General features: G+C 44.5%; 1 protein-coding gene across 1 annotated transcript; it reads right to left on the bottom strand.

The window, feature by feature from the left end:
• Positions 1-103,606: 103,606 nt before the first annotated feature.
• Positions 103,607-139,984, bottom strand: Gpam (glycerol-3-phosphate acyltransferase, mitochondrial). Its single transcript, XM_059256442.1, has 22 exons — positions 139,860-139,984; positions 134,820-134,913; positions 133,803-133,933; positions 131,807-131,929; positions 129,768-129,841; positions 126,614-126,727; positions 124,204-124,350; positions 123,554-123,650; positions 122,817-122,953; positions 116,980-117,079; positions 116,464-116,676; positions 114,645-114,758; positions 114,433-114,518; positions 113,393-113,508; positions 111,488-111,558; positions 110,557-110,821; positions 110,066-110,208; positions 107,301-107,378; positions 106,545-106,685; positions 105,596-105,785; positions 104,666-104,724; positions 103,607-104,022 (listed from the first exon to the last, which is right to left on the bottom strand). Exons 3-22 carry the CDS (start codon positions 133,902-133,904, stop codon positions 103,906-103,908), a joined length of 2,487 nt encoding a protein of 828 aa, XP_059112425.1. The 5' UTR covers positions 133,905-133,933; positions 134,820-134,913; positions 139,860-139,984; the 3' UTR covers positions 103,607-103,905.
• Positions 139,985-144,179: the final 4,195 nt, after the last annotated feature.

Below are 144,179 nucleotides of genomic sequence, written 5' to 3'. Positions count from 1 at the left end.
ATCTGGGGTCAGAGACAGAACAGCCACTAGATACAAAGGCTAGAAAATGGTGGCACTCACACCTTAAATCCTAGAATTCCAGAGGTAGAAATCCCTCTGGATCTCTGTGAGTTCAAGGCCACATTGAAAACAGCCAGGCATGGTGACACATGCCTTTAATCCCAAGAAGTGAACCTTTAATCCCAGGGAGTGATGGCAAAAACAGAAAGATATATAAGGCGTGAAGACTGAAAACTAGAAGCATTTGGCTGGTTAAGCTTTCAGGCTTCTAGCAGCACAGTTCAGCTGAGAGCCATTCAGATATGAGGATACAGAGGCTTCCAGTCTGAGGAAACAAGATCAGCTGAGAAGTTGGCCAGGTGAGATTAGCTGTGGCTTGTTCTGTCTCTCTGATCTTCCAGTGTTCACCCCAATAACTGGCCTCAGGTTTGATTTTATTAATAAGAACTTTTAAGATTCCTGCTACATCAACCCTTTACTCTGAGGTAGGATCTGTCTTTGAAGTTGAGGTGTGTTTCTTGTATTCAGAAAAATGGATCCTGTTTTTGTATCCATTCTGTTAGCCTGTGTCTTTTTATAGGCAAATTGAGTCCATTGATATTAAGGGATATTAATGACCATTGTTTGTTAATTCCTGTTATTTTTTGGTGGTAGTGTGTGTGTGTGTGTGTGTGTGTGTGTGTGTGTGTGTGTTTCCCTTCTTTTGGGATTTGTTGATGTGAGGTTATCTGTTGCCTATGATTTAGTGGTTGCAGCTAGTTTCCTTGGGTTGGAGTTTTCCTTCTAGTACTTTCTGTAGGGATGGATTTGTGGATATGTAATGTTTAAATCTGGTTTTGTCATGAAATATATTGTTTTCTCCATCTACAGTGATTGAAAGCTTTGCTGGATATAGTAGTCTGGGCTGGTATCCATGGTTTCTTAGAATCTGCAGAACATCTGTCCAGGACCTCCTGGCTTTCAGAGTTTCCATTGAGAAGTCAGGTGAAATTCTGATAGGTCTGCCTTTATATGTTACTTGACCTTTTTCCTTTGCTGTTCTTAATATTCTTTCTTTACTCTGTATGTTTAGTGTTTTGACTATTATGTGATGAGAGGACTTTTTTGTGGTTCAGTCTATTTGGTATTCTGTATGCTTCTTGTATCTTCATAGGCATGTCTTTCTCTAGGTTGGGAAAGTTTTCTTCTATAATTTTGTTGAATATGTTTTTTGTGCCTTTGAGCTGGAATTCTCCTTCTTCTATCACTATTATTCTTAGGTTTGGTCTTTTTTATGGTGTCCCAGATTTCCTGGATGTTTTGTGTTAAAAATCTGTTGGATTTATAATTTTCTTTGACCAATGAATCTATTTCCTCTATCATATCCACGCCTGAGATTCTCTCTTCCATTTCTTGTATTCTGTTGGTTATGCTTGCCTCTGTAGTTCCTGTTTGTTTACTCTGATTTTCCTTTTCCTGAATTCCCTCAGTTTGTTGTAGGCGGGACAAGGAGGAGAATAAAGCTGGGAAGTGAAAGGCTGAGTCAGAGAGACACTGCCAGCCGCCAAGATGACAAACAGCATGTGAAGATGCCGGTAAGCCACGAGCCATGTGGCAAGGTATAGATTTATGGAAATGGATTAATTTAAGCTGTAAGAACAGTTAGCAAGAAGCCTGCCACGGCCATACAGTTTGTAACCAATATAAGTCTCTGTGTTTACTTGGTTGGGTCTGAGCGGCTGTGGGACTGGCAGGTGAGAGAGATTTGTCCTAACTGTGGGCCAGGCAGGAAAACTCTAGCAACAGTTTGTGTTTTCTTTATTGCTTCTATTTAAATTTTCAGGTCTTGAACTGCTTCCTTCACCTGTTTGATTGTTCTTTCTTGGGTTTCTTGACTTTCTTTAAGAGATTTCTTGATTTCCTCCAGTTTTTCGTTTTGTTTTTTCCTCTATTTCTTTAAGCAAATTTTTTATTTCCTCTTTTAGGTACTCCATCATCCTCATAAAGTTGTTTTTACGATCATTTTCTTCTGGATCATCTGCTTTGGGATGTTCAGGTTTTGCTGTTGTAGGATCACTAGGCTCTGGTGGTGCCGTGTTGCTCTTTATGTTGTTTAATGTGTTCTTACACTGCCGTCTACCATGTCTTCCTTTAATTCAAACAGGTGGGGCTCCAGGTCTCTCTTCTTCCAATTGGTCCAGGTGGGGCCTCTGGCTCCCGTGGTTGTTCTTCTTCCCAGTTGGTCTGTTCTCAATCAGTGCAGGGTGGGCTTATGGCTCCAGTGGTCACTGGTGCCACAGGGGATGATTGCTTAGGTGAGTGGGGTGGGGGAAGAATCTGCTGCCCTATCTTTGGAGATGTACTGGCTGCAGGGGAGGGGCACAGAATGCCCCTGGGGCCTAGGGACTAGTGACCTGGTCTGTCCAATCTGGATATGGGGCCTTTCCTGTTCCCAGTCAGTACAGGAGTGGGCGTGTGGCTCAAGTGTTCGCTGGTGCCACAGGGGATGGTTGGCTTGGTGAGGGGGCAGGGGCCTTTATCAATCTTGATGGTGTCCATAGCTTTTCCTCTGTGGAAACAAAAGCAAAACCTCTTCCCCAATGTAACACATTCTGCCTAGTTTCCATTCTGAGGTCAACACATCTTTAAAGTGTACAGGCTGATTTAATTCAGCAGGGTTTTTTTTCTACTATCCAATGTCTCTCCACAGTTGTTGTTCCTTTCTCATTAGCATTTATAAAGTTTAGAGTTAATAAAACATTGTGTAACCTATCTCTGAGAATCTTTATTACCCCTTTCTGTTTATTAAGCATATCTTTTAAAGTGTGATTAGATCTTTTTATAACTGCTTGTCCTGTACAATTGTGTGATATACCTATAATATGCTTTATGCTGTAATATGCAAACAACTGTTTCATTTTACTAGAGAAATATGCTGGAACATTGTCAGTCTTAATTTGTACAGGTGTCCCCATGGTGGCCATAACTTCTAATAAATGTGTAATTACAGAATCAGTGTTTTTACAACTTAAAGCAATTGTCAATTAAAATCCTGAATATGTATCTATGGTATGGTGCACATACTTTAATTTTCCAAATTCTGCAAAATGAAACACATCAATTTGTCAAATTTCATTTCTTTGAGTACCCTTTGGGTTACTTCCTACAGGTAATGGAGTTTGGTCATACAAAGAACAAGTAGAACATTTTCTTATAATTTCCTTGTCTTGTTGCCAAGTGGTAGAAAAATCTTTCTTCAAACCTTTGTTATTAGTTCTTTTTATAAACTGAAGTTTCTTGCTTTTGAGATATTTGTTGCTAATCTCTCCCAAGAGATTACTGCAATCTCTTTGCCAATGTTCATTTTCTGCCCATAATGAGGCAACTTCAGCATTACTAAAAGATACCACATTTTCTCTTGGGTCTATTCCTATTAATTGATGAAGTCTCAATTTTCTTTTCAGAATCAATTCAGAAACATTCTCTACATAGGTCTTTAATTTTTTAATTTAATTCTGTTTGTGTGGAAAAAATCCATGCTAAGATATTATCTTCTCTCTGTATAAGAATTCCTGAGGGGGAATTCATGGAAGATAGTAAGACCAGGATATAATCAAGCTCTTGATCCAAGCAATCCACATGTGCATCCTCTAATTTCTCTTCTACCAAAGCCAATTTTCTCTCAGCCTCAGCTGATATTTTTCTTAGACTATTAAAGTCCTTATCACCTTGTAAGGTTTGAAATAAATTACTTAGTTCTTTAGTAGTTAATCCTATTGTGGGTCATAACCAGTTAATATCTCCCAGTAACTTTTGAAAATCATTAAGAGCGGAAACTGGAGAGATGGCTCAGCAGTTAAGAGTACTGGCTGCTCTTCAAGAATACCCAGGTCCAATTCCCAGCACCCACATGGCAGCTCACAACTGTCTGTGAGTCCAGTTCCAGAGGATGAGACACCCTCACACAGACATACATGAAGACAAAACATCAATGCACATGAAATAAAAATAAATAAATTATTTTTAAAAAGAAAGAAAATCATTAAGAGTTTGTAATTGACCTCTCCTGTTTTGTACTTTCTGTGGTTGAATTTTTGTAAACCTATCATTATATCACAGGTAATTACTAGAATCTCCTCTTTGTATTTTTTCAGGAGTAATTTATAATCCCCAACAAGGCAAATTTTTCTTTACTTCTTCAAACACTTTTTTCTAAGGTATCTGCATCTGATCAGCTACTAAGATATCACCCACACCATGGTAAATTACAGATTGAGGAAACTGTTTATGAATTATTCCCAATGGCTATTGTACAAAATATTAACACAGGTAGGGCTGTTTAACATTCCTTGTGGAATAACTTTCCATTGATATTTTTGACAGGTTGAAAATTATTATAATTAGGCACCATGAAGGCAAATTTTTCACTATCCTCTTCTTGTAAAGGTATAGTAAAAAAGCAGTCTTTTAAATCAATCACTATAATAGACCCTCTTTTAGTTAATAAAGAAGGCAAGGGAATTCTAGATTATAAAGTGCCCATTGACTGAATCACCTTATTTATGTCTCTTAAATCTGTTAACATTCTCCATTTTCCAGATTTCTTTTTAATGACAAATACAGAAGAATTCCAAGGACTGGTTGATTCTTCAATATGTTGAGCATCTAGCTTCTGATTTTGGTCAGCTAGTAGCTAGCTCTGCCCTCTAATTCAAGATAAACTTCATTGGCACAGCAGAGCGGCAGTGCGAACAATTCTCCCTCAACTCTTTTCCATTTCTTCTCCTTTCTAAGTGTGCCTCTCTTAACTCTTTCCCCAACATTTCCTTACTCCTCTAAAGCTTTCCCTCCCTCCATGTGGCTACTTGTGCACCATGTATCCACCTTCCATGTGAGCTTCAATGGCTTTTTCCTTCTCTTCTTCATCCTCCTCCTCCAGAAAGCTGCCGAGATTCACAGCTCACCTGCCCTGGAGTTCTCTTTCAAATTCTAATAAAACTTATGCTTCCATTTAAGTCCATTCATAAATTCTCTGATTAATGAGACTAAGAACCCCAAAATGGGGACCCTAATTTCCAATGTTAGAAGAAGGGGAACTTTTAAAGTGCATAATATATGTATGTATGTGTGTGTGCATATATATTTGTACTTTTTATTTTTAAATCTATCTTATTAACTAATAATGACAATAGTACATTCATAAATGATTATGTGATGTTTTGAAACATCTATAAAGTACTGATTGCCTGACTCTATTAGTTTCTTTTCTTTTGCTGTGATAAAGTATCATGAGCAAGGCAACTTAAAAAAGAAGGTGTTTAAGCCCGGAGTAGTGGCGCACGCCTTTAATCCAGCGCTCAGGAGGCAGAGACAGGCAGATTTGCAACACAAATGTTAAATCAGATTTATAATTAAAAAAAAAAACTGGAGCCAGATATTGGGGTAAAGGCTGAAAGATCAGAGAGACAAAAGAACAAGTGACTGGCACGTATCACCTCACCAACTCCATGAATCCTCTGACTGAATGTCTTTGAGTCCTCAGCCCAAAGCTCTCCAGCCAAAAAGGCTCCAGTTCCTGTCTCCTCACACCTCATATACTTTTCTCCACCCAGCCATCACTTCCTGGGATTAAAGCCATGTGTGCTTCCCAGTACTGGGATTAAAGGTGTGTCACCACTGCCTGGCCGTTTTCTCTCCTAGACTGAGTCAATCTCACGTAGTCGAGGGTGGTTTTGAACTCACAGAGATCCAGACAGATCTCTGCCTTCTGAGTGCTAGGATTAAAGATGTGTGCCACCACTATCTGGCCTCTATGTTTAATCTAGTGGCTTGTTTCATTCTCTGATCTTCAGGCAAATTTTATTAGGGTATACAATATATCACCACACAGATCTCTCCGTTTGAAGCCAGCCTGATCTACTGAGACAGTTCCAGGATAGCCAGGGCTACACAAAGAAACTATATCTCAAAAAAAAAAAAAAATACACACGTGTGTGTGTGTGTGTGTGTGTGTGTGTGTGTGTGTGTATTTAATTGGGCTTATGGTTTCAAAGAGGTAGAGTCCATGACAAGGGAGCAAAAGCATGGTGGCAGGAACAGCTGAGAACTCACATCTTGGTCTGTAAGTAGGAGGAAGAAAGAGAAGTACACTAAGAAAGGTAGGAGTCTTTTCAAATCTCAAACCCTGCTCCAAGTGACATACCTCCTCCAACAAGACCACACCTCCTAACCCTTCCCAAACAGTTCCACCAACTGGAGATGAAGTATCCAAGTGGCTGAGAATTAGCAGGGGATGCATCTCATCCAAACCACCACACTCACTGTTGACATATTTGAACTTTGTTCTCTCAATTATTTTTGAAATATACAGTATTAGTGACTATTGTTGCTCTGCTAATAAAATCATACTAAGTGCCCATCATTGTATAAGCAGGTAAAGAAAATGTGCTATGCATACATACATAATTAAATAACATTCAGATTTTCAAAAAAATCAAAAGTAGGCTGGGGAGATGGCTGAATGGGTAAGAGCACTTGTGCAAGCATGATGACCCGATTTCAGATCCTCAGCACCTAGTGAAAAACTGTGTACCTATAAGTCCAGCACTGGGGTAGGGCAGAGGCAGGAGGATTGCTGGGCTTTTTTGGCTGCCAGCCTAGCCCAAAAGTGATAAGTTTCAGGTCCAGTGGGAGACCTTGTCTCAGAGGAATAAGGCAGATAATGAAGAGGATCCAGATGTGTTCTTCTGCCTCCCCCGCCCTGCACCCCACATACAACTATATCACTAGGGTATTGTCTCTGCTCTCCCAACCCCCCCCCCCACAATTCTATCAACCACTAGGGACACCATGGATGCATCTAGGCAATGTAAGTGAAATCAGCATTTGAAATTTAGAATCTCTCAGGATGCTGCCCTCTGTGAATGCTGCAGTAAATAAATATACAGGGGAATCCTATACCTGGCACTATGATTTTTATTTCATAATCCATGGCTTCTGGAAGCAGCATTGTCTATCCACACTCATATCTCCTAACTCTTTTTTAAATTATATTTTTAGTTAGCTTTACAGGACAGTAGGACCATGTAGTTTTTCACATATCTTCCTTCATTAAACCTCCCCATCCCCTTCTCTTGCCTCCCACATCCCCCCTTCCATCCCCACCTAAACCATTATTCCCCCTTTCTGCATTCCCACTAGAAAGTCTGATGCCCCAGCATCCAGGGGCTTTTGTACTATCAAACATTTGGAGGTGGGACTGATAGTGGGTGGTAGGGGTAAAAATGAAGGACCTTGTTTCCTCTCTACCTGTTGATTCCTGATAGGCTAGAAGCCGGAGGGTTCTCTGCACTCTCTAAAAGACAACATCTCCCATCAGATTAGCATATCTGGGAGGCATAAGTGACTCACTCTTTCTTGTCCTAGTCCTAGACACAAGCTTCCTTCACCAGAGTTCTTAGTTATTCCTTTGTGTTGTATGGGGAGTCCTGCCTTGCCCTCAGCACTGAGGACAGGCTGCCCTGGCCTGTGGACTGGCCAGTGGATTACCTGGTTCTCACACTCTGCCTTTTTGTATAAATTCACCCTTATTAGTAAGTAGGAGGATATTCTAGCTCATCATTGCTCCCTTTTTTTCCATTTTCAACTGTTCATAACTTGGGCAGGAAGACCAGAGACTCAAGTGGGTGGCTCACATTTCATGGGATGTTATCTTATTATTTCTTAGAATTTACTTCCTAAGGAGGCAAAACTGCTAAAGATTTCAGTGTCTACCCAAGCAGTGTTTCTCTAAGGCAGATTATCTGTCTCCAAATCACAAGAAAATTGGCATGAGAGAATGAAGCAGTTAAACTACAGCTTTTAGACCTAACAGTATATTTTTTATTGCCATCACAGAAAAAGAAAGGAAAGAGAGGTGGGATCCTAGAATCTGCATCTCAGGTAAGCCTCCAGGATTGATTTTAAGGCAAATTCCCAAAAGCACTCATTACCACTAATCCTAAGAAAACCCTAAGTAACATATTATAGTGACCAAAGCCTCTCCACTGACTAAAGGAAGACTGAAGACTATGACTTGGTGCTGAGGACTGAGTTCACATCCCAGAGCCCTCGTGAAGGCAGATAGGATTGCATACGCAATCTACATATGATACAATGTACTTCTACAATGGTATGGAAGCAGAGACAAGCGATTCACAGAGGTTCCAAGCTCAGTAAGCCCAGTACAATGGTGAACTCAAGACCTTGTCTAAAGCAGGTGGAAGGTGAGCATCAGCACCCAAGGTTGTCTTCCAACCCCTACATCAGCACCATAGCACCAAAGTACCTGTGTTCACCCACATGAATGTATACAAACAGAGAGAGAGAGAGAGAGGGGGAGGGGGAGGGAGGGAGGGAGGGAGGGAGGGAGAGAGAGAGAGAGAGAGGGAGAGAGAGAGGGGGGAGGGAGGGAGGGAGGGAGGGAGGGAGGGAGAGAGAGAGAGAGAGAGAGAGAGAGAGAGAGAGAGAGAGAGAGAGAGAAAAGAAAGCAAACTTGAAATGTCAAGAACTTGCACATGCTGGCTAGAAATATTCATGAGTCTATTAAAGAAATAGATAAATAGCTTTCTGCCTCTATTAGTGATGGTACTTCAAAGCTGAGAGGCATCAAAGAAGAGGGATAAATAGGATAAATGAAAGCTGTGGCCTCAATTATTTATTAGTATGGTAGAAAAATGAAATTTGGGGGACATACAGCCTTCAATGTATTCTAAATAAACTGTTCTTGCCTGGCTAGATTAATTAGTACATTTAAAAGGATGGGTGTTAATTAGTTGCCTTTACATTGCTCTACCTGCCCACATATGAGTGAGGAATTATCTACTTCTTGTTAATTGGCTATTAACAGTGGGATGCAATTGCCTCAGAAATGAGTCCCTTGAAAGTGCTTATGTCTAATGTTGGGAAATGTATTTGTATACATGTTTGCATATGAGCCAAGAAATACTACTCCATACTTCCTAAACCAGGCATAAGCCACCTTCACTGCCCCAGACATTTCCCTAGGTACCAAAACATGCAGCACTGGGCAAATTTGTGTGTTTAACCACATTTGGTTCATTTATTATTGAGTTTCATTTTTTATATTCATATTAGAAGATTAACTTTCATCAAGGTCAAAAGGATTCACATGTGCTAATCTTTACATGCATTGTGATGCTGTTTTACATCCCTTAACACCTTGGTAACATCTATCAGTGTGGCCCAATCCCAGAAGCTCCTCTGCTATCATTCCCTGCTGCATACCCAACCTCCAAGAGCTGCCACTGTTTTGTCATTTTGACAGTTTTGTCTCATCTTAAACTTTACAAAGTATCATATAATACACGTCCTTGTGTGTCAGGCTTCCTTCCATAACGTAAGATCTACCAGATGGCGACTGGTCTTTGAACAAAAGCAAGGTTCATAGCCAGAGCAAAAGCAACTGGGTGCTGTGATGAGACACAGAGGAAAAAAATGCAGATGTTGCCAAAGACGGCACTAGATGTGTCCTTACAGTGAAAAGTGGATGAGCTGTGCTGGCTTTCAATGCTGGCAAAAACACACATCGTCCCCAACTCCTCTCCTCTGTGGCATACCTAAAGCATTCCAGACAGTCAGTCTTTCCCAAGAGAAAGCCACCACAGGGTCCTCAAATCTAGGCATATGTCAGGATTCACTGAGGATGCTTGAAAATTCCAGCTGGAGGGCTGAGCCCCAAGAATTTCTGACTCAGTGGGTTGGGTGAGTAGAAAGTTTGCATATGAATCAGGTCACAAGTTTATCCTGCTAGTTTGGGGGAGTTTGAGAGTAACTACTATATAGTCAGCAGTTGTTTGACTTAGGAAGACCAGCAAGGGCAAGGTAGAAAACACCCTGTGCTGTAATGATAGTTGGAGTGCAATGGTACGAACAGCCTAAATTCAAATCCTCTTGCTGCCATTTGCACTCCAGATGACTCTAGATTAATGACTTCCCTTGAGTTTCAGGTCCCCCTTCAGGAAGTATGTGGTAAGAATGTTCACCTAACAGAGGTGCTAGATGAAGAGAATGTGCCAAGCTTCTAGGATGAGCTTTGCTCTGGATAAGTGAGTTGCATAAATTGATGGGCAAATTGAAAGTATGTGTTATGTATAAGCATGTGTTACAGTTTAGTGACCAAGCACCTTGGGCAATTTCACCTGTTTTTGATGTCCTGACTTCTCAACACTGATGATACTTTTTCCTAAGCCATGAAAATAGTTTCAGTGGAGCTACTCTATAATGAGGCAACAATATCCATACTAGACACCACAGGCTAGCAAATAAAAAGCCCAATGCCAGGATGGGTTATCACTTTTGAAGTTATCAGCTAGTGAGGTCCCATAGACCCTCCCACAAACATTACAGGTTATCACATACTCTTGGTTACCCTCCAGAAATCAACAGTAAGACTCTACTGCTAAAGAGAGCACATGTTGACTCATATGGAGAAATCAAGCTAAGATTCATCTGCAAGCTTCATCCCTCCTGGTTAACTCTCGTAGTACTAGAAGGTGCTAGGCATGCTACCAAGAGAAAAGCAACCATCAGTCTCATCAAGCTGCAGACCCTGCAAGGCACAATAATTAAAGGATTGGCAAGACATGCCCAGTGATACAATGGTGGCATGTATATCCTGAGACTAACCAACCACTTTCTGATTTGACTTCATTCTTGATTTCTTCTTCAGCCCACTCATCATTCAGTAATGGGTTGTTTAATTTCCATAAGTTTAGGTGTTTCCTAGAGATTTATTTGCTACCCATTTTAAGTTTAAATGCATTATGGCCAGATAAGATACACAGAGTTATTTCAATCTTTTTTAATTTTTAAAGATTTTTTTTGTGTGTTCCAGAATGTGGTCTTTTTTAGAGGAGCTTCTGTGTGCTGATGAGAAGAATGTACATTCTTTGGTGTTTGTGTGGAATATTCTGTAGATATATGTTATGCCCACTTGACATATGATTGCTATTAATTCTGATGGTTCTTTATTTTTTACCAGATGAGCTGTCATTTGGAGAAAGTGGGGTACTGAAATCAGCTACCATTAATGGTTGATGTTAACCTGTGTTTTTAAATCCAGTAGTATACTGTTTGTGAAATTGAAATTAAGTGTACCAGAGATTGACTTGTATATGGTTAGGATGGTATTGTCTTATGTTTAACTTTGCCTTGATTAGAATGAAGTGTCTCTAGCTCTTCCAAATAGTTTTAGTTTGAAGTCTATTTCATCAGATATTTGAATTGCAATGCCTGCTTGCTTCCTCATCCCATTTGATTGGAGTACTTTTGTCCATCATTTTACTCTAAGGTGGTACCTATCTCAAAAACTAAACTGTGTCGCTTTTAAAACTATCTTGTAGACAACAGATAGGTAGACTTTGTTCTTGATACAGTCAGTCAGCATGTGTTTGTTTAGTGGAGAATTAAGGCCATTAATATTTAAAGTTATTGTTGAAATGTGTGTGCTAATTGTGTCATTGTGTTGTTGGTTTTGGTGCTGTTCTTTGTATAATTATGGCTTTGCATTTATCCCCACAGTCTCTCTGTATGCTCAATCCCCTCTTCAGCCCAAAATACTGTTTCCTGTATTCTCCTTAGGTTTTGTTTGTTGGATATGAATTTTGTGGCCATTTATATGGTAGAAAGTTTTTCTCCTTCAACTCTGGTGGACTGTTTTTCTGGTATATTATTCTAGGTTGGCTGTTGTGGTCTTTTAGGATTTGGAATGTATTGTTTTGGGGTCCTCTAGCTTTTGAAGTTTTTGTTAAGAAACCAGGTGTTAGCATTATTCGTAATAGCCAGAACCTGGAAACAACCTAGATGCCCCTCAACTGAAAGAATGGATAAAGAAAATGTGGCACATATACACAATGGAGTACTACTCAGCAGAGAAAGACAATGATATCATGAAATTTGCAAGCAAATGGATGGACTAGAAGATATTATCTTGAGTGAGGTAACCCAGACTCAGAAGGACAAACATAGTATATACTCACTCATAAGTGGATACTAGATGTGAGGGAAGGGATGGCCAGACTGCAACCCACAACTCCAGAGAAGATAGCTAACAGGGAGGGACACATGGATGACCCTGTGAAGAAGAGGTGGATGGGATCTGCATGGGCACACTGGGTGGGGAGGGGGTGGCAGAGGGCAAGGAATAGGGGATGAGAGCATGGGGAAATAGGTTAGATGACCTGGAGCAGGGACAGAGTGGGAGGGCAGGGAGGAGGATGCCATAATAGATGAGGACATCATGGGAATGGGAGGAGGCAGGGTTCTGGGGAGGCTCTCAGGAATCCACTGGGATGACCCCACCTTGATCTACTGGCAGTGGTCCAGAGGGTGCCTGGACTGGTCTACTCTGGTCTAACAAATAACCTAGCTGTCATCATAGAGCCTTTGTCCAGTGACTTATGCAGGCAGATGCAGAGATCTACGGCCAGGCACCAGGCTGAGCTCTGGGAATCCAATTGATGAGAAAGAGGAGAGATTCTGCAGGTGGAGGATGTCAAGATCATGATGGGAGGATGTGCAGAGATGACTGGCCACACTAGTGGAAGCCCATGAACTGTGGACTGGTGGCTGTGGAGCCCCCATGGGACTGAACTGGGCCCTCTGGATACGGAAGACGGTTATTCAGCTCAAACTGTTTGGGGGGTACCCAGGCAGGGGGATCGAGATCTGTCCCTGGTCTATGGGCAGGCTTCTGGGAATCCAGTGCCTGCAGTGTGATGCCTCGCATAGCCTTTGTACAGTGGGAAGGAACTTAAACCTGCGTGGGCTCAGTGTGCTGGGGTCTGCTGACTCCCCATGGGAGACCTCGATTTGGGGATGTGGGGATGTGGGGTGGCTCGGGAAAGAGGGCTGGGGGGTGGGGGAGGGAGGAGGAGGGATCTGTGGATGGTATGTGGAGTGAGTAAAGAATTTCTTAATAAAGAAAAAATAGGAAAAAAAGAAACCAGCTGTTATTGTGATGGGTTTTCCCTTATATGTGACGTATTTTTTCTCTTACAGGTTTTAATATACTTTCTTAGTTCTATATAATTAGTGTTTTAACTATGATATTCCCTGAGGATTTTCTTCTCTGATCTTGTCTATTTGGTGCTCTGTGTGCTTCTTCTATCTGTATGGATGTGTCTTTCCTTAGTTTGGGGAAGTTTTCTTCTATGATCCTGTAGAAGATCTGGTCTAGGCCATTGACTTGAGATTCTTCTCCCTCATCTATGCCTATAACTATAAGTTTTGCTTTTTATATTCATTTTATTTTCCCTTGTATCCTATATTTTCTGTATGTTCCTTTCTGTGCTTTTAAATTTTTTTCATATTCCTTGCTTTATTTATTCTAGATCCTCTGCATTATCTTCAAGTCCTGATGGTCCATCTTTGGCTTGATTCATCTATTTGTAAGACTTTCCTTGAGTATTTCGTTGTGAAAAGAGGATAAGGAGAAAGTGGAGGACTGGCTTTCTTCACTTCCCTCCCCAAAGGTAGCATAACAACATCCTCACTCAACTCTGTTGACCTATGTATCTTGATCTGTTTTGTGCTGCTATTAACAGAATGCCAGTTGGATAGTTTATAGTGAACAAAAACTTATTGGATTATGGTTCTGGAGTCTGGGAATTGCCAGGTCAAGGTGTTATCATCTTTTAGTGATCAGCATATGGTAGGAGGCAGAACAGCAAAGAGGCAAAGCAAGACCTGATCTCATCCTTTTATAAAGGTACTAATCCCTCATGACCCTGCTCAAGAGTCCCCTTCTAACATCATCACAACAAACAAATTTCAACATTAATTTTAGAAAAGACAAGCATTCAAACGACAGCACTAGCACAGACCAATAAAAAGTTCTGTACATTTCATAAATGGAGTCAATATGGCAGAATACAAGGCACACAGAAGTCAGACAGACCTGGATTTGAGTCCCTTCCTGAGCACTTACTGACCTGGTGATATAAGCCAGCTGCATGGGACATGCTGTACAAGAAGGGAAATTTTCAGAGAAAATCCTAAGTGCATCATACTTCGTTGGCCATGTATAGTTTGAGGCTGCAATTACTCAACACTACTATGTAGTGTGAAAGCAAGCAGGCAGTGTTTTAAAACATAAACTTGACTGTGTTCCAATAAAACTTTATTTAAAAAACAAAGTTACAAACAGATTGGTCTAATGGCTACAATTTATCTGTCCCAATTCATGACCTAGGCATAATGACATCAACAGTTTCAAATCTCTATTTTCATGTAGTAAAGCACCTCTTAACTAAATGGATTAAAATGTTTCACAGTTGAAAGGTTAGGCAAGGTTCAGCTGGGTGTTTCTGCTTTGATTGGCCTGAGCTGATGTCACTCACATGGCTTGATTCATCCATCCAGCAACTAGATTGGGATGCTGCTGGGGATGTCTTTCTGTGTGCCATGAGTATATGTTGTTACCATTGGTTAATAAATAAGCTGCTTTGGCCTATGGCAAGGCAGCTTAGAGGCAAGTGTGGGAAATCCAAGGAAAGAGATAGGAAAGAAAAAGGTGGAGTCTGGATGAGAGACACCAGCCTGCCACCCAAGGAGCAACATGCCAGCAGACCAGTAAGCCATGGAACACATGACAAAACATAGATTAATAGAAATGGGTTAATTTAAGATATAAGAACTAGCAAGCAAGAGGCCTACCATAGTCCATACAGTTTGTAAATAATATTAAGCCTCTGAGTGATTATTTTATAAACAGCTGTGGGACCACAAGCCTGGGCAGGACTGGAGAAACATTCCAGCTACAGGATGGAAATCTGAGAATGCTTCTTTCCCAGTACAGAATTCACCCACATACTTAACCCATCTGCCAATCTGTCTCCATCTCTCTTCCCTTCTCTCCTCTATTCTTCTCCCTACCTTCTCCTTTTTCCCTACTCCCTGTTGGCACCTCCTCCTCCCATACCACATACCTACAGTCTTTACATGGTAGCTAGACTCCTCGGAGAGTATTTGGAAGCTTCCAGCCTTCTTAAAGGATGTGTCTAGCGATGCTGTGGTATTGGTATTATACTCTCTACTGTTACTGGTCAAAGTAACTTGACCACAAGGCCATTGTAGGTCTAAGGGAGTAGCAAGAAAGCCTTGGGTAGGAAGAAGCAGTGTGCATGTTAAAAGAGGAGGAATTGCTAGCAGCTATCCTTTAATGAGCATCCCATGCAACCCAGAAACACTAGCACTGGATTTCCAGTAGCCCCTGGGCTCCCAAGTCACCCTTCCCCTTGCCTACATAACCACAGCAACCTCCAGATTCCTGTCTCCCTGCTAATACTTCGTTCCCTTGAGCTACTATTCCCACTGTGTCTCTATGACTCTGTGAAGCAGCAAGCCAGGTGATGTCACACCATTACTTGAGTCCCTCTAGTACTACACCCTGTGATTCTGAAGGTAAATAACCAACAAGCTGGCCCCACTGTTTGTCTTTCCCCTGAACAACTCCACAGCTTTGTTTCATTTGCTCTTCCCACTCTGGGTGCCTTGATCTCTCTCTGGCATTCCTTGAAAAGGACACATGTACTCCAGCCTCTGTGCTCATGCTTCCCATCTGAAAGGGCACATTTTCTCAAACCCTTCTGTGACTGAATCCCCGAATCCTCTCAGGTGTCTGCTTACATGTGACTTCATCAGAGAGGCTTTCTCATAAAATGGCACATGCCATCAATACCCAGCCATTTTCTCATCTTTCTGTAGCCACTGCTTAGTCTACTGTCTACATCGTGATTTATTTGTTAATTATCTCTCCTATCTGTACATATACCTTAGGTGGGCAGGGATTCTGTAGTCCTCAGCACTTTGTGGTACAATTTGAGCTCAAGGAGGCTAGAAAGGAAGGCTAGGAGAGGAGGAGATGGAAGGAGGACCAACTTGGAGTGTTCTGCCACTGCCTGGGGTTGTACATCAATCCACTTAATGTGTTTCTGGAGACCTGACTACAGAAATACAGCAATTTTCATGATTCTTTTACAGCTCTATCCTTACTATATTTCAAATTCTATTTCACTTAGATCCCAGACCTGCTTATGAGAACCAAATGTATTTTTTAGAGTTGCTCTGCCAGTTTCACAAATGCAATATCTCAAAGACTACTTCTGGCCACTTCTGGCCTGGTTCCCCTCTCCTGGGATTAGTTACGGTCAGGATGAAAGCAAGCTCCCAATGAGCCTTCTCAAGGGCACTTTAATTGAGCTGCTCATGTGCAGAATTTTTTTCAGCCTTGAAACAAAATGCTCAAGGGAAGTCATGTTAGATGAGCCGAAATAAGATCTAGGGCTTTGTTATTTGTCTGCAGCAGACACACTGTTGACAATCAGGCAGTGGAGAAATGAAGATTTGAACAAAGTAGGTAGGGAGTGCCTTCTGGCTCCAGAGTTCACAAAGTCTATAGGGGGGGAAGTCCTGCCCATGCTCCATTTTCTTACATGCAGAAGGCAGATCATAATGACCTCTTCCATACGACTATTTGAGGAATAATGTGAAGAATGTGAAATGTTTAACACAACATCTGTCCATTTTAAGTATCTAATTAGTGTAAGTTCTTGGCACTGTGGCAGGGATGGGGGCATCTGCAACCCTGGGGTAGAGCTTGTTTCCAAATGGTGGATGAGTGGGATGGCAGAAAAAGAGAGAGCTACTGCAGACATCATAGACTGGGGACTATGGGACTCGAAAATGAATCCCTGTGCAGAGAACCAGCTCCTCGGTCAGCACAGCACTGAGGTGCTGCCACAAGTGGATGACACAGTACATGGGCTATCTAAGATTTCAGGGGCAGCCTCTTGGCAGGAGATACAACAGAAGCCCCAGGAATCTGAGAACTTCCAAGGACCATACTGCATTTGCCCTTCTCAGAAAATATTACCAGCCCAGCCCTTTGAAGAAATGACAAACTCATCAGACAAAATTTAATTCAGAAAAGTATGGTCCTCCATCCCACAAGCGGGCCAAGTTTGACCTTCAAAAGGAGCCTAGTATCTTGGTTAATCAAAATGTTAGGTCAATGACTGGTTCAAAGAAGCTGGCGGGAGATGAGAGGCAAGGAACACTTCTCTACCTCGAGCACAAAGCAAGCCCTTTATATTTCAAAACAGCATTCTCTAAGCCCAGCATAGAGGACTCACAACCACACACAGGCTCCTTCCTCTTTCCAGGCATTCTGAGTCCCCCAAAGTGCTGGTACTGCAAAAATACAGAAAGGAAAGTTCCATTTTCTTTGAATCCAATTGTGAAGTGGAGCTGTAGTCATACTCTCTCTTGTCTTTCAAGTCACTGAATCACTTTAATGGTGAGCTCAGACACCCCAAGGCACACAGGAAATGCGTAAATATTGTCAGCAGTTTAAATTGCTATTTTCCCCCTGCAGCAATGTATGTGTGTAATGGAAGCAAGAGTATAGCAAAGTATCCAAACCTAGAGTCAAAAATACTCTTTACTCTCCAGCACCACACTCAGGAACGAGCCTTAGACTGCATGGCTGCAACCTTCTATGACAAGTCTGATTTAGATGCTATGCTTTCTCAATGAGGATTCTATTAAATTCTAAATATAATATGTTGTGCTTTTCACATGAACAAAAACAAATTTTTGGTAAAGATTGGATGACTAAATATTTTGGTTGCCATATTTAATCTGAAGTCAATTATCTTCAAGGTCCTGTTCTCTTGCGATTTTTCAAACTTATCAGAGTGTCACCTGTCACTGCCACCTTTCTACCACCCATTCCCAAACCCCTACAGTGGACTCATGTCTGATGCAAGCATTGGAACCCAACATCAGAAGTCAAGACAGAACACAAGTAGCTCCAAAATTAGCCTTGCACTTCTACCCTGAGATAGAGAGATTGCTTTCTCCATGGGAGGCATAAAGATGACCAGCAGCCACAGACTCCATGTGCCCTCATCCATGCAGTCCAGGCAGAGGAGACTGCTCATCCACTTTTCCTCCAATCATTGTCTGTCTCTTTCTTTTGAAGCATGTATTAGTCAGGGTTCCACCGCACTCCATGGTTCAAACAGAACTGCTATGTGGTATACCCATGGACTCTCTGAGGCCGTCCTCTTTGGTGCTGAGCTAGAAGCCCCAGGGAAGGCAGCAGGTAAGAGAAGGTGGAGGAAATCAAGGATAGCCTGGAGCCCACAGCAGGAGCATGGAGATGGACTAGGACATCTGTCATTCTTAGTGCTTCTCACCTTGGCAGTGGGAGTGTCCTGTGGAAATCAGAGCCCTTTGTTACTGAGCTAAACACACACCAAGGCTCAGACTTAGCAGGAGTCAGGATACTGAAGGCAGCTATGGGGACCTGCTCTAGACCAGTGTGGTGATCCAGCAGATTAGCAGGAGCCACAAAATGGCTGCTGCTTCCCACTCACCCTACTAGTCTCCCTGGAGTCTCTCTCTTAAGACCAGCACTCACTAAGAGGAAACAACACATCTAACAAAAGGGAGAGTCTAAGAAATGCAGCCTACCCAACTCCCCACAGTGACATTTTACAAAGCTGTCACAGTGGGTGATGGCTGAATGTGGCAAAGTAAATGCAATTAACACCTTTTTCCTGGTTTCCAGAGACTTGTACCAAAAGGTTTTCTGAACCCTTCCATACTGCCGTTCCACAGGCTTCAAATTCACAGCACTTCTTACTGCTCATCAGCTTCCCTTCTAACCTGTCCTGCTCCACCATCCACTTCTGGTTAATAAAATCGTCTAAGCCCAGTACCTGGACCCATCTCCTCTCTGATCTTTTCCTTATCTGCTCTGAACGAAGTCCAGGCAAACCCAAAATCCAAAGTTGTAAATATTTTATATATCCTAAATCATCACCATCTTCCTTTCTTTCCCTCCTCTCACCCCCTACACATACACAGCAAGAGAGAGAGAGACAGACAGACAAACAGACAGACAGACATAGAGAGAGACAGAGAGAAACAGAGAATCACCTCCCGACTGATGTTGCTGCCTCCAGCCTCATCATTTCTGTACTGAGCATCCCTTACTCAAATAGCTTTGTCCTAGAAGGCTGCAGGGCCCTGGGCCTCCTTCGTGAGTTCTTGCACAGATGCTCACTCTCACGCTGAGTGGCACACTGTACTCAATCACCACTACCTTTTCTAAAGCAGAAAACCAATGCATTCCCCCATGTCCTACACTCATTAGGATTGATCTCTCGATCTCTCTCTCTCCTCTCTCTCTCTCTCTCTCTCTCTCTCTCTCTCTCTCTCTCTCTCTCTCTCTCTCTCTCTCTCTCTCTCCCCCTTCCCTTCCTGGGAAAATGTACCAAACTCAAGGAGGAGGATGTGAAAAAAATCTCTGAAGGGATTATTTTCAAAAGCTGGAGAAGCAGGAGGAAAAGTCCACGAACAGCCCCCACCACCACTTCTGAGCCTGAGAACCACAGAGGGATCCAGAGGCAGATGCTCCCTGGGGGATGCATGGCCCAGACCCAGCAGTCCATGCCTGTTTGAAGGCCACTGGGCTATTAGAGGTGTATCACCCTGACCAAGAGCACCACTCAGTCATGTGCTCAGCAGACTTGGCCTCCAGAATAAAGGCAGGAAGTGGAGGCAAAGGAAGCCCAGGGCACTTCCCTGTCTGCTTCTCCAGCTCATGGTGGTCTTTGGTCCCTAAATTCTGAATTAATGCACTAAGAGCCAGCCCCCAACTTGGTGTCATTCAGTGGGCTTGTCTGGTGAGTCAGGACTAGAAAGGGTCTCCCAGACCTCTCCTTCCCAGTGATTCTTAAGATGGTTGCCCATAATCTACCTCTGCCTCATCCTGCCTGTGCAGACTTGGGACAGCCTGCCTTCCTGCGTGTTTTATCATCTCTAAAGCCAACGCAGCGGGGGTGGGCATCTATGGTTCACTCCAGTTTAACATCCTCAGGCTCACTGAGGGGGAAATAGAACCTTCTCTACCTTCAGGCATGAGGCTCTACTCCTCTTGTGACCACAGCTACTTATCGGTTTGTCAGGAAGCTCTCAAATAAAAGAAGAATTAAATGCTCCCTTTATCGAGTACTTCTAGTACCTCAGGAACAGAGACCCACATCCTTGCCTTTAGGACCCCATTTGATGTGTAAAATATATATACTTTTAAAGTACTTGGTAATTTTTTTTTTCTATTTTGTATTGGGGGAGGTCACATATATACGCACATCAGTATTTGTGCGCATGTGTGTGCACATGTGTGCATGTGTGAGTGTGCCAGGGGTCAACAGTGGGAGCTCATTCTTCAAGCACTTCTCCTTTTCTATCTTATGCTGAGACAGGGTTTCTCACTGAACCTGAAGCTACAGATCACCAATTAGGCTAGGCTGCTGCCAGTAAGCCCCAGGTGCCCTATCTACCCCTTCTAGATCTGAGGTCACAGACACATGCCACTGCATTTGGCTTTTATGTGGGTGCTAAGGTTCTCATGCACTTTACCAAAAACCTACTTTCCAGGCCCCACATTTTCTTTTTACATGTGTGAAATCCCTCAGCTTGTCATAGCTAACACTCCAGTAGCACTTTCTATGTGGCAGGTGGGTACTCACCTGAGTATTTGCACATAGTATCTCAATAATGTCCACAGAGGCCCACTGAGAAGGGCATCTCCCAAAACACACCAGGTTAGAAAATTTGACAACCAACAATGATTGACAGCTGCCCTACTCTGGCTTACCTTCCTCTCCTGTCTTGTATTTTGGGTGTGTTTGTTTGTTCATTCATTTTTAGGCTGGCTATTCCTGGAAAAGAAAGGTAGAGAATGGAGTTATGGCTCTGAATCCTTGCAACCCACTGTTCATCCCACTGCCACTAACACAGCCTCTGCTTCTCCCACTGCCTCTAACACAGCCACTGCTTCCCCACTGCCTCTGCTTCTCCCACTGCCTCTAACACAGCCACTGCTTCCCCACTGCCTCTGCTTCTCCCACTGCCTCTAACACAGCCACTGCTCCCCCACTGCCTCTAACACTGCCACTAACACAGCCTCTGCTTCTCCCACTGCCTCTAACACAGCCACTGCTCCCCCACTGCCTCTGCTTCTCCAACTGCCTCTAACAGAGCCACTGCTCCCCCACTGCCTCTAACACTGCCACTAACACAGCCTCTGCTTCTCCCACTGCCACTAACAGAGCCACTGCTCCCCCACTGCCTCTAACACTGCCACTAACACAGCCTCTGCTTCTCCCACTGCCTCTAACACAGCCACTGCTCCCCCACTGCCACTAACACAGCCTCTGCTTCTCCCACTGCCTCTGCTTCTCCAACTGCCTCTAACAGAGCCACTGCTCCCCCACTGCCTCTAACACTGCCTCTAACACAGCCACTGCTCCCCCACTGCCACTAACACTGCCTCTGCTTCTCCCACTGCCTCTAACACAGCCACTGCTCCCCTGTGCTGTGGGATGTCTTTCTGTATGCTGTGAATATGTGTGCTCTGATTGGTTGATAAATAAAGCTGTTTGGCCAATGGTGAGGTAGAATAAGGTTAGATGGTACATTCCAACTGGAGAGAGAGAAAGAGGAAAAGAGAGGCAGAGGAGATGCTTTGAGCTGCCACTAGGAAAAGCAAGATGTGAAAGTACCAGTAAGCCACAAAGCCACGTGGCTTACAGATAAATAGAAATGGATTAAGTTATAAGAGCTAGCTAGAAAGAAGCTTGAGCCATAGGGCATCCAATTTGTAAATAATATAAGCCTCTGTGTGTGTTCACTTGGGACTAAGCAGCTTCGGGACACAAGTGGGGGAGATTTTTCCTGACCTCAGGCTGGGCGGGACACAAGAAAACTTCTGACTGCATTTGGTGCCCCACATTGGGTGTCAGATAATGAGGCTATTCCACTGAGTTTATCTGATAATCAAAGGGATTTATTTTAGGTTAACTTACAACGAGCAAAAGAGAGTTATTCGCAGGGTCCAGGAGAGGTGAGGCATGGTCCAATGCGATTCTCTGAAGAACTCTGACTTGGTCCGCAGTACTAGTGTCCAGCATCCAAGACCACAAGGTAGCCAAGAGAGTCAGCATGTATGCATTCAAGGTCTTAAGGGGTCCCCCCTTGGCCATGCCCCGGGGCACAGGTCCCTAGCAGTTACCTGCTGCCTGCTAGAGGTGGTGCTTCAGGAGTAAAGTGCAGACAACTACCCTTACACCCCTGTGTCTGTCTCTAACAGCCTCTTTGAAGAGATATCACTCTGCCACATCTTAATTCTGTGTAATTTCAGAGCACCTTCCTCAGGGCCCACATGCCCCCAGACACATAACACAGCCACAAAGGTTGAGGTCAGGGTTCGGGTGATTACTGATAGCCAGTCAGACCTTGTGAACCACAGTAGAGAAAACATGCAGCTCACTGCTGAGATCAGATGCAGAGAGAGACAAAAGCAGGAAAACTGCCAGTTTAGTGTTTTACAGGATTCCTGAGTGTGCCAATGAGTGGGTCTCTGCATCGATATCTGTTTCTTGTGCCTTTCCTTGGGCTCTTTTCCTTCTATTTGTTTGTTTTGTCCTATTCCAATGTGTTAGTTTTTGTTTTATCTTATTTTATTATTATGCCTTAGGAACCTATTTGTTTTCTAATGAGACAATAATGGGATGGATCCAGGAGGGAGGGAAAGTGAGAGGGAGGGGAAACCACAGTAATCAGGATATATTATATGAGGGGGAAAATCTATTTTCAACAAATAAAACATCTCTCTCTCTCTCTCTCTCTCACACACACACACACACAGAGAGAGAGAGAGAGAGAGAGAGAGAGAGAGAGAGAGAGAGAGAGAGACCTAGAGAGAGAGACCTAGGACAAGTCACTTGAAGAGCAGACATTTAAGCAGAGACCTAAACACTGACAATACCAAGAAAGCTCAGGCAGAAAGAACAGTCCATGCAAAGGGCCTGGGGTAGAAGACACTTGTGTGCCACTGCTCTGCCACCAGGTTAAAGGCAGGAAGAGTGGAATTTAGTAAGGAAGCAGAGACAAGCAACCACACTGGGCTGGAGCACTACGTCTGAAGACAAAACCTCAGGCTGAAGAGGCATCAACACCCCCAAACACTGCAACTTGAAGCAGCTGGTTTGGCAAAAATGAGACATCCATATGTTAATAAAAAGACTAACTTTTACTCACTTCCCAGACAATGGTTCTCTCCACACTTTCTCTGCAAGTTTATGAAATATTTCATCCATTTCCTGTTTTGATCTTTTTTATTTCCTCTATTCTACCTTCCAAACCTTCTACAGAAAGAAACATACACTCGGCGCTTTTCTTAGAATGAATAAATCTTCCCATCTTTATGACTCATGCTTCTCACTGTTATGAGTGTTTCTTAAGAGCCTCATTATTTGAAAGCAGGGTTCAGAGAATTCTAGAACCTGGTCTGCTGTCACATGTAGCCTTCTAGCAATTCCAAGTAGAGTCAAGTATGCAAGCACATGTGTTCTTACAAATCCGTTAGTGTGGCAGTCATGTTCATTCCAGACAGAAAACAGGAGAATTCATGAAGGGCAACTTCTTCCAAACTCCCCTCCAAACAGTCCACTGGGCCAATTCTTACATGGTGCATGTTTGTTTGCAAGCCTGTCTCACTCCAGCTCGAGTTTTATTAGCAGAGCTCTTTCTAGGATTCATCTTTGTATTCCTAGGTCCTAGCAAAGTTCTTGGCACCTAGAATGTTGCTCAACAAATAAATGTCCAAAAGATGGATGAATGGATGGATGATGAGTGGGTAGGTGAATGGATAGGTGGATATATGGATGGATGGAGGTGGATGGATGGATGGATGGATGGATGGATGGATGAATGAATGGGTGGATGGATGGATGAATGAATGGGTGGATGGATGGATGAGTGGGTGGATGAGTGGATGGATGGATGGATGGATGGATGGATGGATGGATGGATGGTCAGGTAAGTAAACGAATGCATGTCAGCTCTTCATCTAACTCTAGTAAGACAAGTCTTTCATTGCAACTGTATGAATATGTCACTGACCAGCTAGCTAGGGATTTTCTCCTTCGATAGAACCTGTAAGGAGGCAGGGAGGAGCTCTCCAGTCACTGGTCTCTATCAGCTCTAATTCTCCTCAGTGTTTGGCAGCAACAAGCATGGTTGACAGGCAGAGGCAGAAGCAAGTGGCTCCCCTCAGAGTTATACTCTTCAAATTGACCTTGGCATAGGGATTCTCGCCCCTCAAGTTTACAGCTCTTTTATGGGACAGTTGAAATTCCTCAGCCCTTGGCAGAAGCCAGTGGTATAGCCCTCAGCCTGGAGTCTGAAACCCTTGATGCTGACTCTGATTCTCTGTGTCTCTGTCTCTCTCTGTGTGTGTCTCTGTCTCTCTCTGTGTGTGTCTCTGTCTCTCTCTCTGTGTCTCTGTCTCTCCCTGTCTCTGTCTCTCTGTGTGTCTGTTGCTCTCTCTGTGTCACTGTCTATGTGTCTCTCTCTCTGTGTAACTCTCTGTGTACAACTCTCTGCCTCTGTCTCTCTGTCCCTCTCTCTCTGTCCTTCTCTGTTCTCTCTCTCTCTCTCTCTCTCTCTCTCTCTCTCTCTCTCTCTCTCTCTCTCTCTCTCTCTCTCCTGCCCTCCTTCCTGTTCTGACCATTCTTGAACAGGCTGGCATCTTCTTCATCTGCCCAGTAGCCAACTGTATTACCTAGTCCCCGCCCACAACTCAGCCACAACTTAGAGCACCCAGATTGATTGCTTCCTGTATTACCCTCCTACAGGACTGCTTAGGCTCACAGTATTCTCTGAGATGGCTGTAGCTTCATTGTCATACCACTGCCACCAGACCCTTGTTTCTTAGCACCATTCATACCAGTCCATCTAGGCCACTATGGAAAGTGGTCTCCCCCTAGCCAAAGTGGAAAGGTTGGAGAGTCTGGTACAATCTGTGTTAAAGATCCCTAGCTGGGTTGTACCTTTAGCATCTATGGCCATCAGCTGAAATCTTTGCCCTCAAGACATTTCAAGTTCACAGCAGTAAGGGCAACTATGGAGAATCCAATGACTGCTAATTAGGGAGTCAAATTCTCCAATCCCCAAAATCTTTGTAAAGAAACAGGGAAATGAACATCAGAAATGCTTACAAATATACATTTGAAGAACTTATCATAAACACTAACAGTCATTTTAACAGATTTTAACAGTACTTTAATGATGTTTAACACCAGCCCAGTGTCCCAGAAAAACATGGGACCCATTGTCTGCCTCTAACAAATTCTGGTATCCAGCAGACACTACAGTGCCCATCCCCTGTCTCCCAGACTTAGAGAGCTTTGTTTTTCTTCCTAAATCATATTTTCTTGTGTATCTTCATTTTTCATCACGATTGTCAATTTTTGTTTGGCAGGGTACTCATCATGCTGATGGATTACATCATCAGCTACCCACACAGCACAGTTTTAGAGAAGGCACAAAGCTGGACTGATTCTAAAACAACCCCCTTCCCACTCTAAGCCCACCCAGGTACAAACTACCTATGTAACCATCCTGTGACTGAGACCATCAGATTTTCTACCTCAAGTGTCCTGGGGGCGGGGAACTATTGTAATATGTGGGTGCTTAAAGCCACAGGTCCACTTTTGTGAAAGACTCTGTCCTGATCCACATAGTAAAATGGGGCGATTTGGTTTGTAGATCCTTGGGAAGCAGAGAACGACTGTGAATAATGTCCCTGGTGAGCCTTGTATGTGGCACAACAGTTACAAAGACAGGGACCCTGTCTTGGAGGTGACCTTGGCTCAGAGCTCTTGGGTTCCTCATGGTGACTTTCCAGACAGCTCTCACTGTCTTTGACTTCTATGGCAGAGGCAGTTGTGTGTGTCCTTGTTGTTCACTGCTCATCACACAGACCTGGAATAATCTCAGCTAAACTGATTTAAAGACATCAGAGTCTGTTGTTCCTTTTGCCTTCAGTAACTGACAATGTTTCTATTCTGTGCACTGTCAACAAAAGCTTCTGGCTTTATGTCCCCAAGGTGAGACAAATCTCAACAAAATAATAGTCAAGGTCCATTTGAGCTCATTAGAAGTGAAAAGTCTTCCTGCCCCCCCCCCACACACACACACTTTATCACTTCTCCACACTTCCCTTTTATTTTCCATGTTCACTCATCATTTTCTATTTGCTTCCCAGGGTTCTTTTATTTGATTCCAGGGTTTGAAGTCTCATCTACCTGATGCACACAGTCCCCTTGCCTTTCAGTGGGACAGTCAATCACACCACAGTCTCTTCATCGGGGCATGCCAAGCTACTCAGAATGCTATATGGCATTTCCTACATCAGAGAAAACATCTCAATTGGAAGCAAATGCTATGCCCCAGAAAGCTGCCTTCCGCTCTACAACTCCTGTGCCCAACTCAAGGCCTTCTGCTTTCAAGTGTGGCCTGATATGACCAAAGTTCCTTCATTTCATGGATTGTATGTCCTCCATATGCATGCTCTCCATGCTAAGCGGAGCCCCTCCCACCACAGATGGGCATGGTATATATAAAGATATAAAAGAAACATACCCTGGACTTTAAAGTGAATTCACACACTTAAATCTTCTAAATGCTCAATTAGGTAAGCATCATTACCATTTCACAGATAAGGAAACTAAGACCTCACGTCCTCTGTCCCCAAAGTCTTATGGGTAGCTGGTGGTGGGACCATGTGTGGAACTCAGGCATCAGCTCTGTTGCACTCTACTCCCAGACTTTTTGGAGACTGCGGCTATCTCCTGTTGTTGTAACGCTATCTATTTAGTAGCAGATAATACAGTAAGGAAGTAGGAAGTCAGGTCCCTTCTGACAGGCAATACGCCCATTAGGAAAACACCAAATTTGCAGAATCCAGTTATCCATTAAGTACCTATAGGTGTTGTCCCAGGCACTGGATATACATCAGAGAGAGATAAATCCCTTTCCTGAATGGATCCTTCATTCTAAAAAGCAAGCAAGGAATCCATCTCCAGTGTTGATAAACCTATTAAGGAGAGGGTTCATTAATGCTGTGCCTCAACATTATACTGGTAAGAGAACTGTGTACTTAATAGTACCAGTGTATATATAATAACCCTCTTACCCTAGTAGGTGGCTCATGTTGCTCTCCTCATTTAGCAATAAGGAAATGGAAGTATTGAGAGCTAAGCAACTTGCCTTGAATAGCACAGGTCTAAGGAGCAAGGATGGGTTTCTATCCAGTGTTGTCTGCAGAGACTGGAGGTTGACAGAAAGCACCATGCACAGTCTGGTATCAGCTTGTCATCACTACCAATCATCACTGCGACAACCCTTATCATTTGAATGTCAGAGACACTTTGCATTATGCTGTATATGGAAAGCCATAATCATGGGTAAAGCTGTACTATACCCAGCATTGTATCGGGCTTTGAACTTAATAAACATCAGGTGCCATGTCAACAGCTCTCTTTTGAAATCAGTTGAGCAGTCCAACTATTGTCTGTGAAGTAAACAAGCATTTCCCCAATTTGAAATACATAAGGACTAACATTTGGGGAGTAGAAACAGCCAATTCCCTTCTATCCTGTCATCTTGAATGCACATACACACACACACACACAGAGAGAGAGAGAGAGAGAGAGAGAGAGAGAGAGAGAGAGAGAGAGAGAGAGAGAGAGAGAGAGAGATTTCTCTTCCTCTTCTCTGGGCCTCCTTTGTGGCAGGCATGACCTGGAGAGTAAATTTTGGATGATGAAGTAACTAACAACGTGACCCCCACCTATGAAGTTAGAGGGGAGCTGCCCTTCTCCTCTTCCTCCACTGAGGACTGAAATGCAGAACTGATCTGATCAGACCAAAATGTTAGCATCGATCACGCACATGGAGTAAGGGCTGGCAGAAGACCAAGAAGGAGGAAGTCTACCCATAAATGTTGTCAAGCTGCCCTACATGCCAGCCCAGGACCAAGCATCACGACCTTATTTTATCACTCTACCAGAGGCTGAAATACCAACATAGCACCTCATGTCTCTAATCATGCTCATGAAGTCAAGCCTGCTGGAGGACCAAACGGAAAGCCTGACTGCCAATGCTGTTAAGCCCTCAAATACATTGTTCCTGGACTCCATTAACTTACTTGAGAGAAAATGAAAACAGCTACCTTAACTTAGGTCATTGCATTTGGAAAGCTTGCCCCAGTGGACTTTTGTGTATTTCCAAAACTGTCCAAGGCCATGCAATTGTAAACAGTAGAATTGGAATTCATAATCAAGTCATCCTGTATTCACCTTGACACTAAACCCTTTCTGTTTTACAGCAACGGTACTATATTACATTCACTGCAACAGCAAGGTCAGAGTCAGAGTTGCATCTGACTCATGTCTTACGAGCAAATGGGTTCACAATGCCCTGACTTCCATTCTTTGCTCTGTGTCCCTTTCCTTCAACCCTGCCTGCCTCACCCCTACTTACACCATCATGCTGTACTAGAGAAGGAGAATAGCTAAGCAAAGTTGTTCCCAGCTAAAGCCAGCAGCACCTGAGAGAGGATACACACCTCCAGGGAGCTTGGTCTAAAACTCTGCCACAACAAAACCTTTCTAAAAGAACCAGTAATGTCTCAGACTTTGATTGAGAGCTTTCAGTGAATAGGTCAGCTCTGAGCTTGAGTTTGAGAAGTCCCTCTCTGTAACACACCAGCAACAAAAAAAATACTAATAACGGGATATATATGGCCACCATAAACATGACGCAAATGCTGAAAATGGAAAGACAGCTAAGACTGACATAATGTGGCGAATGTGAGTGATAAATACCTGTGACATTATATGAGCAAAGGGACACCATCGCAATAGCATGGAGAACCCAATAGAACTAGGCCCGGGGAGAGGGCCCATTGGTAAAGTGCCAGGCTTGCAAGCACAGGGACCCAAGTTCATATCTCCAGAATCACACAGCAGCTGGGCACTGTAACCCCAGTGCTGGGGATGGGGGAAAGGCAGGGGAGACAAGTGGATCCCCTGAGGCCCATTGGCCAGCCAGTCTCACCAAATTGATGAGTTCAGTGATAAAGCCTGTCTCAGAAAGCAAGGTAAAGAGTGACTGAGGAAGACACATCAACCTCTGGCCTCTATACATATATGCATATATGTGCAATCACACTCAAACATATACATATACCATACACATAGATATAGACATAAAATTACCTAAACTCATGTAGATGGTGATGCTTTCACTTTAGCTAAACATTGTCCAACATATTAAATACAAATGAAGGCTACAAACTAAAAGAAATGAAGAACCTTTACACATTTACTTCCACATGGACATGTGATGGGGTCTGATAGCTGTCAGTGAGCTATTAAAATGTTTATACAAAGTTTTAAGTGTGTATTTATTTCAGTAACTTTGTAATGAAAATAATTCAGCATTAGCAGACATCAAGTTTGGATAAGCCATGCAATGGCACCTGCGAACAATCACCTACAAAGATGTAAGCTCATTCTCAACATTGCATAGGTTTGTCTGAATCAGACATCCCACCATTAGCCTCGGAACACTGATACTTCCCCTCCAAGACTCCAGGCAGATATACACCTGCCTCCCTGTGCAGATGTCCCACCGTTAGCCTTGGAACACCAATACTTCCCCTCCAAGACACCAAACAAATACACACCCGCCTCCCTGTGCAGTGGAGGCACTCAAGTCCCTGCATCTGACTCCCTTTCCAGAGTTTCTCATATCTCAGTAATTGCTCATGAGAAGCAGCATCTTGTTAGGGCCTCCCTTGTTCAAAATGAAATTGTTTCCTCTGGTAATTAACGTGTGGGACATAAAGGAAATTAGCTGGTGATTCCAAAGCCTTAATTTGCCACATTACATCAATCATCCTCCTAGAACATGAGCTTGTGCCTTTAGCCTGGGATTCAGTTTGGCTGGTCCTTGGTTACTAAACTTGAATGGATTAGAACAATTGAACACGGTTCTGCAAAGCCCACAGACCTGTAGTAACCAAATCTGAGCCACAGAAGGCCTTTTTTAAGTTGGTTGGTTGGATTTTTTTTTCATTTTGTTTTGTTTTTTTTTGTTTGTTTGTTTGTTTGTTGCCTGATAAAAATAGGAAATGGCAAGATGAAATGCATAGTTCCCTCTCCTGTGTACATAGAAGAAAATCCTTTCAACTTCGCCTACTTAACACTAGATTTTCCTCATCTCAGAAACCCCACACCACTTCCTCTTCCCTCCCCCGCTTTCTACATGAGCTTTCCCTCTCCTGTGATGGGAGCTTCCCCCAGGCTGGTATCAGAATTTCCTCTCCTGTGATGGGGGCTTCCCCCAGGCTGGTATCAGAATTCCCACTCCTATGATGGGAGCTTCCCAAGCTGGTATCAGAATTCCCACTCCTGTGATGGGAGCTTCCCCCAAGCTGGTATCAGAATTCCCACTCCTGTGATGGGAGCTTCCCCCAGGCTGGTATCAGCTTTCCTTCTCCTGTGATGGGAGCTTCCCAAGCTGGTATCAGAATTCCCGCTCCTATGATGGGAGCTTCCCCCAAGCTGGTATCAGAATTCCCACTCCTGTGATGGGAGCTTCCCCAGTATTGCCTGTAGAAGTTACTCTTGTTCTCTTATTTTTATTTCTGTTTCTGTGATAAAATATCCCAACCAATAGCAACAGTCGGGGGAAAGGGTTTGTTTGGCTTACAGTTCCAGGCTGTAGTGCATAAATGCAGGAAAGTCACAAGAGTTCAAGGCAGCTGGTCCCATCCCATCCATAGTCACAGCAAAGAGAAATGAATGGACTCATGGGGCCTGCTTATCACTGCTTAGCTCAACCAGCTGTCTTCATTCTTACAGAGTTCAGGGTTCCATGCCTAGGGAGTAGTGCCCCCACAATTAGCTGTTTCTTCCCGTGTCAATCTATAATCAAGACCATCCCACAGACTTGCTCACAGGCCAACCTGATCTCGATATTCTGCAATTGAGGCTCTCTTCTCAGATGATTCTAGACTGTGGTAAGTTAACATTTAAAACTGACTATCACACCAGTGAGCCACCACAACCTTGCTATCTTCTTCTGGTGCCAAGTCCCCTCTAATGCTGCCCATCAAGTCCCCCAGACTCCACACGGTTCACTTCGCCATCTACCAGGCTTATATCTTTATTCACCAACAAAAAGTGCATCTCAAGAAGTCGGGGGGATGGCTCTCCACTGTGTACCATTGTGACAGATAGTTATCAGCTGTTGAATGAGTTAGTTTGATCCTCTTCCATCTTAGACCCAGCTGCTAAAAGTAGCACCTCATGGCACAACCTGTCACTATCTCCTTGCCTGTCCATGTGGGGCCAAAGAAAGCAGCATTGTTCCAGCCCAGCCATTGAGCTTTGCATGAAGGTCACTTTAAAAGGCACCGAGTCATTAGTGATGTGATTCACCTGTAGTATACACTAGATATTTCTGTGGGCTACATCAGAACTCTGCCCGCCCTGTGTGGTATTCATTTTATGGAGAACTACATTACCAAAAGTGTTTGTTTCCTAGAGTGTCACAACACAGTTCCACAGATGGAAAGCTTTGAAAAACAAAAATGTTTTCTATTGTCATTATGGTGGCCAAAACTCTGAAACTGAGGTGACAACATGGCCACTGTGCTTCCTGTAAAGACTCTAGGGGATAATCCTTCCTTGCTTCTTCTCGCTTCTGGTGACTTCCGGAATTCCTTGGCTTATGACAGCACAATGACAGTCTGTCTTTGTCCCAGGGTCACCTTCCTTTGTCACTGTATCTACAATTTTTGTGAAAATAACAGTCACTGAATCAGGGGCCCACTCTAGTCCACAGTGACTTAGCATGTCCTTAGCATGTCCACAAAGTAGCATCACACACAAAGGTACCAGCATTTAGGACTTGAACATATTTTGGGATATGAGGAAGATATGACTAAACTCACTACAAGACATTATTGTCCAAATCCTAGTTAACTGCCTTACACATAAAATTGGCTGTGAGGCAGTCTGGGAACCTAAATACTGTACATAACACTGAAACTTAAACTAAATTTCATCATCAAGGTATGATTAATGACCTCACTTTCAAAATGTAATATGTCAAATAACTAGGGATACATTAAATACTGTTCAACAAGGCATCATCTAATAGTAAAATATTGGAGAAAACCAAGTATTGGTAATATAGGGTTGGTTATGCTATAATGATATAATAATATACTAGATAACCAATAAAATTATGTAGTAAAATGTATTTGACATGAAAATATGTTCATGTTACATTGTTATTAAAACATGTACATGTACATGACTATACACTTTAAATATACATATATGTGTAAATATACATCTCTACATATGTCTAAATATATGCATGTCTTTACTATATATTCAATAATGACCAATTTGAAAGCAGACTTTAAAATATTTTCTACATTTCTTTGTTATAAACTAAATACTTAAGACACTTATGACTTTCGCTAGCCAGAGTAGAGCACTGTTCATGCTATATCATGGACTGCCAGAGCAGAGAACTGTAGCATGGATTTGCACAGAAAAAGAGGAAAAGACTTGGAAAATGTGTACTAAACTAGAAAAATAATTTATCCACTGGTATAGGAAACCATAGAAACAGCCATGAAGTCACTCCAAAGAGTCAGCAGTAGTCAAGGATCTGGTATGGGGGGACATTATTGAAATAAAAGCATGATAGTTTTAAAAAAGCAAAATGTTGATATGGAAATAAATGTAGGCTCATAATAAAATAGAAGCCTTTCCTTTGGGAATAATTTTATTCATTAAGAATAAAAAGTTGAAAAAAAGTCACATACTTATGTCTCCACGAGTAGAGTTCCCTGGCCAGGACTCACGTGAGCATTATACTTGCTCTTCCCCATCTTCAGGCAGGGTTTCTAGTACCCATGGCTCTCCAGACCTTGGGAATCTAGGGAGGCTGATATGGCCCCAGAAGCTTGCTTACCCCCATAGGGCACCAGCCTGAGCCATAGAATCCATCAGCCTGGAGCAGGAACTCCCATACACTGGATCAGCACCTGTGTTTGGGCTAGAACACCCTGTGAAGGAAAGACATTCTGTTGAGTGTGTATTGGGTGTCCTATTACTTTCTCATTTAATCCTCTCATCTGCTAGATGTGACCTCATCCCATGGATCATATGGGGAAATTGAAGCTTATTAAGGAAAGCAAGATACACATAGTCAACCAGGGACAAGATTCATACCCAGGCACCTCTGACTGCAGAACTGGGCTTCTTGGCTATATACAATGGAGAGAGGGCAAGGGGGGTACCCTATTCTGTCCTCCTGCACACTTCCCTGTAACGTGACTCGCTAAATGGTCTTATTAATATAAAAAAAACCCTGAAGCCAGATATTGGGGTGAAAGCTGAAAGATCAGAGAAACAGAACAAGCCAAGCACTGACTTACCTCTACAAAATCCTCAGCCTCAAGAGAGTGAGTTTCTCTTTCCTCACTCCTTACATACCTTTCTCTGCCCAGACATCACTTCCTGGGATTAAAGGCATGTGTGCTTCTCAGTACTGGGATTAAAGGTGTGTACTGCCACTGTCTGGCTCTGTTTCCAGTGTGGCCTTGAACTCACAGAGATCCAGATGGATCTCTGCCTCCCAGGTGATAGGATTAAGGGTGTGTGCCACCACTGTCTGGCCTCTATGTCTAATCTAGTGGCTGGCTCTGTCCTTTGATCCTCAGATAAGTTTATTATTTATCCTCAGATAAACTTATTAGATAAGTTTATGTAGTATATCACCACACTTCCCTCTCAGCTTCTCTGCATATTCCAAGAAGCAGCTGCCTTTCCTTTCTTCCTAATGTGTTCTGTTCTACTTTGCTTTCCTGTAAAAACCAGGACCAAGGGCAACTTTGGGAGGAAAGAGTTTATTTCATCTTATACTTCTAAGTAACTCCATTACTGAGGAAAGGCAGGGCAGGAACTCAAGCAAGAGCAGAAGCTAAAACCAAGGAGGAAAGCTGCCCACTAGCTCTCAGCTAGCATTTTTAGTGCTGGCACATTTGCTAGGGATGACACTGCCCACAGTGGGCTGGGCCCTCCTACATCAATTAATCAAGACAATAGCTCACAGACATGGCCACAGGCCAGCCTGATCAAGGCAATTTTTCAATTGTGGCTCTCTCTTCTCAGGTGACTCAAGATTGTGTCAAGTTGGTAACTAAAAACTAACCATAATGTGTTCTTTCAGGGAAATGTGGTTTTTAGCAAAGCCTTTCTGTGCAGTGAGGCAGCTTTGAACCCTTGGGCTTGATGATTTTCAATTAATGTTTCCTCTTTAAGACAGGACAACAGTAAAAGTTACTCATCTCTAAGACACGAGCTTAAAACCCTAGTAACACAGAGCAGGTAATTACAACTGGGAGATTTCTACACAAAAATGACAAATTAGCTTGCCTTTCAATTTTCAAATCCCTTTCTATTTCCATTTATTATTTTTTCTTTGCCTTCTCCCATCTCCAGAGCTGGCCTCCCACCCATTTAATTGCTTTTATAAGTCATTTTTTTAATCTGCCCTGGAACTGTCCACTGAAGACAGCAACCAATAATTGCACTCTCTAGTCATATGAGATTTGCTGTTTAAAATAAGCCTCTGGTCAGACAGGATGCTCAGAATATTATAACTAATCTACAGCCAATGGAATGGCTAGGATGGCAGTGCTCTCATTTCTAAATGCTCTTTCATTAATAGGATCCCCCTTTCCAGGTTGAACAAATAAAATTCTAAATCATACTGAGGAGAGAGCAGCTCTGGGAACACCTAGTCTGCAGGGAGGGACCCTCTCAGGCTGCCCTGGGATGCTGGCTATGGCACTTTTACTTCTCAGTGTGTTCCAGAAGGAATGGGTTTACAGTGAGAGAAACCCAGAGGCTGTTTCTTTTCCTTCACAGGAAAACAAAGCCAACAACTTTTTTTCTAACTTGATGCATTGTGGGAATAACAGAAAAATCAATAACAAGCCTGAGAAACTGTTCTTGTTTAAACAGAAAGCAAGATTTTTGCTCTAACCTTCTTAAATATTTTTTCCAGCCAAAAGTAAAAGAAAACCATACTGCAAAGAGAGGCAGGAAAAAGAGAAATGGCCAGAAAGCAATCTATATTTGAAGGTAGAGAAAGTGGATGCAAGGCCAGGGAATATGTCCACACTGATACTATCTCCATCCCCCTCCCCAGAAAATCACCCATGCCTCTCTTACATTCCCTTCCTGGTCCACCACTGCATTGCTGGACAGGTTTACCTCTCTGCATTTGCCGGAGTCAGGTGGCAGCCACCTCATACTGGCTCATACTGTTTTGGGGGGGTTATTTTTTTTTAATTATGGGAACTAGTAGACATCACATCATATCAGTAGCTTAATATCAACCACAGTAGGAATTCTTACACCTTAGAAACTAGAAACCGCACCGAGAATCCTACCCCTTCCCGGGGAAGGAGAAGCTGCTGTTGAACTGGGCACCATCACTTCTCTCTCGGACTTCGTGGAGTTTCTCTTTGATCTCTGATGAAAAGCATTGACACAGGACATCCACAGTGAAAGAGAAAGAGCAGACATCACCTTGCAGAGCCTTCTGCTCACTGAGCTATGGGCTACATAAACTACAGAGCACTGTCTAGGGCTCTCTAGGGAGGGTTGTCAAGATAAACCCACCCCTCCTGGTGCCTCATGGCTTCACTTTCAGAGCCCTTGTGCTCCTCTGCTCAGACCTAAAACCCAAAACATTGAGTCCTAGTAGAGGTGGCCTGCTCTAAGACCCACAGACATCACCCTCACCCTTGAAACAATTTCTCCCAGGCCTCATACCCCAGAGGCACATTTCTCTGCTGAGTTCTGTTGTCTTGTACGACCCTTTCACAGAACTTGATGTCATACCATCCAGCCTCAGTCCCAACACTACATTACAGTAGGGCATCCATACCCAAAGGAGCCACAGGGCACACACCTTCCTTTTCGCCACCTACTACCCAGTGCCTAGCATTGTACAGTGTATACAGAAAGTGCACAATAAATCCCAAATGAACTCAAAAAGCCAATTTCAGCTCATCTTTTCACTGATCAGAGACTCATGGCTAAGATAGATAATTTAAGAAATTCATGACATCAAGAAACTTGAATTTGGGGCTAGAGAGACGGCTCCACAGTTAAGAGCACTGCCTGCTCTTACAGACCTACGTGATAGTTCCCAACCATCTGTGACTCCAGTTTCAGGGAATCTGATGAACTCTTCTGCCCACTGTGGACACCAGGCATGCATGTGGAACACATGTATATATGCAAACAAACACTTATACATGTGAAATAAAATAAATAAATCCTAAGAAAGTGAAATAAACTTGGATTCTAGGCCAGTCTTGGAAATCAATTTGCCGTCCAAGCCTTGGGTTTCCATCTCTTCATCAAGAAAATAGCAACTGAGTTCTTGCATTCTATCAGATTTACCCCTTAAGAGCAGACCTTGACCAACTGTTTAACCTTTGAGTATCCCCATCTTTAAAGAATGCTAACATACTGGGGGGGGGGGGGGATGTCAAAATACATGAGCAGGCTCCAGCACAGAATGAATGCTCCATTAAGGACATGTCACTTCCCTTATCTTTTCCAGCTGGATAGTCCTGAGTCCTGTAGAGACAAGAGCAGGCAGGTGCTGGGTTCCAGATGTCTCCTCAGAGGGGGGCTTAGGGCGGGCTGCCATGGAAAACACTGTTATTGCTCCACCTCAGGTAAAAGCACACCTAAAGAAATATAAGGACCTTTCTCTAAACTTAAAGAGAAATAAACTTAAGAGTCAAACTGGATTCCCACCTGACAGCTTGAATCAGTGAGGATGCCTTCAGCCACAGTAGGGGAAAGCCCAAATGACTGAGGCACAGCAAGGACAGGTGCTTAGGATGGGTCAATACAGAGCTGACTCACTTTGAGGACAGTGCCACGAAGACCTAATTTCCTCTTGGTGCTGATTTCCCTGTATCCATCCGTCCACACATCCTATATAGATGCTGTCACATCAGTGTAAGGAAAAGTGCCAATCACTTCCATCTGCATCTCTAGTAAGGAGCAAAGAAACTTCCCCAACAATCTCCTAATAAAATTTCCCTTGTGTCACACTGGCCAAGGAAGGCTTCCCACACTAAAACCAGTACTGATGAGAGAATGGGACCATTCCAGGACCAGACCACTTAGGAAGACAACCAGAGCTCTGCCAACATGGAACAAGAAAGGGGTGGGTCTTAGGTACGCTTTGACACTTTATCTTACTAAACTTGGTCTCCTTGTGTTGTTAACAGAGTCCAGTGTGTTTTTAATGAGAATCTACTGAAAAGTTTATCTTTTGCTATTAGTCACACCAAGGGTAGACGACATATACAGCAAATGAAAGGAGCGAGAGATATTTTATACACAGGTGGCCCTCCCTCTCAATATGACATCCACACACCACTGCCCCCTGTCTGCCCACAGCTGCAGCAAAAAAAGGGTCTAATCATGAGATCAGCTGACCTGATAGTCTTGTTACTAACAATAGCAGAGCTGAAGGTAGCCCCTTCAACAATTGTTGAGCACCTACTATGTGCTGAGTTATGTGCTGAAACAGTTTGCAAACCTGAGTCTCACAGTTAACACTACAAGACAGGTTATCACGCTTTTTCTCTTTTTTTGTACGTATATTATCTGTGCACATGTTTGCGTGTGTATAAACGTAGTACACGTATGGATATTAGAGGACAACCTTGGCTGTCAGGCTCTTGCCTTCAACCTTATTTGAGACAGGATTTCTTTAACGTTTGCCTGTGTGGTGCCTGCACCAGGTTAGCTGGCCCGTAAGACAGGTTTCCACACCCACTTTAAGGATGAAGAAACCAGACCACGCAGCAGCCGGAGTGGGCTGCTGGTGATGGCAGAAATTAATCTTAACTCAGTTTTGATTGGCTGTCAACATCATTGTGTTAGTTAGTGTTCTATCACTGTGAAGAGACACCATGACTGTCTTAGTTAGGGTTTCTATTGCTGATATATAACACCAGGACCAAAAAGCAAGTTGGGGAGGAAAGGGTTTGTTTGGCTCACACTTCAGCATTGCTGTTCATCACTGAAGGAAGTCAGGACAGGAATTCAAACAGGATAGGATCCAAGAGGCAGGAGCTGATGCAGAGGTCATGGAAGGGAACTGCTTACTGGCTTGTTCAGCCTGCTTTCTTATAGAGCCCAGGATCACCAACTAGGGATGGCACCACCCACCATGGGCTGGGCCCTCCCCCATTGATCACTAATTAAGAAAATGCCTTACAGCTGGATCTCATCAATGAATTCCCTCATCTGAGGCTTCTTCCTCATTGATCACTCTAGCTTGTGTCAAGTTGACACAGAAAGCCAGCAACTACAATGACCAAGGCAATTTTTTTTTGAGACAAAGTTTCTCTGTGTAGCTTTGGAGCCTTTCCAAGAACAGCTCACTCTGTAGACTGGGCTGGCCTTGAACTCACAGACATCTGCCTGCCTCTGCCTCTGCCTCCTGAGTGCTGGGATTAAAGGTGTACTCCACCACTGCCTGCCAACCAAGGCAATTTTCATAAAAAGAAAGCACTTAATTGGGGCTGGCTTACAATTTCAGAGGCTTCGTGCATTATCATAATGTCGAGTGTGGGGGCATGCAGGCAGACATGGTGCTGGAGAGTAGCTGAGAGTTCTACATCCTGATCCAAAGGCAGCAGGGAAAGAGACTGGCACAGGCTTTTAAAACCTCATAGCCCACCGACCTTGACACTCTTCCTCCAACAAGGCCACACCTCCTAATCCTTCTAATCCTTTCAAAGAGTCCCACTCTCTGGTGACTAAGCATTCAAATACAGAGACTATGAAGGCCATTCTTATTCAAACCACCACATTTATAATCTTTCCACTCTACCCAGACCTTATGACTGAGGAACTGGAGACGATGGAGAGTTTTCCACAGATGGCACAGTGTAAAAGGGCAGGTGTTTGGCCCTAGTCATGTTCAGAATCCCACTGTCAGCCAAGCTACTTTCTTAGTAAGGAACAGAGTTTTAGGAGCCTCATCTTGCTTCAGCCTGTCTCTCCTGTTGCTATTGAGAGTTTTCGTTTATCCTCACCATTTCTAACATATTCTTCTGTCTTGCTAATGATAGGAAACTCACTGCTGTGTAGTTCCATAAAACATTATCTCATTATCTCCTCTTGTCTCTCACTGTAAAGTGCTTTGTAGCACAGAAAGTGGGGTATGGAAAAAAATTAATTTCATTAAATTAATCGAGAGTGTCAGGACTGCTCAGTTATGACTCGGATGCATTTGTAGGAGGGCCTGTCTGTGCATCAAAGTTTGTCCTTTATTTTGCCATTTTTCCTCCCACATGTACCCACCAGCTTCCCTAGCAAGGAAGAAATAACTCTAAATAGCAAGCTCTTCAGAAATATTGTTGCCACCAGCAACCTGGAAAATCCCAAATCAGAACATGACTTTATATGGCCAATGAACAGACTTCAGAGACACTCTATCTGTCTCTACCATCATCCTGCGATGTATAAAAATGCCAATGCTGAACACATCATGCTGTGAGTCAAACAGCCCTTATGAGATGGACGGTTCTCTCCTAGACTTTCAATTTACCCAATAAATGTTTCTAGTTTTGGTAACACAGATCCTTTCCTGCTTTGCTTACAAAACCCGTTCCTGCCTCAAGGTCTTTCTCAAATGCCACAGTTTACAAATCTTCTCATTGGGTCTAGCTAAGAGAGTTCTATGCCTGGGTTCATGTATGCATTGCTTACTAGTGTTCCCTGAGTAATGGAAGATGCATGGCTCTAACGTGGACACTGGAAATTCCATGAACAGAAAAGCAGTGGGGGCTGAGAGACAGCTCAGTTGGTCCTCGATTCACAAGCATGAGGACCTAAGTTTGAGTCCCAACTCCTGTTTTTAAAGCCGAGTGTGCCAGCCTTGCCTGTGACTCCAGCGCTGGAGAGGTGGTGACATAAGCAGCCCTGCGACTTGCTTGGCTGCCAGTCTGGGTTCAATTACAGGCACTGACTCAAAAAATAAGGTGGAGAGTGATAGAGGAAGACACCCAACATTGGCCTCTGAGCTCTACACATACGTGCTAATACATGTGCATACACATACACATAAACACGCATGCAAAGGAAAGAAAATAATATAAAGGCAGTGGTTCCTCTCCCCAGGAGCATGTCTGCCTCTACCACACAGATTACCACGCAAGGAATGGCCCCTCAGAAGAATTAGGATCTTTCCTGAGGAGAAAGGTGCTTCTTCAGCTTCTGTGAATGAAAACAATATTCTTGTCTTAAGCTTTGCCAGCATACCCTGAGACTGTCCCAGTAAGCTGCACTCTATTGTGGAATTTCCCTCAGAAGATCCACTCCCACCCCACCTCCATCTCCCTCCCACCTCCATCTCCCACTAATTCATTGGCATACTTCTCAGTCTCAGTTTTCCTGGATCCTTCAGCTCTCTGGTTTGGCTTCATATCTCAACTCCAAATCTAATCACATATCCACCCCTTGCTGCCTCTGCACCAGACATCTGTCTGGACGGTGTGTCTTCAACATCTGGTTCTCACAAGAACTTATAAAGGTGGGGACATTCCTTCAGTTTTACAAAGGAAAAAACTGAGACCCATAAAACTAGGAGACTTCTCCTTATGAGAGCTCATGAATATGTGCCAGAAACCGAATTCAAACACATGTCCATGTGGCTGGCATTCTATTATTCTACATAACCTGAACCTCTGTCTACCTCACTGAACACAAAGTAAGAAAAGTCAGCTCCATCACAACCTTCTCACAAGTATATCATAAGTATCAAACAAGATATTTACACATAAGAGATACAGATACCTCACTTGCCTTCTGAATTCTAATTGGTAAAGGCAAATACCTAATTTTCATAGATAAGCATGGTTAACCATCACTGAAGAACTAGAGTCCTTTGGTAAAGTGGAACTATAGAACTTTTCTCAGGTCCAAGGCCTTTTAAGGTAAACTATTCTTTTTGAGACAGAGTCTCATATAGCCCAGAGTAGAACTGAATTACGTAAGTGGCCTAGGATGAGTTTGAACTCTTGATCCTCTGGCCTCCACTTCCTAAGTTAGGATTATAGACACATAGCACCACACCTGTTTTTATACAGTGCCAGAGATGGAACCCAGCATTTTATGCATGCTGGTCCAGCCCTCTACTGAGTCACAGTCTCAATTCTCAAATGCAAATATCTCACTAGCATACTCCTCAAATCTATATCAGGGCAAGCTCTGCAAATATACATCGATGTGAAAACCCTCTCAATCTGCCTTCACATCTAGTGCTATCTAGTAGAATAAGAACACAGGAGACCTAGGAATGGGCCCCGGCAGGACTAGGCATGGTGCAGGATAAATCAAACTCTCTATCACTGAGCAAACAGTCACCTTTTCTTCGGGAAGGTAAGCAGGGAGAGAAGAAAATGTCCCTTCTAGAATTTTCCTGTCATTTGTAGTGATACAGAAATCCTCCACAGTAGAATCAATTAGGAGGAAGCATCGTATTCCTCTACTATGTATAATAGAGAGGGGGTCCTTACTAGGTAGCCCTGGCTATCCTGGAACTCACACTATAGACCAGGTTGGTAGCCTGAAACTCACAGAGACCCACCTGCTTCTGCCTCCCTAGTGTTTCGATTAAAGGCATGCACTAACACACCCAGGTCCCCCACACTCTCTTATAATAAAGGTAGATAGCACTGCACTAACACACCCGGGTCCCCCACACTCTCTTATAACAAAGGTAGATAGCACTGCACTAACACACCCGGATCCCCCACACTCTCTTATAACAAAGGTAGATAGCACTGCACTAACACACCTGTTCCTTTTCCCATTTTCCCTTTTTCATTATTGTTCCTAAGACACTCTATACTTTCACATTACAGTATTAAGACCGTTATTTATATACGATTCTATCAGACTATTTCACTGAAAGAAATCATTGTTGATGTATCCTTAAACATTCATATCTAAAGCCATGTCAATCATGTGGTAGAATTATTTGCTCAGTCAATGAATACATGGATGCTATGAATGTCTAAACGTTGGGACTCCACAGAATCTGGTCTCCCAGGGAGCATGTCCATGTTTAAGTATCATTTTGCATTTTTCTCACTTGTCTACCCATCTTCGAACAGGTTGAACCAGATCCGAAGTTATTTCTCTCAATTACTTTGCACTTCCCTATTGATGCAATGGGTTCATAGTTTATGAAATTCATCTCATAAATCTGCAGGCCATTTCATTGTGCTCTTACTCAAAAGATGGAAGGAACTGAAAACAACATACAGTATTTAAAAAGAAAAGATCTACTAAGAGTAAGTACAAAAATTGGGCAAAATCACCATAAATTTTTATCTTTCTTATCCTCCCTTTGGACATGCTCGTCGGTCTACTTCAGCGTCAGAGATGGGAAAGGGAAACTACTTTTCAAGAGTATTTCACAGTTCACTCAACAGCAACCCAATAACCAGCCTCCCTCCCAGATTAGCTCAGAGCATGCATACAGAGGCAGAGGCAGGACAGTACCATGCTTCATTCAGCCTCAGTAGTTGTCAGCAAGCCTAACAGACTTCACAGGGATCCTTTAAACTCACTTGACACTGATGTACTTTAAATATGCATCAACTTTGGGGATGAAACCATTAGGAAAAAAAAGTAAGATAGAGCCAAAGGTCAAGGCTGAAGTGAATCAGTAATGGCATAGGTCCTCTGAAGACGTCTCTTCCCTCCAGATGCCCTCTCTGCCTCAAATCTCCACTGAGCAATTTGGCAGCTAATAAGGAACCAAGAGCATCTATGTTCCTCTGTTCACAGGCACAGAGTTGGAACTCGAGATAATGCTATGTCCATCACCCCCCAGTGGGCAATCCCCACTAACACCAGTGAAGTCAAGGGCATGCTCTACCTAAGGCAGGCCAGAATCAGTGTGCAGCTGGGGTTTCCTGACGATCACCCTCAGAGGAAATGAAGCAGGGTACAAAGAACAAAATTAAAACTGGAATCTTTTAAGCTTTCTTATTTGACTTCCCAGGAGGGTTGCATGAAAAATGAAATATCATAAGGACAGAAAGAAAGCTAGGGAAATTTTCAGCTCTCATCTTAAAGGAAATAACATAGTTATTTGTTCTGGTGCCAGATATGAGTGACCACGACCTGAGGAAACAGATTCAGGGTGCCTCAAATGCCATGTTCCACTGTAAAGTAGTTACAGAGTAAAGGAAGTCATAAGTCAAGGAATTTACCAAATGCATGGGTGGGAACCACAGCGAGGCAGGTTTCTAGCAAAGTGGGGAAATGTGTTACAGGTCATCAGATGTGATCTTAGCTTCCAGGTTGATGGAGGCTAGTGATTTATCAAGGACACATTTTCATTGTTGTGATAGTCACTGGATGTTAGGTCAGACATTGAACTCAGCAATGAAGATGTTCCAAGCGACTAAAATTAACCCAGGATAATTTGCCTCTGACCTAGAACATTTGAATTCTCCACAATCACACATTTCAATCCTTCAGCCTTGTAGAACCTTTAACACAGGTGTAGCCAGAAGTTCTTCTGTGTCACGCCCAGCCCGCAGCAGCTTATAAAATGATCACACAGAGGCTTAATATTAATTACAAACTATTTAGTCTATGGCTCAGGCTTCTTGCTAGCTAGCTCTTTCATCTTAAATTAACCTATTTCCATTAATGATGTTTTGCCACACAGTCATGGTGTTATCTGTCTGCTGGCATCTTGTTCCTTGGGCAGCTGGATGGCATCTGTCCTGGCTCTGCCCTTCATCTCCCTGTATTTCCCCTCAGATTTCCCACCTGGCTCTTATCCTGCCTTACCATAGGCCAAACCAGCTTTATTTGTTAACCAATGGGAGCAATATATATTCACAGCATACAGAAAGGCCATCTCACAGCACACAGATGTGGCTCTTTCCCACTCCCTGCAACTACAATTCACACCAGTATGTAATTTTTTGAAAGTACAAGAAAGGCACCCAGGCAGGGGGATCAGGATCTGTCCCTGGTCTATGGGCAGGCTTCTGGAATCCAGTGCCTGTGGTGTGACACCTTGCACATCCTTGGTGCAGTGGGAAGGGGCTTGGACCTGCCTAGGCTCAGTGTGCTGGGCTCTGCTGATTCCCCATAGGAGACCTCGATTTGGGGGATGTGGGGTTGCGGGGTGGCTTGGGAAAGAGGGCTGGGAGGTGGGAGGAGGGAGGAGGGGGGTCTGTGGATAGCATGTGGAGTGAGTAGAAAATTTCTTAATAAAGAAAAATGGAAAAAATAAAAAGAAAGCTATCCAACTAAGACAATGATGTCAGGATGTTTAGGAAGCACCAGTCTGTGAATTGCCAGTTGAAAGACTGAGTAATATTTTTAAAGTCTTTTCTAAATGAGCAAGGAGAAAAATGCTACAGTGTAATCTTCTGTCCATCGGGAGATTGCCTTGTCCAGCTGTCAAACTTCCCTAGACAATCAGACAGCAGCATATAGAGGAGAGGTCCATGTTGCTGACAGGGTTAGTGGTCTCAACAACAACAAGTCACTTGGTTCCTGCAATAAAAAAAAAAAAAATACTGAAGCTAGAATCTTGATCTACTTTTTTTCAATTTTTAAATTTAATTATATTTGTACTTTTTAAACTTTTGAGATGTTGAACATTTAATAATATATATATACATTATATATGCAGATTTTTAATCAGCTTTGCCGTTATCATTTAAACTCGGTGACTGATTGAAATATCAAATCTCTGTCAACTTCTAACCTCTCTATACATTTTGATTTGAGAAATCCAGTCTTGTCTTCCCTCTAGATTGTGAAGACCCAGCCTGTGGGTTGTCAAATAAATTTGAGGTAGAGAAAAGCCTATCTATCTGCATCTTAGCCCCAGAATTTACTGCTATCAATCCAGGGGTCAAATTTGAAACATGTCTGATAGAACAATTCAATGTGTTGAATTTAATGCCCATGTTTGCAAAAAATATTAGTGCAGCATATTATTAGAGGGAAATCACCATTTATCTAAATGAGGATCTTCATTAAGTAATGAGAAGTCATCATCAAGAACTTTATGAAACCAACACATTAGGTCACCATCCCAAGACTGTGCTATAGGTTGACCACCAAACTCACGAAAGAGTTTAACTCCCAATATTATATGTTAATGACAATAAGAGAACCCTCATGACGAGAGTCAGATGGAAGATCGAGCAGACAGACATAGGAGTCCCTTGCCATGGGAAGTTCTTCCAAAACTCAGGTCTTTGTCAACAAGAAGTCATCTCCAGATTAGGCCCCTCAGCTTGGGACTTAAATAAACATTTTTTTTTTTTTGTAAAGTTTCCTGCTACCAGTATTTCATTGTAGTAATAAAGACAGCAAGTTTGCAAGGGCCAGAAGCCTCCAGTTTGGGAAGTGCTCAAAGGAGGAACAACATCTTTTCAACTTTCAAAAGTGTGTTGGGAAAGTAATATTTCCAGAATATGACTCCTCCCTACAAGAGCCTGGACTAGCTGCTCCTGAGGTCAAACAGCCGCCCTTCTGTCAGGAGTCACATGACCTTGCTCTACACCTTGCTACGTGTATTCACAGGAGTTGGAACAAGTTTCCAGTGCGCCTGTGCTTTTGTTGTGTATTCCTGCATTAGGGGTGTGTTCCACTGGCCAATGCCCCATCTGGTCCTTTCATGTCTTTCCCACAATCCAGGCTCCTGCAATCATCCACTTCCTTTCTCTTCCCTCCTCTGCATGCTCACACTGATTCTTGCTTCTTGCTTTCATGGCTGCCCTTGCCTTGAGCCCTTTCTCTCTAACTATGGAATCCCTATCAACGCATCCAGACCCAGAGGAAGCACTACTTGGCTCCATTGTTAACCCCTATTATCCCACTTTCCTCCTGTTAATTTTTCTTCTCTGATCTCTCAGAGCACAAGTTAGTGGTTCATGATTTGGCTCTTGATGTTTTATCTAATTTATCTAATTGTTTTGATGTACATGCTCTGGTTTCAAGTGACTTGCAAAGTCTTCAAGGACAAGGTCAGACAGTCTGCATCTGTGCTAGGTCCCAGGGAGAGAGGTGCACAGTCTGCATTTTAGGCTGCTCAAATATTTTCTCTACCTGAGGCCACCCTAGGGAATCAAATCAACAAATACTTGGTGCATGCACACCTGCTGGCTTCAAGGCATGCTTCCCTGGCCATTTCAGCTTCCTTGTTTACATGAGAGCCTCACAGGTGAAAATCTAAATGAGCCAGACATTAGGAGGACTTGGCTGATACTAACGCTCATGAATATTTAGCAGGGGTTGCTCATTAGCTGGTGGAGCAAGGTCTCCCTTGCAGTCACTGAGCTATAATGACTGCTGGCATTTAATTGTGCTCATCCAATAGTAACTAAGCCGTGGGGGAAGGAGGTGAGCTGAGACATGCAATATAGTGTGGCATTATGGTTTAAATCAAAGCTGCACACAGCTCTTATATCCTTCCAAAGTAATTTGGGGGTAGGAGAGGGTAGCAAAGGAGAAACTTGCAGGTATCAAACTAATCCTCCACCACTCATTCAGGCAGCTCATCTTCCATGACAGCTTTTATGTCAGGCTGATCTCAAGAAAAAAAAAAATGTTACTAAAAATATTTAAAAAAAAAAAAAAGCAAGCCACTGTAGACAGAAGACTGCTTGGAATCAGAAGGCAAGGTATTTTGCAGGCTCAGCCTAGTATTACCTAGTATTACTAGATACATGGAGATCTCTGTGCAGCTCAGGTTTCCCCATGTCAGCAGAAAGAATGACTGATATTGTAGCCATCCTGGAGGAATGAAGATCTAAAGGCCCCACCCCCTGGCCTGCTTCAGCTATCACACTATTGAAACACTGGACCCAAGAAGTTGGAATTTCCGTAGGAATTTCACAGTGGGAAAAGAAAAAGGCTGAAGCCTGGGCCCAGCCTGAGGAGCAACTGATCTCCCAGAAAGACCACACTTGGTGCTGACACCTTATCAGACCACCCTTCCGGAGAGACTGGGGCAGAGACAATGATGAGTCAATGATGGGTGGGGCTACACCTTGATGTAGGGTGGCTTAGTTACCATACCCATTGCCTCTGTTTAAACAATCTAATGTCAGGTGTCCCACAGGCTGTCATAGGACCTCACGACTCCTCTTCCCAATGCGGCCTCATTGGACAAATCCTCTTTTCTACTCTCCACTGCTGTCCCTCTAATTGGTCGACATCCACCTGCATGTTAGGGCTGCCAGAGTTCAGGCTCTAACAACTCCAGTAACTCACCAGACACACAGAGTTACAGCGACATGTACAGAGTAGGCACCTAATCTATGCTACCCTGGAGGAGACATCCTCATCTTTTCTAAGAGGCACAATAACTCTAACACTTGACTCCTAGGGACCTAGGAACCTCCATGCATCTAGCTCACCATGATCAGACCCCAAACACAACACAAGACATCCTGCCACCTCCTCCTCCTCTGCCTCCCCTCCCTCATGAAATCATATCCTGTCTGAGTCAGGGCTTGATCCCGGCATCCAGTAATACCTATGCATTGAGCATCCTGAAAATGCCTCACTGCATAAATGACTACATAATTCAATTCAGAAGACTCCCTTGTTGAGCACTGGGGACATAAAAAAGTACAAATTAGGATTCTTTGACATTAAAGGACTCTTCTAGTCCCAGAAATGACATAGATGAATGGCATCTCACCCAGAGGAATAATATTCAATTTCTAACAAACAAACAGAAGCCTGCTGGCCTGATCTCTTCACAAATTTGAAAGAAAGGTATGTTTGGAACAGTCCACATTAAAACACGGTTTTATATGAGATTGACTCTGAATCTCACAGCAAAAACTGAGATGCAATAAAAGACCTGACCATCAAGAAATAGAAGCCAGAGATGTTAAATTGCCCTGGGTGAGACCACACCAAAAAATTGCATTTTAATTTGGAAGAAATTTACAGTTTACAGGTGGTGATTTACAAGTGCGCTGTTTCTCACCAGAGCGATGCTGTGTGTTAATCATGCTGAATTCTATCAGCATTGGTTATTTAATGGTGGTTAATGGTTCTCAAGAAAAGCCAGCAGTCTGAGTCACTTGTTAGGATTCTCAGTCACGGCAGTGTTTGCCAGTCCTTATCCCTAACAATGACAACATCCTTCCTGACCGGTGCTGTGCCTACTGTGCAAATGAGTTTAATCAGCAGCCAAGAATTAAGTGCTCAAAATGACAACTTGGGAAGTATCCCAAGGAGGAACTAAGCCCCACACTCTGTGACTCTGAAGCCTATGGTCTTAGCTCCTGGGAGAAGAAGGAACTGAAATGTGAGACATCACAGCTTTTCTCCCAGACAAGCCCAAAACACAAAAATCTCACCATGGGGTCCAGAGTTGGAGGCCAAATTGTCCAGACCAGGGATTGTGGGGGCTCACAGAATCTCCCTAGTAAGGCCTTACTCAAGGTCAGAAAGTCTGAGCTTGCTTTGCCCAGCAGACCTGCATAACAGGATGATTTGGCCAAAGGCATGGATACTAGATGTTTTAAAGGGTCTATACTTGTTGGTGCTCTATACCTCGACCTTGAAAGGGGGAGGTCTTTTGCCCCTCCCCTTGCTGATGTATAAAATGCCCATCATGATTAAACTCAGGGCGACTGAGTATTGACCCAGTGCCCTCCCTAAGCTATCCTGTCTCTCTGTCTTTCTCTTCATCTAGGCCTATATTTCTATCTAATACTTCTCCATTCCTCACTCCTCCCCTCAAGGACCCTTTGACAGGTCAGGGCTGGTCTCCGACAAGGGATGGACAGCTTTGACTTTGTGAGAGATGGACAACACACAAAGCACCTCTCTTGAGGAAGCCATGGATGTGTGGGATGAGCCCAAGGCATTTTCTGTGCTCAATAAGAAACAAACCTCTGCCAAGGGCGAAGCATCTCTGTCGCACTCACCCGGCCCCAATCTGCCCCACTTGCTGCCGCCCGCCTCCCTCACCTTTTCCGTCCTCTTCCCAGAGAGAGCCTCTGTTCCAAACTGAGAGTTAATCATTCTCTTGCTTTTCTCTTTAAATGCCACTGCTTAGATTTGCCAAGAAATTTCCACCTAGATTAACCTGATTGAAATCATCACAATGTTTATACAGAATGAACAGGGTCCAGAAGGGAAAGCCACAATCACCACAGCTAAAATATATAAGCCACCAGCTGCATGAAGAAAGATGGAGCCAGTGATAGGGTGATGCCTCCGCTCAAGCTCTTCTAGCAAGTTCCTTCTGATCTTTTACTGACTCCTGTTTTTCTCCTTCTATGGAAAATCAGAGAGAAAACACCTATGTCCCAGGGTGGTTTGTTTACATTCAATATCTAAAAGATATTTCCATGTTTACATATTCATAATTCTTTCCCTAACAAACCAGAAAAATCTCCACAAGTTAGAATTATCCCTGTCTCCATGTCTTGCAGACAAAACAGAATCCCAAAGTACATTCCTGTCTTCTCCTCCATCCCCCCCTCCTTTCTTTTCTCATGATGGCCACAATTCCAGACTTCTGTGCCCAAGAAGTCTTGACCCCATGACTCTGACCTGTTCTCAGTGATGTTTTATTTATTAATGTCTGTGGTTGGCTCTCTTGGAAAGCTTAGTCAAGAACCTCGATTTTGTTTTCATTGTAGGGATTCTAGTCCAACAGCCCCTTTCCTTGTGCTGAGTGACTGATACACCCTCTCTTGTCCCCAAGCAGTTTATGGCAAGTCACCTAGAATTTCAACTAACACAAAAACATGGCACCCACTTCTTCCCCTTTTCCTCTCCTGCAGTCTCCAGTTCTCCTCTCAGAGCTGCATGGCTTTAACTCATAAAATTTCATTATATCCTTCTACACCTCTTTTGACATCCCATAATTTCTCATGGCCATCTGAGTCTGTGGCTCAGCTTCCAAATTCAGATAAAAACAAACATGTTCCCTGATAAATCACAAGTTATGCAAGCAATAAATCAAAGGACAATTGCTCTGTGGGAAAATTTTGTGCTGATTCCCTTTAAATAATTGACCAGCAACCAGGAGATTCATCAACACAGTAGTTGACTCCAGACTGAGTCAGCCTTTCCTGCAGGCATATGTACACACTGGTACATGTTAAAGTCTTGGTAATGTTTTCATTTTTCATCCACGGTAGTCATGAACATGATAATAGATAACCCATAGCTTACAACACACACACTCACAGTGTTAAGCCCATACAGCATTTGATCCTCACACCTTATTAACACTATTTCACAGATAGTGAGTTTGAGATTAGAGATGGTAAGTGGCCTGAATGTAATCATGGAACTGTTCAGAGTCCACCTAATGTGATTGTTTGATACATTAATTTTCCTTATTCTATGATAAACTCAATGAGATGCTCAATAAATATCTGCCAAGTTGATTAAATCAAGAAATATTTCGAGGCTCAATGTGGGGATATTTTGTTGTACTCTAATAAAATTTGCCTGAAGATCAGAGGACAGAGCCAGTCACAGAGTTAAACATAGAGGCCAGGCAGTGGTGGCACACACCTTTAATCCTAGCACTCAGGAGGCAGAGATCCATCTGGATCTCTGTGAGTCCAAGGCCACCCTGGACTACTTGAGATTGATCCAGTCTAGGAAAGAAACAGAGTCAGGCAGTGGTGGCACACACCTTTAACCCCAGTATTTGGGAAGCACACACACCATTAATTCCAGGACTAGGAAGATTGAGAAATGGCTGGGTGGAGAAAGGCATATAAAGTATGAGGAGACAGGAGCTAGAGAGCCTTTTGGCTAAGGACACAGAGGCATTCAGTCGGAGGATTCGTGGAGACAGAATCAGCTGAGGAGTTGGCAAGGTGAAAGTAGCTGTGGCTTGTTCCTCTCTCTCTCTCTTTCAGCATTTATCCCGACATCTAGCTCCAGGTTTTTATTATAAGACCATTTAGGATTCATGCAACAGCTAGTGTAGTGTGTGCGTTGAACTGGCATGAGGTCTTGAGTTCAATTCCCAGAATCAAAAAAATAATAATTAAAAAATAAATATTCGGGAAAGCTTCAGAGACTTCAGAACAATACAAGCTCTTGCCAGGCCCCTTGGTTGCAGATGTGCTGCCTGCACTGGGTCTGCACCAGACTGGGTCTGCACCAGACTGGGTCTGCACCAGACTGGGTCTGCACTGGGTCTGCACCAGACTGGGCCTGCACCAGACTGGGACTGTCATCAGTCCATTAAGACCAAGGAGAGGCTCATGGGCCCTCCTTCCCAGCTGAACTGCTGCTACTGATGGATCCTGGGAGAAGTGTGGGCATCGTCCTCAGTTGTGTGCCTACTTGAGAGCCCACTTGGTGCCAATGGATAGTTCCAAAGCCAGGCTGACAGAGAAAGCCCTGGTTAAACTCAGTGGGTCTCAAAAGAAAACAACAAGGCAAGAGTGTAGGAAAGGGAATAAAAGGATGATGGATGAGAGTAACCAGAATATACCATATCCACGTATGAAACTGTCAAAGAACAAATGTAATTAATAAAAAAATAATAAGTGATTGAATTAAAATTTCTTGAATAAAATTTAGGAAAAAGGAGACTTAAAATAAATAGATGCAGATTTTTATTGGTAGTAATGCTGGCAAAAGTAGCAGTGGGAATCTGGAGACAGGATTCATGGAGGTAAAATGCAAATTCAACAAAACATCTCAGGAACATAGGAGGTAAGCTGGCTGAGGGACAAGCATGAGCTCTTCCTCCAAATATACACATGACTCAAACTGACCTTCGTTCTCCCTCTGCCTCCTTCCTCCATAATGAAGGGATAAGAGTGAGGAGGTCCCATCAAATGTGGTAGAGCAGGCACTTACTGTGCTGTCTGAAAAGAAGGGAAAACTAAACCCTCTCTACAATTTCCCTAAGTGGATTTAAAAGAGCGTTTTAAAATCTAACAAGATGAGCAAGCCAACGATAACAAGATTTAAAAACCAAAAGAAAGAAATTGTGTTACATCTGAGGATAGAGATTTAACACAACAAAAAGAAAACAAAGAGTTCAGCTGGAAGTTGAAGAGACTCCCAAATAAAAGCATGGGACAGGATAAGTGGAAGGTCTCGGGGGTAACTAGACCTAGGAATCCACACCACACCCCAGAACATGCTGGTAAGAAAGATCTTCTATTCTCATCCAATGGGACTGGAACTCAGGGTGACTGAGAATGCCATATAGAACACAGGAGGCTGTGAGGCTATCTAGGTGGGAAAATATTGAGAGCCTTGGCCCTCCCCACCCCAACCTCTTCCCACCTTTCCAAGTTCCCTCCCTCAGGGATTCCTAAACTTCCTTAGTCAGGTTTACATCATCCAGGTGGAAAATGAGCACGTTTTCTCTGGGGAAAATCGAAAGTCTAAGAAAAGTGACCTGGTATTGAAAAAGCTGTAAATTCTCTGAGGTAGGAGCCTCCCAGCTGCCTCAAGGAGGGATGTCTACACTGCCAGGCTCCTCAGCAACTTTTTCACCCATCAATTAAAGAAAACCAGCGGACATCTGAGGAGCCTTCAGCCCTTGAGAAAAGTGTCTAATGTGGAAGACAGAATTAAAGGTAATAAAGAGGGAAAAGTAACGTGGGGGAAAAATACTGTGTAGGGAGCAGAGAAAAACATCTAATGGATGCTATAAAATATATCTTCAGAATGGTGACACCAGAACATTGCGTTATTTTTTAAAAGAACACATAAATATGATAAAAATATTAAGAATTTGGACATTATAGCAGAAATGAAAAATGCAACGAAGGGTAGAAAAACCAAGTTAAGGGAGTTTCCTAAACGTAAGTCTTTAAAGTGGTTAAGGGGGTGGGTGTAAGAGAAAAAAACTAGAAAACCAGCACATGGGACAAGACAAATGAACTAATGAGACCCTCAGGGGCCAATGAAAAGAAGAACCTCGGGAGAAAGTTACCAGAACATGATTTAACTTAAGGAGGATATCCCAGAAAACTTGTGTTACAAATTTGAAAGACTGACTAAGCATAGTCCAGAGAAAGATGAGAATTCACAGATAGCCATGGCCATAAGACAGCTTTAAAGTCCCGAGGAAAGTGCCAGGGCTGTGACTCAGTGGTAGAGTACTTGCTGGCATGTGCAAAGCCCTGGGCTCCATCCGTAGCACCCAAGGAAAAGTCCTTTACCAGGCAAATTCTCACACTAGTCTGGCCATTGATGGAGTGTAAAGGGTCAAACAACAAGAATAATACAGCTAAGCCCTTCGAAGGTACCTTTGCCAGGCAGTGTTTCTCAGAAATCTACACCAGAACAATCTGCACCCAAACCCCGAAATAACAAGTGGGAAGCTATGGGAACCTGTAAAAGGAATCTAATCCAGGCCATAGCAAAAGGGAATGTACTAAAATGGTAGAGAGAGCAGCACATATATATGCACATGCTGCGGATACTAATTGTATAAATGTTTAGTCAAATATATATCTGGTAGACTGAATGAGAATGGCCTCCACAGACTCACATATTTGAATGACTTGTCTCCAGTTGGTGAACTATTTAGGAGATTAGGAGGTGTGGTCTTGTCGGAGGAGGTGTGTCACTGGGGGTGGGTGGGGTTTGTGGTTTCAAAAGCCCTGTGCCTCCCCTGCCTGCAGATCAGGATGTAAAGCTCCCAGCTGTTGGTACAGTGCCATGCCTATCTGCTTCCTGCCATAATGGTCGTGGTCTCTACTACCCTCTAGAACTGTGAGCATCAAGTTAAATGCTAAAGTTGCCTTGGCCAAGGTGTCCCTGCACAGCAACAGACCAGTAACTAAGACAGTATGTATATATTACATGGTTACCTTAGCATAAGCACTAGGTGTTAAGTTTCTAAAACAACTACTAAAAGATGAGCTGAGGGGAAATGGTACAGAGAGATTTCAATCATCGTTATAGGAAATCAATAGTTCATCTAACGCTGAAAAGGAGAAAGATACATTTGCAGAGAATTCAGAGATAAGCAAGGAAGTCCAGGTGAAGCTGGTAAAGAACTAAAGATACTAATTACTTTTGAGAATGAGTGTCGGAAGCAGAGTGAAGGGTGACAAGGGACTGCTCCTTTTTGTTATAAATATTATATAGAAGATTAAATTAGCTGATCGGCAGTTCCCCAGGTTTTTAATTGGATTTTCAAAACGTCTATTTTGATAAATGAGTTCAATTTGAATTCTAAAAAACTTCCATGAATCACTCTTGCTATAATCTAAGGGAAGAAACTTCTCTTTCCTGCTTGACATGAGTGCCAGGGTCACATGTCCTACACACTGTTAGAAGCTAGCCCGGTTCCTGCACAGCCATGCACACATTCAGAATTCCTCTATGAATAGAAGTTTGGAGTAGGTTTGCACCGTGTGTAAAGCAAGCTGTCTAGGCAGGTGGAAGAAGCATTAATGATGAACTGGGAGTAATTAAGAACTGAAGCATTTGTTTTAAGAGAAGAAATCAGTGGCTGGAGAGGTGGCTCGGTGATTAAGAACACATACTGCCCTTGCAAAGGCCCTGAGTTTGGTTCCAAGCACCCATCTCAGATGGCTCACAAAAGCCTGTAACTCCAGCTTGAAAGGGCTCAATGCCCTCTTCTGGCCTCTAAGTGCACCACCTGTATACACTTCACACAGACATGTACACATATACATAATTAAAAATAATAAAAATACACATTTTTAAAAAGAAGACATGTGATAGTTTCTTTGCCTCTCATCCAGTCCTCCATGTCAGACAGACTTCGTGACAGCAAGTCTAATGGCTAGATGTTGCTAGGAAGCAGTTGCAGGAGCCAAACAGGTCATGTCCTGCTAATCTCATTTCAAATGGGAATTTCTCTGTGGTGTACTGTTCAAAGACGGAAACAGAAACTGTCCTTTCTTGATGCTCTCAGACTCATTTTCCAAACAAATTGGGCCACAGATATGTTAATTAGTCCAAGTTTCCCCATAATACATACATAGAGAGAAGAATCCATTTTAAAGAAGAAATAGAGGTACCCACCTTCCCATGGCCTAAGCTCCACACCCCAAGCTCTCTTCCTCTCCCATCCCAGGTCTTGGACCTCCATGGGAAGCCATTCATCTCGCAGCCTGTCTCTCAGGTGGTCCTGCTACACTGACCAATAAAGGGAGGCCCAGAGTAAGAAGTAAAAATCGGATTCCCCACTCCCTTGAAAACCGTCTCCACCAGGGAGCAGGTTGCTTGACATAGATGCAGACTGGCTTTGCAGGGAACATGGGGAATGCGTGTGTGTTTTCTCGTGGTTCACAGCTTATGAAGATGCTGTGGGATGTCTTTTTGTATGCTGTGAATATGTGTTGCTCCCATTGGCTAGTAAATAAAGTTTTTTTTTGGCCTATGGCAAGGCAGCTTAGAGGCAGGCAGGAAATCCATGCAGAGAGACAGGAAGAAGGCAGAGAGAGACACAGCCGTCACCAAAGGAACAACATGCCAGCAAACTGGCAAGCCACAGAACGCGTGCCAAAACACAGACTAATAGAAATGGGTTAATTCATGATATAAGAGCTAGCTAGCAAGAAGCCTGCCATAGGCCATGCAATTGGTAATTAATATTAAGCCTCTGAATGATTATTTTATAAGTGGCTGAGGAACTGCGAAGCCGGGTGGTACCGGAGAAACCTTCCGACTACATGAAGATGTGCACAAAGCTGTACCTTGTCCATGGTCCCCTTTGTAGTGAGGAGATGTACTCCGGCACTAATCTCAAAGTATGGGGAAAACAGCAGTGTGGACTGATCTGGAGAGGGAGCTCCAGCATAGTATGGAGTTCCTCCATGCAGCAGAGTAGTGGAGGCCACTGTCTGTCTCAGCCCATTGCAAGACCCCAAACCAAGAGGTGCTACATCATGGCCTTTTAGGAAAACCCAGCTTCTGGTTTCAGGCAATCTCAATGCCTGATTTTAAGGTAGACATAATTACTGCTAGCACAATCCCAGTTTAAATGTAAGAAAAAACACTTAGGAAGGACAGAAAGACAAGGACCAAGGGGACACAGGAAAGAAAAGCAGCCTCTGGTCCCAGAGTTTGATTCAAGCCTCTCACCAGTTGAAAGCAATAATTGCAGCAGCACACCCCACAGTACTGCTCTGAAGACACCAACCTAGAAATAATATTCCTTTCATGTGGCATATTTTATATTAAGGTCACAGTGAACCAGGATTAAGGCATGGGTAGGGCTTTATTCTTTTTCCCAGACATTGTCTGAGAGTCTCAAACAAGACTGTTCACTTTGTTTACAGAGAAGATAATGTATCTTTCTGCATCCCAGGGATCTTATCAACTGTCAACCTACCATAGACACCTCTAGAATCACTTGATCTCATCCAGATTCCTCAGGCACTTCCTCAAGTTAAAGATGGTAACTTCCATCCCTACCAAAATCCTCTATATGATGAGCGTGGAAAACTATGAACTGTGACTCACCCTTAGGCTTTATCCACTCTTGAGTATGTCTTCCTTTCTGTGACTCTTCTTTGATAAGTTGCTCACAACCATGCTCACACCCATGCTCACACCCAAAGTATGTCTTACTATCTCCTGGATGCCTCCCTTTCTCTTAATCTTGAGCTCAAGTCTAGATTAATAAATCTTTGTTAAACCACACCTCTGCTTCATATACTAATCCTAAATTTCTTTTCTGCAATAAGGCCATGAATCCAGGTTTCGCTTGAGTCGAGGTCCTGAAAGAGCAAGTAATTCCTCAAACCACTGCAGGTGACAGTGGGAAGTTGTGCCTCCTGCCTCTGTTCTCCAAAATGCTAACAACTCATGCAGACATCCTACACATTGTCCCTGTTTTCTAGTGACTTTGATGTAACCATCAGAGTGCCAAGGATTGTGACACAAACCACCCCTCATCCTTCTCCACACCACCATATGGTGGCTGCCTTACCCATAGATAGACTTTGTGTCCTCAGAATACATTCCATTAGTCTGCACAGGCTAATTAAGTGACTCAATTTCAACCCTTTGTACTTTCCAGGGTTCGATGGACTTCAAAAGTGTTATTGACCTGTGCTAAATGAAGCAAAATATTCACATTCTTAAAGAATTCACTCCAACCATACAAGACTTCAAAAAAGACTCCAGCAGAAGAGCCAGTGTGGGGACTAGAGTGCTTTGATAGGGATTATGTCAGGGACATCGGTGGACACTACCCACCACGTGCCCCTGACTTGGTAGGTATGTTGTACTAGACACAGTACATGGAAGCACTCCCTGTGCTGGGAAAGGAAACAATCCTATAACCCAGAAGGAAATACTAGGGAGACTCTCAGAACACTGCAGAGCTCACAGAGAGAGAAAAAGAAAGCAGTTAGTCCTGACCAGGTGGATTTGTGACAGACATTGTCCTTCATATGAGCTCAGCTAACAGTGCAGCTTCCAAAGATGAGAAAAGTGGAATGCACCAGGCAAGGAAGTGCTGGGAGTAAAAGCCGGCACCCCTGAGGGAAGCGGGGGCTCTCTGCAATGGGTGGCTCGGGCATGTGCAGATCACAGAGGCAAAGCCTGATCCTGGCTTTTGTGAGCCAGGCCTTCCTGGGCTTCAGTTGTCCGTTGGGGTAAATGCACTAGGTGAAAAGGGCTACAGCAGCTGATGTTTTGTAGTTAGTGCCTGAGTCCAAGTGAGAGATTCTTCAGTGCTAGCATAAATTCCGGGAGACTCCGAGGTTGATGGAGAGCCTCTGCGCTGGCAGCTTGGGTGAGGGTGACAGAAGAGCTGAAATGTACCAATTAAGTCAGTAAAACAGAGGCACAGAAAAATACGTGAGTCCAGACTCCAGGATGTGACGCAAGGAAAGCAAACTCCACCTGCCCAGGTGAAGGAGATGGAAGGAACCTGTTTTCTGTGCTCTGTCTGGAATGTAGACAGCGCCAAGTGCAACCTTTAACCTTCCCATTTTACAGGTGTAGAAACTGAACTCGTGGAACCTGCCAAGGACAGAGCAGGCCGAGGGCTCTGTGCTCTAGATCTCCTGCTCAGTCTCATAGGATCATGTACCCCTTCAGGTGGGTACCACTCCATTGGCCTGCCGGATTTCGCTGGTCTTCCTCCTATTTATCACAGAAGTGATGGGCTTTATTCTCCAACTCCTTTGTAGCTCTCCATCTCTTCCACTGTATAAGGAATCATCACTGAGCTATTCAGAACTGGGTCCCTAGCACTGAAGGTGAATCAGCCACAGGGCAGACTCAGGATCAGTAAATGCTGGCTAAAAGAACAGGTAAGCAACGGGTGGGTGGTGGATGGGTGGATGGATGTAATAAATCTTTGTGTTGCCAGTCAGCTCCCAAATAATGACGCTGAGACTTCTTATTAATTACGAAAGCTTGGCAGACACCTTAGGCTAGTTCTAACTAGTTCTTATAACTTAAATTAACCCATTTCTATTAATCTATGTGCTGCCACATGGCTCATGATTGCTACCTCCCCTCCTGTGTGTCTTGCTTGTTCTCCATCTCCTGGCATCCTGCTCAAGACTCCTTCTGTCTTCTGCCCAGAGCTCTCTGTCCCCAGAAGTCCCACCTAATCTCTTTTTGCCTGGCTAATGGCCATTCAGCTCTTTATTAAACACAAGATTAGACACATAGTGGGTAAACTTTCCCATGATGGAATTCTGTCCCAGAATTTTGGAATGACCCTTTTGGTGGTGGCCATTTAAGAGGTCACATCTTCACTGACATTTCATCCAGAAATATTATTCCTATTCCTCCCCAAGGGGGCAAATCTCACCTGGCTCTAGCCTGACCCACTCAGATGTACAGAACAACATGAGCCAACATGGTGACAGCCACACAGTGTCAACATCCCATTCTATATCAGCTGGCACATCCGTGAGAGCTGGAAGGACAAATTTCAGCCATCCCAACACAGCAGGCACATAATACTTCGCCGCATACCTGGGGTGATGTTAATTTATTCAGCGCCAATAAATAGAGTTCATGTAGGAAAATGATTGTAGCCATCTTCCTATGCCAGCTAACATAAGCAATGAAGAACCACTGCTCAATCCACTGTTCCACCGTGAACTTGGTTGTAGACTATCAAGGGAAATACACTACTAGCTGATCTTCGAGTTTGGCCAGGTACAGGGGAAGGAAAGACCTGCACTGCCCCCTCCCCCCACCTCAACAGAGAGAGATTCCAAGCCTAAGAGCTTAGAGAACCATCTCTAACTAGGAGCCAGTTACCTATACATAGCCACAGGCCCTACCCAGCCCCTTTGAGTCAGACACTCTAGGGGGTGGACCCCTCCATCTTTTTTTTAACAAGCCTTCCATGGCTTTTTAACACCTTTAATTAAGGTAGCAGTACTGGGAAGTGTTAAAATAGTTCAGGTGTTCACGCCCCACTCCTGGAATTCTGATTGGATCAAGCCAGGTGTGGTGGCACGTGCTTATAATCTTAGCATTTGAGAGGCAAATGCAGGAGGATTGCAACAGGTTCAAAGCTACCCTGGCCTACATAGTAAGACTGCCTCAAAAAAAAAGCACCCAAGCAGGAGTGGGAGGGCAGAGGACCTCCCAGTAAAGGTAAGGTGTTGAGGAATATTATTCCAACTAGGCAAAGATGTGTTACATTTGTTTATACTGCAGAGTATTAGAATATTAGAATATTAGTTTAACTGTGGAATGATGTGTTAATTTGTTTATGCTGCATCTGTTTAACTATGTAAAGATGTGTTGTGTCTGTTTCACCTTGCCTGCTTAAGGCACCTGATTGGTCTAATAAAGAGCTGAATGGCCAATAGTGAGGCAGGAGAGGGATAGGCGGGGCTTCCAGACAGAGAGAATAAATAGGAGAAATCTAGGCTCAAGAAGAAAAGGAAGAGAGAGAAGAAGAAACAAGAGAAAAGAAGAGAGGAGAGAACAAGGGAGATGCTCAGGGCCAGAAGCCAGGTGGCCACCAGCCAGCAGACATGAGGAGCAGTGAAAGAAAGATATACAAAAAGGTAGATAGAGAGGAAAAGGTTAATTTAAGTTAAAATAGCTAGCTAGAAACAAGCGTATGCTGGACTGAGCATTTATAACTAATAAAAAGTCTCCATGTCATGATTTGAGAGCTGGTTGGTGACCCAAAAGAAAAAGCCTGGTACATTTTGGAACACTAGAGAGTCAGGAGGAGAGCCTGCAATCAGATGAATGCCGATCTCGGCCCCGATCAGAGAAGCCTCCCTTTGCAACAGATGAGAGTTAATGCAAAGGCTCACAGCTAGTTATGTACTAAGAGTAAGTGTACTAAGAGTAGGTGATTGTTGAGTGCTCAGCCCTAAATGGGACCTCTACATTATACATTCTAATGCTCAGGGAACATCACTGAAGAGTGGGGGCAGAAAAAATGTAGGGCTACAGAATAAGAAGAGCACTGTGAATGCTATCATCCAGACATGACATGGTTGTTGGACCCATGAACTCAGAGGATCAGTGGTTACCTGCATAAGACCCACATGAGATGGGGCCCACCACCATGTCCCCATGAGTAGAGGCAGAGCTTTTGAGGCCCCACTCTCCCTGAGGAGCCATTAATGGTTGCTAGAAGAGAGAGTCATGATCTTCAGTGCTGTAGTCACTGGTAAATTTCCCATACTCCAGATTAAAAAAAAAAACCCATACCCATGCTTATGCAAACACCTTAGTTTAATGCATGAGGCACAAAAAGAAATTAAGTCAGGAAGGGTAGCTTGTTGGGAGGAAGGGGTTTAGTGGGAGGGACGTGGAAGTCTTCCTGACGAATGGTTCAGCAACCTGGTCTGGAGCTTTCCCCATCTTTCCCTGGGAGATGAAGAGGCAATGGCATCACTTCATTTTGTATAAGTGAGAGTGTGATTTCCATTTCATCCCTTAATAAGTAAGTTTTCTTCCCAGAAATTCTTGGATTTCTCACATTATCTGGTACCCAACATGGGGCATTGATCCACATAGACCTGAGAAAGCTTAAAAAAGATTCTGATTGCACAGAAACAGAGCCACACTGGACCTCCTAGTCTCACAGTCTTATGCCAGCAGCAGCACAGAGATGTGTCTCCCAACAGTGGCCTTCAAGATGGAGCTGGCCACCAGTTGCCATGAGCTGAGCAGTGTGACAGTCTCCTGCAGTCTCTCCCTCAGGCCGAGGTATAAAGAGGCTTCTCCCAACCAGTGCCTGCAGGCTTGGGAGCACAGCCGTGGGCTTAAAAACACAGGCATGCTACTTAATACTGCTTCCCAGCATTGAGGGAGTAAGTGTGACTTGTTGGCACCAGTACCATGGTAGAAGGCAGAGCAGAGTGGAGACACTGATTTGGTCCTAGCTATGCTGCAGTTTAAAGCAATGGTCAGAAAATGCTTACAGATACACAATAAAACAGATTCAGATGGGGGAGAACCAATAAACAGGTTATAGTATGTTTAAAAATATACCTAGGCTTGAGAGAGAAGAGCAAAAGGGTAGAGAAAGTCCTTAAAAAAGAAATAGAGTGTAGTATGTGTAGCTAGAGTTTTCCTGCCTTGCCCACAGTCAAGACAAATCGTTGTCACCCACCAGTCCCACAGCCGCTCAGACCCAACCAAGTAAACACAGAGACTTATATTGCTTACAAACTGTATGGCCATGGCAGGCTTCTTGCTAACTGTTCTTATAGCTTAAATTAACCCATTTCCATAAATCTATACCTTGCCACGTGACTCATGGCTTACGGGCATCTTCACATGCTGCTTGTCCTGGCGGCAGCTGGCAGTGACTCCCTCACTCAGCTTCCTGTTCTCTCAATTCTCCTCTCTGTTAGTCCCGCCTACACTTCCTGCCTGGCCACTGGCCAATCAGTGTTTTATTTATTGACCAATCAGAGCATTTGACATGCAGATCATCCCACAGCAAGTATGAATCTTAGAGTCGAATCAGAGAAGCAGAACAAGCCACAGCTACCTCACCTTGCCAATTCCTCAGCTGATCCTGTTTCCTCAGACTGGAAGCCTCTGAGTACCCATTTAGAATGAATCTCAGCTGAACTGTGCTGCTCAAAGCCTAAAAGCTTAACCAGCCAAAAGCTTCTAGTTTCTGGTCTTCATGCCTTATATATCTTTCTGCTTTCTGCCATCACTCCCTGGGATTAAAGGCTCATTTCTTGGGATTAAAGGCATGTGTCACCATGCCTGACTATTTCCAGTGTGGCCTTGAACTCACAGAGATCCAGATGGATTTCTGCCTCTGGAATGCAAGGATTAAAGGCATGTGCTACCACTGCCTATCCTCTATGTTTAATATTGTGGCTGTTCCATTCTCTGACCCCAGATAAGTTTATTAGCATGCACAATGTTTTGGGGAACACAATATCACAATAGAGTAATAAAAAAAAGCCATGTAAAGACAGAAAATACACAGAATGTCTGGATACTGTATATCATTGTGTTGTCTTTGGGATTTTTTTTTTAATTGCAGAGAAACATTTGATTTTATGGGTGGCTAAGTTAAACTAACATATATATCTTAAAGGTATCTTGACTTCAAAATTTGGGTCTAAGAATATGTTGCTTTGGAAAAAAAGGTTCTGTTTTGTTTCCACAGAAGGTGAGAAGCTGAGGATTCCTTCCAGGTTAATATGGTTTCATCAAGGAAGACCCCTGAGAGGTCTCCAATGCATCTATTACCCAGATGATCCAACATCCAGAACAGCCTCAAGGCAACTGGCTGAGAGGATGCAACCTCACAGACTACTACAGCCATATATTTAATCACAATCCTGAAATTTCTCAGGATCCCCATAAGATTGCCAGTGTCCCCACTCAGCAAGAAGTAGTATGGAAAGCTACACTCAAATTCCCAAAATATTATTTATGAATGTTTGTTTTTATATAAAGGGGGTTGATGATAAATGCAATCTGTTTCTAAAGAAAAAAAGGAGATAATGATACAGAAATGATAAAAAAAAGGTAGATTATTGAATCTACCTTAATCCAAAAACAACTGTTAATCTTACATATTTTACATCAGTATGGATTTTAGTTTATTGATACAAATTTAAAGTTAATTTTGTTATATTATATGTATATTTCTGCTCTTGTTTGGGGTATTATGTTTATATAGCTCATTTGAAATTGCAATGTATAATTAAGAAATACAGATTAATAGCCATCTATAATAATCAAACTTATATTAATTAAGTTTTCTAGATATACAAAGATATATTTCATATAGATAAGCAATCTTCAAACACTTCAAAGACCTACAGAATTTGGCATTTAAACTGTTTTAAGAACTTAGACTTTTCTGGACAATGAGACACATCTGCTCCTGGCAGCACCGATTACTTCAAAGAGGATGATGGGCATCGAAGAAACTCATTATGGAGTTTGCTTACAATATAGAAAAGGTTAGCCATTTGGGAAGGAAACTGCTTTTGCCTAGACTGTTTCATAAACTGGACATGCAGGACTCATAGGAAGGTGATCACTAGACTTTGCCAAAACAAGGTGAGATGGTTCTTCAGGTTCCTGCTTCACAGAAGAAACTGCCAGATATTCTGTAGGGCACAGAGAAAAGTGACTGATGAACTTTGTCAATAGGCAGAACAGTCCTTCAAATTTCCCACTTCACTGAAAAATCTCCCAGATACTCTAGGCCTGTAGGCTGAAGATAGATGCCCCAACATTACAAAGGAACTTTGAGTGACTGTCCAGGTAGCCAGATGCCTCTGTCATTTCCAGAATTATGGAAATTGCTTGCAATGCACTTCCTGTTTACTCAGATAATAGTGTATCCTTCTGGGGTCTTTGATGGAGTTGAAGACTAGATAGTTATAATTATAGTTTTCCTTAGTTATGACAAAAGGTAAATTAGATATGAAACTTTAGACTCACAAAAATAGGATAGATGTTAGAGTATTTTCTTTAATTTTGCCAAATACAAATAGACTAGATATTGTAACTATAATTCTTGCTTGATAACTGTTTTGTTATGTGTAATTTTACTATGTTAAAGTTAAAACCTTCCTTTTTGATTAGACAGAAAATGGGAAGTGCTGTGGGATGGTCTATATGTATGCTATAAATATGTGTTGCTCTCATTGGTTAATAAAGAAGCTGCTCTGGCCTATGGCATGACAAGTTATAGCCAGACAGGAAATCCAAGCAGAGAGACAGGAAAAAGAAGGGTGGAGTCAGGGAGATGCCATCCAGCCGCCCAAGGAACAAGATGCCAGCAGACTAGTAATGCCACAGCCATGTGGCAAAATATAGATTAATAGAAGTGGGTTAATTTAAGATGTCAGAGCTACCTAGAAATAAGCCTGAGCTGTAAGATGAATCTTAAAGGGTCTTATTAATAAAAACAAACCCATAGCCAGGTTTTGGGGTGAATGCTGGAAGATCAGAGAGACAGAACAGGCCACAGCTAACCTCACCTTGCCAACTTCTCAGCCGATCCTGTTTCCTCAAACTGAAAGCCTCTGAGTCCTCATCTGGAATGAATCTCAGCTGAACTGCTGCTAAAAGCCTAAAAGCTTAACCAGGTTCTAGTTCCTGGTCCTCATGCCTTATATACCTTTGTGCTTCCTGCCATCATTTCCTGGAATTAAAGATGTGTGTCACCATGCCTGGCTGTTTCCAGTGTGGCTTTGAACTCACAGAGATCCAGATGAATCTTTGCCTTCAGAATGCTAGGATTAAAGGTGTGTGTGCCACCATTTTCTGGCCTCTATATCTAGTAGCTCTTCTGTTCTCTGACCCCATATAAGTTTATTAGAGTGCACAATATATTGGGGAACACAATATCACCATACTGAGCCGTAGACCAAATAGTTTATAATTAATATTAAGCCTCCGAGAGGGGGCAGACCAGGTGAGACAGAGAAACTTCTGTCTACAGGGAACAATAGAGGATAAGCACAAGGCTGGGTTTACTGTCTGCCTGCCTGCCTTGCTTCCCAGCAAACAAGCAACTCTGCTCTTGATCTGCATGTTCAGCCCCTGAACAGACAGGTCAGCTTGCCACAGCCACCATCTCATTTTCAAAGGCTCCAAAATGTCAAGCTTCTTGTTATTCACATTATTTTTGTGTTAGTTACGGCTGTTGGTATCATCATCAAATCAAATCAGAAGATTTTACGGGCTTGCTGTGAAAATCTCTCTGGACATTTGCCGCTCTAGCTGAGGAGCTTCTCAGGCAGTCACATCTGCTATCTGGAAGAAATGCAGGAACTAAATGAAAAGAGGGAGAGCCAGCAGAATCCAGGGGTCTGGCGTGTGAACCTTGGTTCAGTCCACCCGCCCACGTGTCCCTGATCTTCATGGATGTCCACTCAACACCAGCAGTTTGGTTCTGCCCAGGTTATCAGTCAGAGCCAGGTGGTATGTCTTCTGTGTCCTTGCGATGATTTGCTTCTTAACCACTATGTCTTGTTAATATTTCTAGTGACAATGTACTTTTCAGAGTCCCATTTATAGGCAATAACCTTTTTTGTGTTGTTTGATTGAGAAAATCTACAAAGGGATATTCTGAGTTTATTTCATTTAGAAATTAACATGCATGACACATGTCAAGTGCATTTGAATATGCCTACCTATGTCGGAAGCAATTTTTTACTCAGCCTAGGTGCAGTACTTGGCAGAAAGGTAAATTGTCACTTTACAACTCAAAGGGACCCACTACATATATTACCAGCCCAGGTTCTAGAGCTGCCTCTCCATGACCAGGAATCCTGTGGTGTTTACAAAAGGTACCTTAGTTTCTGTCCACATTGTCCTGAACCACTCCCTCCGTGTGTGTGTGTGTGTGTGTGTGTGTGTGTGTGTGTGTGTGTGTGTGTATACACATTTGGAGGCCAGAAGTCAACCTCTAGTATCAACTTAATTTTTGAGACAGGTTCTCTCGTTGACTCTTTAGCTCACTGACTTGTCAAGCTTGGGTAGCCAGTGAGTGCCAGGGATCCTCTTGACTCAGCTTCCCCAGAACTGGGGTTACAGGCACATGCCACTGCAGCAGGTATTTCAGGTGGGTTCTTGGGTCAAACTCAGATCCTCATGCTCAAATGGTAGGCACTTTGCCAACTGAACCATCTCCCTGGCTCAGGACCCTTCAACATTTAAACAAAAAAACTTGCCCTATGTTTCCTTTCAGAACAAAATTACATGTATAGAATTATTTTTCCTTTGAAACAAAGTATGTTTGTCAGGCAGTGGTGGCACACACCTTTAACCCCAGCACTTGGGAGACAGAGACAGGCAGATCTCTGTGAGTTTGAGGCCAGCTAGGTCTACAAAGCAAATTCCAGGACAGCCAAGGCCACACAGAGAAACCATGTATTGAAAAACCACAAAAAGTGTGTTCAATATATGTGCCCTAAAATGTTGGTATGCATAAAGAAAAAAAGCAAATAAAACTAAAAAATTCGATATCCTAGAGTATTAGCACTTCCTTTTGGCAACACTGCAGACATGAATAAGGTTGTTCTGTGCTTGACATCATTGGCCTCGTGAGGTTCCCCCAGGAGATCTCTCTAAGCACAATGTCCTCTTCCTTCCACACATCTGCCTGTTTTCCATCCCCTTCCCTGTATCTACCTTACACACTACACACTGGATGACGTCACATCCAACTGAAGTGTTCACCACACAGAAAGGTACACTAAAACCTGATTCAACAGATGGTAATTAATGAACTACTTCCTTCCAGGAAGCCCCCCTTGACATCCTCACTCCTGGGGTAGTTGATCTTGTCATGTGCTCTCATGGACCAAACACAAACATTCCCACCTCCCCCTGCTCTGACCATGTGACTCTTCTCTTGCTCCCTCATGACTCCACACTCTGAGACCAGTTCTACATAATTTGCCATTGTGATAAGTACCCTGTACATGTCTTCCCACAGTCTCTCTAAAACAGAGAAACCCTACACACTGTTCTGTAAACTGTCTTACTTTTTTTAGCCTAGACAGTGGACATATTGCCGTGTTACCCAAGACAGAAGTCTGTTGTTATTTTAAACAGCTGCTTCCACTGTATGGAAATCCTCAAACCTTTAATCAGGTTTGTACTGACCATTGCTATGACATGCTCTGTGTACTCAGGACTATTTTACAACACTCAATACAGTTGAAGTCACTAGGCTCTGAGTTAGAATGAAATAACTCTGTTCCAGGGAACTTTAATGCAAGAATTTTCTTATATCTTCCATCTGCTTCCATCCAAAGACCAAAGGGTCTTTGCCAGTATAGTATGTTTTGTGGATGAATAAGAAATGTCCCTCATAGGCTTGTGTATTTGAACACTTGATCACCAATTGGTGATGCTGTTTGGGGAGGTTAGAGAACCCTTGGGTGATGCACCCTTGCTGGAGGGATATGTCACTGGAGGAGGGCTTTGAAGATTTACAGTCTAGCCATACTTCTTGTGACCATTATCTCTCTCTCTCTCTCTCTCTCTCTCTCTCTCTCTCTCTCTCTCTCTCTCTCTCTCTCCTATGTGCAGATAAACCCACTCCCTGCTCCTGCCACCATGTAGCACCCTCCTCACCACTGTGAACTATAGCTCCCTAGAATATACATAAGACACATAGACTCTTTTCCTTAAGTTACTTTTGGTCATCATATTTAATAATGCCAACAGAACAATAACAAATTTACTGTGTGGTGACTACATTGTAATGGTTGGTGTTGTGACCTTATAGCCTTTGGCTACACAGTACATTGTTTTAAAGTTAGTGAGTGATCACCTGTACACTAGACCCCAGTGATCTTGCCCAGGGAGAAGATATTTCCTATGACATTTACTTTGCCCAGTAGACAACATGAAATACAAAACCCACACCCTAACCTCAGCTTCACCAAGTTCTCTAGAAACTGAGAACATTCTAGTCCAGAGGCCAGACAGTCTGCATATCTCCCATCAAATCATGTTTGCAGGGCTCTGATTGTAAGCCTGGAACTGTACTAGACCCTGTGGAGAGGGTAAATTGTACTTCTTGCTCCAGTAGAGCTTATCTTTTTGTACTGACAAGATATTCACATCCAAAGCTCTGGATCCCAAATCCAATCCACAGCCCCAAGGAGATACAAACAGGCCTGCATCCATCAACAAGCCTGACCCACCATCTGGAAAGTCAGATGAGTCACTGTGATGGCACTGTGAAGATAATTTGAGGACTTGGAGGGAAATGACTAATCTCACAGAGACCAAAGGGTCTTCAGGGCTATTGAGTCAAGGCATGCAGGAACTAGGCAAGTCTTTAGAGTCATTTTTCTCTCCAAATTTAAGTGTTATCCTTTATTGCTGTGTTAGGATGCAGACATGCACCTGAGTAATGACTGGAGTTTGGGGACCATCAAACAGTGTGACAATGACACCAATATTTACATATTCCCTTCCCCTGGGGTGCTCAGAGGCTCTTTACAATTGTTTAAACTATAAACAAGAATCTCCGTAATGCTCAGCACATCCATCTCCAGAACAGACACAATGAGAGTCCAGTAAGACCAGAAGTAGGGTCACATGCAACCAGCATGTGTTCACACCAGCATCCTTTACTTACCCTAGGTTCAGCTTCCCTTTTTATCAATCAATCAATCTATCTATCTATCCATCTATCTATCTATCTTCTATCTATCTATATCTATCATCTATCTAGCTATCTACCTATCTGTCTACATATTTATCTGTCATCTATCTATCACCCATCTATCTATCATCTATCTATCTATCTATTATCTATCTATCTATTGCCTCTGCATCTTGACTGCTTGCTCAATGTTTCAGAGATTCTCCTAATACTGCATAATCAGCCCCAGAGCTGGGTTGGAGCCACTGAATAATGTTTAACAAATGCACAATGACAAATGTGAATTGTGTCACTCCTGAGTTGAGGCAATTACAATAAATGGTTCTGGGCTGGAGAGATGCCTCAGTAGTTAAGAACAAATACTGTTCTTGCAGGGGATCCAAGTTCTGTTCTTAGCACCAACAGCAGGCAGGTAACAACCTCTTACCACCCCAGTTCCAGGGGAGACTACGCCCTCTTCTGGCCTCCACAGGCCCCTGCACTCATGTGGATATACTCACTATGGACACAGACACAGACACAGATACAAATTAAAATATAAAAGTAAAGAATTTGTTAAAATAAACTAAATATTCTCTATGGACACCTAGGAGGTCATGTGGAGACCTGGGAGGCCACATGGAGCTGGGGGCGGGGGTGTCATATGGAGACCAAGGAATCACATGAGACCTAGGAGGCTCAGAGGAGCGGGAACAGAGGAGCAAGAGCCCCCGTCACCAGATGGGTAACAGACTCCACCTAGCATTCCTCAGACTCTCTGTTAGGGGAATAAACCTGTGCTGTACTACCCACTAGGGTAGCAGGGCTTTCCTCAACTCAGCACAACCTCTGGTGACAACTTAATTTTTGAGACTCAGCACAGCTCTGTCTATCCTGCTGTATACAATCCATCAGCCATTATTGCCTCAACAGTCATGACTGGTGAAGTCCCAATTGTTCACAATTCCCTCTCCATCTGGGCACATGCTCAGAGTAACTTCCTCTCCAGCACCAAGAAGATGAATCCTGAGTTGATCTCAGCCAATCAATCCTTGATGCACTGGGTAGGCTCTGGCAGGTGATCTAACTCTGAACAAGGAGAAATAAAGTTTTTTGGTAATTTCAGGACAGGCTTTCTTCAACATGGTCCTGCACACATCCACAGCTTTGAGGCTAAGGACAGAATCTACATAGTGAAGATTGTGGAAGACAGAAGGAAAGTGTGCGAGTTCTTGAAATAACACAGGAGCCACAAGCTAACCAACCAACTCTGTCACATCCGCTGTTCTGAATGAATTGTTGTCTGAAAAGTGCCTGCCACGCATGTGCCAGCTTCTACCCAGCTGCACACAGATCTGAGAACTTGAGGTACAGCCATGCCTCAGTCACACCCCAAGTTCTGTGCTAACCCGACTGCTCTGGAGCAGAGACATCAGCCCCAGAGGACAGCCCGCTGTGGGATAAAAGGACAGCAAACACACTTTTCGGATAGCTGTGCCGCTGGAAGCACCAGCCACAGGACTCCATCTGCAAATAGGCACTCTCAACCTTACCACATGGCAACTCTGCAAAGCTTTACTGTACACTCTAAGATCAGATCCTGCACAGCAAGAGAAACAAAGTCCATGGTGCAGAGCCGGCCAGAAGGACACGGGCCACCTCCCCATTCCCTCTGTCACTGCTCTGGGACCTCACCCTCCACAAAATGTGCAGACAACTCCCCAAATAACAGCTGCCCCTTCCCCTTTCTTGTGTTCCTAGGACTGGAAGGAGAGCCCTGACTTCTTCCGACTCCCCTGTGTTCCTTTCCCTTACAGAGCAAAATGGAGTCCAGAGGGCTCTCTTCCATTACCTACCACTAAGCAGCAGAGTCCAGATGAAGCTTAGCGGGAGCCTCACTGTGAATCACCCTGAAGCCACAAAGCTATCCATATATCACATGGCTCTGAGCCAGTGCTTCACGGTGTGGCACAGGGTGCCATGATTCACACATCATATGGCGTACGGAGCTTACTTGGGATGGCAAGGAGATAGTGAGGGATCACAGGACTGATGGCTGAGTTGAAAACGACTATGCATTTCTTGAGATTTTAAGCTAAATCAGTTATGCACTTTTTTCTGGTCCTTTGCGTGTTATAGTTTGGATTTTAAATATCCTACTTCTCTACAATGCACTTCCTCACTACCAGCCCAGAAAATATGGAGCCAAGCTATCATGGACTACTAACATGAGCCAAGATAAACTCTTCATCCTGTAGGGTGATTTTCTCAGGCATTTTATCAGAATCCCAAACAGATGATTAGCACCAAAGGTTTTTATGTATTAACCGTGGGTTGGCACGGCGTCTCTGCTGTGGGACACTGGCCTGCTGGCCAAGAATCTCTGAGAGCACACGTGGGCTTCGGCACTCCGGTGAACTAGCACTGGCTTTGTCTCAAAGCTGAAGCAGTGCAGCAAGAGAAGGCAGACCTATGACAACCCTTAAGGTCTAACCTTGGAACTGAGAAAACATCACTTCCTCTGCATTCTGTTGAGTACAGTGGGCCAAAAGGCTAGTCTGCCTCAGGTAGTAAGACAGAGACTCTACTCCTAAGCGAAAGAAGCACATGACAATAGAAACGGGATTGGGGAATATTTTCTATTTTAATATCACACCACTAGATTGCATCATTGCTGCATGCTCAGTGGCCAACACTATAATCCATGCTTCATTCCTGTTGCTATGATAAAACACCCTGACCAAAAGCAACGTAGGGGAGGAAGGAGGGTGATTTATTTGGCTTACACTTCGGGTGACAGTCCATCACCAAGGGGCTCGAACAGCCAGTCACATACCATGTGCAGTCAAGAGCAGAGGGAAACAAATGGACCCAGCTGTCTGCTTGCTTCTGCTCACATCCAGTCTTCTCCTGTCCCGTACAATTCAGAACCATTACCCAGGGAATGATGCCACCTCCAGTGGACTGGGTCTTCTCACATCAGCTCACAATCCAGGCATGCACCACAGTCATGCCCACAGACCAAACCTGATGGAAGCCGTTCCTCAGCTGAGTCTTTCTTCTTGGGCAATTCTAGGTTGTTCCCAGTTGACAATTAAGAATTAACCAACACGACTCTCCCACAAAAAGTCTGAAGAGTTCTGTGTTACCACACTTAAAGTGCTAAGAAATAAGGCATCCTTTGTGAAACTGCAAGAGGTAACTCTTGAACAGTGAGAGATTTTTCAGAACAGCCACTTTTCCTTTGGAGAGCTGACAGTTCACCCAAATGAAGAACCCAGTACCAGAGTGGCAACTCAAAACTCAGACTGTAATTTCCAAGAGAGCTTCCTCCCCAAACTCCATCTCATAAAGGCTGCTCCATGACCTTGAACTCCCAAGACAAGCACACTTCAGTTTTCTTCAAATTACCTTCAAACAATTACATTCGTATTGCACTCATGTCCAGCAATCTGAAACCATGTCCTCCAAATTGTCTGTAATGGGAAACATGACTAACTCCTTCCCCAGGCAAATATTTTTGCCTGGTATGTGTGGTGACATCTTTTAAACAGATTCTTACAAATTGAACTTTTTATGGAGTATGTAAAGTGCCATTCAGAATGTGGGGAGAAATCTGTGCTGCAGAAAGCCAAGTCCACAGCTACACGCACTGCCTCACAGTGCCCCCGCTCCTCCAGCCAGACTGAAGTTCCCGGGTAAATGGGACACACCCACAGTACTTTTGCTCATCTCCGCTGTTACCCCCAATACCTTGAGTGTCCCAAAGACCCATGGGATGCTGTATTTATCACTTTTATATCCCTGTGGCAATAATAATTTATAGAAACTGATTTTGACTCATAACTTCAGGTTTCAGTCTAGTATTGTGGGGAAGGGATGTGGAATTTCACAGCAGTGGGAGTGTGTGGCAGAGGCTCTTCCTTGCACGGTGGAAGAAGAAGAGAAAGCATGACCTGAACCGAGGGCTGCCTTTATTCTTCAAGGGTGCACCCTAGAACCTACTACCACCAGCTAGCTTCCACCTCCAAGGCATTCCACAACCTCCCAAAACAGTGCCACCAGCTGGGGGTCCAACTGATCAAAATACAAGACAAGATTGAAACAATCACAGCATACTGTTGGGTGTGTCCTAGTCTCTTCAGGTTCTCAAAGTCAAGGGAAATTTTGCCTATAAAAAGTAACCCAGTTATATTTTTTCATATTTCCCTTCTATTTTCTTCCAAATAAAAATATTAAAATATTGGAAGTATTGTATATGTTGTCCATCTAGAGGCAAGAGGTCAACTTCTGGTGTCTTCCTCTGTCACTCTCCTCCTTGATTTTTAAGACACAGTCTCTGAACCTGTAGCCCACCAAATTGGCTAGCCTGGCTAGCCTCCATTCTGGGGTTACAGACCAGAACTGCCTCACACAGCTTTTTCTGTGGGTGCTGGGAGTCCAAACTCACATTTCGTTCTTGCATAGCAAGCATATAATGATATTTTATTTGTATTAAAATGTTATTTGTATGTTAATAAATAAAGTTGCCCGAGGGTCAGAGCTATTAGCAAGCCATAGGAAAGCAGGGCAGTGGTGGCGTACACTTGTAATCCCAGCACTTGGTAGGCAGAGTTGGGTAAGTCTCTGTGTGTTCAGGGATACAGCCATTATTGGACACACATGCCTTTAATCTCAATACCAAGCAAGGAAAACCTGGAGGCCTATACAGACAGGACATGACGAGGCGGTCATGTGGTTGGGTTTACAACCAATGAGAAGGCAGAACAGGAACACTATATAAAGACTTTAACACAGAAGTAGCTAGTTCGGAGAGGTAGGACCACTGCAGGAGGAAGGGTAAGGTTTTAGCTCTGACCTCTTGGCTTTCTTCTTTGCATTGGTTCTGTGTTTCTTATTTAATAAGAAGGTTGGTTACATCTACAAATGGCGTCCAATGTGGTGGCAAGAGTTTCCACCTAAAAACCTGAGAAAAAAGATTCTAAAACGGAGCTAAAAACAGTTCCTAATTGTCTCTCTCAAATGAGCGGCAGCTGCCGGTTTGAGCTACTTGTGGGTTCCTGGCGTGCATGCTCGACCTGCAGTATGGCGGGAATGAGGCCTCTGCAAGTGGCACATTAAGCTACATGGTGGATTTAGCCTTTCCTAGTACAAAACAAAAAAAGAGGTTTCTGGGCTACATGCTGCTTGGATAAAAGCATAGACCCATGATAGCTCCCAGAGCTGGCGGTAAACGTACTGCCGCCATGTTGGGAAGCTGAGGTGGGCGGAGCCAGCAGCCACAGCTGCTGCAGTTTAAAGCAACAGATTCACAATAAGACAGATTCAGATGTAATAGTTTACAATGTGTGTAAAATATACGTAGGCTTGAAAGAGACAAAAAAGGTGATATATACAGTTATATAAACAAATACATAGTTTTAAAAAATAAAGTCTTTAAAGAGACAGTAAAACTAATATAAAAAATAAGCCACGTGAAGATGAATATTACACAGAGAATCTGGATTGTGTTGTCTTTGGGATTCTTAACTGCAGAGAGATATTTGATTGTAAAGGAAGCTGTTAAACCAATATGTATATTTTAAAGGTACCTTGACTTCAAAATTTGGATATAAGGATATGTTGCTTTGAAAAAGAGACTCTGCTTTTGTTCCCACAGAAAGCCAAAGGCTATGGATTTGTTCCAGATTAAGATACATCAGGTTTGACCAGCCAAGACCCCCTGAAAGGTCTCCGATGACACCATGGCCCAGATGATTCAACATCCAGAATGGTTTCAAGGCAACTGGCTCAGACGATACAGCCTCACGGACTACTCCATGATCCTAAAATTTTCTTTGTGTCCCCATAAGATACAGCGCCCCCCTCCAGCAGGAAGTAGTAAGAGAAGCTACGCCCAAATTCCCAAATTATATGTAATTTTACTTTGTTAAGGTTAAAACCTTCCTTTTTGAAAAAAAAAAAAGAAAAGGGGAAGTGCTGTGGGATGTTCTGTATGGCAAATGTGTTGCTGATTAGTCAATAAATAAAACACTGATTGGCCATTGGCTAGGCAGGAAGTGTAGGCGGGACAAGGAGGAGAATAAAGCTGGAAAGTGGAAGGCTGAGTCAGAGAGACACTGCCAGCCGCCATGATGAGGAACAGCATGTGAAGATGCCGGTAAGCCACGAGCCATGTGGCAAGGTATAGATGAATGGAAATGGATTAATTTAAGCTGTAAGAACAGTTAGCAAGAAGCCTGCCACGGCCATACAGTTTGTAACGAATATAAGTCTCTGTGTTTACTTGGTTGGGTCTGAGCAGCTGTGGGACTGGCAGGTGAGAGAGATTTGTCCTGACTGTGGGCCAGGCAGGAAAACTCGAGCTACACAAGCAGTTTGCCAAAGGAACCATCTCCCAGTCCAAAAATATTATTCTGTTGAGGGAAAAGGAGAGCAAAGGAGAGATTAAGGATGAAAACCTTTTTTGTGGGGCCCAATATGATGTTTTAATTTGTGTTTATAATACATAATGACTAAATGAAACTAATCAGCAGATCTACAAGCAGCTACTTATGCTTCTTTTGTTCAGAAGTCATTTAAAACTGTTTTAGCAATTGTTAAATACATAATTGATCATATTTTTTAAAGATTTGTTTATTTTTTAGTGTGTGTGCATATGTGTGTGTGAGAAAGAGAGAAAGAAATTGTGTGTGTGTGTGTGTGTGTGTGTGTGTGTGTGTGTGTGTATGAATGTGCATTTGAGTGTAATGGCTGTGAAGTCTAGGAGAGGGTGTTGGATCTCCTGGATCTAGAGTTCCAAGTTCTTGGGAGCCACCTAACATGAGTTGGGGGAATGAACTTGAGTCCTCTGCAAGAGCAGTATGTCATCTTAACCCCCGAGGCATCATCTCTCCAGCCCCTCACATTGTTCACCACTCTCCAGCTATTCTCTCTAGCTTATTCTGTCTAAATGAAAGTTGCTACTCCTTAACCAAAGGCTTCGTTCCCTTGAGCCACCCTCTCCCCTGTTGCTAGTTGAGACAATTGCTCAAGAATTGGAGAGGGTTTCTCCAGGAAGTGCCTGTGTCTCCCGAGGGAACCCATGATCTATCCAGGGAGCCCCTTATGGTTTCATATCCCTGTCCTGGCCCCCTTAAACCTCCACAAGATAGCTGAGCATCTCCAATTGCTTGCATCTCTCCTCAGCATTTTGATTGGCCAAGTTTGGCAACGAGTTGATTAGGAAACCTTAAAGATCAGACGTGGCTAGCAAACCCAGATATGGGTTCTTTGGAGGGAAGGGGAAATCACAAGAAACCACTTTGCCCATGCATGTAACACTGCCTGAAGATGACATTTTGAGGACTCCAGTAGTTGTGAGCCATAGGAATTCACTAGGAAAGGAGAGAGAAGAGCCTTCCAGGCAAAGCCATGCCAGAAGAAACACCAAAGGCGCCGTCTGCAGTCAGAATACCTGGGACACAGTTGATTTCATCTGGTCTCAGCTCAAGGCTAAGCAGAGTTGTGCCTGGTTAGTCTTCAGATGGGAGATTGTAAACAAAGTCTTGGAAGAAATAAGGAAACACAGTACATACAATATGTTGAGACACAGGCAAAAAAAAAAAATGAGAGTAACATCGGAGAAGGCTTTGTTGTAGTACAGCAGGTTGAGCCTGTACTACAAACAAAAATTAATTAATTAATTAACTGGAAAACACAGATATTTACATTACATTTCATAACAGTAGCAAAACTACAGTTATAATGTAGCAACACAAATAATTTTATGTCACCACAACCTGAGGAACGGTATTAAAGGGTCACAGCATTAGGAAGATTGAGAACCACTACTTTAGTGAGTGGTGAAGGGATTAAGCATTATCATAGTAGCAACATTAAATCCTTCTTTCAACTGAGAGGTGGGTGGTGAGGAGTTTATATATGACCTAGCCTACTACTTTCTACTGGTGTGATAAACACTGTGACCAACAGGAACTTAGGGAGGGAAAGGATTATTTTACCTTAAAGGTCATGGTTTGTTATCATGATTGAAGGAAGCCGAGGCAGGAGAAGAAACAGAAACCAACAGAGGAATGCTGCTGACTGGCTCGATTTTTCATGGCTTGCTCAGTTTGCTTTCTTCTATAACCCAGGACGACCTGCTCAGGGGTGGCATTGCCCACAGTGGGCTGAGCCCTCCCACAGTCATTGACCAAGAAAAATGCTCCATGGACGTCCATAGTCCAATCTGGTGGAGGCGATTCCTCAATCAAGGATTCTTCTTCTCAGGTGACTATAATATGGGGGGCAGGAGGGAACCCTAGCACAACACCAAACTGCAATTCTGTATAAATCTCCCTAAGAAACTTAAAAACACACATGTCAGGGCTGGTGAGGTGGATCAAAGGGTAATGTTGCCTGCTGCCAAACTCAACTACTTGAGTTTGAAGCTAGGGAGGGAAGTAGATGCTATAGTTAGCATCTCATGGTTTAGTTTACAAATGACTACAGACTCATGTGACTCATGTCCACACACGTGCCCTGTCATGCAAATGCACACACATAAATAACTACAAAGAGATAAAGTTTTAATTTTAAGTACACATATTCAGCCCCTCTGTCACAAATTTCAAGGAAATGTTTCCAAGCACCAATTTTTTTTAAAGAATCAAGAAACTGCCTGAAAATAACTCAAAGGCCATGCCAATACATACCTCTAAAGAAATTTAGAGAGCTGGAGAGATGCCTCAATATTAAGAGTACTTGTTACTCTAGAAGAGGACCTGAGTCCTGCTTCCAGCACCCATGTGGTAGCTCACAACCATCCCATCTGTAACCCCAGTCCTAGGGGACCTGACACCCTCTTCTGACCTCCCAGGGCACACAAATATATGCAAGCAAACAGTCATACACACAAGATAAAGTAAGTAAATCTAAAAATAAATTTCAAATCTATAATTTATTGTCACACAGATGAATCTGAAGCCTTCTGTGGATGAAGAATGACTCCAAAATAAGAGCTTGATTGGCTGGGTACCTTTATTTATGCACAGATTCTCATTAGCCCATGAGCTAGATACGGCAAATAGACACAATTCCATTTCTTGTCTTTGCAAAACTATATATACAGTTTTTCTAGAGAATGCAAACCCCTATGGGCTTGGACATCTGCAGACAGTGAAGAGTGAATGCATTTAAAGATGGGGGTGCACCAGCAATCAAAACTGCACAGCACAGCCAAACAAGGACAAAATAAAAACAAAGGGAGGGTTGAGTCAAATTCTATCTGGGTGTGCAGGAAACTGCTGGGTCGTTATGCAGTTTTGAGGGGAATAGGGATGGATGTGTTTCTGAAGCGGTAGATTCAATGTTACCTGGAATTAAGGATGCTTTATAAAGGTATGGAAGGGACCCTAGCTTTCTCAGGCAAAGGGACATTGTCTTCTGCTGACTTAGCCCATTATGATATAGAATAGGCAATTAAACCAAAATGAACATGACAGAAAGATAATTGCAAATCATACTTAAAACCTTTTTCCTAGCACCACCACCAATAAAAAAGATCTATATTTCAAACTAATAAAGGCAGGCAGAGAAGTGATAAGTATTTCAACACAACTCATTATGCCAAACAGCATGGATAACTCAATAAAACCAAACTAGCTCCAGGTGCTTGGCTTTACACATCATCAGAGAATTCATTTGCTTCGGTTCGCCACCTACAACAGAGCAGAGTTTATTAAAGACACTTGGGAAATAGGGCATCTCAGTAGGATTCGTGACCGAAGCTCCTGGTCAAAACTCACTGCCAAAACCAAATGAGTGAGGAGCAATCATTTCTATGGTCTTGCTTGTATAAAGAAAGTAGGAAAGAGACAAAGAAAATGCTAAGAATGCAGTGGGCTTATTCAGACAAAGGGAGTCTTCAACTTTGCACATAGAAGACCAAGGTACCCTGAATCTTTCTAGAAGTGTCTGTTTGAGAATGATATCAAAATTCTACACAGAGCTAGCATCCCATGATTCTGCAACAGTGGATACCTAAGACAAAGAAAAACAGGGCAAAGTTAGATAACGGAGGTTTTTTAAAAATTCTAAATCTTCATGAAATTCAAACAGCAGGAACCCTTCCATTTGTAAACTAAACCACTCCAGTGAAATAAGTGTCATTTAAGTGGCTACACCCGAGACTTAGGAGGAGTCACTTCCTCACTAGGGTGATGGATAATGATACCACAAGCTAAATAAGAGAATTTTTCCCCTGATAAAAGAAAAAGAATAGCAAATACTACATAAAGATTGCTCATTGTTTTTAACCAGTCAATCAATTGATGGTGAGTGCTGGGCAAAACATTGTGGATTTCTATGATAAATTATGAGTTAAAAAACAAGTCAGGAAAATTGCATTTAAGGCTCGCATTTGCTCTTAACACATATTTCTCCAAACTCACAGACAGATGCGGTGACATTTACAAAGGAAAGATGCTGTCATTTCTGGACAAGGAAGTATTTGTCTTCCTCTAGTTAAATTTACAGCCCATTGAAAATGAAGACACAGCAGGGTCACACTGTTTATATTTCACTTACAGCTAAGTGATGCTAGCAAGTGCTAATGTTGTTGAAAGGAAGCTCATTTCCAGCAGGCCAATCTCGGTTACTTTAGAAAAGTCACTGCTAAGGCCACCAAGTGCTCTAACCAACAACAAATTAAATGGTGACACTCCCTCTTTTATTTGAGATAAGATCTTGTTCTGCAGCCCAAGGCCACCTAAATCTTTCAATGCTCCTGCCTCAGTCTCCTAAGCGCTGGGGTTATAGGTGTACACAACCACACTGAGGCTTAAAACAAGAACTTTCAATAAGACAAGAGCCTGTGTATTCTATAATATACATATTTCTTGAATGTCTGTTTTAATTTTTAAAAGATTTGACTTTTTAAATTTTATAATACCATTATTTGAGATGTTTTTGCATGAATAAATAAAATCAAGACCCCTTCCAGCACGTTATACCAAGGAACTGAGAACTTAGGTGTGCCCAGGACCCCATGCTCCAGCCTCCTTGTAAGTGTGCCCAGGACCCCATGCCTCCAGCCTCCTTTGTAGGTGTGCCCAGGTTTCCAGCCTCCTTTGTAGGTGTGCCCAGGACCCCATGCCTCCAGCCTCCTTTGCACTGAGGCTCAGATCACTCCCCAGTCACTCCCAATCACAACATCCTTGGACAGCAGCTTCATCAGTCTCGAAGATTCACTGAGACACAAAATGGTGAACTGTGGACCAATTATAAGTCTGCTCTTTCTCCACCTCTGTTCTAGGAACTGAAGGGTAAAAATGTAAGATCAACTTGTCTTCCTCAGGCTTGCTTAGTCCAGCTGTAATTGCATAAACATAAATATGGTCACACAACAGCATGGCCTTCCTGATGTGAAAACTTGGTCAGAATCTCCTGTGGGTTTAAAGCACTGTGTGCATCTGCCAATAGTTTCCATGTTCCAGGTAGTTTACACAAACCACGTGGTTTAATTCTGAGTGTAGCCTGTGAACCAGGCACTGTAACTTCCACATTTTAAAGAGAGAAACGGGGGTCTGGAGAGGTCAGTAGCCATCATGGACTGCACAAAGAACCCTCTGCTTTTGGCCTTGATGCAGTAGAGATTTACAAAGAGGAGATAATGAGCTTCATCTTGTATGGAGTCAGGACAAAGAGCAGCAAGTGTTTCAGACAGGAGTTGACCCTAGAGCCAAGTTCAATAGAGTGAGTGGTGTGCACAAGACGGGCAGTAAACATCCAAGCCCTCCCATGAGTCTTCTGGATGAGGGCTGGAGCCGTGGGCTGCACATGTCCACAGAGCTGGAGAGTATAGAACCAACTTAGTGCTTTAGAATTACCCGGTGTGCTGGGGTGACAGCTCATTCAGCAAAGTGCTTGATTTTACAACATTCTCAATCACCAGAACCACTGTGAAAATGCTAGGTGTGGTGGCACGTGTTTGTAATACCTGCCCTGGAGAGGTGGAGACCAGGGATGCTGGGACTCACCGGCAGCCAGCCTCGCCTGCTGGGTGAGCTGCAGCCCAGTGAAAGACCATGTCCCACAAAATGAGGTGAACAGCTCCTGAGGAATGACAACCAAGGTTGTCCTCTGGTCACACACACACACACACACACACACACACACCTGCATGCATATACAAGCACATGCACATACACAAAAAAAAAGAAAAATAGAATTATCTGGTGGTAGGGATGGAAGATGGACTAGAGGATTGGGTGAGAGAGGAAGCCAGAAAGACTGGGTTGTTGCATTCACACGGGATAAATCCTCCTTCTTACAGCACTGAGGGAGGGAAAGGACAAACACAATGAACTCTACAGATTGTGATGACTCATCCTGAGGAGAGGGATGGAGGTGTGGTGGGGAGCAAGATTTCTGATTTAGGAGTCTGAGGGATGCCAGACTCTAGGAAAATCATACAGAAGGGGAAGCAAGATTAAGGGAAGGGAGAGGCCATGAGATCATCTTTGAATTCATGGACTATCAAGTTCCCACAGAGCATCTGAGTGGAGGTATATCCACTGTGAATAAGGGAGCAGTACGCACCAAATGCAGAGACGGGAAAAGCCATGGACAAAAGTACCCTAGCTTCCTGGTGTGCCTGTGCTGGGGTACCTGTGGTGTGTCCCTGGATGAGAAACCGTGAAGCCCCATGAACAAGGGGAGGTGCACATCCCCAGAATCATCCCCAAGGGAGCAGCCAAAGAGTCCCTTCTCCTGGCCACACCTTGCTCACCCAGTGGGTGGTGGTGTTCTACCTGCAACATGGCCTCAGAGGAGGCCCTGTCCATTTTCCCTTTGCTTCTTCAACAAAAAGGCCAGTTGGGATAAGTAATTTTACCTTATTGGTCCTGGCTGTCTAAAGGGGTAACAGGAAGACCTAATTCTGCAATATATATATATATATATATATATATATATATATATATATATATATATATATGAACTTAAGTGTGCCAGAACAAGTAAAGGTCACAGTGGTTTCCTGTGGCCATTTAGCCATTGATAACTCCACTTGCTCCTTCATATTTTTTTGGTCAAGGTATTCTGCTGTTTATTGTAGAGATCCACAGAGGCTATCTAGTGAGACATTACTCAAGGACAGAGAATCTGAGCTAGCTTTACCCAGCAGGGCTGCATTAGGAGATAATTTGGCCACAGGCATGTTTACCAGGTGTTGGGAAGGTCTATATTTGGCTGTACAGTATGCTTTGATCTTGCCAGGTTATGGTCTTGGCATGTTATAAAAAGCCCTTTTGAATAAACCTCTGGGCAACTGGGTATTGATCAAGAGCCCTCCCGAAGCTAGCCTGTGTCTCTTTCTATCTTTCTACCTAATATTTTCTCATTCCTCTCTTCTCCACCTAAGAACCCTTCATAAGGTGGGAGCAGGTTGGGGCTGGACTCTGGCAGACTCCCCCACTTTATAATCACACATGTGGTTGTTTAAATGGCATTTGCCTTTCTATTCTGCTCCTGCCTACTTGTGTAACTACAGCATCCTAGTTGACACCTAAAATTCAGTAAAAGCTTATTCAACACTCACTGTGAGTCAGGCATCATGCTTAATCTTAGGGATGTGGGTTGCTGGGACCTGGCTTCTACCATCAAGTTGTTTACAGCAGCTTATTATCTTCTGATTCTGTTTCAAGGTGACTTCCTTGGTTTCTCTACACCAACCCCTGAAAAGCTCAAGCCAAAGACAGCCCAGGTAAAGGAAGCTCCCACAAGATAGCTGTTGTCGACTGAGTCATACTGCCACCATCTTCATGAGATCAGCTTGTTTATTTGGGAGAGTCTGTCATGATTGTTGGCATGTTGACCTGATGTGGACTGTTGACATCCCTTCACAGAAGGAGCACGGGGTAGTCATTGGATCCTCATGCCAGTTTCCAGACACTCTTCCCCACCATTTTGTATGAAATTCCATCCTAATTATATGCGGTTCCAGGGTCTCTAAAGGTGCCACAGTCTGGGTTGGGAAGGCCAAGGGAGAGAACACCCACCCCATCTGTGTGGCTATCGGGGGGCTGAAGCCCACACTGGGTAGATTCCAGTGTGGCTGTTTTGGGCTCACTCATGTTTCTCTTCTTCATGCTCCATGTAAGTAATCCCAAAAAATGCCCTGTGGAAATGAACTTTGGTTTGCCATTGGGACTTCAGAGGAAGAGGTGGACATTCACATTTTCCCCGGAGAAAAAAAATTAGCAATGGCTTCACACAAGACAGGACCAGAAATGCTCAAGGCACTTTGAATTGCTCTTACAGGTGATTATGAGTGATATTAATTTCAATTCTTAAGCTAGAAGGTGTCTTTATTCCTTTAAGAGTGCCCTTTGCTACTTTTCCTATTTGGACCTTGAGATATTTCACCAGAACCTGGAAATCAAACAGCACTGCCCATTTCCACCACATGCCTGGCCTCCTAGAACAACATGGTCAAAGACAAGAGCTGCATATTTGTCCTTGACACTGAGATTATTATATTTTTCTGCCCCAAAATAATCATTTACAAAAATCAGTTAAAGAAAGTAGAGATCTAACACATGATCAGAACTGATTAGTCTTGGGGAATCATCGAAATTTACAAAATGACTTTAACATCGAGTATTTCTGTGGCTACTATTTACATATACTGGAAGTTTACACAAACTAAACAGTGAACACTGAACACTCTCATCCCATGTTTCAGGTAGTAACTCATCTGTCTGTCTGTCTATCTATCATCTGTCTGTCTTTCTGTCTATCCATCCATACATCTACCTATCTGCCTACCTACCTTATATCTGGCCCTGTCACTCTCTTTTTCTTCTCTACCACTATACACACACACACACACACACACACACACACACACACACACACACATACACACACATACACGCACGCGCACGCACGCACGCACACACACACGCACACACGCACACACGCACACACATGCACACACGTGCACACACACACAAACACACACACACACACACACACACCCCTACTTTTTTTTTCCATGGGGTCTCACTGTGCAGCTCTGGGTGGTCTGGACCTCACTGTGTAGACCAGATCACACTGAACTCCCAGAGAGGCACTCTCCTCTCTCCGCCTCTCCAGTGCTGGAATTAAAAGGATGTGCCACCACACCTGGCTTCCACATTTGTTTTAGTCAGATATAATCTATGTGCTATTCAATTCACCCATGTTAAAGGACACATCTTAATTATTTTTAATATACATCTGAATTATATAACCATAATCACGGTGATTTCAGAACTGTTTCATTATTGCTAAAAAGAAATCCCATATACAATGCAGTTGTAGCCCTTTCTGCCTTCTCCCCAGACATCAGATATATCCATAGCTGATCTCTATCTGTCTGTCTATGTAGATTTTCCCACATTGAATACTTCCTATAGATAGAATCCTACCTTTCATTTGTCTTTTTCACTAGGTTTTGCAATTACAGAGAATAATACATTTAAAGTTTACCCATGTTATAGTTTATCAATACCTTCTTGCAATGGCTAGCTATTATTCGGTTGCATGAATAGAGTACATTTTGTTGATTCATTCACAGTTGGTGGAGTTGTGGGTCATTCCCTCATTCAGACTATGATAAATAATGTTACCATGAACATTCATCTATAAGTATATCTTGCCTATATACCTAGGCCTGAATTGCTGGGTGACAAACCAGCTCCGCACCCAATCTTTTCATTTAGCTTCTGTCTGTTTGAATATTAACCCCATATCTATCACACAGCTTGCAGATCTTTTCTCACACCCCACAGATTGCCTTTGACTCAGTTTTCCCAGCACCACTTGTTGGTGAAGTGGTCCTTTCTCCAAGCATGTTCTTGATATCCATCTAGATCTACTGACTATAAATGTGTTCATAGTATGCTAGACTCTCCTATCCCATCCGTCTGCATATCTGCTCTCATGTCAGCACCCTGCTATCACTTAACCTTTTGAGGAACTACAAGACTGTTTCCCAAAACACTGAACCCTTTGGAATTCCTTCAAGAAATGTGTGGGGTTTGTATTTTCTCTTTACCTTCAACACTGGTGACTATACATCTTTCTGTTGTGAACTATGCCAGTGTGAATGAAGTGGGACCTCATTGTGGTGTCAATGAGAATTTCACTGTTGGCTAATGATCTCATGGCTTTTTGATGCCTAAAGTTCTGAGATGTGTTTTCCCCCCTACATTGAAATGAAAAACTGTCTTCTGAGAATTTACCAATATAAAACCATAGGATCTATTGGGCCCCTTTAATATCAGTAGCACTTAAAAGACCCATCAGTGACTAGAGGGGATCATGCAGTCAATATAAGATGATGGATGGGCTGGGCGGCGATGGCCTTTAATCCCAGCACTCGGGAGGCAGAGACAGGTGGATCTCAGTGAATTCAAGGCCAGCCTGGTCTACAGAGTGAGTTCCAGGACAGGCACCAAAACTACACAGAGAAACAAAAAACAAAAAACAAAAAAAGATGGTGGATGGAATATGCTTATATTTTTGGGATTTCAGAAAGAAAGAAACAAAAAGTACCATTAAAGTTCTACCAATCAGAGAGGGTCAATCCAAGACCCTACTTAAGCAGGCACTCATTTTTCTAAACAATAAGAAAAATGGGATTTGGGAAGGGCAAACTACAGTCTGTGACTACCTCCAGGGAAGATCTAATTTTGCACACTAGTCTGGAGATCCGATTGTAGGGAAATGTCTGAGATTGTAAAACCAAGAACAGATGAGTATGTTGAGCATGCTCAACCTGCAGCTGCTGATGTGCTAATGTGCTCTCACCATGGATGTGGCCATGACGACTGTTCACCTTTCTAACAGCCTCCCTAAACCCTGAGATTTGTATGAATCACATGCATTGTAAGAAATTAGAGAAGCCACTTGCTAGATGATGGAGTTCTTAGAAGCAGCATTAAAACATGCATGTTTTAAAGAATGCTACCAAATGCTCACCTCTGTGATTTTTTTAGTATATGATATTTATCAGTACACCCAAGTTTAAAAAGTTAAAAGTCACTGTTTGGGATGAGACTGTCATTGAACTGATTGCCAATTCAAGCTGAGTTAGCATGCACCTTCCCAGGATTCCTGGCCATACCTACACTCTGGGATATTTGAGACATGCTGTTCTGTAGCTGATCATCCATATTGCCCTCACACTGGATCACATGGGTGATCTTTACAGGGCACTGATGCCTCACCCCCTACTCCCCAGAATTCCCTTGCAATTATTCCAAGGTATAACCTGAACATCAAATGCTGAAAAGCTCTCCAGATAACCAGACTCAGGACAACTTTAAAAGATGTGATAAAGCCCTAATCAGAAAACCTTTGAAATGGAAATATCCTTTCATGCAAACTACCAATCCAGCCAGTCACTGCTCAACACTCTCCTTCCTGAAGGGCCACAGAACCCTACCACTTGCTCACAGTCAACCTCAGTGAAACAACCTTCAAAACCTAAGGGCACTGAAAGCCTGCCACTCTGCCTGGCAGCTAACTCTAGATCTGGTCAATTTAAACTCTTCCTACAAGCATTCAAGTTCACTAAAATAATGAAAGAACCCCAGAGGCTGTGGGGTCTAAACCTCTTGCTTTGCAGATGCGGCACAGAGAAATATCTTCAGTCTGATGGAGGACCTGAATGCCACCTCTCTGCTGGACACATGCTGCCTTTGAGCAAAGGATGCTCATGGAGAAAAGATGTATCTATGGTCAAAAGTGCATCACCAAAATATTTGTTAAGGAGGTTGAAAGTTTCCACGCCAACCCAGCGAGGCCAGGTGGCTCCCATTCTTTCAGTTCACATTCATCTAATTATGGGTAGGTACAGTAATTAGAAACAGGCAGGGATTCAGGAAATGGAAACCTCTAATACAATTCTGTGTGGAAGGGCCAGCGTCCACAATGGCAAGCAGCTGGGACTCACACAGTCTGGTCTGAGGGAAGTAAAAGGAAGTGCATTCCAGGAGTAGAAAAAGGTGGATTTAAAAGACAGGTCCCAAGGTCTAAGAGCTACAGCCCCTTCTGGATATAAAGAGCACAGGCCGGGCCACCATCCAGCTTGTGTATGATGAGGGCTATGGAAGATTCACTGTGCATGCTTGCTCGAAGTCAGGAAGTTGTTCCACAAGTCCGTACCAGGTGTCTTCTCTTTATATTAGCCTGTATAACCCTTGAAGCCGTTCCATGAGGTACATACCCCCATTTGGCAAAAGAGGTAGCTGAGGGCTAGGATGTCTGAGTTATCACCTGTCTGCCCCCAAACAGCGGTCAGGAGTGGAGTCAAGACTAAAAGCCAGAGTTTGGGCACCCTCTATACCACACTGTCAAGACTAAAAGTCACATCATCCATCTGGAACCAGAGTTCTGGCACCCTCTATACCACACTATCAACCCCTTCCCACATCAGCAACCTCCATTCCTAAAGAGGACTAACCTCATACTGACAGGCAGGGTGCTCAGAAGAACCAGGATCCCTCAGACCATTTGGTGGACAGAGCAGAGTGGGCACTGGAAGGCAGGCCAAGCCACACACTGAGCACACACCCCTCTCTGCAGCTAGGAAAGTGCCCACAGGAGTTCAGCCATCCCAGACCTTCAGACTTCACTGCCAGGAGACCCTGGACCCATAGCTACTATTTGTACCATCTGGCTCAGTTGCCTGTCATACCGCCATGTCAGCCGAGCACAGGGTCTCCAACAAACAGTTTAGCGAGTTCACAGCTCAGTGATTCCCTAGATGAATTACCCACACTCTGGTGCCAGATTTTCCGCAAAGCCAGCTGCAGGTGGCTTCTCCTGGTTGCCATCTGTCTTGTCAACAGACATGATACATAGGTCATCATTTTCCCCTCTGGTACCCACCAGCTGGACTATAGTGGTTGTGTGGCAGTTTGGAACTAATGTCCTCTCTCTCTCCCTCCTCTACTCCCAGTGTGTGACCTGACCAGCCCTTAATGAAGGAAGGATTTGTTCTGGCTCAGTCTAGAGGACTGTGGTCCGTTGCTGGGGGAAGGTATGGAGTGTGAGTAGCTGGTTACATTGTGTCCTTACTCAGGAAGACGAGAGAGATGAACTCTAGTCCTCAGATTGCTCTTTTTTTCTTTTTCCACATTTTAGGATCACAGTTCATGGGGTGGTGGCACCCACATTCAGAGTAGGTCTTCCTTTCTCAGTTGAATCTCTCGGGAAGCACCCTAACAATATGCCTCCTAGGTAATTCTCAATCCAGTGGAGTTAATAGTGGAGATAAACCAGCACGCCCCTTCCTTGGCCATTCCTACCTCTGCATTTCCATTCTGAACTTTTGTGACAGTTTTGAACTTCATACTCTTTTGTAATTGCTTTTAAGCCTAACCTCCTTCGCTCTGCCTGTCACATCCAAATAGAATTCAAGGCTGGGATGCTCCATTTTGTCTACGCAGGGGAGGGCGTAGACCCTGCTGATTGAGGCCCCACCCTCCTTTTCCCTGAGATTTTCCAGGAGCTTCAGGGGACACGTTTGACTTACTCCTTGCCTGCCTGACAAGAAGCCTAGAAGAAGAGCCTGTGGACACCAGAACTAAGGCTTCTGGAAATAACTAAAGGTGGGGAGAATCACCCACAGACACAAGTATATGTACACACACATGCACGCACATGGCACTCAGCAAGCTACCCTTGACTTGTGCTTTCCAGATACCACACTCCAAAACCTCAAACCTGAATCGTTCAAGCCTCCAGAGTCACACATACCAGAAAACACAGGGCCCAGGGAGCTGCTAGACAGGACCCCAGGACACATAAAGCAAGTACTAGGTACGGAAAGCTGCCCAAGACTCAACCAGGTTTCCTGAACAAATTATTACAAGGGGAAGAAATAGGGAGAGAGAATACAGTATTACGTGTGACGCTTGTTTAGATCCCAGCTTGGACCAAGGAGGAGGAGGGGAAGGAAGAGGAGGAGGAGGAAGAGGAGGAGGAGGAGAAGGAGGAAGAGAAGGAGGAGGAAGAGGAGGAGGAGGAAGAGGAGGAGGAGGAAGAGGAGGAGGAGGTGGGGAAGGAAGAGGAGGAGGAGGAGGAAGAGGAGGAGGAGGGGGAGGAGGAGGAGGAAGAGGAGGAGGAGGGAGAGGAGGAGGAGGAAGAGGAGAGTGTTGGCGAGATGGCTCATTGGTTGAGAGCACTAGCTGCTCTTCCCGAGGACCTGGGTTCAATTCCCAGCACCCACATGGCAGTTCACAGCTGAGGGGATCTGGCACCCTCACACGGGCATACAGGCAGGTAATACACCACATAAAAAAATAATAAATCTTAAAAAGAGGAAGAGGTAATTGAATACTGGCTGGAATTAATGCTGCTGTTTTATGTGTGATCATTGGATTCTGATTTTTTCTTACAGTGCCGCATTATCCTCAGCTGTCTGCTGAAATATTTATGGATGAAATGGCAGGATGTGAGCGATCTGCTTGGAAACAGTCCAGGGGTAGAAGAGAGAAGGGCATAGCTGGGAAGAAGTTGGCCCTGGGTTGGCAATAGTGGAGCCTGTGACTGGAATGTGGGACCCGGCAAGAAGACACTGCTGTTACTACTCTGATTCGTGTTCCAAATGTCCCATGATGAACAGGGATTTTTTTTTTTTTTTTTTTTTTTTAAGGAAGAGGTTAAAAGGCCTCTGCCCAAGAAGACTTCCAGATCAGAACATTCAGAGTCTCTCTAAATCTCTGTCTCAAAAGCGAGGAGTGCTGCTTCCCAGGACAAGTAGCTAATAAGGGCATCATCATGGTGCTGACTTCTGCCCAGGATGTAGGCCTCTCCTTTGGGTCACCCTGACACTCTGCATGGATGTCACATGGCCTGGCCATCCCCTTGAGCTCTGTCCTCTGCCTCTAGCCTGCACTAAGTGTCCAGCAATATCGTTTGACTGACTAGTTACATGAACACTGTACTCCTAGCCCTTAGGATACTATTTGCAGACAGAATTTTGCAAGTTATGATTAAAAAAAAAAAAAGTCTGACTTCTCTTCCTTGCTGTGTGGCTCTGGGCAGGAATCTGAACCTCTCTGAGCTCATCTCTCATAAGTCACACCGGCGGACTGCCTCCTGCCTGCTGGCTTCAAGCATGGCCTTCTGTTGCTGTGCCTCAGGAAGAGCAGAGAGCTGCCTGGTGGGAACTGCCCAAGTCCCCCCACACAGAGCAGCTCCCTAGGCGTCCCCAGTGGCCCTGAGCTTCAGAGGTGCCAGCTCACCAACCCTCTAGCCTGGTGCTTACTCCCTGGAGTCCCATGACGGCTCTGCACAGACTTCAGGTCCCGGGCGAGTTTTAATACTAAGGTCCTTGTAATGGAAAGCATCTCCCAATGTCATTATAAAACAAGTGTGTTAACATTTTAGACAAACCCACTACACAACCAACCCAATAAGGGGTTGTTAGGGAGTGAGGGTTACTGTGAGGAAGCACAGTGCCTGACTGCAGGAGACAAAAGAGTCATCTGCTGAAGAGGAAAATCCAGCCTGGCAGGTGTGGCTTGACAGGCAGGTCTGCCAGCGGGCCAGAGACACAAGACCATGGCACATACCTGAGTCCAGGACAGCCTGTGTGGAGTCAGTCTTGGAGTCCCACCAGACTCAGCCTCTACCGTGCACAACACCTCTACCCGCCACTGTCATCATTTCCAAGGACCCAGAGGAAAGGCCAGTAAGGCTGTGGCTGAATAGGCTCCGAGCAGGGGCCCGCAGTGCTGGTGGCCGGTGTCCCTGGTTCCCCAAAGAGCTTGGCAGAGGCCAGCTGAAGGCCATGCTGCAACAGAGTAAGGGTCTAGTTCCCCGGCCTGGAACAGCTTAGCAGAAGGGAAGGGTTCGGGAAGCTGGGGGAGCCGTCATCATCTGTTCATAGCCTGCTTCCAGAACACCCGGGCCTAGGAGAGGTGATGAGCTCCGAGCGATGGATCAAGCTAGGCCTGGAGGGGATACAGAAGAATGAGCACACCATGGCTCTGCTGGTAAAGTCGCTGGCTGCCAAGCCTGCGACCTGAGCTCCATCCCTGGGTCCCACAAGGAAAGAGAACAGACTCAGCAACTTGTCTTCTGACCTCCATGCCTTATCGTGTCCAGGAAGCTCGTACTCGGGAGAAAAGGCCATAGTGAGGAGCAGGCTCCTAGGAAAGCCAACTCAGCTATGCCTGTGAGGGCTGACTGAGTCCCTAAGGTGTTCCCACAGCAGCCCAAGTCCCCAGGCCCAGAGATACCCATCCCAGAGTTCACTCTGGCAAAGTGGGACCAGATCTGGGCATAAGATGCCCACGGAAACAACAGACACACTTGAGCAGGACAGGGGCTAAGTTAAGCTTTAACTGTTAAGGGGCTTAAGGAGGTGCGAGAAAACAGTCTGCTGATGGCAGTGTTTAGAGGTCCCTGAGACTGCTCCCCAAACCTCGCACACTTCCAAGCCGGCTCCAACTCCAGGCTAAACTGAAGGACGCCTGCGCCCTCTAGTGGACAGAACGCCCATGGTCTCCACGGCTCTTCCTTCCGCGGAGAGGACGCAGACAGAGGGACAACCAAGAACAAAGCTGTGGGTCGCTTTACACTCCTCTCCAGCCGCGGTTCCCTTCCCTCGCTGCCCCTCAGCGGTGCCCCGTTTTCACACAGACCAGATCCAAACTTACTTCCTCCCTACAGCCCCTTCCCAGCGTGCTCTTTTGCTCCCACGTAAAATTCACACCGTGGACAGATAAAGGAGATTAACATGGGAGTCCCATCCGGAGAAAGTCGGTTTCAGCGGGCAAAGTCTGGCCTGAGCCCCGTTCCCACACGACGGCTTAGGCACCAAAGGGGCGTTTCCAGGTGGCCGGGAGGCACTTGCGTCCTCATCATGGACTTCGGAAATTATTTGCACCCTACTTTCGGGTAAAACAAAGGTAGGCCAGAGTGGGGAGTAAGACGGAGCCTGAGCTCAGTGATAGGCCTTGGAGCCCCCAGGCACCAATGAATGGAAAGCTGGGGAGAAAAGCAAAGACCTGCGCCCACCCCTCACCTTCCGCAGCCTTTGCAGGCATTCATTCCTAAGGGTGCCTGGACAGCAGATGTCCCGCCGCCACAGAGGCCTCCAGCTTCCGGTGGACGTCGAGCAGCCCAAGCCACGCCCTCTGCCCCGCCCCATGCCCAGGCCGGGTCTCTAGCTTTCCCTGTCCTGCCTTCATTTCAGGAAGCCCTCCTGAGGTCTAACTCTGGCAGCCTGTGACAAGCAACTCTGCTAAGCAGTATTCGTAGGCGCACCCACCCTAGCTGTCTGGACGGCCTCGGCCATGCTTTTTTAAACCTACCTAGGCCTGTGGCTAAGAACCCCTTGATGAAGTTCTATCGCCACCTAGTGGGCAGATCCGAAAAGTGCGGCAGGGCCACGCCCAGCATCCTGGTGCAGGTGGGCCCGATTGAAGGAAATGAAAATTAATGTATGACTTTAAGACAGAATGAGGTTGGGGAATCCCAAAGCCTGTTTATGCACAGGCTAGTCAGTGTCTGTCAAACGCTGGCCAAGGAGTGGGCGGGCAGAAGACAAACCAGTTTGCCGGATTATCTGGAGAGACAGCGCCCTGAGCTGAGCTGACATTTAGCCATCGTAATAATCCAGGCTGGGGTAGAGTGCTTTCCAGCGTGTTTGCTTTTTCAGGTTGTCACCTGTTAGATGAAAGCAGGTCATCAGAAAACAGGCTCAAGACCTGTGTGGGGCTGGGACGTGAACCCAGGCAGCTTTGACCAGGGTCTGCTACTGGGTAGCAAAGCTTTGGGCACAATATCATGCAAAGACAGTTACACCTGAAGCTGCTGTGGACAGGAGAAAGTCTCCAGATACTGGCACCAATTTCCACGGGTTCAAAACTTTGTGTTGGCAATTTAGACTCCATGCCAAAAGAAAGCAATTTTTAGAAAGCACTCATCCATGACCTTCTATGCAGTGGTCATCTTTTCTTCTCCCTGAGGTCCCAAAGGTGAGATTGACGGTTCATCACATGCAGTGGTGATGTTCGGATTACCTACCACACATACACACACAGCCACAGCTGCAGCCCCTTTGGGCTGGGCTGGGTTCTGGCATGGGGCTTCACATTTTGGATGAAATAATAACTTTCTATTTCCTAGTGCTCCTCCATTCTACCCCCTCTCCCTCCCTCACCCCAGATGAGATTTAACCACACTAGAGTCCAGAACTCCAAATATCCACAAAGAAGGCCAAGGCCGAAGAAATCTGAGGTTCAGCCTCCTAGTTGCCAGCGTGCCCCGGAGAAGCTGAAGAGTTTGTGTTGAAGAATTTCGCTCCACTTTATCTGTCGAGTGGGAAGTGGCTGGTCCTGCCTGCACAGCTGGCAGCTTGGTGATTGGCTGTCAGTTTGTGTTCAGAAAAATCAAATTGCTCCATCTGCAGATTCAACTGGCCCTCTGTCCTCCATTTTAAAGATATGTGCATTCAGAGACACTTCTGTCCACCTTAGAAAACAAAACTGCACAGGCCCAGGGATCACATGACCCTTGGCACAGGGCATGGGCAAATGCAGAAATAGAAAGATTCACATCTCTGTTCCCCATCAGCCCGCAACTCCAGGCAGGAGTGTGGATAACCACGGTCATTGGCGGGGGGGGGGGGGGGGGGGGGGGGGGGGGGGGGGCACGGACTTCCAACGTGTTATAAAATGTATTCCACTTGCTTCAAAAGTCAAGTGCAAGCAGATCAGCCTGGAGCCTCCAAGTCACCAGAGCGGATGGGGTGACAACATACAGATCCTGTATATAACCACTTAATAGTTTGTCAAATTGAATTAGCAGGCAAAATTCTGAAAGGTTCCCATCTAAACTATCTGTCCTTCCCCTTCCTTCAAGACCCAGTGAAAGGGTGTCTGTTGGATGAGAACCCCACAGTCATGCCCCATCTCCACAGCAGCCTTGGCAGGCTCTGGAACCACCCCATCCAAATGCAGTGTCCTTAGGAATTTTTCATGGGTGTGGTCCTTGTCCCCTGGGGGATGCTGCTCCAGGGTGAGGGCAGGACACTTGTGTGCTGACAGCTGCATACTATCCTCACTCTGAAGGTTGGCTCTGGGGAGTACTGGCACTTCCTGGACACTTAACTCCCAAATTTCGACATCCCCAACCACTATGGGTAGACCTTTCTTAAACAAACAACAGAGGAACCATCCCGTCACTACCTCTCACGGGGCTTTCATAGTGCTCACCCAAAATGCTGGAGAGATGGCTCAGTGTTTAAGAGCCCTGGCTGATCTAGGGACCCAGGTTCATTTCCCAGCACCAACACAGTGGCTCACATCTGTCTGTGACTCCAGTTCCAGGGGATCCAACACCCTGTCCTAACCTGCAGACATGGTGTAGTAATACACTCACACGCAAGTACATACACATGAAATATTTTTAACTGTCCAATTTTAGTCTTTGGAAATGCTAACTCTTGACATGAGTTCACAGCTCAGCATTGTCTAAGGAAGAGTAAAGAAGACTGTCTTGGCTTGGTTTTCTAGAACCAGCCAAGAGACCAGAGTTCAGCACCAAGTCATCTGTGTGTGTGCTGAGGCCAGGGAGGAGCAGAAAGGGAGTGACCAAAGGAGACAGAGAGGGAAAACGAGAACCGAGTGCTGAGTGGGTCACTGGCAACAGAAGCCTGCCAGCACCGGGACCCTCAGAATGTTCTGAGAGACAAAGCAGCCAGAGGCAGAGGCTGCGGTCGGTCCCACCTTATAAACTGAAGGTCATACATGAGATGTTGGCTCACCAGCACTTTGGGCAGAGTCTAGGAATGGCGTCTACAGATTCAGGAAGAGATGGGTATAGGAGCTCCCACAGGTGACTGTCACGGCGGCCAGGCAGAAAGAGGTCTGAGTCCACTGAAAAACCCTGCCTCAGGAAAACCCAGTACAATAAAAGAAGCCCATCTTCAAGCTGAGAATAAATGATACTTCCAGGACACTTCAAAAAGACTCATCTGGCATTTGCTTTTATTAGCCCCAATTTATAAAAGGGTGAATTCAAGCATGTGCCCAAAGTCATGTAAGCAATTAACTAACTCTAATTTGCATACTTGTTGAAGTTCATACTACAAAAGACCTTGCCAGGCAATCACCTTAGGAGCAAAGCATTCAATTCTACTTTGTAATTCTTGACAGCACTCCGGAACACATCATGTAGGTGGCACCCCATCTGTGGCACTTGCTTGGCTGTAGAGACCCCACAGTGTAGCTAGAATTTTCCTGCCTGGCCCACAGTCAGGACAAATCTCTGTCACCCGCCAGTCCCACAGCCACTCAGACCCAACCAAGTAAACACAGAGACTTATATTGCTTAAACTGTTTGGCATAATGGCTCTGGCTTCTAGCTATCTAGTTCTTACATCTTAAATTAATTCATTTCCATAAATCTATACCTTGCCACATGGCTCATGGCTTACCGGTGTCTTCACATGCTGTTTGTCATGGCAGCGGCTGGCAGTGTCTCTTTTTCCCTTCCTGTTGCCTTAATTCTCCTCTCTGTTAGTCCCACCTATACTTCCTGCCTGGCCACTGGCCAATCAGTGTTTTATTTATTGACCAATCAGAGCAACAGATTTGACATACAGACCATCCCACACCACCACGGTCAGTGTCCACCATGTTCTAACTCCTCAGAGCCGTGAGACCCAAACACGACCCACTTTGTATGTCTGTGCATGTGGTGCACGTGTGTGGTACATGTGCAAGTGTGCTGACGAGCGCACGTAGAGACCAGGCAGGGCCTTGGGTGGCCTGCTCTGTCCACTTTATTCCCTTGAGATGGGGTGTAGCTAGAGTTTTCCTGCCTGGCCCACAGTCAGGACAAATCTCTCTCACCTGCCAGTCCCACAGCCACTCAGACCCAACCAAGTAAACACAGAGACTTATATTGGTTACAAACTGTATGGCCGTGGCAGGCTTCTTGCTGTTCTTACATCTTAAATTAATCCATTTCTATAAATCTATACCTTGCCACGTGGCTCATGGCTTACCGGCATCTTCACATGCTGTTTGTCATCGTGGTGGCTGGCAGTGTCTCTGACTCAGCCTTCCACTTCCCAGCTTTATTCTCCTCCTTGTCCCGCCTACACTTCCTGCCTGGCCACTGGCCAATCAGTGCTTTATTTATTGACCAATCAGCCACACACTTGACATACAGACCATCCCACAGCATTTTTGCTAGCTTTTTTAAATTTTTTTATATTTTATTAACTTTTATTGATTCTTTGTGGTTTTCACATCATGCATCCCAATTGAATCCATCTCCCCACCTCACCCCTGCATCCACCCCCCACTCTCGCAACCTCCCCACAACGCAAAACAAAATTTAAAAGAAAAACCAAAAACCAAACCAAAGAAAGCAAAACAAAACAGAATAAGAAAGAAAGGAAGGAAGGAAGGAAGGAAGGAAGGAAGGAAGGAAGGAAGGGAGAGAATCTTGCTGTGGAAGCTGTGGTGTGGCCCAGTGAGTCACACACAGTTCCTCTTTAGTTCACCTTCATTTGTGCTCATTGCCAACAGTCGTTGGTCTGGCTGACCTCCGTCCTCTGTCACCATCAACACTGGGTTCTCACAGGGGCTTTCCCCCCTCCGTTTTCCTGTGCTGTGGAGACCCTGCAGTTTTGGATCTGCAGGTTTGTTACCTTCCCATGCTCCAACAGTTCATAGACGAGACAGATGTTCAGCCGAAGAATGCATGAAGAAAATGTGTTCCATTTACACCATGGAGTATTACGCAAAGCAAAGGATAGCGAGGCTACAATCCACAACCCCAGAGAAGCTAGGTAAAGAGGAGGACACTAAGAGGGACACACATGGATCACCCCAGGAAGGGGAAAGGGTTAAGAGCTCCTGGGCAAACTGGGAGGGGGCAATAGAGGGGAAGGTATAGGAAGTGGGAACTTGAGGGCTTGAAATGGCTGATATGGGGGAGAGACAGGGAGGGAGAGCAATGAAGGAGATATCTTGACAGAGTGTACCATTAAGGGGACGGGGAGAAATCTGCAGCTAGGGAAAACCCCAGGAACTCACAAGACTGTCCTCAGCTAAGACTCCTAGCAATGGTGGAGAGGTGACAGAATTTTCCCAAGGGCCTGCCCTAAGAAGACTCTTTCCAAAGTCCTGGGACAGAGGCTACGTCTGGAGCGGGGTTACCTGAAGGAAAAGAATCTGAGGTGTACACCACGTTCTTTCATCCATTACTTTATTTCTCTAAGACAAAATTCTATCTATAGAGCTTCAATTCCGTCCTGACTTTCAGTTCCTCTCTGTACCCACTTTTTCTATCTGTCCCCTCATAGCCCTAGTAATAACTAAGCCCTTACAATTTTGATCTCATCTTTGTCCCCTGTACCTTCGTCCTCCATCTTTCCTTCCTAGTTCCTTACTCCTAGCTCTGAGAAAATTCTACAAGAGACCTGCCTAACCATGTACAGAATCTCTGCCTATCTCTCTTCTCTCTGGCCATGAAGTTGTCTACCATCTACAGAAAACTGCCTTGTTCTTCCTCTCCTCGCCTTGCAACTCTCTGCCTACCTCTGGAATTCCACTCCAATCCTTACTGTACCTGGTTATGCAAAAAGCCCTATTGTCCTCAGTCCATTGCTCTGGAATGCCACTAGGCCTGAAGGCAAGGGATGGTCTGAGTTTCATTTGCACAAGAAATGAAGCTATGCATTTATAACCTGCCTGTCTCCTAGGCTCTGTTGGGGAAGAGGGGTTAGTTACCTAGTGGATCAGTGTCTTTGTCATGGCCTGGTAGTATATGGGCGTACAAGAATTTCATAGCAGAAGACAACTGAAATATTAAAAACTGAATAACACCAAATATTCCTTGGTAAATGGCTTCCTCTAGAAAAATGCCTTGAATTTTCTAGGTATAGCTTAAATATACAGCTGAATCTCTATAATATATTCTTGTGGCCTGCTAGAGAGAAGATGCTTGAACTAGCCTTCCCCTGCACTCAGATTGGTGACTACCCTAACTGTCATCATAGAACTTACATCCAGTGACTGATGGAAGCAGATGCAGAGACCCACAGACAAGCATTGGGCTGAGCTTTTGGAGTTCAGTTGAAGAGAGGAAGGAGAGGTTATGGGGGGAGGGGGGGGTGGCACTCAGGATCATGATGGGAAAAACCACAGAGACAACTGACCCAAGCTAATGGGAGCTCATGGACTCTGGACTGGCAGCTGGAGATCTTGCATGGGACCGTACCAGGCCCTCTGAATGGGGGTGAAAGTTGTGTGGCTTGATGTGTTGGTGGGTCCCCTGACAATGGGACCAGGACTTATCCCCAGGTACACGAACTGGCTTTTTAGAGCCCATTCCCTATGGTGCTATGCCTTACTCCTTTTTGATACAGGAGGGAGGGGCTAGGTCCAGCCTCAACATGGTATAACAGCCTGTGTTGACTACCCAAAGGAGGCCTTACTCTCTATGAGGAGGGGATGGGGGTGGGATGGGGGTAGATGGGGGGGAGCAGGAGTGGGGGGGGACAGGGATTGGTATGTAAAAGGAAAGGAATTTTTAATTTAAAAAAAAAAAAGAGGGTCTTCCCCTTCCCACCCACCCTCCTTCATCTGCCATGTATGGGTGAGGAGAAGATGCCCTCATCCCACCCCTTGCTACCTGTGGCAGGTGAGAGTAGGCCCCAGGATCAAGAGTGGGGGAACTAGTCCTGACCCTCACCAGCTGCAGCACACAGGAGAGCAGACCCTGCAACCTACCAGGGCACCACACTAGAGCGAACCCTGTCGTCAGAGGCACAGATGAGCCAGCCCTGAGGGTGTAAGAACAGGAAATCTGACACACACACACACACACACACACACACCCTCATATGCCTCCTAGAGCAATTGGCAGAGAGCCCTGCACCTCACCTGGGCAATACAGCGGGGCTGGCCCTGGTGGTGTGAGTGTGAATGAGCTGAGCCGGACCAGAGGGCTGAGAGCAGAAGAACAGGCTCACTGGAGGGACTGGCCAAGGTAGAGCATGTGAGGCAGGGGGTTGGAGAGACAATGGGGGAAAGCTGGCAGGCCGACCAGTCCAGCTGATGCCCAGGCCCAGGCCCCACTCCAACATCCACCTCCTCTATGAACTGCTGGCTTTCTTATACAGCCCAGAACCATCTACACAGGTGCCAACCACACTGGGCGGGGCCTCTCCCCATCAATCATCACTCAAGACAATTCCTCAGCCACAGCCACAGGCTAATCTGGTAGAGGCACTTCTTCAGTGGAGGTTCCCTCTTCCCAGGCTGCATCAAGTTGACAACAAAAACTACACAGGACACACTGTTACCCACTGACTGATTTCTTTCCCCTAAAATGACCTTTCTATTGTTTTCAGCCTCAGCGTCCTGTAAAATTAACTTCTGGGTGCTGAGATTTTACTATTATTAAAACAGCAAGTAGAAACCCATCACTGAAGGTGACCCTCCTGAGTGAGCAGATAAGAAAAGCAAAATACATTTATATAGAGAGACACCCAAATGCAAAGATGTTGGAAATAAAAAAATTGAATTCCACCCTAACCGCAATGGGTGTGTTCCAGTGTCCATTTTAGGCATACTTTCACAAATTAAGTCAACTCCACACCTCCTGTGGAAGAAAACATCCATGCAGGAACAAAAATGAGGCTGGAAGATGCTAAAAAAACTTCTAACTCCAGAGTTGGAAGCCATGTCGGGCACTCAAAAATGAGGTCCACCATTGCCATGCACCTGTCTGCCACCATCTCCAGATACAGTCTGGGCAGCTACATCTGGGTGCACTTAAAGGAACTACGAAATATCCACGTTCTCATAAAAGAAATCCCTTATTCTTTAAAAACAAAAAAAGCCAGCTAGTATTTTTGAGCAACTCTCATAAACTAGGGGAGAAAGGTAGGACTTCACTATACTTTTGGTAACTGAATATTATGAAAGATAGGTGATAGAAAGCGCACTAACAGGGTCCACTGCAACACAAGAGCATCTCTGGGATGTGAGTAGGCATCCCCATCTCCAAGGGCTTCATCCAGGTTGAAAGGCTGTGAGCCAATAAAGTCAGGGCTGGCTGAGAGACTCACAAGTTGATCTCGGGTCACAAACTAAGCATTTGAATAAAGCTCTATCTGAAGTCTAACAAGCATGATACAATGGAAACTCATAACAGCGAATCCAAGACATTAAAAATGAGTTGGGGTTTTTTGGTGGTGGTTGTTGGTGGTGTTTCATTCAATACAGTGGCTGCTCTACCTTAAGCAGCTGCTGTCCCAACAGCAATTGCACTCACTCCACAGCTAGCAGCAGCGGCAGCGGCCAGGTGGGAATCCTGTTCCCTCAGGCACTGGCTCCCACAGCCTCTAAAGGAAACTTTACCTAAATCTCTATAGAAGTATAGAACTCAGGACTCAAAGGTTGAGGTGAAATCCTGCTAGCTCAGACAGGCTGAACAGTAAATAGCTGACCTTCTCTCCTTGCTCACATCTCCCAAAAAAGGGGGTCATCCTTCTGCTCAGCCCCCACTTAAGAACCCTTGCTATCCTTAGTTCCTCCCTACCACTTCCTGTCAGCTAGTTGCTGACTCAGCCTCCTGACCCCAGGTTCATTTTATTTCATCAAACAAATGTAACACATCTTTACATTGTTAACAAAAGCAGCAGAAACAAATGTAACACACCTTTACACAGTTAAAACAATATTCCACAACAGACTGGGTTTTTTTTTTCTGGTTTATTAAAACAGAATTCCATTTCCATGCTTCTCAGGATATACCATCATCAGGCATAAAAATCAGTGAGCATTTCCACAGCGGTGTCCCTCACAAAATCATACAGTGCTATTCTACAGTAGTAGTCCTTTTTACAACAATCTAGTGTACTTTGTACAATGGGCAAATACTGTAACAAACACCTGGTATAGAGAGTTAGCCCTTCAGCTGTTGGGAGGTAAGGTCGAGAGTCTCTAGAAGCAGTCATTGGTTGTACTAAAGCAAACGCCAGACGGCAACTCTCAGGCTCCTAGAAAGTGTTTTTAAAAAACAGATTTACATCCCATAGTAAGTCTTATAAACCTTAGAGATAGGGTCTATCATTTCAAAACACTATAATTATCTATGGATAAAAATCTGCATTCAATTGTGCAGTGTTTTCTTCTAGATCTGAATTAAAACCTTTATTGTTTACCCCAATTAATCCTTGTGTTAATTCTGCTACTTTCAGTTCTAAAAGGCCAGGGCCGTGGGTAGCTGATTTCCATCAAAGGAAAGCGCTCCAGCCAATGTTCTGTGCTTACTCTTTCCAACGAGGAAAAATAACGTCCACTCAGTGCATCATGGACGATACAAAAGCATGCAAATTCTGCCTCAGTGCCACTGTTTGTGACCATTTGGTCTGCTTAAAGAACTAATTAATGCAGTTTCCCAAAATGTTTTCCATGGCATGCAGCGAGGTGTCCCAGAGGGGAGAAAGGTCCTGAGGTCAAAACAGTTTGGGAAATTCTAGGTTCCGCAGGCTTGTGTCCTGCCTTTCAGCACTAAAGTGAACTGTAGATTTCCCACGTCTCCCCAGAACCCAGACACACATGTCAGAGCTCTCACGTGACATAAACACTATGGGAACGAGGACGCTTCCATTCACTGCCATCCCAGACATATCTTCTGTACTCACCCTCATGACTTCCAAGGTTTAATAGAGCCAAGAAGGGTGCAGCGCATTCCTGGTTGCACTCACCTTAACACTTGTCTTTGCCTTCACTGTCCTTAGGATTAGAAAAGCAAACATCCCTCCCCTCTCTGAATTACTTGGGTTAGCCTCATTTAAAAAGAGTGCAGCTTCATATTGCTTAGTATTAGGTTTTAGTTATTTATTTTAAATTGACTCACAGTCTTCCCCTGAAGGGCATGCATTTCAGTTTGACAGAAATGCAGTAGAGTAAACTGTAATAAATTATATACAAGCACCTAGTTTGTTGAATCTTCCGAGGGAACCACCACTGCTGGAAAGCAAGGGGATGTCTCTATAGCGAACAGGGCACCCTGCCGGCCTTAGTGTAAAACCTTCTGGTTTTCTTTCCTTTTCCTAACGAGGCACTGAAGAATGAGTTGTGCTAAATTAACTCAAGGGTCAGCTTGTCGGGATGAGCATAACTTTGGTTGAGATTTGTCCTCCTTAAAAAAGGTTTCAAAGCACCAGTTAATTACAAAAAGCATGCATACTGATCCTCACAGTGAGTTAAGTGTCTGCGACAGCAAGTGAGCTGCAGTCCCTAAAATGAAACTGACCAGAAGGGAGAGCACAGCAAGGGAAGTGCATGTTTCTCTGCAAGAAGCAGGCTGCAGAAGCAGCAGTTATCTGCAGGTGACAGACAGGCAGGCAGGCAGGCAGGTAGGGCGGCAGCACCCACTGGGAGGTCAGGTCCACAGCTTTGCAGTCACCTGACAGAGGGAGCCACCTTCAGTTTCCATTTAGAGGGTAAAGAAAGAAGAAAGACCAGCAAAATGCTTGAGTCCCCCGAAGGGTCTCCCCAAGGGAGTGAGCCCAACCCCCGGGTACTCCCAAGTACAGCCAGTATAACAATATAGAAGGCTAAAGGTGAACATCTCACTCCACACTCAAGTCGCTACAATTGACAGTGACTGATGCAAAGGGAAGGGAGATTTGACATGCACAATTGGGAAGGATGCAGACCCCCACAGCACAGCTGGGAAGGGTGCAGACCCCCACAGCACAGCTGGGAAGGGTGCAGACCCCCACAGCACAACTGGGAAGGGTGCAGACCCCCACAGCACAACTGGGAAGGGTGCAGACCCCCAATGCACAGCATTATTGCTATGAGCTCCAAACCAGCAATTTCATGCACTGTGTGATGCCAGGCAGGATCCCACCTCCCCGAACACACACATCTCTCATAGGATACTATTAGTGTTTAAAATTCAAGTTCAGGAAAGTACAAACTTCACCCCTAATACTTTTATAAATCCAAATCATCTATGGAACACTCATCAGAAAAATTCCTAATTCCATAAAATCAAAGAGCTATGGACAGAAGATTGTTAGAAATTGTATTGTCACATGATCATTAAGAAACTGCCATAATTACCACAAATAACTAACAATTATGCTCCTTGCTCACAAAAAGGCACCTACCCATTGAAAAGAGAAAATTTTCATAATTATTTGCCTTTAAGTGGCAATGGAGTTTGGGTATGTAGCCCATACAAATTTCTAAAGAACCAAGGACTCTTCTCAGAGTTTAAAATCCACATAGGCCTCCCACCATCTGCCACTCAGCAGGGTCACTGTGCATGCCACACAGGCTGCACAGTGCACCACTTGAGCACTGGCCATCCAGACTGGGGTGCAGCACCCAGTGTGTGGGCAGTGTCTGGAAACCCCAGGTCAGCAGGCAGCAGCCAGTGTGCCTCAGGCCAGCAATCCCCAGCCAAGCTACCAACCAGCACAGAAGCTGACTGGCTGGAGGCCCCTACGAGGCAGAAATGCCCACCATTCAAGGGCGGGGAGGGTGCAGCCACCACACAGTGGGCGATTCTGAATACTGCCTGGACATCACAACTCAATGGCACTTCGTCATGTCAGCAAAGCCTCCAGTGCCTCCTTCCTGGCCAAGTGCAGCTTCACCCTTTCCAACCAGAGTCACCTCCCGACACTGGATCTTTTGTCACAGTATCTCACTTCCTGCCCTACACAGTATCGTCTGCTTTCAGGCAGCTATTCAAACACGTTTTGAGACTGCCAGCCCAGGGCAGAGTCATTCCTTAGTAAAGCACTTGAGATGAAAGGGCTCTCACACAGACAGCGATAAGATGGAGATGGAGAAACATTATTACATACTATACAAGGGTCAGTTCTACATACACCTCTACGTCCATCACAGTAACTAGTCCTTAAAAGTCAAACTTAAAATGTGAATCTTTAATAAACTCCAAAATAACTTACTGAGACTTCACCTAGTAACCTAGTGATCAGGAATCACAGACGGCACTGGCCCCAAGCGCTCTGCGCAGGCCACGGCGGCTGTGTTGGGAGGAGCGCAGGTCCACGGGGGTGGGCAGAAGGCACGCATCTTCCTGGAGGCCTCCTCGGAGTAAGGCAGGCTGGGCCACATCAGGACACCTGCCACACTGGGTCAGACTGGAGCCTTCGAGGGACTCATCATGAGCCCCTCCCTCGCCGCAGGTGCTGAGAGATCCCTACAGCACCACAAAACTCAGAATATACTCCAGGAGTTTCTGCCGGTTGCACTGAGGTAGGAAAGTACCACTCAGTTCTAAAACAGAGACTCTCTTTTGCTTGGTCTCTTTGAAAACCTGAAGAGAGAGGTAAGAGAAAAGACAAGTCAAAAACCAAACAGGGTAGAGGAACACCTTTGTTAGCAGCCCTAGACATTGTCCAAGACCCAGAAAGACTCACACTGTTCTATCAGTTAGGACAGAATGCTGGAGGCTGCTTCACATAAATGTGGTATGGAGACTTGCACGTCCAATGCTAGCACTATAGGTGTGTGGGTCTGATGCGAGCGTGGAGACGTGAGACAGGGAATTTCAGGGAGTTCAGCCAGTGCCTTGGGTTTCACAGCTTATATTAGAATAAAGTCAGAAACAGACCCTTATAAAAAGTCACATGCAGCTCTGTGGAGCTCATCATACATGAAGGTAAAGAAACCTGAGGCTAATTCTAGCAATGTTAGTAAACATGCAAGAAAATAACAGACTATGGAATAGTTAACTCTGAATGTGACCAATGGCTGTTACTTCTAGTTTGGGAATGAATGTGAAACCCGAAGAATCCTGAGACATTCAAACAAGCCTTCAACATGTCCTGCCCCAACCCTCACCCTAGGAAATACATTCCCAATTAGCCCAGCAGAAGATGCTTCTTCCAGATCCCACAAAGGGAGAGCAACAGATGGAGCCACATGAAACAAAGGCCAGCACGGTCGTGGACACATACCCCGATATCCTTAAACATTTTCACAGCGTTCTTCACAAGACAGTATGTGGCACTCTCAGCTGCAGAGAAACAACAAGGCCTGTCAGTGTTCAGGCTCTGCACACACAAGTCTCTACATCGGAGGCTACAGAGTGTGAAAGCAGGAGTCCAGACTGGGGCAAGCTCCCTACCGCTACTGGCCACTCCCACGGCCTCCTTCAAATGATCTGCTCTCTCTTTAAACCTATTCTACCATCTGCTAATGAAAACAGATTTAGAAAGAGGCAGAGAAGAGAGAAGGAAGACACACAAAGCATCCGTCTTGCAGGGTTTTGTGAGAATCAAACAAGATGGTGTGTAAAAATTTTTAAAACTGGACAGTGATGCAGAGATGATTCTTAGGCCCATGACCACACATGAAGCTCATGTCTAGGGGTCAGGAAACAAGATTTCTAACCCATGTTTGCCACTGATTAGCCAAGGGCCTGGGACAGGTATCCCTGAAGTGGCATGAAGGGAATAACCATCTCCACATCTCTTCTGGCTCTGAAAGCTGACTGTCCTACGGACGTGCTGAGGGCACGCGCTAAGCTGTCTTGGTGCCCCACCACCTGGATTCAGACAGGCACAGGGCAGCATCTGGCAAAGGGGCTCTTCACTGGCAACAGCTCAGTGCCATCAACAGCAAGGCAAAAGACAGGTGGCACCTGTACAGTGAAAGACTACACAGCAGACAGAACCACACGCAACGTGTACGAATCTCACTCATCATGTTAACTGCAAAAAGGCAGACAAAGAATACAGAACTGCACCATTTAATTTACATGACATACCATGGCAGATCTCGGGAATGAAAGGTCAGCATAATTCCACATTTTTCCCCAATTTCCCAAAATCAACAGATAATCGGGAAACAGTTTTAAAAGAAGCCAAAACAATGACTCCACATACCATACACTGCCACATTCCTTTCTGTCCTGGTGATAAGATATCTGTGCAGCTTCTGCAGGTACTCAGACTCGGGAACTGGACCACTGAAGTTGTGGACAAAGATGGCGGCAGAGCTGTAGGCCTCTAGCAAGGGCCCCAGGAGCCTCTGAAGAAAGGTGATGAACTGCTGGTGTTCCTTGGATTGGCTCACCTGAGTGTGAGAGGAGGCGAGATCACAAGAAAGGACGCGACAGCAGAGCCGGCTGCTGGGGCATCTGGGAGGGCCCAGTGCTTCAGAAGATGGTCCCTCCCACCAGCACTGCATGAAGGGTGTCTGCTGCTCCAGCACATGATTAGGAAAGAGCAGCTGAGATCAGAGCACTCTGCAGTGCAATCGTCTCCACAGACGTGAGGGGTGTGTCCATTCAACAGTCACCTAGAAGCAATCATCCCAACTGGCTGACAAGATCATAACAAATTCTCATCACTGAAAACACCTGGACTAGGGCCTGAGCCCCCCAGGGTCTGCAATCCAAGCATGCCTCATGCACTTGAATATATAGTAGCAGGGAACAGCTACTATATATTCAAGTGCATGAAGCAAGACCACTGTGCAATGTGAAACTAGTAAAACCCGAATGGAGAGAGAGGGAGCGCCTAAGTGTCATTTGGAAACACAAACCACTGCCCTGTGGAAAGTGGGTACAAGTAGGGTATCAGGTGCCGCCTGAATAGTTCTCGGAGGTGCTAAAGTCGCTTCCTTTCTTCTTCCTGCTTTTTCAAGTCCTCTCCCCTTTCCACTTACCAGTCCCCAAACTTGACAATATAAGGCATTAACTCTAAATGACTACTGGGTGAAAGGCACCAGAGCTGGTTAGAGCTGGCTCAGAAGTCACCAGTCCCTACTGCCGAGCTACAACGTCAACTTAACGCTTCACTGTTATATACCCAGAATCCTTCACCAAAGTACCTTCAGATAGCAATCTCGCTGCTCCTCACCAAAATCACTGTCTTCATCTTCTTCGTCGCTTCTCCAATTCAGGGGTTCTGGAAGCTTCTTGTCCCACTGCTGTTCTGTAAGACCAGGACTGACATCTTCCTGGTCATCTTGCTATACCAAGAAGATGGCTAAGAGTAATTACTATGCCTAGGCACACAACCAACCACCAACCAACCCTGACAAAACAATCCTCTTCTCAGAGCCTGCCTGATCCTTCTCTGCCTCACATCCCTCATGCTAATTTTCAGCCTTTTCCAAAGTCAAAACCACTGGGAGGCAGCAGGGAGGACAGACGGAGCTTGAGGGGGAGCTACAAGATGGAACTTGCATATCTTCCGAAACCGCTTTCCCCCTCCCTCTGAACTACACTACAGCTAGCAGACCAGATCTGCAATCTCAAAAGACAAAAATGGTTACGTGTAAGCTACAAGTACCCTGATATGCTTCATGTCTCATCCCAGAATCAACTTCTGGATGCCAGAGAATCAAACCACGGTATGTTTTAATCTAAAAATACCACTTACAAAAGAAATCCAAGTATTAAACAATCCCAAGACACCTGTGCCCCATTTTTCTGCCCTCTTCTACCGTCTGGACATCAGTACAGAGCAAATGTATTTTACTGGGTGAGATAACTGGTGGAAACACTGGTTTAAATAAACAACTGGCAGAAAAGAATGTGAAGAACAGGAAGGGAAATGAAGAAACCAAAGGCGGCGTCCTCACCTCCGCCACGGTAAGAATGCCGTACTGGATGAACTTTCCTACCGTCTCGTGACAGACCTGGTGAAACGTCTGGCAGGGCTGAAAAGAAACGTCATTTCCAGGTGAGTGGCCTCACATCTCTCAGAAGCTGCAGAGCAGCTGTTAGGCCTTCCACCCCACCGCCTCACCCACCCCAGAAAGGCCTCGGGTCTCTGCTGGCCACTGTCTTGATAAATGGTCACGACAAGGCCAGAGAACGGAGCCCTTCCCAAGGGCAGTGCACGTATGTGGTCCCAAGCACAGTCAGAGCTCTAGAGCCCAATGCCCTGAGTGGGGAAAGCCCTGGAAAGACCAGCTTCCCGGACCTTCGGGGGACTTCTGTCTCTTGATCTACGATGATCTCCATGCAGGAGCTGTCTCACAATGAAGGTAGTTCACACAAGTCATCAACAAGGAACACAATACTCCAATAACAAAAAATTCCCATAAAAAATGTGAGGCTCATTTTAGGAGCCCTATCTGCACACACCCCTCCTGATCCTGCCACCCAAGTGTCAACCACACACAAAAGGCATGTTCAAGAAGACCCCATTCAAAATGTACACACTTGTGAATGTCCCAATAATCAGTCATGCAGGAGAAAAAGTACAGGGCAAATATAGATTCTACTTGGTTTTGAGTATCCAAAATCTGCTCACTAGGTAGGCCTCAATTTAAACATCCACTAGTGTAGGGATGTGATAAAGTGAACACGCACACTTCTGAGCCTCTGAGTGTGTAAGCTGAGAAGGTGATCTCTTATCCACTTATCACCTGGTATCGGGGACTATGGGGGTTCAGCCCCTCGATAGTTCCCTCCCAGGGTTCGGGAAGAATCTACAACCAGCTGATAATTAATCTTTGATGAGAAGAAATGAATCTATGTACATGAAACTCCTTAGTCCATATACTTTATTATTCTGTGTCAGTTACAAGCTTATATTCTGCTCTCATATTTAGCTCCTTTCTTGCCCAATTTCTCCTTACATTTATCTGCTGTCCCCTCTAGGTTCTATCTTAATTTCTTCATCTAGTTCTGTCCCTTCTAGGTTCTCATCCATCTTGTTCTTTCCCATATCATCTCCTCTCCCATCTCCTTCTCTCTCCTCATCTCCTTCTTCCTCATCTTGTTCTTCCCCATCTGGCTCTTCCTCATCTTCCATCTCGTTCCTCTAGTACTCTCTTCTAGCCCTTCAACCTAGTTCTTCCCATCTCAGTTTGTTCCTCTCAAGTTCTTACCCATCTAGTTCTCCCATGCTCTTTTCTCTTCTCCGTCCTCCTGTGCCCTGGGAGTCCCGGTATATATACACTTACAAGCAGTAATCCCTTGGCAGTGCAAAGCCAGGCCTCCAGGGTCAAACGGAGGGGTGATAAGAATCATATAGAGGGGCAATAACCGTTAATTATCATTGCAACCCCAAAGGGAAGTGACCAATGGGGAAAATAATTAACTAAAGGCTAAATTCAGATAATATCTAAGAAGAGGGCTCTTATGTGCTCAACTATAATCTTAAACGTGATTGGTAGAAAATGTTAAGAATCTATAAGTTGCTAGGCCAATGGGAGAAAATAAAACTGTCTTTTTTCCTGTGACTCATATCTGTCCAAGCTATCTGCCATTATTCTGCAGGGTGGGGAAAAGTGTGCTCGGTCGCTAGGAAACCTGTACAGCTAGATGCCTCTGGTGATAGTTAAAGGGAGATCTGGAACTAGAGGTAAGGTTTGGGAAAGGAGGAAGTAAGGCTTAATTGGCACATCTGCCAGGCCTTCTCAAACAGGTAGCCTGGATGCTTAAGTCTGTTTTTAGAGAGTACAGAGGTATCTCTGATAAGGTACTTTCCTCCATCTGGGGATGGACCTGGCCGGATGCTGCCAATAATGATAATTACAGGGAGGCTTGAACTGGGGTTTGGGCTGAGCATAGCTGTCAGCACAGAAGGTTATCTAAATATTTCTAGAAGTGGTTAGGTAAGGAGTTAGCGGACTATAAAGTTAGTAAGGCTGTAAGAAAGGAGGGTCCGAGCTAAATTGTGTAAAGCTACTACTGAACATCCACCTGACCTAGGCGGTGTCTCCTTGTGGAATTTGTCTTAAATCAGGAGACTTACATGTGGACTGTTATTACTGCTAGTCCTTGAAAGTGGCCAAGAGAAAGCCTTTCCTGAGGCAGTTCTCCAAACACCTGGAATGTGTATGTCCAGAGAATGATCAGTCCACACTGTTAGCCCTTCTTAGGGAAAAATCAATTGGGAAAACTATGAAAGCACACATGATTTTCATAACAGAAGACAGATGATATATAACAAGCCAAGTAACACCAAAAAGCTCCTTGGAATTTGGCTTCCTCTGGAGGAAATCCTTGATCCCTCCAGGTAGTGACTTTGCCATAACTAGCTGAGTTCTTATGATATATTCCTGCAGCCTGTAGCAACTTGGGTTCCAACATTCACACGTGGGTGTGCTAGTTACTGACAACTCACACAGTACCTTCTGCACAGTCACTATGCAGTACCTTGGGGTCTGACTGCCAACTTCCAGCAATCTCTCATGCCTCAGAGCCAGGGCACTGGGCGCTTAGCCAGACACAAACCAAAACAGTCAAAGCCAAACTAGGTTAGTAGTCACTGAAACTCCAAAGTGGAAGAGGGGTACAGCAACAGGACACACGGAAGAGAAAGTAAAGGTATCTCACACCTGCACGCACAGAATCAAGAGAGGATCGGCAGCATGGAGGAGCCTTCACTCACCAGAGAAATGGTACCTTCGTTAGAAAGAAGGTAGCACAGGCTGGCCGCCTTCCGCACCAGCTGCTCCTGGCTGACCAAGCTGCCGGGGCCACCGGCAGACCCTCCCGAGCCCCTCTTGTTCAGAAGTGCATAAAGGCTGCAGGCTGTGGAAACACAAGGGACAGTGGAGTCACCAGTGCCATGCCGGGGACTCTGACATTACCATTAAAGCCTAATAACAAGTGAAAATAAGTCTGCAGTAGCTGGAGAAACGTAAACAAAACCCCACAGAATCCCATTCTCTAAGAAGCTCTGGTCCTCCGTCCTCCCAACTCTAACTCACCTCCACAGTAAGAACTGCAGCGCTGTGAAGGGTAACTCAGCGGGCAACATTTTCACCGGAGACTAAACTACAGTGGTGCATTCCCTCAAACAAGGTGCCGGCAACTAAACCAACCAGGCATCCTATGTCTTCACGCAAACCTCTGAGAATGTTTCAGGCCCTAACGTACCTATGATGGCTTCCATGATAAAGACGTGAAGTACCCCGTTGCTGTAGAAGTTGAGTTCAAAGACTGATGGGACAGTTGTGCTGGGGGTAATAAAAAATTCATCCTTCCTGCTAGTGTGGGTGATAGTGACACAGTTCCCCAGAAGCTGAATAGCATGCATGACGACATCTTCTGAATTCCCTGAAAATCCCAGGTCAAAGTCACGAGCCAAGACTTCCTCCTTCATCACAAAGAAGTCTTCCACCAGTGTGGAGAGGTGGGTTCCCTACAGAGAGACAAAAATGGACTGTGACAGCACAAAGCCTCATTTCCCCAGATTTCCTCCCTGCTGTGGCGTCCTGCGGGCACACACAGAAACAGGCCCAGACCAGCAAGGCAAGCAGTAGGGAAGGCACTAAGAAGCTGCTCCCAGGAATGTCACGGGCACATGGCACATCACAGAACCCGAGCACAAGGGATCGATCGTACAGGGAAGGAGACACAGTGTGCAGTGGTGCCAAGTGCTCAAGCATTCACCTCCCGAATGTTTATTTGGAGTCTATATACAGACCCCAGTCTGGTGTCAAGAGGTTGACATTGAACATGAAAGTCACAGTCTCCCCCACGGCCGAGCTACACAAGCCTACTGTGGGAGGGCAGAGGGGACTCTAACATACAAAGCAAACTTCCGGGAAAGTGCTCTCCTCCAGAACGCATACTGTGTGTCACTGAAATACACCTTACTTAAGTTAACTACACTAGAGCGGCATCCTTCTGTTATATGCATTTACAGTCTGCCTCAATCTCATGCGAACTTCCTCCCTCACTGGGCTGGTGAACTCTGGGCAGGGCGCTTCACTTCTGTCACGGTTGGTCGCACAGCCTCAGCCTAGAACAGGCTGACAAACACCCAGGCTTCCTACTGAGCCACCAGGAGCATCCGATGACGTACCTGCCTGTGTCTGTAGAGGAGCAGGCAGGCCACAATGTGGGTGGACATGATAGCGCAGGACTTGCTAGCAGCTGGAAAGAAATAGAGTATCAGTTGGCCTTGCTCTAACTGAAGTGGGAGCTTGGAAGTACCTTAGCTTTAAACAGGAGCATGTGGAGCTAACCATGTCTTCTCCTGTATTTCCCATAACTGCAGCTTACAATGGAAACACAACTGGACTTGCCAGTGTTCTGACACAAAGGAGCCTCACAGCAATCAGTAGCCAGGAGACAGCATTCTATGACAGGTCCACCTTCAATTCAGACCATTGAGATTAGGTCACTAAACGAACGTCTTTACTGAAATACCAAAACCCAAAATGTAGGCACACTCTGGAACTCTAAGGGGCCCTCCACTGTGTGCCTTGGCATGCTATGGGCTAGTCTTATGTCCCTCTTCTTGTATATCTCCATGTGTAAAATGAAAGTTCAAGAGCAAGGAAACAGACAAGTCATAAAATCAGGGCCCAAATTCTACCTTTTACACTAATTGATTTCATGACTTGGAGTGAATTCATTAACTGAGGAGCCTCCATTTTTAAAACATGGAGACACTCACTGGGTTGTAGGAAATAGCTGACGGCCTGGGAGACTCATAGCAAGGATGCTCAGTGTGCTTGCATTTCCTCTTTTCAGTGTGGCCCAGAGAAGCAGGGGGGAAACATGCAGATACATTTAGAATACCTATGCTTTGGAACTCAGAACTTTGAATTTGTACAAAATTATCATCATATAGAGATATATGAAACAGAGATGCCATTTCTGAGTCTTTTGAAATGACAGTGAATTTAGAAATATTTCACTCACAATTAAAGCTGCCTCCAGTATTTGCAAAGAACCCAGCACCATTTTACAGCCATTAGGAAAAATGTTTATGAAAAACTTAAAAACATCATAATAAGTAGAAAATAGTTCAAAGCCAAAAAATATTTTTAGAGACCAGACAGCAATACCACTGATTATCAGGAGGTAAATTTGCTATTTACTTCATTTCTATTTTCCAAACCTTTGACAATTAGAAAGAATCCATTTAGGCATCCATATCTGAGGTGTGGGACACACTATCATACATTCTTAAGGAAGAGTTCTCTACACACACACACACACACACACACACACACAGAGTCCTCTGGCCAAGAGTCAGGGAGGAAAAGCAGCAGCCACATTGGGAGAATGGGAGACACAAGCTGAAGGAAGGACCCTCTACAACACTGTCCGCAGGAGTGATGAGACTGACCAGAAGTGGCCCAGGAAATGGCAAGGAGATACAACAAGGGCCAAGCCCTGGGGCACCACAGTGCTATCTTCAGGTCTTCAAGAGCCACTCCAATGCACAATGCTGCACTTGGAACTTAAAGACAGCTTGATGGTGGCTGCCTTACCCTCTGCTCAGGGTTAACCTGGACGTAGACTGTGCACAGCTATTCCAGGACAGCAGCAGAAGTTGTTAGGGTGCACAGTCACTAAGGGTTCCATCTGCATTCCCCACAGCTAACCCAGCTTTAGGATGGGGAGCCACTCAGGACTTACTGAATTAAAAAATGCACGGGGTTAACGGAGAGACACCCAACTATAAGTTCAGCTAGCATGCCGCGCAATAGCTCGGGCACACAGTCCTAAGCACACATTAAGAAGCATGAGAACCCCGGCATGGGGACTCTCCTACTGGACACCATGGGTGTCCTGCTGTGCTCCTCAGACCCGACCCTCACTGTCACTTTCCTTCCAGGGTCCCGCCCACTACAGTAGCCTATGGAAGAGGGGACGACTCAAGAGGACTGCCCTGAGCAGACTCCCAGCCTGCACAGCCCACACTGCTCCACATGCAGTGTGAACTGGGGACAACGACGTGTGGAGCTCAACTTACTGAAGAGGATGTGCTCGGCCAGGTTTGCAATCAGCCTTCTTCGGAAGGCTTCATCTACCGAGTTTCTGGACTCGTTACCGGATATGTCTTGATTTTCATCAGCAGCATCATTAGGTCTAAAAAGATTTGTAAAATCAGCCTCCTATAGACCCACACTTCAACTGTATTTTTATTTTATTTTTTTGAGCTAAAACTCACTATATAGACTAGGTCCTCCTTAAGCTTGCAGCTCTCCTCCTACTGCTGGGGTGACACACATGTGCCACACCTAGCCCTGTGCTCACAATCCTGCCTCTCAACTGCTGGGGTGACACACACGTGCCACACCTAGCCCTGTGCTCACAATCCTGCCTCTCAACTGCTGGGGTGACATACATGTGCCACACCTAGCCCTGTGCTCAAAATATAGGACTAATTTCTAAATGTATGAATAGCTCTGATCACTACATATTTTGAAATTTAAACTATAAATAGATCATTTATCTGTGTTGTTTTCCTCTACAACATAGAGTCTAATATATTTTTTTCAGACAGAATACTTATTAATGACTAAATAGTCTATTGGTACATCACTTCCAAACTCACTGACAGAAAGAATGCAGGAAGCAAGAGATCATGTTTTAGAACATCTGCAATATCTACATTTTGCCTGCTATAAAGGGAGGGCTCTAAATTACAATGCACTTTCAGTTCTGGAAAATTCAATTACTATCAAATACTCTTTTACGAATCTCACTCACTTAGAATATGCATAACCCAAGCGAGCCCCAAATAAATTCGGTTAAGACATTCAAAAGCACAAATTAAATAATCCAACAAGATTCACAAAATCCAAGAGGTTTGACTTGTAATTAGACAAAGCCTACATGGAGAGAGCGAGCGAGCAAGTGAGAGTGTTCCCACATCCTTTATCCAATCAGGACTGTCACTTCACTGAGGAAGGGAACAAGAAGGAGCATGCTGCTACTGTCGCTACCCTACTGTCCCATGCAATGCGGGGAATGAGTCCGGGGCAGTCAGCACGGGGCTGCACACCCTACCTTATAGGAAGGATAGCTGGTAACAATGCTTGCTCCAGAGAGAGGGGAGCAGACACAGGTTTCTGACTTTGGCTTTCTAAATATTCCTGGAAAAATTAAAAGAAAGGGAAAAAAAACCTTCATAACAACATATAAACTGTATTTTGGTCTTCGACAGTTGAAAGGAAGTGTTTGTGACACAGCTTCAGGCCAGTGCTTTAAAAGCCTCTCACCTTCAAGGAGAATGGCTGTGCAAAATCCACTCTGACATATCCGTAGTTTTTCCGCAGCATTCTGATAACACCTCTCGCCACACTCCAAAGACTCTCGTTCTTCTTGGGCTTGCCCTAAACACAACAGTAAAGGGGAGGGTGCTCTGCTGTGGTGGTGTTTCTTCTGCGGGGCTCTCACTATGCTATCCAAATCTGGAATCCTGCAGCCCCACCCCAACTGCTCAGAGACAGCCATGAGACACCATGCCTGGCTTAGAATAATTTTTAAATAGAAACTTGAGTTCTATCTTGGTAACAAGACAATGATAAGGAAAGAAGGAAAAATGAGTGACTGGGATCCAGGGTTGTCAACCTTTCCTGACTCTAAGTGGGTTGGGCCACATCCACAGCTACCCTGGGATCATGTGACCCACAGGCACAGACTGGACACGCCTGACTGCTTCAACTGAAATCTGCCAGAAATCTCTAGTATTCAAAGATGCTCACAAGATACAGCCTCGTCGTTCAGGGGGGAGACTGAGCAAACATGTAATGCTGGTACATTTAGTATGCTTTCCCTCAGTTCACAAAGCTACAGCTCCAGAACAATGAAGGACCAATGATGTCATGTCCTGGAAACTGTTCTCCAAGTACTAAGACTCAAAAAAGAAGAAGAGCAGAGGTGGGGACGCCAGCCAGCCTCACCGTGGCCTTTCCACTAACGAGAACGTTTTTTAGAAAGTATTTTCTTCACAAGTCTTCCCACACGGCACACACAGCAATGGCACAAACTGTCAAGAGTCATCAGCCAGCTGTAGTTCCAGGTCCATCCCTTATTTTTAAAGCCTCAGCTGTCAAGCATCCTAGAAGTTCTGACACACTGGAAGAGGAAGTTTTAAGCACATACTTTGCCCAGGACTTCCACACTAAGTCAACAAAACTGGACTCCTCTGGCACTCGCCCCCTTCCTTAGTACACACGCAGCAAAGGGAACCCGAAGGGCTCCAGGAGCAATGTGCTGAGACTAAGGAGCTATGTGTGTGATTCACTCACAGGGGAACCTTTCCCCTGTGGGGTCTGAACTGTACCCAGCAACAAGGCTGAACCTCACAGGTGCCTGTGCTTACACAGGTAATCAGATACAAAGAACCACATACATTATTATTGTTATTGTTATTGTTATTATTTAGAGTTCAGCAATGGAGAAAACCATCTTTCATAAGAGGCTGGACAAGTGACTCTCCTGGAGGGAGCTAATAGGAAGGGTATGGGGAAGACTTCTGGGGTCCTGATATCATTCCTTCATCTGGGTGCTGGTCACACACGTGAGTTCACTTTTTGATGATCCAATCTATGCTTATGACTCATGCATCTCTTGGGAAAAGTTCACTGAAAAACTTGCTCCCTTTTCTCATATTAGTTTGCAGCTGCTTTGCCAACATGACCCAGCCAGTCTTCGGGCTTCACTGATACTCGCTCATAATCAATCCACAGACCTCAGAGAGAGCAAAGCGTAGATAACATCCCCCATAGTGGACATCACAAGTCATTGACAAGTGGCTTTCCATGATTTTGCATGATTTCCATGCAATCCCATGATCAAGGCCAGCACTGACACATGAGTTCACGTATGTCTCCAAGCCCTGGGAAACACAGGAAACTCACTCACAAGCTGACAGACAAGATGAAGGCAACTCACCAGTGCCCACTCAGGCAGGTTTCAGATGGGCAACAAGAAAAGCCATGTTTAGCAAAATGTCACTCTTATCTAATGTTAACCATTAACTATAAAAGCAAAGCTTGAAAGGCGAAGATGGCCTTGTGCAGGCTGGCTCCTTACCAACTGTTCACCGTTGTAGTGACCTTCGATTATCCGGTCGTAGGAGATGCCCACAGGAATGACGAGGATGTCAGGGATGGTGTTGGAGGACAGAGTATCTACTACCACTGACAACAGCCCTGCCCGAGCACAGGAGGTCTTCCCACTCCGGGAGCGGGTGCCTTCCAGGAAGATCTCCAGGAACTGCTGCTGCCGGAGCAATTCAACTATGTGCTGAGACAAGAGAATTAGACATGTGCTAAGACCGTGTGATTCAGATGAGCTCAGAACAGCTGAATCTTAAGATAAAACTCAGAGGAAAATGTAGCTTCATCACTGACTGAATGCTTCCCCATATCCATAACTGCAGAGCGTCCCACCAAAGCTGTATTTGGGAAATTACAAAAAAATAATCACTTACATCTATGCAGCCACCTCCCAAATCAAAGAACATAAAAATCCTAGTTCCACACATCTCTGTTGCCCTCCGTGACAGCTAACACTATGGTGTTGAGGATAATTAGAGGCCATACGCACCCCATGAAGTAACGCTCTATAGAGAATGTCTTTGCGTCCATCTGGGGTTTCATCGAGCCTCCTCCTTATGAAAAAGCCCCCAAGCTTGTGAATCAACGTACTGCAAATGAGGGAATGCATGAATTATTTATAAGGAAAAATGTAAAAACAAGACTCAAATGTTAAGATACTCCAAAGCATTTTCCATTCAGATAGAAATCCCATATGTTGACAGTGGAAACGCAGAAGCTCATTTTCCATGTTATTGACATGCTTCACCCATTCCTTGGCCTTTGGAGTACTGTTGTGTGAGTTCTGATGTGATGTCATCTGCAAAGGTTATGGCACAGCTTTGAAGATTTTGGAATGCTTCTAAATTTAAAAGTAGAGTCACTGCCTTCAGCTGGTGAGTCCTCCAGGCTCCAGTGGACAGCTCTATCCAGTGGTCACACAGATGGAGTCCTCCAGGCTCCAGTGGACAGTTCCGTCCAGTGGTCACACAGATGGAGTCCTCCAGGCTCCAGTGGACAGCTCTATCCAGTGGTCACACAGATGGGTCCTCCAGGCTCCAGTGGACAGTTCCGTCCAGTGGTCATGCAGATGGGAGTCCTCCAGGATCCAGTGGACAGTTCCGTCCAGTGGTCACACAGATGGGTCCTCCAGGCTCCAGTGGACAGTTCCGTCCAGTGGTCACACAGATGGGTCCTCCAGGCTCCAGTGGACAGTTCCGTCCAGTGGTCATGCAAATGGGTGGCTCTGGCTAAACTAAATGGCTCACGGCCTGGACAGATGGTTCAGGAGTTAAGAGCACTGGCTGCTCACTGAGGACCCTGGTTCAATTTCCAGCCCCCACATGGTGGTTCACAACCATTCATAACTCCAGTTCCAGAGCATCTAACATGCTCTTCTGAACTCCTTGGGCACCAGGCACACAAGTGATGCTTATACATACATGCAGGCAAAACATTCATCACATGAAAGAAACAAATCTTTAAAATAATTAAACATAAATGGGTCACACACAAAGTAAAACAGAACTAAAAGCCATGAATTTGAGAAAGGGGATGACTGGTAGGGAGGGGGCAGGGGAAGAGAAGAGAGGTAGGATGAAGGGAATAATCAGAATGCTCTACATACATCTATGAAATTGTCAAAAACAAGATCAATGGCTGAGCTTGGTGGTGCATGCCTTTACTCTCAGCACTCAGGAGGCAGAGATTAGGATTTTCAAGTTTAGTCTGGTCTACATTGCTGGCCAGCCAGAGCTAAGAGTAAAACCCTGTCTCAGAAAGGGGGGAAAAAAAGAAATTAACCAATAAAAAAAAATTTTTAAACCCTGTTCATTCTCTCTAGACATGGGCCCATGGAAAATTTGTAAAGTGAACAAATATTCTTTGGGGAAATACTCTCAAATAACTAATGTATAAGAGGGTCTCTATGATAAGAAAAATTTTATCAAACTGAAATCAAATATAAGCATCTTTACAAAACAGGAAATGGCTGGAGAGACAGCTCGGCAGTTAAGAGCACTGGCTGCTCTTCCAGAGGAACTGGGTTCAATGTCCAGCACCTATGTGGCCACTCAGAACCCTCTGTAACTCTAATTCCAGGGGGTCAGATCCCTTCTTCTAGTCTGTGTGTTTAAAAAAAACAAAAACTAGGTTCATTTGCACACGCAGGAAAAAAGCAATTCTGCTTCCTCCCCCAAGTCTCTTTCTGCAACCCTGATAAGCTTGGGTATGAAGTTGAAAGTTTGTAATAAGATTTCCTGGATTCACAGCCTCCTCCTGGACTTTGCAGATGAAGTAACTGTTTTCAGATAGACATGAGTATTTGTACTGGTGTACGCAGCAATATTATATTAAAATGTTAACATTTTCTGGTCTCCTCCATAGTCTGTATATGGAAGTCAGAGTAAGATGTGGGTGAGGTGCATGTAGAGTGAACAATGTACCCTGAGATGTGTTCTGTCACCGTGGAGACTTAAATGTGATGAAAAAACTGCAAACAGACAAGTTTATCTACAATCCGTCATATCTGAAGAAAAGGCAGGCTAAGCAATGGCTGGCATGAGTTCCTGAAAAGAAATGCTCAATTATGAGAAAGGATAAACACTTGACACTTAACAAGAAGCCTTGCTGGAAACCAGATCAGAAGGGAATGAGGATGTGGGCTGTCTGACCACGGGAGAACACCAGCAGAGTCGCCACCTCAGTTCCTAGACCAGGCCTTTCTGTGTGTCTATGTCTGTCTGTCTGTCTGTCCCCCCTTCTGTCTCTGTCTCTCTCTGTCTCTGTGTGTGTGCGCGCACACAAATGAAGCCAGAGCACAACCACAAGCGTCACTAATCAAGACCTATCTACATTTTGGGACTGGATCTCTAGCTGGCCCGGAACTTGACAAACAGGCTAGGCTGGCTGGCCAGAAAGGCCCGAGGTTCCGTCTCTGCCTCCCCACACTAGGATGACAAGCCGACACCACCACACCCAGACTTTTCCACACCTCGGGTAGGTCTTCAAGCCTGACAACAGTTTACCAACTTCACCATCTCCCCAGCCAAGCTTTCTGATGACTTTCTGATTCAGCTTCTCTGTTCCTTGGTGCTGGGAAAAGAGGCCCTTGAGTGTGACATGGGTGTTAGTCCCTGGGAAAGCGTATCTGTCCTGTAGGCTCCCACCTCAGTGTCACTGTCGGCTGTTCGTCTGTACTCCTGTCACAGGACAAGCTCTTTGACAGTGAGGACTGAATGTGTCCTGTCCATGTTTGCTCGAAGCTCATCAGGATAATTCCCACAGTGCTGTGGGATGTTTTGTATGGCAAATGTGTTGCTGATTAGTCAGTAAATAAAACACTGATTGGCCAGTGGCCAGGCAGGAAGTGTAGGTGGGACAAGGAGGAGAATAAAGCTGGGAAGTGGAAGGCTGAGTCAGAGAGACACTGCCAGCCGCCACCATGACAAGCTGCATGTGAAGATCCTGGTAAGCCACGAGCCATGTGGCAAGGTATAGATTTATGGAAATGAATTAATTTAAGCTGTAAGAACAGTTAGCAAGAAGCCTGCCATGGCCATACAGTTTGTAAGCAATATAAATCTCTGTGTTTACTTGGTCGGGTCTGAGCGGCTGTGGGACTGGCAGGTGAGAGAGATTTGCCCTGACTGTGGGCCAGGCAGGAAAACTCAAGCTACAAATGGCGTCCAACGTGGTGGCAAGAGTTTCCACCTAAAACCTGAGAAAAGATTCTAAAACGGAGCTAAAAACAGCTTCCTAATTGTCTCTCTCAAATAAGTGGCAGCTGCCAGTTTGAGCTACTTGTGGGTTCCTAGCGTGCGCGCTCAACCTGCAGTATGGCAGGAATGAGGCCTCTGCAAGTGGCACATTAAGCTGCATGGTGGATTTAGACTTTGCTAGTACAAAACAAAAAAAGAGGTTTCTGGGCTGTACGCTGCTTGGATAAAAGCATAGACCCAGGATAGCTCCCAGAGCTGGTGGAAAACGTACTACTGCCAGGTTGGGAAGCTGAGGTGGGTGGAGCCAGCAGCCACAGCTGCTGCAGTTTAAAGCAATAGCTTCACAATAAGACAGATTCAGATGTAATAGTTTACAATGTGTGTAAAATATACGTAGGCTTGAAAGAGACAAAAAAGGTGGTATATAGAGTTATAGAAACAAATACAAAGTTTTAAAAAATAAAGTCTTTAAAGAGACAGTAAAATTAATATAAAAAATAAGCCATGTAAAGATGGATATTACACAGAGAATCTGGATTGTGTTGTCTTTGGGATTCTTAACTACAGAGAGATATTTGATTGTAAAGGAAGCTGAGTTAAACCAATATGCATATTTTAAAGGTACCTTGACTTCAAAATTTGGATATAAGGATATGTTACTTTGGAAAGGAGACTCTGCTTTTGTTCCCACAGAAAGCCAAAAGCTATGGATTTGTTCCAGATTAAGATACATCAGGTTTGACCAGCCAAGACCCCCTGAAAGATCTCCGATGACACCATGGCCCAGATGATCCAACATCCAGAACGATTTGAAGGCAACTGGCTCAGACGATACACCCTCATGGACTTTCCATAATCCTAAAATTTTCTTTGTGTCCCCATAAGATACAGCGCCCCCCTCCAGCAGGAAGTAGTAAGAGAAGCTATGCCCAAATTCCCAAATTATATGTAATTTTACTTTGTTAAGGTTAAAACCTTCCTTTTTGAAAAAAAAAAAAAGGGGGGGAAGTGCTGTGGGATGTTTTGTATGGCAAATGTGTTGCTGATTAGTCAGTAAATAAAACACTGATTGGCCAGTGGCTAGGCAGGAAGTGTAGGCGGGACAAGGAGGAGAATAAAGCTGGGAAGTGGAAGGCTGAGTCAGAGAGACACTGCCAGCCGCCACCATGACAAGCTGCATGTGAAGATCCTGGTAAGCCACGAGCCATGTGGCAAGGTATAGATTTATGGAAATGAATTAATTTAAGCTGTAAGAACAGTTAGCAAGAAGCCTGCCATGGCCATACAGTTTGTAAGCAATATAAGTCTCTGTGTTTACTTGGTCAGGTCTGAGCGGCTGTGGGACTAGCAGGTGAGAGAGATTTGTCCTGACTGTGGGCCAGGCAGGAAAACTCTAGCTATACCACTGACTCCGCCATGACGCCATGACGCCAGGCCCTGTACCATGAGACTGAGGCCAAGACTTCGGATGCCACTGTGGGGGGCCCTGCCTGCCGGGCCACCAGCTCTTCTGCGGTCTCTCTCTGTGTTCACCCTCCTCACTCACGTGGGGTTCACAGAGCTGGCCTCAGTGCTCTGTGCTGCTTGGAGTTAAGAGTTCCGTTCCTCAGCTCAACCCAGTCCTCACTGGCTCCTCGTGACCTGACTTCGTAGACAGAAGATCCAGTCTCCTACACCCTCTGCTGAGCCCCACATCTAGGAACTTAGTTCACTAATTCCTTTCAGTCTGCCTCTGCCCTCCTCTCCAAGAACACGGCTAGACTTCTGATGTAAGCCCTCATCATCTGCCCAAACTCTCACAACAGAATCAGAATTAATCTCTTCAAGCCCAGAATGGCCACTCAACATACAGGTCTGAACTCATCGGTGTTCAAAGCCAGGACGGATGTCAGCCTTAGCTTAGAGCTGCTTTGGATCTAGCCCTTACGATCTGTGCAGCTGCCACTCAGGCTCTCCTTGAGCTTCCTAGTACACACTCCAGCTTACCTACTTGTCCGTCACTGTCCTGCCACCGTGCTTGAGTCTCCGCCTTTGAACACTCTGTTCCCTTTGAGTGAAATGCCAGCAAACACCGTTGGTGTTTTATTGGATTCTCTACATCATGAGGTCAAGGTAACAGCAGGGTTACTCTTAACAACCTTCATCTGCTGTGGTGCCAGCACCTAACCTTCCTTTGACACGTCTGGTGCCATATCCCACCTCATTGCTTTTTACCAGCCTTTCCTCCACCTGATAAACACTGTCCCCCCAACTTTACCCAAGCACAGTCCAACATGTAGCCCATAGACAGAAATATGGTCATGAACAATGCCTTGTTTTGTGTACTAGCCAAAGGTTACACAATGAAGCATTACTTTTTTTTTTAATAAAAAAGGCTAATGCCACTTTTATAACATGTATCAAAATATAACAAAACAAATCCCAAATTCAAACCAATCTTTTTTTTTTTTGAAACAGAGACTCACTATACATCCCTAAGACCAGGAACTTGCAATGTGGACCAAGATGGCCTAAAATTCAGAGATCCACCTGCCTCTGCCTCTCGAATACTGTGATTAAAGTTGTGTCCAAAAATGTCTGACAGAACAAGCTCTTTAATTCCTTGGATTTCAAACCACGCTGAGCTCACCTGAAGATGGGGATGTTGAGATTGTTGCCCGAGGCGATGTACGGCGCCTTGATGTTGTGGCAGAAGAGAATGAAGGTGAGCAGCAGGTAGTCGATGTGGGATCTGTGCACCGGCAGGAACAAGAGCGGCAGATTCGTCTAGGGCACAGAGAGCGCCAACTTTAAAGTTCGGGTGGTAACGGTCAGTCCCACTTCACTGCATTTTGGTTCCAGTCACTCATCACTGGCTAACCAATGACCCACTGTCTACAAACATGCTCCAGTAATTCTTCAATGCCCGCATAGCTGGACGTAAGACCCACCACTACAACAGCAGCTACTAGTGGGGGAGACTCAGTGAGCGTTCAGGCTGACCACACCTCTTTGGAGAGGCAGGCTTCATTACGGAAAAGGAGCAGAGGTTTTTGGAGCCAGGCTTGGTTTAAAACACTGAGAGAAAATCACTTATTATCTGTGACTTTGGCCAACGGTCCCCTACCTACGCTTCTATTTCCCTGTGTATAAAGCAGGTATTGTGTGACCTGGTGTTCAGGCTGTTACAAGGTAACTTATAAAAAGAATTCTATACATTTTTGATAGGCCCTGCTTCTCTCCCAAAATGCTACTGCAGTTATCACAAAGTGGGAAGCTTCCAAAAGGCTCCCAACCCTGACCGCACGGAGGAGATACTCTGAGAGAGCTCACAGCATGAGCCACACACTCAGGGGAAACAGAGTGACGGGGCGCAGAAATCCTTACCTCGGTTGCGGCTTTAACCATCTCCAGTTGACCCTTGTGAATCTGAATGTTCCAGAAGAAGCTGTTGAAGAGCTTTAGCAGCACCCAGCCAGTTAGCCTGAAAGAAATAAAAACATCCGAATCCACACAAACCTAGGCAAACAAGCATAGGTTATAAATCTGCATACAGCTCATTTTGCCTCCCACAGCTTCTGAGCCTACGACCTAAAAGCACTTGTAAATGACTTCATGTGTGTGCACTTAGGTATCTGGACGATGAATGAGTGTTCTAACGTAAGCACACACTACTCACAGAAGCACCTCCTCACTGTGGACTATGAACACATTTTCCTTCGAAGGTGAACAGCCATGCTAAATCAGTGAGCAAAAGGACCCTTCTAACACATGCGACCACTCCCTGTAAGACACCAGACTCAGCCATTTGAGGAGAACAGACGAAACCCATAATAGAGCGGCTGCTACCAATCAGCAGGGCAAAGTGGATCGAAGCCTCCACTGTGCTATTTCACACTTGAGTGGGTAGATTTAACACTGAAATACATTAACATCTTTTGTTCATATCTTGAGCTAGGAAAAGAAGATCCAATGTTCTAATCTACTTGGTGGAAACACGCTGGCCTTGGCCTCAAGCCATCCATCCCCTTTAATACCTGATCATTCCTGGAGAGACAGTAGCAACCATTTCCTGCAGGATCTTTCTGGCCTTCTTTTTCACTTTCTGGATGGCTTTAGCCTGCTGTTGGGCAGATCCATCCAGGTTCAACTCAGCAGCCACTTCGACAATTGCCTCTTCGACTCTGATTTGAAAGTCAGACAATGAAACCGAATCTATGTCACAGGACATATTTGGTATATTCTAAACTATGGCTATAAATGAATAGGATGGGAAAACAGAATAAAATGTCCACTGTCTTTAATATGCAGAAAGAAGTAGTTTAGTGGCAAAAGAGAAAGCTCAAGTGAGGACCATTAGCCCCTGTTGTCTATCAAAACTGATGGCCAGGGCCTGGAAGGATGGCTCAGTGGTTACGAGTATGTACTGTTCTTGCAGAGGACCTGAGTTTGATTTCCCAGCACCCACATCAGGCAGCTCACAACTGCCTGTAATTCTAGCTCTAGTGGACTGGTCACCCCTCTGGCCTCCTCCTACACAGACACATACTCATATATACATAAATAACAATAATATAAAAAATGGGCAACACATTCCTAAGCCAAAGAATCCTTAGAAATCTGGACAGGCCTAACAATTTTACTCAGTTTGACTGAGTGACTGCTATGGAATTTGAATGCTCAGTCATGTTACACTTTAGCAAAGGAAGGAAAAGGAAGGGTACTCCTGTGTACATAACCCATGAGGGAGCATGTACTCAACACACAAACTTCATGAAAATGGCTTTACGTAATCTAGTATAATCAACCAAGTTAAAAAAAAAAAAACTGCCACAAAAAGTCAAAGTAATGTATGATTTTTCTTTAGAAATCATATCTGTCATTTGTTTATATTGTCACAACACTAGAACTGCCTATAAAACTCTCTGAGAAGCATTAAAATGGACATAACTATTTACTTTTTCTTTTTTCCAACTGAACCAGTCATTTTACAAAGGCAGAGCTCAGGATCAAAATCAACACAGCTACAAGAAATGTGCTGAAGAAAAAGCTCCTCCCAGGTGGACAGATCTTGTCTTGACTTAGAGCATGTGCACCACCCTAGTTACCTGGAGGTTTAACCAGATGGCATTTACTGCGTGAGCCTAGGATGCTTCTCTGGGTATCTAATGGGATCTCTCCACTGTCAACTATTCAGCAATTCAGCTAACATGTTTTCCTAAGTACTTACTAAGAACCAGCACTATTGGGGTTGGAGCCACAACCCCTGGCAGGGCTACAAACAAACCTTATGAACTCCAAGATTTCAGTCACCCCATCTCTGGTTTCCAGCTACAGGGAAGAGGGCCACACCCAAGAGGCGAAGCAGAGAAACTCTCACCAAAGCTCCCATGCTTAAGGGCTCAGAAACTCACCTCGCAAAGTATGGAGCAAGCCGAACTTTAAATAAAAGTAAATGGAAGGCCTTGGAGTCTGCCCCCACTTCCTAGCTCCCCCATGGTCTCCCTGACTTAAGGCACTGGGAAGGGCTCTCTGGAACTCCCTTGTTTGGCAGAAACTTCTCCCCAAAGAGACAAGAGTCTCTGAACCTCCTAGAATCCCACACAGCAGGTAGAGAAGGCTGCTGGGCTGGACGAGAAGTCCTGGCAGCATCAGGGTCATGGCACTAGTCTTCTGAGGAAGGCTCCAGCTACCAGGGCGAGCTAATCACTCTGTCCCGAGTGAAGTTCCATGGCTCATTCCATCTCCCTCAACAGGAGAACTCTGTCCCTGCTACTCACTCATTAACCCCTGCAGTTATTTATATCCCCAAATCACCTAAATCCCCTTGTTTCCTTTTCCCCTACAGCTACTCCAGTTTCTGGCTGCATTAGGCAATCGCTCTCCTGGAGACTGGTACACATTAATGAAGGTGTGTGGCTCTTTTCCTTGGTGTCTGCTGAGGTCAGCCTCCCTCACAGGTAAACATTTTCTCTGAGAGCGAAGGATCTTATTCTCCAAGACTGAAGCAGTGACCTCCTACTACAAGGACTTGGCCTTAGGTACTCAGAAACCATTAGACAAAATACCAAGCATTCCTCTTTGGGCTATCAAAACAGAGAATGGGTTGCCCCCAATATTCATATCATAGAAAACTGATGGGGACCCCTAGGCCTATGTGCACACATCTCTAACACTAGCTCATGACTTGCCTTTCACATTCTAGAAGACTATTCAGTACACAGTCCATAAAACAGAACTGTCCACCTATATCACACTCCTCACCACACCTTCCTCTCCTGACTTTCCTCAATTTCTTTTGTGGCTTAACACTTACTGCTCAGAAATGCAAGCATTTCCCTGGAAAAAAGAAGCAGAGAAATCAACAGAAGAGACTTAACTCCCACTCCCGTCCCACTGCCACACATCCAACCTGTCCCCACCTTGTCCCCGGTGTCATACCCTCACCTGCTGCTGTTCAGTACATTCTCGGTGATTCCGGTGGCAAACATGCCCTTGTGGACATCCCGCTCTTGAACAAAAAGGATGTAAGAAAGACGCCTTGCCAGCCATCCTCGGTGCCTGCAAAACACACACACACCCTCTCAGCAAGTGCTCCAGCACACCTCCACTACAGAGCGACTTTCTACCCAGCCGATGGTCCTAGAGGTCAGAATGCTATGCAGTCATTTTGACTCATAATTGCTTTCGTATATTCTCAGGTAAAACTGAAACTTCAGGGCTGGAGAGTGGCTCAGAGGTTAAGAGGTCCTGAGTTCAATTCCCAGCAACCACATAGTGGCTCACAACCATCTCTACTGGGATCTGATACCCTCTTCTAATATGCAGGCATACATGCAGTTAGAGTAATTTGACTTTCTCACTAATACTACAGAGGCACACAAGTGGGGTGTTAGCCGTTAGCTGTGTGGGCAGGGTAGGCAGAGGTGTGCACGGCTTAGAGCTATAGTGTGGTATTGTGTTCCCCAAAATATTGTGTACCTTAATAAACTTATCTGGGATCAGAGAACAGAAATGCCACAAGATACTTAGGCTAGAAAATGTTAAGCACACGCCTTTAATCCTAGCACTCCAGAGACAGAAATCCCTCTGGATCTCTGTGAGTTCAAGGCCGCATTGGAAACAGCCAGGCATGGTGACTCACGCCTTTAATCCCAGGGAGTGGTGGTAGAAAGCAGAAAGGTTTATAAGGCGTGAGGACCAGAAACTAGAAGCATTTTGGCCTGGTTAAGCATTTTGGCCTGGTTAAGCATTTGGTTGGTTAAGCATTCAGGCTTCTAATAGCAGTTCAGCTGAGAGCTATTGGGATGAGGACACAGAAGCTTCCAGTCTGAGGAAACAGGACCAGCTGAGGAATTGGCAAGGTGAGATAGCTGTGGCTTGTTCTGTCTCTCTGATCTTCCAGTGTTCACCCCATTACCTGGCCCAGGTTTGATTTTATTAATAAGAACTTTTAAGACTCATGCTACACTACAGCCATAAGCTACACGAAGCAGACTTGGAGGTCTCTTCCCAGCACAAAGGGCCATTTTCTTTATTAAAGCATTCTTCCAAGATAAGCCCTGAGTCTCAAAGGGAATTAAAAGCTAATCAAAGCAAAGACATCCAGCTTCTGAACATCTCTGTTTCCACTGTAAACACACATCAGATCTATCTAAGGGAAAGCGTATACTCTTGTAGGTGACAGCAACTATGTGGGATTAGCTGGTGGTACACAGAGATGTACTTTGGAATAAGAAGCTATGCATCTCTCTGTGTAATGATTTGAAACCATGTATGACAATGGCATAAGGCAACATTATTATTATTTCCTCCACAGTGATACTGACAGCAGATTCAAACATGAGGTTAATAACTCTGAAAAGAGGCCAAGAGTGACTGTCTGTGAATAACTCCTCATGTCTCCTGACCCCTCCTTTCCTGTCTCCAGTTTCAGAAAGGTTAACTCAGAGTGTTGCATTCTCGTTAAACCCTGTTCAGTGAACACATTCAGATGATTACTACAACAAAAAGCCCAAGCACTCTCTGAAAGGCCTGTGCAGTCTACTGAAACATGGCATCTGTGTGGTGTGAGTGTGGGTGAACGGACACCTGAGCACGGAAGAGAGACAGCACATAGAATGTGCAAATGGACCTGGGGGTGTGCAGCAGGACAGTGCACACACACCCCGTGCTTCTCAAAGCTTTTAGCCTTTGTCATTGAACACACAAGCAGCTGCACAGGCAACCTGCTTCAGGGAACAGTTTGGGCTACCGTCAAGTTGGTGTCTTAACTGTTCCAATCAGGGCTAACAGACAAAACATTTGGCTTCCTATGTAAAATGTCTATTTATATGAAGAAGAAACTGTTTCTTTACTTAGGACCACGGTCATGTCAACTAAGAAATAGGAAATAAAAACAAATTTCATGGACCAGTCTTTCCTCTCTGCTTTAAATTTAAACCAAGAAGACAGAGAGGAACCTGAGAAACGGAAAGAAAATACTTGGATTTGGACTCTGGTTCTATTACAAAGGCAAACTTGAACACACAAGCCAGGACTGTCACCCTAAACACAAGACCCTCTTCACCTAGTGAAGGGCAGTGCCATCGGGGACCAGATCCACACACTGCACTCTTGGATCGCCTTGCACAGAATTCCAAGCATTTCTCATCACCAAGAACACCTCTGCCGCCTCGGGCGGGCGTCTGCTCTTAGAACCGCAAGGACTGGTGGGGTCTCTGGCTGTTGTTTCTCTGGTATCACGCATCTTCTAACTTTCCCTTATCTGCTTGTCTTACATACAGCAAAGGCCCTTTCTCCCTGGCACCTACCAAGTCCCTATGTACTGGAATTGGGAAGTCAGAACTCATTTTTTAAATTATCTTCGGTAAATAATTCGAAGAACATTTACTGCATGGAGGGGACCAAGAGGAGGGAGAAGGACAAACGGAGAGAGAGTTGAACCTGAGCACAGTACAGTGATGTCATCATGCAAATGTAACGAAACTCGCCGTTCTGCACAACAGGTGCTCACTAATAAAAGGAGGCATTTACTCAGGACAGAGTATGTTCCAGGACTCTTCAGAGCGGAGTCTAGAGAAGATTTTTAATCATTTGTGTTTGAAATTCCTGTGTTGGTGTATGACTGCACGCATGTGAGCATATATGGCAGTCAGAGCTGGCCTCAGGAGCCGGCCAGCACTCTCCTTCCGTCACTGGTGCCAGGAATCAGCCTCGGGAGGTCATCAAGCTAAGCCACCTCATCGGCCACATTTATGTTTTTGAAGTATGAAACAGTTACAACATACCATACGACATTCAAACCTTTATCTCTTGTCAAATACTTCCTACTTCATAGCAAAAGTCAGCGTCTTGATGTTTTAAAGAATACCACAGGTGACAGCTACCCCACATGGGGAGGCCTGACAGCAGAGCAGCAATTAACTGGGCTAGGCCTCCAGCACCTGTCCTGCTTCTAATCTTTAGAGGAACTCGCTTGTATCAAAGGCTCACATTCTATCCACTCTAGAAACCACAGGTACATCTTAAAGTATCCTAACTAGCGTTACAGAGTTTTACTTCTAAGACTTAGTAGAAGTATAAAAAAATGTCTTTTTACCTTGTGTGAGTTTCATTGATATAAATAACGTTCCGCAAACCCAGAGATGGGATACTGGGGTTGAAAAACCTCTCCTATAAAAAAAAAAAAGAATGTACACATGAATTCCCAGCTGGATTAATGGTCATGAATCCCAATAATGTCTCTAGACATTTCAAATTCAAGCATAACAGTAGGAATTACTGCTTCAAAACTTACAGAATGAAGAAAATACATGTTTTATTAAATAGTACTTTTTATACTTTAAAGATAGTCCCAAACTCAATTTTAACTTTGAAACCCTAAAACCAAAGGCCATGGAATCTTTTCCCTTCCCCATCCCTCCTCCCTCCCCTACAGAGCAAGACCTACAATCAGCCTCAGTCACAGAGCAGGAACCACAGTCAGCTTCAGTCAGTCACAGAGCAGGACCCACAGTCAGCTTCAGTCACAGTCACAGAGCAAGACCCACAGTCAGCTTCAGTCAGTCACAGAAGAGGACCCACAGTCAGCTTCAGTCAGTCACAGAAGAGGACCCACAGTCAGCTTCAGTCACAGTCACAGATTTCACTGGTCCCCAAATTCAAACAAACCATTATCCTAAATACCACAGTTACTGTTAAATTAAACCCCTCTGCGCACAAGACACATGAAAATTACCCATTATATGGGGAAGAAAATTGAGGCTGCCAAAACCTAAGCATTCAATCTCAGATATTTCCATTCTCTAAAACAACTGAACACCTAATAGTCACCTAAAAGTACACCTACCAGTCACTCTCTTTACAGGAGATCTTAAAAGGACAGCCTAGCCCTTTAACGATCAAAACAGTAAAAGTCCAAAAATAAATGCAAAAAAAAAAGTGTCAACAAGATGTAAACATTACTGCAATGAAATCTCTTTATAAAAAATTAGGTTTTCAAAGAATGGATGTCAAATATCAAGAACTATAAAAAACTTTCTAACAAATTATTTAAATGAACATAGGAGGAATTCAAGATCAATGTAGTTCTATCCATTACTACCTCTACACAAAAAGCAACAGCCTGTTACAATATACCCACTCAACCCCAGGCCATAGCCTCACCACCACCAGTAATTCCCTATGCAGCTCTGGCTGACAATACACTCTAGCGCTGCAGGTGAAATACTGTGGTGGAGAACTGTAGTTAAGGCATTGCCTTGTGATCAAAATTAGAATGAGGTGAGAGGCCAGTCTACAAAGAAAAGCCACGTGGCCTTCTACTTAAACCTTTGTTTCCACTGTCCTCTATATGCAAACTGGCCTCACTCCTGGACTGGCATTTTCATGCTCCTGCAGTTGTAACAGAGTCCTGTGTTAAGGTACTTATACTTTAAAAGGAGCATCTCTAGCAAGCCATTCTTGAGCAGACCTGGATGCTACAAAAAAAAGAACTGCTCCGGCTCTGTCTGGATCTCACCAATGTTAACAAAGCCATCTAGGCCAGGCTCAGAACTGTACCGCCTGCCAAGCCAGTCTCCAGTAGAGAATTCACCCAGCACAGTCAGCCATTCACACAAGTTCTAAACAACCTCTGTAAACGACAGTTTCCGATTCCTAAATATTTGGTCCATCCCAAGAACAGCTTAACAACTAATACAACCTTTCAAAACCCTAACTCTGCTTAGAACAGGAGGGAAGGAAATACTAGGGTTGCTAACTCATCCCTCTACCAAATGCCATTAGCAGCTCACCTTTCACCCAGTCGGCTCTTCTCAAAGAACAAGGAAGGGTGTGGCATGCTTATCGCTCAACAAAGTAACAAAAAACCAAGGACATTCTTGGAGGCTAAAAGTCAGCACCCAGCAGGCATTGAGCACTACTCCATCAAGGCTATGGATGTTAACTCAGAGTAAAATCTTCTCTCCCCCTAACTGTGGACCAACATTATTGAATAAATGAATTAAGTCCATTTCTTTACCTGAAATGTTTGACTTAAAAACAGGGGTCTTGGTTCTGAAGGAGTCAAATCCATTAAGACCAAACAACAAAATCCACAAAACTGAAGCCCTCTGTGCTGAGCAGGGGAGTTCTTACCCAGCTCTGTGGCGTGCAGGAGTAGCAGCACCTTCCCACAAACGGCCTCTTCCGGCTCATGAGGCTCTCCTTCCATTTTAGCGTTGCGGATCTGAAGAAGGTAGGTTTGAACCCACAGTCACCCTGATAAATGTAAGGCAGAAACTGTGTTTAAATGGCATCAGAACTGTTCTCTTGGTCTCTAAAACTAAGATATTTCAAATAAAAGAGAAAATTATGCTGTTTCTTTGGGCAGTATAATTACACGTGCATTGAGTGTTTTCATGTAAAGTATCTTGCTCCACAATCATCACTTAGAAAAGTTTGTTACATAAGAAAAAGTTGATTTCCTAAAAACATAGTTTGTAACAGTTGCTAACTGCTGGATACAGCATTCACAGGTTTTGTCACAGTTTTGATGTTCACCAAAGGATGAATGGATAAAAATATGACATACATATTACCCAGTGGAACATTATTCAGTCACAAAAAGGGATGAAAGCCAAAGCCGCCTGGAGTTATGTTGACAACAGCCAGGCACATACAGGCAACCACTGCCATTCCTACACGTATAAGCTGAAAATGTTGGTAAACAAAGGTGCAAAGGTCGAAGGGGCTTCTGACAGTGGGAGGAAGAAATCAGACTCCTGAATCCCTGTGCTCAGTCAACCTTGAGCCCTTCCAAAACAGTCCCACAGGAAAACTATGAACGCCTGACACAGTGAGCTGTTGTTCTTGCCAGAGTCAGAGGAAAAACAAAGCATGCTTAATGACATTGTTATCAAGAGCATTTAAAGTTGGAATGTGAAGCGGAGACAGTTTGACTAGAATCAAACCCTGTTCAAGGGTATGCAGATTCCTCTTTAACTCTGGGTGTTTATTGTTCAGATCTCACTGCTATGACAGTCTTTAAAAAAACAAATACTGAGCCGGGCAGTGGTGGTGCACACCTTTAATCCCAGCACTCGGGAGGCAGAGCCAGGCGGATCTCTGTGAGTTCGAGGCCAGCCTGGGCTACCAAGTGAGTTCCAGGAAAGGCGCAAAGCTACACAGAGAAACCCTGTCTCGAAAAACCAAAAAAAACAAAAAACAAAAAAAAAACAAAAAAAAAACAAAAAAAAAAACAAAAACAAAAAAAAAAAAAAAAAAACAAATACTGTTATAAAGTTGTGTTGAGGGGCTGGAGAGATGGCTCAGAGGTTAAGAGCACTGACTGCTCTTCCAGAGGTCCTGAGTTCAATTCCCAGCACCCACATGGTGGCTCACAACCATCTGTAATGAGATCTGGCACCCTCTTCTGTATACATAATAAATAAATCTTTAAAAAAATAGTATTTAAAAAAAATAAATAAATAAAATAAAGTTGTGTTGAGGTATTTTAAATACCCCATGTACTTTGAAATAGTAACACAAGAAAATGCATGCTTTTTTAATTAGTTTAATAGCAAGTTTCCTATTTCTAATGTTTTTAGAGTTCATTTCCATTATAAAATTCATGCTTACTAAATATAAATTGTGGATTTGTATTTTCAGTAGATACTGAAAACAATTTGTATGCCGGGCGGTGGTGGTGGTGGTGGTGGTGGTGGTGGTGGTGGTGGTGGTGCACGCCTTTAATCCCAGCACTCGGGAGGCAGAGCCAGGCGGATCTCTGTGAGTTCGAGGCCAGCCTGGTCTCCAAAGCGAGTTCCAGGAAAGGCGCAAAGCTACACAGAGAAACCCTGTCTCGAAGAAAAAAAAAAAAAAAAAAAAAAAAAAATTTGTAAGCACACTACCCAAAACAATGGTTACTGTTTATGCCTCCAGACAAGTAATTTGCTTTTTAATATAATCATTATTTTGATTATTTTCCATCCAGTTTTTCTTCCCAATTAGTACTATCAAAAATTTTAAATTATTCTTAGGTTGCAAAAACACCACTTCTAACAGCTGGAAGCAGTTTTTGTGATGATTAATCTCTACTTGATATAAGGCAGTCAGTTCAGTAAACTATTCTGAAGGTTTCTCTTCAGCTTACCCAATCCTCACTTGTGTGTTTACATCGGCCAAGGCTGTATTCTGATGAATTGGGCAGATAAGAAACATCTATTGTGCCAAGCGTCATTGAAGACTCATCCATGTCACAATGTGGAAGTCCCAAATCATGTGCTGTAAAAAATAAGTACTATTCAAGGAGGCATCCAGAGACTTAATGCCAGGTCTGAAAATGCTGATGTCTACACCATTCTGTTCGGTAACAAGGTATCAAATGAAATGACAGGTTTCTAGTGCCATGAGTCGCTGCACAAAAACTCCAGGTCGGTGGTGGAGTGCTTATCTGGCCTGATGTGTTTATGTTTCTGTTAAGCTGCCCTGACCCCAGAGGAAAAAGTCAACATTTGTATACTAGTATTTCCTGAACATACAAGGATACAACATCTGTACCCTTCAGATTCCTAAGCAAAACTGCCATGAATATCAATTGTAAGAATGAAAGGCTTAATGCTGGTATGCAACAAATAATTATTGAACTTTGTTAATAATCGATAATTCCTGAGAGGATGAAGACATAATTTTTTTATTATTCATTTATGAATATGTGTGCATGTTTGTGCATATGTATGAGTGTCTGAGGAGGCCAAAGGAGGGCATTATACCTCCTGGAGCTAGAGTTCCAGATGGAGCTAGAGTTCCAGGTGGTCAGAAGGCACCTGATGCAGGTGCTGGGAACCAAACTCTGGTCTTCTGAAAGGTCAGCAAGCACGCTTAACCACTGACCCATCTCTCCAACTACAGCATAAGCTTACTTAATACAATACACGTCATATGTATGAGTACAGCTTTCTTATACAATCTTTAATTATTTTAGCTGTATTTCTCACCTAGCATTAGATTCTTTTTGTAAAATCCAAAGATCACCTTCACTTAACAGTGTTCTCTAAAGGGAAAACTTGGACTCTTTACAATCCCCACGTGGATTTGTTCCAGTAACTGTTTAGCCTCAAAACAACTGCAACTACATAAGCTGACACCAGAGACCCATAAAGCATAGCACCTGGGGGGAAAGTTCTTCTGTAGCATAAAGATTCGGCCCTCGGCTACCAACTTCCGGTCCAGAATGGCCACACAACGGGGGAGCACGCTGCTGCCTGAGGAAAAAAATGAGGCGATCAGAGGAGGAAAAGGAGGCTAGTGCCAAGAGAAGTCCCCGCCTTGCTCCTCCCGCCCCACAGGGTTTACCCGAGGTCAAGGCAGATTTTTTTTAAAAAAACAGGAGAGGGGAGGAGAATTTTAAAAAGAAAAAACTAAAATCCCAAAGGGTACAGACAGCTGTGCTGAGCAGGGCAGAAAACAAAATCTGACAGTCGGACACAGGCAGAGGCAAGCGGGCCGGCCCCTCTGGAGTTCAAAGCCCCGGCTGCACAGCCAGCGTGTGAATTTGGACAAGTTAGTTAACTGCTACGCCTTGCTTTTTCCATCTGACAAATGAGCAGCATTAACCCGACTCAACTGTCAGGGCTGCAGGGAGGGCAGGGGTCTCCATAGCACGCCCAGGACACCGTGGAGTGCACAGCGCTCAGTCCCACCACGCGTGGCTGCTGTCAGCGAGCGGTCCCCAGAGCCAGCTGCTCGCGGAGCGCCCTGCTGCCTCGGTTTCCCTGGGGGGTCTGAGACGACAGCCCTGCCAGTGCTTCCACCGCAGGCGGGTCCCGCGGGCATTCACGTGCCTACCCATCCCGGAGCCCGGCCCACTTCAGGGGGAACCCGGAGTCCGCCCGGGACACTTGCAAAGCCTCGGGCGAGCCCAGGCAGAGCGGCGCCCACGCACCTGTCCCCGCGCTCGGGCACAGCGGCGTCCCGCAGCCGCAGCCCGCACCACGCTCCGTTCCACCAGCCCCGCAGCTCGCGCCTGGGCGCCTGCAGCTGCCAGCGATCCAGCTCTGCGCCTGCTGCAGCGGCGCGCGGCGATGACGCAAGCGGCGCGCGGCAGTGATGTCAGGGGCTGCCGGCCGCCCGGCCTTGCATAATACGCTTGGATGAAGGGTACGCTGCGTGCGCTGAGCCTGGGGAGTGAACCTAGTGGTTACGCTGCCCATGCACGGTCGGCGGGTCGGTCGGTCTGTCTGTCTGTCATCTTCCTTGTGTGGATCACCAGACCCTGCGGTGGAGTGTATGTGGGCTGTGTGGGTTTAGGTACCTAAGCGTGATCTTGCCCTTTTATGAGATGTGTGAGAGTAAACTGAATCTGTTAACAATGTGGAGACAGGGGTTGCCAAAGGCAACGTTGTGAAATTTCTGTGAGTGGCTGAGCCTTACAGGGGAAAAAAAAAAAAAAAAGAAGAAGAAGAAGAAGAATGGACAAGGTAAGGCTTGAAAGATACAAAGCCTCCAAGGCAGGACGAGTCAGCTTTTTTCCTTTGAGGAATATTGCGCTAAATAGTATATGCGGTGATTGTGCTAAATGGCCATGTTCAGCCTTCCTAGGGGTGTTGAAATGTACGTTTCACATGTTCTCACCACAAAAACTGCTAAGTGTTTGAAATAATGGTAGGCTAATTAGCTCAATTTAGTTACTTTGCATTGTACTCAGAAATCATTAACAGCACTTTAGTTCATATGTGTGTATATAAACTTATATATGAATTTACAGTTTAAAATGCCTTTTTAAAAACAGCTTGAAGAAGTCCCGATCAAACCTTACCTCACTTGAGCCATTTAAACAAAACAGCACTGGGCAGCAAGGGGCTCTTTTGCAATATTTGTCAAAGCTATTGACAAGGCCGATGGTTATCAAAAGCATTAGTAGTTTAAAATGAAAACGATATACCACTCAGCACACATGAAGTAGGAACTAGAATCTGGGAACACAGATAATTAAGACATGATCTCTGTTCTTAGGTCACTGCTGTTGGTTCTTGTCCATCTTGCATGCTCTCACCCTAGTCCTCTGCTCACATACATCTTTGTGGACAAATAACCCAATAGAAACTTACCCAGAACTCCCTAGCATTGAAATCCCTGGGCCCAGCACCTCAGGCAGGCCTACAACAGAGAGGCCTCTCTTTTCCCACTCTTCCTCAGCAGTTGTCCCTACCATGGTCCTGAGACATGCTGTGCCATGCATATTATGCTCCGCCCAGCACTCCACAGTCCTTAACCCGGTTCTCCAGGCCTTCCCTGTTCGCTCCAGTCCTCAATTATCACGTTCTTCGGTGACATCTCAAAGATTAACCATAGCACCATGTCTCCAGTCCTCATCAGTCTATGTCAGAATTCCACAAGGTTACAAAGTCATGATGGCAGTGCCCTGCACCAGAGTCCTAATCAATGCTCAATGCCATGTTATAATAAGCACCCCATAAATATCTGAAGCGGAGGCATGAGAAAAACAAGACTTTCTTAACTTGAACTTTCTACCTTTCTCTATAAACCCATCCTAAGAAGCAAATATTCTCTTCTGGGAAACAACCCCAGAGAATGGAAGAGGATGTTCATAGAATAAGCAATACAGAACTTCTTGAAGTCAGAGACCCTGCCTTTATTTAGCTTCACATGTACCTTAGCAAAAAGCAAACACGCTTCACCAAAGTTCTGGAGCACTGTATATTGGCTACAAAGAGTGATTCTTATCCCAAAACATGAAATTTTGTGCATAGGATACTGGGCCCTAACAACAAAACAAAAAACATGGAAGGAAAAAAAAATAAAAGCCTTAGGGTGATAAAGAAAACAACATGAAACGAAGTAGAAAGACTGACAGAAATTCTAAAATGTAAGTCAGAGGGAAAATGTCTTACATAAAAGTCATTTGTAGGGACTCCTCTTGCACAAGGATTACTGTATGTGTAAATGTGGGTTGCCGTGCCAAGAAGTTCAGGTTACTTAATGAAAATTGTTTTGGAAACCGGTGACACCCTAAGCAATCTCTTTTATCAACAGAGTGAATTATAGTCACCAGTCCAGCCCATCAAGATGGAGCAATGAGTGAATCCACTGCCTGATTTAACACAACAAAAAGCAAACAGGCAGGTATAAAGCAATAGTATTCACACATCAGACATCATGTACCTGAGACTGACTGTCTAGGGGGAGGGAAGCAAGTGAGCTGAACCCTATAATTACGTTGATTTATCACCTAGAAAGAGTCATCAGGCTTCAGTACAGAAAGGAGGTTTAGGTAGTCTATGAATTGAGGAGCTAGAACTGAGACACTATGGGTATGGGAGCTGGAGCAGAACACCAGAGGAGAAAGCTGTGTGGCACAGGGAGCCATGAAGACCTGCAGACCTCAGTCCAGTCTTGAGCTAATTCACCTACACATGTCAGGGAGCTGTCCACTTCCAGGGAAGAACACAGAAACATAGGAAGAGTGGAGAGAGCACTTGTGGCTTGCACAAGATGGGGAATTATTCTTGTTCCTACAAGTCAGAGTTAAAAGATTCTTGGTGGTCATACGAGACTGTAAAATGCCTGATCTTCAGAGTCTGAAAACCCCATAATTCATGATATAAATGATCTCACCTCAGTAGCAGAGCAAAACTAGCCTTACAATAAAGTCTATTATGGTCCTATCCAACACATCTTAAAAAACAAGATCCACCCCCAGCCCCCTGGTCAATTGCTTTAAAAAAATGTATCTTAGAATAATGCATGAGAATACTCACAGGGAATAAAAAATATCCTGTACCTCATAGTGAAGTTCTCACTGTTGTCAAATTGAAATTATTAGGTATGCAAAAAAGAAGAAGAAAGAAAGAAAGACAGACGGGAAAGAGTAATGCACACCAGAAATGGAGAAACCCATAAATTGAAAATCTTAGAGATAATAGGTTAATAGCAAGTAGAGTAGAAACATGTAAAAAAAACTTAAGCCAAACTAGACCGGAAGAGAGACTATAGCTCAGCTGGTTGATGGCTTGCCTAGGTAGCATGCATGAAGTCATGTATTCCATACGTAGCACAACTGCAACGTAAGAGCAGGTGTGGTGACATAGACCTTTAATTCCAGCACTTAGGAAGTAGAGGCAAAGGATCAGAGTTCAAAATCATCCTCCAGTATAAAGTGAGTTCAATGCCTGCTGAGCTACAAGAGACCCTGTCTCAAAAAAATCCAAATCAAACAGACGTTATGAAGTCATTGAAATTTTTAAAAACATGTAAACGCATACACACTTGTGATGAATTAACAACAGATTAAATGTTACTGGAAAATAAAATGAATTACTGTAGAACACTGTGTCAGAACTACGGAGAATGCAGCACTGAGGACCGGAAATTAATAATGAATATGGCTTCAGGGACTTCAGGCACATGCGACTGGTGTCCCTGAAGGAAAGGAGAAAGGTAAACACTAAAAGAATTCATCTCTAGAAGATGCAGGCTATAAGAAATGGTACTGGCTTCCAAACAAAAAGTAAAATGCTGTAGCTTGAAATCTGAATCTACACAAAGGTACTACAAGACCTTAAGGACCCCCAAGGAATGTTCTTACTAAACTCTCCTTAAAAGATAATGACTACTTACTACAGAAATAAAAGCAATATATATGGAGTTGATAGCATGTATAACTAACATGAATGACAGCAGCAGAGAGTTCAACTCCACAAAGACAGAAGGTAACAGAAGGGACCAGAACACAAGCCTTTCTCACTAGGTTTTTCCAAGATTTGCACTGCCTATTTAATGGTCCATCTCTAAAAGGCTTCCCCTGGTGATCAGAAGGAACCTGAGTATATTTGTTTCAGTTGTTACTCATCCACCTACAAATGTCTACTTCTCCAATCGAGAATAGTATTAGCTGACTTTTCAAAATCGACTCATGCAGGAACCATGGCATCCCTTGATCTAAAATATCACAATTATTCTAGAAAATTCTAGTCAGAGAAATCAGTTGAGCAATGAAGAGACTATGCTTTTTTCTCATCATCTGTTTTTCTCCAGGCTCCTTTTGGTTACTTAATTATTCAGTAACTGTTTGGTTACTTAGTTATTCAGTAACTGAAGCCTCTCCTTCACGCCAGGCACTCTGCTGCACACACAGCTTTAACAAGACAGTGCCGTCTCTTCTCTAGAGTGGAGAGTCTGGTGTACTTACTCAACTCCTGTTAGTAATTGCTCCCCAAAAGATTCAAAGCTCCGCTTGGACTGTGGCTTGTGGCTTCTAGGGTTCTCTTAGTTTCTCTCCCTGAGAGAGCTGCTGGTCTAGCATCTCTCTGTCCTTTCACTGATTTTGTTCAGGGTGATCTTTTGCCAGGCTCTGAGAAAAGAATGAAGCGAGGTGTCTAAGCCAATTATGATAATCTCATTCCCGAATATTGCAACTGTTGCTGCAGCCAAGATGGTCACGTGACTTAGTCCAGGGCAGTGTGACCTAAGAGAAAAGCAACTGATGATTGCCCAGCTTCGCTCTCCCAGTTAAAGGGACACAGCAGGCATTGCCGCCTCCCTGCTCCCCCCCCCCCCCCCGAGTCCAGCTGTCTCGACTCTGTCAGACCCCCATCTATTCAAACCACTAACGTTTAGCAGAACTCTGTTCCTCTCAGGCAAAGGCACATTTGCTTTGACTTTAATCATGGACATTTCTTGCTGCTAGAATGACTCAACCACGTGAAAGAATAAACAAATAAAAGAGAAGGGCTTTAGAAATCAGCCTTACTAGCTCAGCAGGCTGAGGGCTGGCCGTGGAAGGCGTGGGCTCTATCTTTTAGAAACCACCTCAGGCCATAGGGGATTGAACATCCTTGACTCACTTTGGACACACTCATAGCACTGGGAAGACCTCACTTTCACTGAAAGTTGCTTCATAGGGGAATGGATAAGTAGATTAAGCTCCAAATAAACTCAAAGGAGGATTTGAGTTAAGTATGGTGTTGGCTAAAAACAGCTGTAACTACATGATACCTTTGGACTGATATGCCTATCATATCTTTATTGGTTTAAATAATAACACTTCAAATCTGAACAATTCAGTGCAGCAAATAATGACCAATCTCACTCCTAGAAAATTCAGGACCCTCCAAAATGCTACACCATGAAAAGTGCTTCCAGCCAACAGCCCCAAACCACTTAGCCTTAAGTGATACTTTCTTCCAAGTTTTGAAATGGAAGAGCAATGGCTGGTGGTAGTGTAAACTTCTTGCTTAGGTGTTGGGCATTGGGCCTCAGTTTAAGAAAGAAAAGACAGATAGAGGCAAACAAAAGTCCCCAATACGGAAGCTAATTTTAGTGAAAGATAACGTTCTAAGAATGCACCAAGGCCAGCATTAATGAATGCATAAGCCGAGGTGGGGGAGGATCCACATGACAGTCTTTCAGGATGGCCTTCAATTCCACCAGGAATGGTCAGACTTCCAGGAAACCTGTCCTGGCATGGCCTAGTGTCTAGCTGATAGAGTGAGGGACAAGGCTGAACTTTTTAGGAAGAAAACAAGGCAGAAACTAGGTGGATTCTAGATCACCAGCCACTAGCTGTGCCTTAGGGTAGTGAATTAGTTTATAGAAACTGTTTATAGGTGAACCGGGTGAGCAATCAGATAATAGAGAAATTAGCTTGGATGTCTTTAAAAAGCCAAGCTATCTCACTCTTATGGAATGAAAGATATTTCCTCTCTGCTCTAGAGTGTAACCAGACTTAGCTGTGTAAGTCCTACATTTTCCTATCAGGGAGGCCAAGCAGCTGCAGTCTATGATAGAACGCAAAAAGAATGAGAAGCTGCCTGACTGGGGTCTCTTGACAAGACAAACTCCACAGAGCTGTAGTTTCTCACTAGAAGTTCGGCTTGATTGTGTGAGAGAGGAAAGTTGTCTGAAGGGGGTAGAATTCAGCATAGCCCAGACACTGAGAAGCGAACAGAGGTAAGGAATCTAACTGTGGTTCAAATTATGAGGTCCCTGTCATCCAGAACAAAGTGCTGGAGGCAAACAGACCCTTCATGGTGAAGTGAGTCTTTGGAGCCTCAGGGAAGGCCCACATGGTGGAGCTTGTCACAGAAGAAATAGAGCTCTGAGAGCCACACAGGACCCAGGCAAGGATTAGGAAGACCCAGCAAAATGAGTCAGGGCTTCTACATGGTTCTCCATACAGCATGCATACCCAGGTAAGGGACAGGGGCAGACTTCTAAAGATGATCATTTTTAACATCTGAGGAATGGCTTAAAGATGGGTTGGTTAATGCAACATTCACTCATTCACAGCCCACTCAGAGTCTGTTGGGTACCAGGTGTCTTGCTAAGTATTGGTGGTAGAAAAATGAAAATGTCATGCATGGATCTGGTCCTGGTGAGTAAAGAGTCCAGTGGACCTTGACACACAGGAGAGGGAAATAGGATAAGAGGCAATAAGCAAATAAAATAGGAAAGATGAAATAAGGACTATCAAGAGTCCATGTCACAGACTAGTGAGGAGAGCAGCCTTGTAACAGTCATGGTAAGACTCTAACTAGAGATCAGTAGGCTGGATGGTCATTATGTAACCTCAGCACTCAGCAGGTAGAGGCAGAAGGACTGGGAACTCACCCAGTCACCCTTAGTTACACAGTGAGCTCAAAGCTAGCCTGGGCTACCTGAAACCCTATCTCAAGAAGAAGAAAAAAAGTTAATACAAATGAGCCTGTCAATCTGTCAATTACCTGGATGGGAAAACGCCCTTTGGAAAGATATCTGTTCCTAAAATTTCAAGAAATGGAGAAAGTCTACCTAAACAAATAGGTCAACGTAAGGGTTAATCTGGCCAATGTCTACTCTCATGGAATGAAAGTATTTTCCTAAACAATCATCTCTGACCATTGTGAGAGCCTTTCCTTCCTTGAGGGCCTCTTTGGTCGTTGTTCACTCTCAGCCTCCTGTTCTAGAACCACCTTTTCTCACCTATGCTCTGCTCCATCTCATCTTAAGTCTTATGATGAGCATCACAGAGCTGAGAATCCCAGGAGAGCCAGAAACCCTAGTCACATTCAGAGAGTGTTTCTAGGTGGAGGGCTCCACACTTACCCAGGGTGAAAATGACTTCCCATAGAAGGAGCACAGAGAATACCTGAGCAGGAGCCAAAGAAATTCCAGAGCCCAGAGGGAAGACAGAGCTGGAGAGCTGAGCCAAGACCAGTGAGGCTGGAGGAGAAGGAAGCCGCAGAGGAGGTTAGAAGAAAGGCAGGAGCAGATATAGCACGGTGTTGTAGGCCACGGTGAGTTTGAAAACTTAAGTTGTGATATAGGATATGAATGTCATGCTGGGGTTTGCATCTCTCTCACCTTGTTAGATTAGGTAAGAGGCAACAGACAGGTCTGAAGATGGGAGCAATCTGGAAGGAGGAGTGGGCAGTGGCTTGGGAGCTTTGCTGTTCCCAGGAGCCTGCCTGGGGCAAGTTGGCAGTGCAGGAGCTAGTGGGCAGCAGGTTCATTTTGTAAGCTGCCTTTATGCTGCACTTGCTTTGTGCCAAGCACAGTTCTTCACACATTGTAGGCACTGTTTCAGGCTGGCCTCTCAGCCATGGAGCAGCCAGGAAAACACAGTCCATGCCAGAGAGCTTGAGAGTGGGACTTTCACACGGAAAACCACTTAGAAAGATCCTGGAATTGCCCTGGGAGGCAACCCAGAGATTAGCAGAAACACAAATCACTATGCTTCCAAAGTCTGGAGAGACAGTCAACTGGGACACAGGAGGCAGGCTGCCAAGAGGAGCCTAAACCACAGAGCCACTGCCCAGCAAAAGGGCCAGAGCCTGCTTTTCCCTCTCTCAGCACTTTAAACACTGGCCAGCCTTCCTATGAGCAAAAAACAAGCTGCAGGGAAGCCTGGCCCATCATTTCCCCAATAAGAAAGCATGGGCAGGGGTCGGGGGTAGAAAGGATCTGATGTCAAAAAGGGAAATGGGGGATCTGTCCTTCCCACGGCCCTACAGGCTAGGAACTACTTACACATCTACTTCCAGATAGGAAAACTGAGGCGCAGAGGGAAGGTCAAGTGAATGTAGTTAAGTGGCAGAACCCTAGCGTGAATTCAGATGTCTGACTCCAGAACACATGCCCATAGTCTTACATAGCCTGGCAGCTAGGGCTGGGATGCCATGTCCTTAGCCTGAGAAAAGAGATTCTTTTATTAAGGCCCTCTGCCTGAAGAGCACAGAGCACCGTCACTCAGATCTAATTAACTGAATGGTTCACTGGGAGATCAGAGCTCCCTACCCCCAACACACACACACACACACACACACACACACACACACACACACACACACACACACACCTTTATAGCAGAATGTCTGAGAGTTCTGTGAGGGATGTGGAGACAGAGTCTGCTTCCCCTACTGCATGTGCCCTGCTTTAACCTTCTCCGACCTCCAAGTCACCTACCTGGATTGTTGATTATCTATGTTCACTTACTGACTGTATTATTTGGGAATGAAAATGAAATAATGTA

The sequence above is a fragment of the Peromyscus eremicus genome, chromosome 1 (assembly GCF_949786415.1).
Source record: "Peromyscus eremicus chromosome 1, PerEre_H2_v1, whole genome shotgun sequence".
NCBI classification, from domain to species: domain Eukaryota; kingdom Metazoa; phylum Chordata; class Mammalia; order Rodentia; family Cricetidae; genus Peromyscus; species Peromyscus eremicus.
This window is presented reverse-complemented; position numbering and strand designations above follow the sequence as displayed.

Excerpts from the sequence above, each read along its gene's own strand:
- Gpam (XM_059256442.1), bottom strand. The coding sequence starts at position 133,904 with ATGGATGAGTCTTCAATGACGCTTGGCACAATAGATGTTTCTTATCTG. Across the intron at positions 110,822-111,487 it reads TCCTCTACAGACACAGGCAG|GGAACCCACCTCTCCACACT; the intron begins GTACGTCATCGG and ends GTCTCTCTGTAG. Across the intron at positions 110,209-110,556 it reads TATCATGGAAGCCATCATAG|CCTGCAGCCTTTATGCACTT; the intron begins GTACGTTAGGGC and ends GTGTTTCCACAG.